This window comes from Sylvia atricapilla, chromosome 21 (assembly GCF_009819655.1).
Source record: "Sylvia atricapilla isolate bSylAtr1 chromosome 21, bSylAtr1.pri, whole genome shotgun sequence".
NCBI classification, from domain to species: domain Eukaryota; kingdom Metazoa; phylum Chordata; class Aves; order Passeriformes; family Sylviidae; genus Sylvia; species Sylvia atricapilla.
This window is the reverse complement of record NC_089160.1, coordinates 2,596,965-2,739,570: the sequence shown is the minus strand read 5'-3', so window position 1 is coordinate 2,739,570 and position 142,606 is coordinate 2,596,965. Positions and strand designations below refer to the sequence as shown.

The 142,606-nt window shown below is 44.9% G+C and overlaps 4 protein-coding genes across 4 annotated transcripts; 3 read left to right on the top strand and 1 right to left on the bottom strand.

Moving 5' to 3' along the window:
• Positions 1-13,097: 13,097 nt before the first annotated feature.
• Positions 13,098-13,450, top strand: SERTM2 (serine rich and transmembrane domain containing 2). Its single transcript, XM_066333760.1, has one exon. It carries the CDS (start codon positions 13,175-13,177, stop codon positions 13,448-13,450), a length of 276 nt encoding a protein of 91 aa, XP_066189857.1. The 5' UTR covers positions 13,098-13,174.
• Positions 13,451-30,593: 17,143 nt separating this feature from the next.
• On the top strand, positions 30,594-33,034 carry LOC136370495 (UDP-N-acetylglucosamine transferase subunit ALG13-like). The gene is made up of 4 exons (XM_066333935.1): positions 30,594-30,771; positions 31,147-31,312; positions 31,500-31,638; positions 32,889-33,034. The coding sequence occupies exons 1-4, from the start codon at positions 30,691-30,693 to the stop codon at positions 32,998-33,000; spliced, it is 498 nt and encodes a 165-aa protein (XP_066190032.1). The 5' UTR covers positions 30,594-30,690; the 3' UTR covers positions 33,001-33,034.
• Positions 33,035-34,707: 1,673 nt separating this feature from the next.
• LOC136370496 (UDP-N-acetylglucosamine transferase subunit ALG13-like) lies at positions 34,708-55,921 on the top strand. The gene is made up of 22 exons (XM_066333936.1): positions 34,708-34,875; positions 35,217-35,300; positions 36,029-36,079; positions 36,771-36,817; positions 37,687-37,759; positions 39,063-39,144; positions 39,491-39,671; positions 40,382-40,457; positions 41,184-41,292; positions 42,485-42,549; positions 43,422-43,522; positions 44,114-44,241; positions 44,932-45,166; positions 45,614-45,776; positions 47,715-47,847; positions 48,102-48,137; positions 48,272-48,327; positions 49,366-49,537; positions 50,754-50,876; positions 53,927-53,967; positions 54,849-55,032; positions 55,146-55,921. Exons 1-22 carry the CDS (start codon positions 34,735-34,737, stop codon positions 55,409-55,411), a joined length of 2,547 nt encoding a protein of 848 aa, XP_066190033.1. The 5' UTR covers positions 34,708-34,734; the 3' UTR covers positions 55,412-55,921.
• Positions 55,922-67,181: 11,260 nt separating this feature from the next.
• TRPC5 (transient receptor potential cation channel subfamily C member 5) lies at positions 67,182-136,869 on the bottom strand. Its single transcript, XM_066333934.1, has 10 exons — positions 136,492-136,869; positions 117,357-117,878; positions 102,371-102,707; positions 98,922-99,061; positions 94,167-94,489; positions 89,352-89,547; positions 71,440-71,646; positions 70,503-70,544; positions 68,755-68,844; positions 67,182-68,077 (listed from the first exon to the last, which is right to left on the bottom strand). The coding sequence occupies exons 1-10, from the start codon at positions 136,867-136,869 to the stop codon at positions 67,343-67,345; spliced, it is 2,970 nt and encodes a 989-aa protein (XP_066190031.1). The 3' UTR covers positions 67,182-67,342.
• Between the last annotated feature and the right edge of the window lie 5,737 nt (positions 136,870-142,606).

Here is a 142,606-nt window from a genome sequence, read left to right as displayed (position 1 = left end):
ACCAGGATGTTTAAATGCTCATTAATCTGGGTACATGGAACTTGTGACAGTTTTGGTTTCTTTTTCTCTGCCAAGGTTGGGATTGATACACAGGAGTCACCTTTCAAGTTCAGACTTGGATATTTATTATTTCTTATCTATTTACAGACTCATGAGCTGTGAGCTCTAACTGGCAAGTCAGAGAAATGAGGTGAAATGGAGAATTTCTCTGTCTCTACCAGGTCTTTTCAGGGACAATCCATCCAATTATGAAATGCCACCTAAATTATTTTTATTTTAAACCCAATAACTGACTACTTGAAGTCTGCAATGCAGATTCCATCAACCAACTAGAGAAAATCAAAGAAGAAGAAGGAAGAAGAAGGTGAAGAAGAGGGACTTAGACAACACCACAAATCCCCATATTGCTTCACACACATTACTATGTACTAAAACCTTAAAACCTTAATTTCTAGAATTCTAACAAGAACTGCTGTTCAAACACCAACAGGGACAAAAGCCCATCTTCAGCAACAGCCTGGCACCTACAGCCTGTCCCTTTGCAGTGTCCTGCAGCAAGGGACAGCTCAGCTGGCCACCACTGCCCACAGGGAGGACCTGCAGCCCCTCTCCCCTGCAGAGCATCCCCTGAGTGCAGCACAGATGTGGCAGAATGGTCAGAGTTTGCAGCTGATGCCCAGGCACTGCACAAATTGTGGGGTTGGAGAAGCTGGGACTTGCTGCAAAGTCACTCTGGAGCATGGATAAAAAGTGCCAAATTCCTGCTTCCAGGGAGAACTCAGCCAGGCTGTGCCCAGCAAGGCAGAGGGAAAGGACCAAGTGGCCATGCAGAACCACGTGGTGAATCTTTCTGGGCAGAGATCTTTGCCCAAATGGAAAACAGAGCTTCATCTAGGAGAAGCGAGGCAATAAAGCAATGTTTGTGGTCAATAGGCTAAAAATAAAAAGAGAGATCAGCCTTCTGTTCAAAAGGAAGGGTTGCTCAATAAGCTTTTTGTCCAGTGTTTTCACAGAACAATTTCTTCACAGACAACTTGGTCACAGAAGGGAAATGTATTTTGTGGCACATGGGCTGGAAGGAGGACCAAAACTGGCTATTAATAACCAGGCATATCAGTTAAGCAGAATCACACAGGGATGTTTATTCTTTTCTTCACCAAATAATGAACAATAATTAAGTGGAACTGGCCAGTGAGATTGTTCTGCTCCTGACCCAGAGGCTGGGAAAGAGGCAACTTGTGACTGCTCTTAGGCAAATGGAAACATCCCCTGGCTTTAGTATCAATGTATAGGAATGTATAAATGTATAAATGTATAAATGTATAAATGTATAAATGTATAAATGTATAGGAACTGCTGCCACAGCTCAGACTGAGGGCTGTCTGGGCTGACTCCCTGTCTCCACTCTGGCCTGAAAGCAGCACCAGTTAAAAATTGTTGTATAAAGATGCCCCAGGTGAAACAAAATGGGAACTCAGACGGGGTGCAGTTGTTACTCACATCTTCATCCTGCCTGCTCTCCTCTTCAGCACTCCCCAAGCCCCAACTGGGCTCCCCACAAACCACAAAGGATTTCAGGATTGGTTTCAGCGACTGAACTCTCTGCCCATTCCCTCAGTGCAGTGGAGAGAAGTGGGATAACATTGCACAGGGCACCGCCTGGGCTCTGAGGGGGGAAATGGCAGAAGTTGAGGTACAAATGCTCTGGGGTGGGAGGAGAGCAGGGTTTAGAGAACCATGGCAAGAGAGGGATCCCTGCTGCTGAGAAGGGATTACAGAGAAACACCTGAATCACTTTGCATCACTTGTAAGGTTATTTTTTTTAAGCTTGAACTATGATAACTCTCGGTACAACTGGCAGCAGCTCAGGATTCCTGTGCTGTGCTCTCCTGTACAGAAGAGATGCATCCAAACAGAGGATTTCCTCAAAACTGCAGTCAAATGGGGGGCAGAACAGAGATGGCAGCGTTTGAATCTATCACTGTTTTTCCACTTTTCTGCTATGAAGATTTCAGCCATGTTTCCTCCAGACAGGTTTAGAAAGAGTTCAACCAGTCCTGCTGGAAATGCTGATATCTGAAATGTTAAAGTGTGTGGGTGGGCAGAGCTCTCTCAGCTGCATATTCTGTAAATGAGAACCGAGAAAAGAGATTTTCTTCCCTAAGACTGGAATTAAAACAAAGCAAGGAAACAAAAAATCGGTGTAATGGGGTCATCACAAAATCATTTTCCTTTCAGTATAAACCCTCATGATTATTATTTAATGATGGTGATAGAAGAACTGGTCCCCCCTCCATATAGGCAGAAGCCCATCTGTTAACTGTGAATCATGCAAATAACGTGGCATCAGAGGCTTCAGGGAAGGGTTTCACTGTTTGCAGCTCACACTCCCCATGCTCTACCCACCCTGCACTCAGCCCCATGGCCTGGCTGGGAGGATTTGGTCACCATCCAGGAATCATCATCTGTTCATATGTTAAAGATTTGCCCCACGGGTCCCTTGGCAGGGGTGAGTTGGTCAGTGTGTGAGTGCAGGGCTCAGATGGAAATGCCATCCTGCTTACCAGGGAGTTTAGGGATGGATCTGCTCAGGAGTCACTGAGCAGGGCTGTGCTCACAGGAGCTGCCTGGAAAGCTCAGGTGCTGCCTTTGCTTTGACACGTGTGACCTTACCTGAGAGCTCCCCGACATCACCTGTGCTGTGAGGAGCACCTTGCAGGGGATCAAAGGCAGGCATTAACCCCACGGGCTGTTCCTGCAGCAGCCCACAGGAGCCCAAGGGCTCTTTGCACACAGCTCTGGGTGGGCAGTGAGGGGACAACAGGGTCACAAGAGTGACCAGGGACCAAGAACACTGAGGGAAATTCTGTCCACATCCACAGGCAGGAGGGAAGTGAGCTGGGAATACAAAATACCTTTCCAGGCTCCATCCAGCCTGCCCAGAGGGAAGCAGGCAGCACAAAACATGCAGATTTCACACCTTGACACACCTCAGGTGTTGGGTTGAGGCTGAGGCCCGTGCCAAGTGTCCCCTGGGGCAGCAGCCCTGCCATGTGTCGTGGTTTCACATTCGCCAAATTTTGTTTATCAGCTGGGAGATAGGACTTTGGGAGAAAAAAAAAGCAAAACAGGCACAACTTGAAAGTAACAACAGATAGATTTTATTAATATACACTAAAGAAAAAAACCTTCCTCCCCCCCAAACTGTTCACTTTCCTACTCACCACAGAGAGAAAACTATGATTTTCAGTCAGTCTCCACCATTTAAACACGATCCTACATCACCTTGGGAGAGGAGCCTCTCTGGGGTTATGGAGAACACGCCACAAGGAAAAGGATTGGTGAAACCACCACATAAATGGTGCATTGGCCAGGAAACCAAATTGAAAGCACAACACCATCCAAGATGGGAAGGAGAAAATCCCATCAATTCCATGAGTGACCCAATAAACTCTTCCCTCGTGGGTTATTTGTCCATCATGCAGAGACACTGATGGTTCTGGCTTCTTTTCTTCTGTGCCAAGGTCGGGATAGAGACATGGGAAACAAAGGATCAAGTTTGGACTTGGACTGTTTATTATCTCTTCTCTTTTTACAGGATTCATGAGGTAAAATGGAGAGCTTCTCTACCTCTACCAGATCTTCTCAAAGACAACCTGTCCAGTTATGAAATGCCACCTAAATTATTTTTATTTTAAACCCAATAACTAATTTCTTGAAGTTTGCAATGCAAACTCCATTAACCAATTCCAGAAAACCACCCAAACCCATGAAGAAGAAGGAAGGAGAAGGTCAAGAAGAAGGACTTAGACAACACCCAAAATCCTCCATCTTGGCTCACACATACTAAAATCTGAAATCTAAATTTCTAGCATTTCAACAGGACACAAACGACCCCATCTCATCTCCTGGAGACCAGACTACTTTCCTGTGGCCAGGAGCTGTTCATCCTGCATTGAATCATGATTTTAAAGAGTTAAGATTTTAGGCAAGGGTTAGGAAATCATGATCCAAAGCCCTGGTGAGGCCTGGGACAGGTTGGGCTGGGAGGGAGAAAAGCAAGAGCCCGTTTTCAGTGACTGAAGCACAGTGGCTCACTGTCATCTCTCAGGTTGTATCTTAGCAACTGGCCAGCCAAAACCAAAGCATCAGCACACCTCAAAGCTTCTCCAGACCTGCACCGGGTCTGGACTCCCCTAAAAATAGGCACTGCTGCAAAAACTATCCTACTTCAGGAGAAATAATAATATTCTGGACTACTGGTGAACACAAGATCTGCTTAAAGTTCAATCCCTGCCTCATTTTTCAATAATTTTTTTGCCAAGGTTCACGTGATCCATGTGGGAGCTTGATGGAGGGTGGCTGACATGAACTTGTGGTTTGGGTCCTGGTGGGATCTGCTTCCCAAATCCCCCCTGCTCCAAAGGATGTTCACAGGAGCCTGCCCAGTGCCAGCTGGCCCTACCTGAGCCAACCCTCACTGATGGGTCCCCAGCACTGCCTGTCCCCTCTGCAAGGGGTGATAATGCCATTTTGGGGGAAATTAAATGCTTTCTCCACAAGCTCACTCATAGAAATGAATCTCAGGGCTGTTCCAGACAGAATTCTGTGCAGAACAATGTAGCTCTTCACTGACAAATGCAAATCAAATTAGAAATGCTCCTAAAAATTAGCAGCAACATCAGACGACACTGAATTTCTTCAGTCATCTGTGGGAGACTGAGTTTCCATAAATAAACTGAAGCATTGCCACGATGAAGATCCAAACAAAGCCAAATTGTCAAAACAGCCCCGGAGCTTTTCAAAGCCACAAAACTCTTTCAGTCCAAACTCAGGAGCATTTTCAGCCCCCGTGCTGGACAAAAGGAGATTTTGTGGGGCTGCCCAGAGGGAAAGGCTCTGGGTGCTGCTGCAGCAGGGGACACATGACCACTGCATTTGCACAGCACTTTGTGGGCAGAGGGACCAATAATTTTCCCTTTTCCATGAAAAAGAAACGAGACAGAGAGAAGTCAGTGCATTTGGTTGGGACCTAAGCAAGAAACAAGCCTGAGGAAACTGTCTTTGCTTTCAAGGTTGCCACCCCTTGGACTGTGGTGTTCCTCTCTCAAAGCAGCTGGAGCCATTTCACACGGACCTGAATATTTATCATATTTTCAATTCCATCCATTAGAGACCCCTGATCCAAAATCTACCAAAACACGTCGTTTTATGTGTCCTGCAAGCCTGTTTGTGGTACAGATCAAAACACACTGGAACAAAAACATATTTACAACAGATCCCAGCCTGCCAAGACAAACAGCTACCCCTTGTTTCAGCATCTCTCCATTCACTGCAGCTGCACTGCAAGGGATTTTTAAAGACCCAAAATACGTCTTTGCTGTGTTTATAGGACTCATGAGCTAGGATAACACAAGAATCCCTACAGGAGCACAGATTATAGTCACTAACAATCATTCAGAGATCTTGTTTGCTTCTGAAATTCTAATTTCACCCTAAGACTGGTGGGGATCATGATGAGAAAGATGTGTAAAGTGACTTGATTAAAAGCTTGAACCACGGGCCAAATAGTGCAAAGGAAAGAGTCCAACAAGCTCCCCGGGGTTTTTTGCCCCAAAATTCCCAAAGGCTGTTGAAAAATATACTTTCACTGAGTATCTCCAAGGGAATTTGTACACCTTCATTTGATGTAACACAAAGTCGTCACTGATTGTCCCAAAAATTTACATATATTTGACAATTCGGGAATTCAGCAATCATTCAGTCAAGTATTCATCAGCCTCAGCTGGGACAAATTGTGGCAGCATTTAAAATTCATCTGTCATTATTACACCCTGCCACAAAGCAAACAAGAAATCCAAGTGCACCCACCCAGCAAGCAGCAGCTTGGTCCTACAAAAGGGAGAGATAATTTACTGCAAAACCAACAAAGGGGAATAAAAAGCTGAGCGGAGAAGCTGGATGGCATGGACAGGGAGAGAGCCTTTCATTTCAGCACTGCTCATTAGCATTGTATGGCAGGCAAGGATGCAAGGTTTCAACGTATCTGCCTCTTCTGGGTCTCATAAATTCAACCAGCAACATAATTCCTGCTAAAACAGAGCTCTCACTTGTTTCTGCTCAAATATAAGGATGTGTACCGAGGGTCTGGAGGTGCTGTCAGGTGGTTTGGTGGTGAAGCAGCAATTGTAGCAATTCCAGGGGAAAAATTCATAGTTTTTCTTCTGCTTTATCACTGTGCTTTCATTCCAATGTGCCTGGCAGGGAATGGTGGCATAGACCGCAATGCTGGGGACAGAACTTGGTATTGCAACAAAAGAAATATGAAATAAAATCAGCAGCCAAAGCCACCTTTCATGCCTTGGTTTTAGGGAGTGCTGCACAGAAGCATGGAGGAATTGGGGTTCCTTTTAAGGAACTGTGTTTTCTTTATCTAAAGAGTGCTGCATTGCAATAATACACCGTGTGTGTGAACCCCAGAGACTGAAGAGCCTTTAGAGATGGATTTATAATGCAGCTCTGCATCCCAGGAGGATGAAAGAGCTGTGCAGCTCTGGCTTTCATTACCCTTTGGCCCCTCTGCTCAGGCTGTGGCCATGGGGAACCAGAGAGGGAAAGCTATTCTAGGAGACACTTTGGAGATTAAATGTCTCTATTTTGTCACGCAGAAAGCTGCAGAGAGAAGGAATTAACTCGTCTTTCCCAAACCCCCTGTGTGAGACCCACTTTTCAGAGGGGAAGCTGGTTTCCAGGCCATGGAAGAACAGTGTGGGCAGTTGCAGAAGCCCAGAGGTCAGTGTGGGGCTGTGGGTCAGGCTCACCCCATGGAGGGCTCCAGCCCTTGCTGGGGCACAGGGACAGGGGCAGAGGAAATCCAGCTGTGCACACAGCTGCACAAGCTCAGTGCTCAGAGCTGCAAACTGCAGCTGCTCCATCTCCTGTGCTGGTGACACCTTGGGGACATCAGTCACAGAACATCCCCACTCTGCCAGCCTGGGAGGGTGCAGAAATGCGGGTTAAAAGGTGTGGCAATCAGAGGCACCCCGTGGTTTGGGTTCTCACCCAACCCTGCCTCCTTCTGCCTCATTTCTGTGGCATCTTGTCTGTAAATTTGTGCTTCACACGTTGGCGAATTGGCAAAAAATCCTTTTTGCCCACGGCACTGCAGAGTCGGGGCTGTGCTTATTCTTGCAGTTGCAAACTACTCAGAGGAGGCAGGACCTGCAAACTGAACACAGCCCTTCCCAAACCACCAAAGAGAGGGACAGGGACAAAAATGCACCAGGAGCTCCACTGCCAGAGAGCAAGGCTTGGGTCATAGGAGTTTGGAGGCTGAAAATTTTAGTTTTTCTGTGTTAAAGGGTACAAGCACGTACTGTATTTGACTTGAGGCCTTGGAATAGGCTTCTGAGATTCAGTGATGACACTGGGGTTGTAAGGGTGTAGTTTGAATGGAGTTGTGTGATCTTACAGGGTAAAAACCTCAGATTTAAGATTTTAGTATATAGTAGTGTAGGTAGAGCAAGATGGAAGATTTTGAGCATTGTCCAAGTTCTTCTTCTTTATTTTCTTCTTCCTTCTTCTTCACTTTCTTCTTCTTCTTCACGGTTTTGGGTGGGTTTTTTTTTTTTAATTAGGTGAAAGGGTCTGCATTGAGGACCTTAAGTAATCAATTATTGAGTTAAAAGTATTAATAATATAGGTGTCACCTCGGTTTTGGGTAATCATTGCTTAAAAAACCTTGGAAAGAGTTAGAGGCACCACCATTTCCTACTTTTTTAGCTAGAATTTACAATTCTTGAGACTGTACTTTAGATAAGAGTCAATAGTCTGAGTCCAGCCACGAAAATGGCTTTTTGTGCATTAATCCTGGCTCTGAAGAAGAAGCAATGGGAATCCTCACACTTGGGGTCTATCCTGAGGGTCTCAGCTGAATGGTGACACTTGTCCGTGCTCCAGACAGGATCCCAGCTGGGAGCCCACACCAGGTAACCCTCTCCATGAGGCACAAAACAAAAAAATAAAAAAACCCTAAAAAACAAAAAAAAAAAAACCACAAAAAACCCCCACCACACACACACACACACACACACAAAAAAAAAAGAGCTATTAAAAAATTTTAAAAAAAACCAAAAAAACTCCCAAACCAAACAAACAAACAAAAAAAAACCCCATCAAAAAAAAAAAATCAAAAAAACCCCCAAAACAAAACACAAAAAACCCTAAAAAAACCCCCAAAACCAAAAAAACCTCCAAAAACAAACAAAAAAAGTTAAAAATTAAAAAATAATAAATAAAAGATCCCCTAACCAAACCAAAAAAAAAAAAAAAAAACCCCAAGGAAAAACATCAAAAAAACCCAACCACCAAACCTTTGCACCCCCTGGAAAACACGCTGCCCCCAGCGCGGCTCTCCTCCTCCGCCCGCAGCGCAGCCTCCAAAGCTGCGCCAGCACCAAAGAGTTAAAGCGAGCCTCGCACAAACTTCGCCGAGAGCGGAGCCGGGCTGAGCCGAGCCGAGCCGAGCCGAGCTGACCTCCCTCAGAACCTTCCCTTCCCCTCTCCGTGCCTGGCGCTGCGGCTGCCCGGGGCAGGAGGGACACAGGGACACTCTGCCCGCTCCATCGGAGCTCAGCAGCGCAGCCGGGACAGCTCCTGACCGCTGTCCCCAGGGCTGCTGCTGCGGGGACAGCCACAGCCAGCCCTGCCACGGGACCGGGGACAGCCACAGCCAGCCCTGCCACGGGAGCGGTGACAGCCACAGCCAGCCCTGCCACCGGGACCGGGGACAGTCACAGCCAGCCCTGCCACGGGACCGGGGACAGCCACAGCCAGCCCTGCCACGGGACCGGGGACAGCCACAGCCAGCCCTGCCACCGGGACCGGGGACAGCCACAGCCAGCCCTGCCACCGGGACCGGGGACAGCCACAGCCAGCCCTGCCACGGGACCAGTGACAGCCACAGCCAGCCCTGCCATCGGTGCGGTGACAGCCACAGCCAGCCCTGCCACGGCTCCGGGGACAGCCACAGCCAGCCCTGCCATCGGTGCGGTGACAGCCACAGCCAGCCCTGCCACGGCTCTGGGGACAGCCACAGCCAGCCCTGCCACGGGACCGGGGACAGCCACAGCCAGCCCTGCCACGGGACCAGCAGCAGAGGAGAAGAAGTGTCCTCGGCTGAAGGGACACTGTGGTGACTCCGGCGACACGACAGCAGACCCTTCCCGCACACATCCCGGAGCGGCTGAAACCAGCGGGATCCGGGAGTGCGCTGCCTCCTCCCGGCGCTGCTGCCGCCGGCTCTCAGAGGTAACTGGGCTTTATTTGATTTTATTCTCTCCCTGTGCGCTCTCACACACGGTCAGCAGGAGAACAAACCCCCTCTCTGCCACCATCTCTTCTGTCCCTCAGACCCTCCCTGGCTCGGAGGGAGAAAACGCAAGCCACAGGTGAGTTTGTTCTTTTTTGACCTTTTCTTTGCGTGTTTTCTCAGCGCTGATGATATTTTTCTGTAAGGGTGACCTAGACAGAACACACCTGGCGCTGTGTGTTCAGCCCCAAACCCTCCTGCGCTTGAAGAAGATTCACAGGTATTTTTGTCCCACTCACCTGTTTGTAAGAGCCAGAGCACAGGAGAGGCAAAGGGGAGCTCAGGAAAGTTCCCTGCGCTTTCAGAGCTGCTGTGCTGGCAAGTGTCACACTGAACACGGGAGTAGAAGGAAGCAGGTGGGCAAGACAAAAAAAAAAAAAAAAAAACCACATTTACTGCAGCTGCAGGATCAATTTGTACTGTCTGTGTGCAGTGTCTGCGGGAAAATCTTCCTTTCTGCTCCCCAAATGTGCGGAGTAGAGCAGTGCAGGCTGCAGAAATGCTCCCCAGAACTGAAGCTCACCCTGGTACCTGCAGTGGGAGGCTGGTAATGTCAGTGCCCATGAAGTTTTGGCTGATGAATTTCCTCAGCGACATATTCTGGGGAAAAAAAAAAAAAAAAAAAGGAAAAAAAAAAAAAAAAAAAAAACCTTCTCCTGTTGTGTGTGAAGGCTTCTATTTTCGTTACAGATTTTTATTAAATGAAATGTGTTGGGTTTGGGGGTTTTTTTTAATCCCTGATTAAAAAAAGCCACAAATTGATCAAAAAAAAAAAAAAATCTGCTTGGAATCAATCTGCTCCCACTAAGCTCCAGTGATCACTCAGAACTGGAGCATTGTTCAGCCAGAGAATGACTAAATCTTGGAAACTGAGACCACAGGCAATGTTCCTGTGTCCATGAACTTGAGGGTTCCTCATGGTAACCAGTAAGGTTCTGCCTCCTCCAATCCGAGTCATACAACTAGAGTCTGACCTGCTTTACTCACAGAATTATTGTGTACCACTTATTCTCACATCATGCAGTTATTCTCACATCTCTAGTCATTCAGCTTCTATTCCTTAAAGGGGAGAGCACAAAATCTAAATCCAAAGAGATGTGCTCAATGGGATAACTGGTAGGTTGAAATGCAAAAATCTTGGAGGTTGCCTGGAGCTATTGAATTATTTCTGGCTCATTTCTGGAGAAGATGTAGTTAATGGTGCAGCTTTCAACAGTCTGAAGAGTTGATTGCTCCTGACAAATCTATAGTTGAGTCTAAAAACAACCCCAAACAGTGCCAGCTCCCCATTGCTAATACTTCTTACTATTAATCTGCTCCTTTTATCAATAAACATCCAGCCGAGCTTTACTAATTCAAATCTTGGTTTGTAGTTAATTATTGCATTTCAGATTAATGTCCTCAGCATTCTGCAGTCTAATTTTATGAAGGATATACAGCCATTAGGCGCTCTGCTCGTTAAGGAGAGAAACCAGCTCTGGCTTTTTCTCTCAGTAACAGAGCAGATGGGATGGGCAAAGACATTGCTCTGTGCTTTAACTCACACAAGTGTCAGATTCCAGACTGGTTGCACTTCATTATCAGCAGAGAAATCACATTGTAAGAACAGAATTTAATACAGTTACCTTCACACCCTCTATTTTCCCACCTGCTGTGTAACATGAGAATATTCTTCACGGGGGAAGAATTTCCATTTATAGATTCCAAGTGTGAAAATCACAGTTATTGCCCTGTAATTGAGAGCAGAAGAGCCTGGCTGCCCTGCCCACACCTCTGCATCAGCACCAAGCTCTCTGCCAGAATAACTGGCTCCAGAGGGGTTGGGTCAGCCCCTGGAAAATGCTGAGCTTGCCCATAGCCTCCTACACACAGCACAGCTCAGAGCCCTCTGCCCACACAGGGACTGCACAAGTCAAACCCCCAGGTCATTTTTTTTTTTTTTAAATCAGCAATTTGGGCCAGTTTATTACTGAGCAGGACCTGCTCCAGTATTCCCTAAACTGGATAGCTGTTATCTCAAATGCTTTAGTACTGGAGAAGGAGCTGAGAGGCAAAGTGTATCCAAGCCCTTATGTCCCTACTCCAAAAATTCAGCAAATCAGATGTTTCTTCATCACACTTTGGCCCCAAAACTGGTCCTTCTTGTTTGTAGTGAAAGTCTGAGTCCCCTGAAGGTCAAAATGTTTTGCAGCAATATTTCATTTAGGTGAAATGTCACTTGTCAGAGCTTTCATCATATTGACCTAAAGTTTCATTTATTCTGGTTATCATAGTCTGTTGCCATATTAATATTATTCTATTTGCATCTCTTGTATGTTTATAAGCAGTGGACATTATAAATGATTGCATCAGTTCATTCAGTGCTTTCATTCTTGTTTCAGCTGAGACCAAATTTCTGGTCTTCTCAGAGCAGGACATGATGCAGTGATTTACAGTGAAATTTCAGCATTTTTATTTTCTGTTTCCAGCTGGAAGAACTGAAACTGCTCAAACGTTAAGATACCCCAAATTTCTAGTAAGTTCTGCTGCCAGGAGGTGAGGGAAGTGTCACATCCTGCAGCAGAGTTGCTCCAGGGGGACAAGTGGGGCTCTGGACAGCCGCCAGGTGCATCCAGCCTCAGAAAAAGAGGGTGTTGATACACAGTAAATGAGACACATGGTGAAAAACTCTGATTGGATTTATATCTCCCCTTCCTCTCTGACATCTGATCCCACAGCCTGTGGGGCCTTCTTGTACCTTTAAGTAACCTGCTACCAGAGAGGACATTACCAATTAGATTTGCACAGTGTTTTCAGTGCTTCTCCTCATCTCAAAGTGTCTCACAGGAGCATGACATGAGTTTTCTTATCTATTTGCTCTATAGATACCAGTCTAGGTTATTCTGGTACCTGGTGTCATTTCTCTGTCTCTCACTTTTTTCCCTTTAGAAAACAAACTTTTTGACCGTTCCTAAGGAGAAACTCAGAACTCCATACTCCTTAAGCCCTGAATTAGGAGAGAAGAGATCCTGAGACGTTTTTTGGCAAAGCAGAAAACCACCTTCCCCAGCTCACCCAAGGATAAACCACCTGCTGTGGGAGAGAGGAGCTGGCAGCAAGCTGATTGCTGTGTCTGTCTGGAAAAAACAACACTTGCAAAGACCAAAGCTGTGCAAACCTTTGTGCCTCAGCTTGAGAGAAGGACCAAAGCTTTTCACCATCCAAACGAGGTGACCTACCAAAAGGAGGCCCGGAGTATTTTTAGGACGGAATAAAAGCCAGAAGGAAGTGTAAAGCACAAGTGTGATGCTCGTTGTCATTATGACAGCAATGTGCAAAATGGTTTGCAAAGGCCTGTCCCTCGCAGTTTGCTCAACTGTGTGAGCAGCAGCCTTGACACCCAGAGGATGGAGCATCTCCTGCTGAAGCCATCTGTGCTGAGTTTCCTCCCCTGACCTGTCACTGGTAGGGACACAAAAGGACGAAGCAGGCAGCAGGAAAGCTCTCTACTTTTATTTTTCTGACTCCATTTATACACACTTGGACAGGCAGGCCAAAGATTGGCTACACAGGCAGCCACCTCTTCGACCTCGTTGGTGAACATCACCATCAATCACCTTTCTCCTCACAGAGGAGAGGTCTGTAACCAAAGTGGATCAATTCTAAAAACACACACCGTTTTCTTGAAGCTGCGTGAGAACAAAATGCAAAAGAGTGAAAAGCAGAAAAACCCAGGGCCACACTGACCTCCTTTGTGACTCTGCTGAGGGCAGACAGGAGATCTGAAGGCAAACCTGGAAAATGGACCAAAGCTGACAGAGAGCAATGACTGAGATTTATTTCAAGTTCCGCGGAAACCTGACTGGCCGTGTCCACCTCCCGACCCTGGCCACTGAAGTAGACACAGCAGGAGACAAATATTCCGGCCTCTACGTGTACGTGGGACTGTTCCTAACCCTGCTGGCTCTCCTCCTGATCCTGCTTTTCTCCATGCTGCTGCGCCTGAAGCACGTCGTGTCCCCGCTCACGTCCCCAGAGAGCACGGAGAACGTGCAGCAGTTCACAGACGTGGAAATGCACAGCAGGATCCCCACCACTTAGGGAGCTCACAGCCAAGAGAAGGCTCAGTGCTTGGGAAAGGTGTTTTGTTCGTGGTGGGAAGAAGCTCTGGCTGCCTCTTGAGCCCCACAACTCAAGCAGTGTCTGGTGAGTGTCCCAGGCTGTTGGCACCACGGGCAGCAGCCTCCATAAAATCCACATTACAGAAACCTGCTGCTGTCAGGAAAGGCTCACACCCCTCTAAAAGCCTTGCAGAAAATGGGAAACACCACCTTAATGACAGCCAAAAACCCAGAGGAACACAGCAGAATGTGTCCTGGAGCCTGTGTTTGCTGACCTCTCCCTCTGAACCAACAAAGTTTAAGTGGTGTAAGTGGGAAGAGCCCACGGGGCACGCACAGAAATCGTCACAGAATTGAAAATTCTCAGGCATTTCTCCCATTCAAGAAGGAAAATATTGAATTGTTCTCTTTTGTCACTTGAATGGCAGTTAAACAAAGGAGTTTCACAAATATAGAAATGTTTCATCACCTGCTGGAACTACGTCTTGCTGACATTAAAACCCATTTAGTGAATAGTTGAACGCCAGATATCAAAAAGAGACAGAACTTTAAAGAGGAAAGAGAATAAAGCCAACATTTAAACAAGGTCGAAAATAAAAAGAAGCAGCAGCAGCAGGAAATGAGACAAAAAAATCTTTAAAAGACACTCTACCTCTTCCTTTCTCCTCCTTTACACTAACTGAGCTGAATACAAACATTTTTATACCTTTTGGGCTCTTCAGTATCACTCAGTAATTAAAAAGCAGTGTAATTTTTGGCAGCCCAGTTGACACTGCTCTCCTAACAGACTCAAGTTCACAATAACATGTTCTCTCATTTTGGGTTTTCTTCCTCAAAAGACAGATGAGTTCTTCCACAGTTTTTTTTTGTTGTTGTTGTTTTTTTGTTTTTTTGGTTTTTTGGTTTTTTGGGTTTTTTTTTTGTTTTCCTCCAAAGAAAGCTGAGGAAATGCCCAGGCCTGGCACTGCAATAAGGAATAGTGGGAACAGCTTTGGAGACAGACTAATAGGAAACATGCAGATGGAAAATAAACTCACTGAGTTTATCCAATGATTGGATTCAAATATCCTGATGGGATGCCACGGGGGAAAGAAATGTTTATTTGAATTTGTGGGACAACAATGTGACCCAGTCCTGTGAGTGACGTACAGAGGTAGGCTTTGCTTCTGTGGATGGAAAAGATGGAACCAAATATGGCAAATCACTCCTGGGAGAGCCACTGCTTCTCACAGAAAAACCTTCAGTGAATTGTTTCAGCCACATCTCTAAAGGGCAGGTATTTTACACAGCTTTTCCACTTTATTACAGTCTAGTTCAGCAATAAAACCCCCTGGATGTTTTCCACATGTACATACGCTCTTTATTTGCCAATTCTCCTCTCTCCAAGGGCTTGGAAAGTGTAAAGTCCTCACACAAACCCAGTGCAAAACTAGGAAAGACTGTCACATGGACCTGTGGTAGTAGCACGAAATTTTTCTTCAAATGCTCTCTGTACAACAGGGTTTTTGCTTTCCTTTAAAAGTCTGGGTGATCTGTTTGGACTGGGAATATCTGGGCTTTTACAGATGGTTGGCAGGAGGGCAGCAGAATGACAAGTAACATCCCACTGGATACACTGGATCCATGGGCAGGACTAGTGCTGCTCCTCACTGATGTATTGAGTGCAAAACCATTTAAACATTGCTTCTTTATACCGAACAATTCCTTTTTACTTCCTTAACCCCGATGTCTGTGAATCATAAAATCCCACAATGGTTTGGGTTTAAAAGGACCTTTAAAATCATCTCATTCCACCCCCTGCCATGGGCAGGGACACCTTCCACTGTCCCAGGTTGCTCCAAGCCCTGTCCAGCCTGGCTTGGGACACTGACCCAGCAGAGTGATTGTGTGAGGGAATACAGCAAAATCCTCCCTCTCAGCAGTGTCTCTCCATGCCATGCTTGGCTGTGTTTCCTCAGAAAACAGGCAGGCTGCAGGTTATCCTCGATGGGGACAGCCCCAGCAGGATGGTGCCTTCACACCACGTCTGAGGATCGGCTCCTCCACTCTCAGTACTGCACAAGAGCCAAAATTCTGTGTGATGATCAGGATATTAATCCAGCCAAGACAGATGGCTACTGAGCTAGTCAACGACATTTAAAATTGACAAAAATCTCTGCTGCTCAGATTGGTTTGGTAGGTGGCATTCATTGAGCCATCATGAGGCAGCCCAGCCCAGGCTCAATATCTGACTTACTCTGGAAAACTTCTCCATTCAAAAGCTACAACTTAGCTAGACCAGAAATGTTCTAACACACTAAATCAGCAAGTAAACCATGTTAGCTTCCCAGCACAACTCTCTGCAGAAAAGCCTCGTATCCAAGAGTCTGCAGGACAGACTCAGCTTTTGTTGTCAGACTTTTATTGACATAAAATATCAGACCTACTAATGGAAAATGACAGTATCAAATTCTGAGTGCTCTGATCTCAGCCAAAACTGCCCCTGAGGTACGTGTCAGGACTGAGCTTCTTTCCATCACACTGAGGAATGTTAATTCAGAAGAGTCTCACAACACTTTAAAACGTATTCAGTAACTATCCTTTAAATAAATGAGTAATCTCTTTATACATCAGATGGTATCTTTGGGCAGACTGGGTATTTTTATACAGTACTCTTATGGAATGCAGCCCTATCTTCTCACACAAAAATGACAAGTTTTCCTTTCTAAAGCTTCATTTCACATAAAATCTCTGTCCCACTTGACACATTTACAGCTCCAGTGGCACTCAGGGTGCCTCATTTGTCTGTACAATGCCAGTATATTTTAAAACCTTTCCCATTGGGAAATAGAAGAATGCCCTTCCCCTCTTTTTGTTATCATTTGCAGTGTCCCAGACCTGAGGGATGGGAAAAGAGACTGTTGGGATGTGTTTGCTGAGGGGCCTCTAATGGAGTTTGGCATTCTTTGGCTTGAAGAAGCAGTTATTGGAACTTTTGCACAGTTTAGCTGCATCTCGGAGCGCTGCAGGTCCCACAGCCATACCCCTCCCCTCCTGCAGGCTGTTCCCTTCCCACTTGTCCATCTGCTGTAGAAAATGGGGGTTTTTACCAAAATAAAGAGGCAAACTGCTAGCAATGGTGACTCACTGACTGCTCTGTACGTTCCCACCCGTGGATCTGAGCTCACAAAAAGGCTCAGGTGATGCCACTGCTCCAAAGCACAGGGAGTGTCTGGGCTAGAAAAGCCTCTGGTGGTCTGTGTGAGTGTCACTTGGACCAGCACGGTTTGCCCCCATCCTTACTGCCATCAGACTCTGGAAACAAATGGAGTGTTGGGTGAATTCCTCACCTCCTCCATGCCCTGCCTGCCGGGGAAGGGAAGGCAGCCACTTGTTGTTCTGCAGGAGCAGAAAATGCCTGAGCATCACCGCCCCTGCTGGGTGAGGCTGTGAGCTCAGAGCGAGCCTCCTCTAGCCAAAAAAACACCAAGGCTCCCAAATCTCCCGGGATTCTTAGTCTGGGAGCTGGCAGGGGTATGGTATGACTCCCCAAACCATACAGGATTAATCTCACCCACATGATTCCCATCCACCAGCATGGATTTTCTATATTAACACACCCTTAAGCATCGAGCGGAAAGGGTTGATATGTAGAGTATGTTCCTTCTCTATGTCAGAATAAAGATAAATATTTTCCTATCTTCTCAGGGCTGCAGAGAAAAACTTCATTTTGCAAACAACATAACCCAGCAGAGGATCAACCTTGATCCTTGATCCTTCCCAAAGGATCTTTTTCGACTTTACTTGAAAAAGAAATAAAAAATGTATTGGAAAGCAAAAAATCGTGTGAAGTCACCCATCCATTGAACTGACATTAATGAAAACTTAGATAAGTGGCTTGTCCTCACTAAGAGTTTATAAATCCTTACATATCCTTACCCTGCAGTCAGTGAAGAGGTGACTGCTCATGAGGGAAGTGCAGACAGACAGCTCCAGCTTTGGAGCAGCTGGAGAGCAGGAAACGTGCACACAACTCCTGCTTTGCCACGGGTTAGGCAGCAAGTGAGATGAAATCATGGAATGTTGTACTTTTTTTCAAAGAAGACACAGCTTTGTGTTGTGTCTAAGACTCAGCTTAATTCTGGTATGGGAAGAAAATTTGTTCACAGTTTATTCATGTGCCCTGTGAAAAACGGGCAGCTGCACAATGGCATTCATGACTAAAAATTCAGATGCAGATATATCTGGAAAGGGGAAATCCCAAGCAGTGTTTTGTTGGTACATGAGCTGTGTTGACATTTTGGTAGAAAAATAAAGCTAGAGATGCTGAAGTCTGCTCAATCTTTGCAGTGAGCTCAAAAAAACCTACACAGAATGTTAAGGGAAAAGGATAAATACTTGTGGATTGGGGAAGGTATTTTCAGTTACGGTTCCTGACACAGATTTCACATTTGTTCACAAAAAGGAACTGCATGTTATGCATTCCATCTGCCAAAAACCTTATCCCACAAAGCCCTCTCAGATCTTCACCTTCCTCAGACTTTTCCAGAAGGTTGTGAAATTCCAGCAAGAGTAAGAGCAGTCTTCAATTCCTGGTGTTCATTCTGTGAGCACAGGTATTATAAAAAACAGCCTAAAAATCCCACTATGATAATTTGGTTTCTTGTACACGTGCTCTCCAGAATGTGATGTATGAACATTTCCTCCTCAGGCCTTTCATTATCCAGAATAGTTAAAGTATCATCTCAGATGACTGATGTTAAGAGTGAAAAAATAAACTGGAGTTGGATTTTGATGGATTGGATTTTTCAAAGGTACTTAGAATTTCTTCAGGCACAAGAATTTGTCCAGCTGTAGTCGAAGCTAAGCTGTGAAAGCAGATCTGGCTGCAAGAGGGAAAGGTCTGTGCATTTCATACGTAATTAATAAATAACCCACTCCTTCTACTCCCACCTGCATTTCATGGCTATGTAAACTTGTCAAACAAATGATGAATAATTCAAAAGACCTTCTCCTCCCTCCCTTCTCCTCCAGATTTATTAACCCATTTTCAAAGTATAATTTGATCAAGCTAATAGCCACAGACTTCCTAAGCTGACTCTCTGCATTAATTCTCTCTGCATGGCCATAGTCCTACTCTCACTGTAGCATTTAATAAAAATCAATTACAAGGCAACAAAAGGCACCTGAAAGCCAAATGAGAGCTCAGCAACATTCTTTGATGCTTGAAATCTGTTCTTCTCTGCAAACAAGAAATTTGTCTTATTTAAGCTGGGCTGTTGTCCTGAAGCCAGTTCCTCTTCAAGTCCTCCAACACTGACACCACAATCGCTACTGGATGAAGTTTATTTATGTAGTTTTATGGAGAAAGAGAAAAAAAAAGAAAAACAAACCAAAAACACATCCCTACCAACAATGCTGAAGGATCAAGTAGGGCCTGTCTGGGATATTTCTGTGTGCCCCACGTGTGTGAGCAAACCACGGGCAGAGAAGCTCTTCCTGACAGTGCAGGGGAGATTTGGAAGCAAACTGGCCTGAGCTACCCTTTGAGCTGTGTGGGCAAGCAGATGCTGCACTGGGAAACTCTCTACAGGACCACACAGAGCCATGAGCTGGATTTGAGTGTGCCACAGGCTTTGGCATCCTCCAGCTTCCCATTCTTCTTCCCATATCAGAATTCTGCCTGTGGCCCAGAACTCACAGCTGGGTGTCTCCAGTTTACTCCTTATGCCTTAGCAATCCTAATTCAATCTAATTCATGCTCACTGCAGTTAACATCCGGCACTTTTTGTAATGTTATTCCATAATCTTTAGGTGACAAAGACCTGTCCAAGTCGCTGTGGTGTGACCAGCACATAATGCCCCAGGAAGCTCAGATCTGGGTGAGGTTGCTGCAGTAGACTCAGTGGCAAATCTTACAGCTTGTCACTGCAGAATCAAACTGACGTGGGTTTGCTGTTGTTCACAAATTTTTCATGCTTTCACACCTTGGGAAAGCTCCAAGCAGCCCTTTCAGCACTGGCTCTGTCAGGATGGGGACACCACACCAGTTTGCACTTCATGTTGGCACCTAGAGGGGAAGAAATGTGATGACTTCTTGTTGTTTGTGTCCAACAAAGCAGAGGAAAGCGGGAAGCACCCCGCATTCACCTGCTTTGGGCTAATGCTGTGCTGAATTTCCAAGCTGTTTATTATTTCAGAGCATGACCAACATTGAAGGGATGGGTAACAGATAACCACAGCACAGCAGTATTCTCCACATGCACTTCTGCAAGCTTCTCAGGAAGAAAGAAACCCCTGGGATCAGAGTGCTGAGGCTGCTTTTCCTTTGTTTGACTTTTGCTGGTAAGTATCCATCAATTTACTATAGATACATCATTGTTCTGCTGACCTGCTTCCCTCCACTCACACTGCTCAGAGTGAATAATATGAGCTCTATGAGATAGGAATAATAATTTGCTGCAAAGCAATTTGGAAAATAAATGCTGACAGACTGAGTGTATTCTTAGCCTAGGTGAGACTTTGTCCTATTTCTACTTTTTCAATGAATTTCTACTTTTTCAATGAATTTTGCTTGCTTAAAAATCTTAAATGTCCCCAAAAGGAAACTCTTTGGGTGGAAATTCAGTGCCTTCGAGGCCCATGCTGGAGAACAGCAATTACAAAGAGATTAGGAAAAGTGTATCACACTTTGAGGTAGTGAGATGTGTTGAAGGCCTTTCTCTAGGAAGCTGCTTTCCATATCTGTGAGCAAGTCACAGTTCAGACACAAAGCTTGTAGACAACACCTTTCTATTTGTGTCACTTCTGCCACTTAAAAGGTCAGATAAGTCTTTCCATCTTATGAATACTGATTAGTTCAACATCATTGCCTTTTTTTTTTTTTTTTTTTTTTTTTTTTTTTTTTATCCTCCTGAGGAAACTTGAGAACACAAGAATCATTCACACCTCAAGAGCAAGGGACAGAGCAAGATACTTTCCATGAAAACTTTAGGTCAGAGTGACCAGTTTTTGCAGGCACACAAGTACCCATGGCACAGAGAATATTAATCCATATCAGAGGTGTGCAGAGAAGATCTGTTCTGTAAGGAAGATCTGTTGTGGATGGATGTGTGACTGCAGCTTTCTCCTACTGTTTTACTCATGATCCAGCTGAATCCAGACACAACAGCCACAGTAACAAATCACAGCCAAGTGCCAGTGATGTTCACAGAAAGTAAAAATGCACGTTAGGACGCATCAGACAAAAAGACCAGTCATTTCTCACGTTAGAGCAATGTGACCTCCCTCCCAGCAGGCAGCAGAGGCTGAGAAACCAGAAACAGCCAAACCAGATGCAGGAGTCCAAGCTGCACTGCCAGCCTAGAACTTGGGAATGCAGACAGACCATGAGTCTGCTTTTCCTAGGCATGAACTGCTTTGAAAATCTTCTTGGCCAAGCAGCTCCTTCCACTGAGGTGAGATACAGCAAACCCAGCTTGGTTTCAGTTCACCTCTGTGCACATTCCATGGGCTGCTCCTTCCATTTACCTTGGCACATCACTGTGGCAACCACTCACAGAAGAACACAGGAATCTGATAGCAAGGAATGGTCTAGATAAAATCTTTGAATGTAATTTAAAGGTAAAATAAGGAGAAAAGAACCAGCTCTCCCTGGACTGCTACTACATGGTTTGAGTTTAGTGTTCTTGAAGAAAGAAGATACAAGAGTTGCAAGGTTTTGTCTAACAGAGATTTTGTCTTTCTGGGTGTATAAATTCTCTCAATGGTTTCCCTGAAGCAAAGACAAACATGACAAAAAGGAAGCTGTGAGAGCTGTTGTCACTACCTCACGTGATTAGATCCAGCCATACCAGGTTTTCATTTCCCAAGGTATCATCTTTCAGCAGTAATCATAATTTGGTTTGGGTTTTTTTAGCAGACCAGTCTGTAAATAAATGCAGTCTTGCTCTGGGGAAGGCTGTTTATTCTTTCTTGTAAGTGATTCTGAAAGATCTTTCATTCAGTGCTATGAAGTATGAACATATATTGCTTTCTATTGAAGGAAAATAAGAGTTTGGATTCAATTTCACCAGCCAGCTGGGGAAGGCAATTTCAATATTAAACATTGCCTCTATATTTAATACTGCTGGTTTTAAACTCGTAAGAGAACACTAGGCAAAAATAAAATATGTGTATGTGGAGTTTTCATCCCTGAGTAACCAGAGCCTAATCTTTGTCATTTTTATTCTCCATTGTGCCAATGAAGCCTTGCAGCTCTTCTCTCTGCTGGCTTTTTTATCACTCAGCAGTCTTTTGAACAACCCTCAGCAGAGCTTTGCAGCTTAGTGAACCATCTTAGATCTGTAAAAATGCAATCAAATCAATGCTGGAACTTGGGCTGCAAGTGAGGAAACCAAGAGTTTTTTCCCTTCTTGACCACAGGCAAACCATTCTGGGATGTAATACGCCTGGTGACAGAACTACTGGTCTCATTGAATCAAAATTTCTTAGTGGTGTAGAACATATTTTTAGCCATTTTCTTCCCAAGATTCTCTAATCCAACAATATTCCTTGATTGTCAATAAATCCATCAGCAATCAATTGACAGTAGTGTTTTGTAGATCAGTCATTTTATTTAGTACAAGCCTAGATAAAGGATGAGAGGAGTTTATACAAATTACACATCCCTTCTTTGTCTCCCAGGATAGTCCTTCATGTTTTTCTGAGGTCTTTTGTTTTGTTTCTTTTTTTTTTTTTTCCCTGTGGCTGGCACAGGCTCTTTATCTATTGCAAAATTCATTGTAATTGGAGTTAAGATTTTTAGCATTTCTAGAGGGAATTAGTTCTTTACAGAAGAAGGGCTTCTCCATTGTGGGATTCAATCCATAATTAGACAAAATGATGGGCTAAATCCCAGTGGAAAAACTGCACTGTAATTGGTGTTCATTTTTGTTACACAAACCCGTGGAGATCATTGCAGCCAAGTCTGAAGCCCAGAGTTCAACTTAAAACTGATGGATCATTATTATCTAGAACCCACAAACATCTTCAAGACTTTTTATCTGAGTCTGATGTGAACCTTCTTCCTCTGAGCAAAATAAAACTGAAGATCAGTTTAAGGCAGGGTTTGCCTCATGTTTGTTCAGGCACCCTTGAAGTCAGAACAGAAACACCAGGCATGGCACAAATGATATTTGTATGTCAAAGGCACACAGAAGAATTCCTTCCAGCCTGCACAGCACCTGGGACAAGAAAAGAGCTGATGGCAACCACAGAACAAAGGCTGCAACCCACAAGAACAGATCTTACTGAGTGCAAACAAGATGTGGCCGGATTTAGTGGAAGACAAACAAAAATATTTAAATGTGTTTATTGCATCTAACAAACCCTTAATGAGCATGGTAGTTATTAAGAATTAACCAAATATTTGTAATTAGTTTTTAGGTGAAAAATACCAGTCTCGCAATTTTTTTTTTTTGCTATTACCTCGCTGATTTCAGCAAACACAGGATGTTCACAATTAAGCCAAGTCACATCAACCCCAAATGTATTTTTACAGAGAAACAAACCAGTGCTCTGTGTACACACAACTCCTCCAGCTAATTAGCACCTTGGGGTAGGTTGTTCACACACAGAAAACAGTAAGGGACCACTATATCCCAGCAGTACCTTGTGTGAAACCAATCTCAGAATCAATGATTTTACCTGAATCCTCACCAAGTCACTGCCTCACAAAATAAAAAATAAAATTGCAGGTTCAAACCAAAGGGAATTCTTTACCCTGAGATGACAGAAATCTAAGGCCCTGGAGGGACATGGGACACTCCTTCAGAAGACATTTCCTTTTGATCTTAGGCATGAATCATTTCTTTAGTATCAAGCTCATTACCTTTGGAAAAAATAATTTATTTTACTAGCTATGCCAGAAGTGTTGACACATAAGTGCGGGGGCTGCCAGGCAATTCCATCCCTTTGATAAGGGACAGAAAAGGAACAGCATTTGCTTCCTGGCAAAGGCAGTGGGTCAAGCTCAGCACTGTCTGACAGCAACCTGCAAGGTCCTCAGTGCAATTCCTGATGGCCAGCTGCCCATTCCCACACTGAAACCTCAGAGCCACTACCAAAAGGATTAAACATGGACCATGCTGCACAGTGTGAAGAAGTTTTCAGCTTTACCAGTTCCACTTTCCAAGGAAGGCACATAAAGCTGACCTGTCTGTACATCTGCCATGCTTCACCCCACTTTTGGACAGATTTAAGGTGTCAATCCCCCTTCAGCCATCAGCCCAATCTGTGATACGCTTACAAATCAAAAAAGCAAAACCAAGGCCCTTCATTTGGACGGATTTAACCATGAATCACCATTTTAAGATGGCACAGTGACAAAAACAGTGTTTTGTAACAGGAAACGTTGGTACACAAAGCCTCCTTCAATGAACACAAACATTCAGCAGCTGAACTGCTCTTGGTTTCAGCAGGGAAAGGGAAAGGGAAAGGGAAAGGGAAAGGGAAAGGGAAAGGGAAAGGGAAAGGGAAAGGGAAAGGGAAAGGGAAAGGGAAAGGGAAAGGGAAAGGGAAAGGGAAAGGGAAAGGGAAAGGGAGGATCACTGTGGATGGAAGTACAGTTTGGCCATGCATAAGAGTGCTAAAGGGAGCAGCAGACAGGAGTAATCTGAGTTCAGAAGCTTTCTCTAGAGGCAAGATAATGAAATATTGTCTTGTTTTGACACTAGTGCATGCAGTAATAATGGCTCTCCCAAATGCAACGCTGAGCTCTGATTTAGATCTAAGCCAGTTCAATCATACCTGGGATCAATCTGGTCCAATATTTCCCAGCGAGTTGTAGAATGATGATTTATTTTAAACAGCTTAATGTTATCCTGGAATTATGACACAAGAAATCCTGAGAGAAGATTCACCAGTAAATGTTGATACCTAAATAAGAAGATTTATTTGTAAAGTACACATGCACACACACTCAAAACAGCTTTCCAGGTGTAAATATGATTTTAGATCTCTCTTACATGTCTCTCTGCATATATCCTTATCCTTAGAACATTAAAAAATAAAAGTCACAAATTTTCATCTTTGTGAAATTCACTGCATAGCATTAACCTCCTGGTTTGCCTCCATATAAAACATTTCTAGCGTTTCTGGTCATAAAAAGACAGCCATGCACAGGAAATGCATGCAAAGATGTTTCTGGTATTGATTCTTCTCGGTATACAATGTATATCATGCACACACAAAAAAAAAAAACAAACCAACACTGGTGGCCCAGAGCTGTTAGAGAAAACCCAAACTGAGCTCAGTGGTTTTGCTGAGTATCTTGTGGCTGCTGTGATCCCTAATGGAAACTAGACTGCTTGTAAATAATAAGCTATCATCTTGTTAGCACAAACAAACAGCCGAGAGAAATGAATCATGACTGTCACTGCTTTTAGCACCCCTCCTGCTGTGGCAAAGCAGCAGGGGATGATGCAGAGGGCACAGTTCCCCTGGACGAGGCTGGCTGCAAACAGGCAGGTTCAGCCCATGGAACAACACTGGATTTTCAGACCTGGAGCGGATCTGTGCTGGCTGTGGCTGTTGATCGGCTGGGAAGTGACCTTCCAACGCTTTCACTGTTCCTCTTTGGTTCTGAGAGGCAGCTTGGCAATTAAAGACAGGCATTGCAAATGGGAAGACGCGAATGCTGTGCAGAAAAGATGGAGCAAAACGGAGCCTGCAGGCCGGGTGCTCTCACTGCAGCCAAGGCAGCCCTCTCCTGGTATAAACACCACTGCTCACGTCTCCCAAAACCCCTTCCTTTTCTGGCAGAATTAGAGCAGCTTTTCTTTAATTGCAGGCCATATTCAGCAAGTCTACATATTTCCAAAATCCATTTACTTGGTCAGTGGACTGGCTTAGGTGTTCCTGAATACCTCTGGAGAACAATTCAAACTGTCTACATGAACCACTGCTGTCCTGAGCCAGCTTCTTGGAGAGCAGCAGGCAAATGGACAGAAGTGAAATTTAGTCTGAGTTCACACTGGGTTCACCTCCTTACCTATTTTTATGCTGCCTGACAAACAGAGATATTTGTATGTACTTGCATAATTGAGACAGTCTGGGGAAAGGAATTCGGCTCACTTGGAGTTCCTTCCTAAAGATCTAAAACTGTTGGTTTACTTGAGCATAATATTCTAATTTCCTTCAAAAATGCACATCAAAAAGAATAATTGAAACATGAATTCCATCTCAGTGCTCGTAAAAATGCATGCAAGGCACCTCCAGATTTGATTATATTTGCACCAGCACAAGCTGCCCCCAGAGAACAAAGCTCAATTGATTTCAGGGAGTCTGATTTGCCTGGATGAAAATGAATTTTTAATAGATTTGGTTGTCAGAGGGATTATGCAGGAACACGAGGCGGCGGGGTGCTCACACAGTGGACTGCTGTGGAGGTGTTTGCTGCTGGCCAGCAGGCAGGAATGGTGGGGAGCGTTTTCCACACACAGCAAGGAGCTGTCACCAGTCCAGGAGACATCACAGCACTGAGTCCTCCTCACATCAGACCTCAGACTCTCTCCTACTCCTGCACACTGTCTGTTTGCCACCTCTCTTCAAATTATTTCCTTTAATCTCCCAATATAACCCAAACACTACTGAAAATCGCCAGCTTCGAGAAATTTTATTTGATATGAAGTCCATTTTCTGGTCTTTAAGGCAAGCATTTCATTTATGACAGAAAACCAGCAGAGGCCTTGAGCATCAGTAGGGATCCAGCTCCAGGGCTGGTACAAATCAGCGGATTTGTGCTGTACCCCAATAGAGATGTGCCCTCCTGTTTCAGGTGAGAGCAAAGGCCAGCAGCACTTTATTCCATTAGGGAGTAAACACAGCTTCCTGAAGCTCAGGTGCCACTGAAACATTACATTGTTTAAATACAAAGCAAAGCAGGAGTAACAAACAGATACATAGTTATAGATCTCTAACAATACAGTTTGTGCCTTCAGGACCTTAAGGGTCACTGGGTGGTTTTCTGTCTCCTCTTCAGAAACATGAGGCCTTAAAAACTATGATTCCATAATTCCCGAAGCAGGGGCTTCGAGGCACACCCTCAAATGCGGCAAAATTGAGAAAAATCCATGAGAGTTGTCAGATGGTGGCCACTCATTCTGGCTCAGCCACAGCCTCCTCTCCACTCCACATGTGAGATATTTACCCAGAAGAGTTCCTCCATGTGCTTCGATGTCTGTCTTCTGCCACAGGAGGAGGTGATCCAACATCTCCCTGTTTCCAGTCAGTCTGAGCCTTTGGGTCCATCCAGCTGCTAAATAACAAGCCCAAAAAGACACAATTCAAAGGATGTAGAAATGTGATGAAATATTTCAAATTGACATTTGCCCAACAAATGCTATTCCATTATTTTTCTGTGCCAAGCATCTCTGAATCACAGCAATGTGGAGGAATTTACCCCCAAAAGATCCTCCATCTGATTTTCAAAGCTCCCTACAGTAAAAAAAAAAAAATCAACCCTCATAGGTACAGCACTACATCTCAATGAGGGAGGAAAAGGAAGCAAACATTTTTCAGTTCAAATTTATATAAAGCAAATCAGAAAGAAAAGTAGGACTATCTTTACTCATCTTTCACATTTAAAAACATATAAAAAGTACTGGAATATAACATAAATTTAGTGTAGAGAAGTCTAATTGCTCTCCTGTGCCTCATGTCATGTGCTGCAGCATTATATCACAAGCCATATGGAGAATCAATCTGTGCACAAAATACAAAGAAAGGAAAGTCAATAACTAGCCACTGGCTAGTAACTAGTCAGTAACAGTCACTGGCTTTTTTTCCTTCAAAGAAAATCAAAGTTTGTAGACTCATACAGGTTTCCTGCCTTCCTGTTGGGGTATATTTTTTAATGATTCATTATTTGATATATTGTGGCCCATGCATTTCAGGGGTCATCAGTGTTTTATCTCCACAGTTATGGGTCAGCCTTTAGACCTCAAGAGCAAACTAAAGGCAGGATGTAGTTTTCAGGAACAAAGATGTAAGCTGACTAGTTTATTTTTATGCACTTTCTTACCCCTGAATAATATAATTATAGAGCTTTCTGGGCAAATTGTGGCAAGCTGAACTGAATACAAAGTGACTGTGCTCAAAACTGAGCTATCCAGAAACATTTCAAATACCAGCTAAGGAGAAGAGGGGAGGGATATTTCACTCCTCTCTCAACAAAAACCAGCTTGCACTCATGACATCTTCACTTCCTAGCCCAGATGTTGTCACAGGAAGAAAATATCAGAATATAAACTATGCCCTACAAAGCACAGATGGGAGCAAGTTCTCACAAGAGAGCTTATTCCATTTCAGCCCTTTCCTGTCCACTGCCTGGGGTCCAGGACCACTTCATGTCAGATTGAGCCCCTGTTTCTGGACTGTCCCTGATAATGTCACACATATACAGGTTGGAGAGGGACAACTGGCACTGCAAAGAGACACTGGCCAGCCCAAGCAGGGCTAGGTTCACAAAAGGTTTGCCCCAAAAGCTACGGGCACTCAGCTGCCCGAGCCACAAGGCTCAGAGAATGTGCCTGCAGTTTATGACAATGAAGGGGTGAACAGAAGTGCAATCCTCCAATGTTTAATCCTCTGCCACCTCCCTTGTGCTGGTAGTGCTGCTTGTGCAGCTCAGTGAGCTGATCTAACTGCAAACAAGTCACTGCTGGGTCAGTTCTGAGAACAGGATCACCGTGTGGTTTATCTCTAGGAACACAGGGCACAGGCAGCTATGAAACAAGGCACAGCATCAAGCCTGGATTACACAGCCTCCACCTGCCCTAAAACTGCATAGATCAGCTCCAAGTAGCTCATTTTGAGAGTGATCTGTACTTCTCACAGATCACAGCATAAGCACTCATGGGCAAAATTCTACTTATGCCCTACACAACTTCTAATTAAAACAGCAGGTACAAATTAGCATGGAATTGAGTCCCTTAATGAATGATTTTCCCTTTTCTCTTCTGTTTAAAATCCCCCTAACAAGGCTGATTCAATGTGCAAGTGCAATGTACCCTCCAGTGAAAACTCCAACAAATTTAAGTCACTGCAATTTTACATGTGAATATTTATTCTTCTAGCCCCCTATACAGCACGAAGCTGGAAGTGCAAGCTGCAGAAGACACTGACTTTCAGTGACACATGAAAAAAAAAACCAACCAAAACCCCGAACATATAATTATCCTGTCCTTTACCAGGTGCTGAACCTCATCTCCAACACCTGAAAAATTTAGCATTTTCCTTTCATCTCAAATCTATCTTCTTGTCCAGCAGCTGTCAGGGCCCTGACTGCATTAATAGGTCCTAATTACCCAAACCAGTCTCCGCTGGAGCTTCCACTCACACTCTTGGACAGGGACTTCATTTAACTTTGGGGTTTAAACAGAATCCCAGAATGGTTTGGGTTGGCAGGGACCCTAAAGTTCATCTGGTTTTAACTCTCTGCCGTGGGCAGGGACACCTTCCACTATCCCAGATTACTCCAAGCCCCATCCAACCTGGCCTTGGACACTTCCAGGGATCCGGGGGCAGCCACAGCTTCTCTGGGCACCTGTGCCAGGGCCTCCCCACCCTCATAAGAAACAATTCCTTCTCAATATCCAGTTTAAATCTGCCCTTTTTCAGTTTAAAGCCATCCCCCTTTGTCCTGTCACTCCAGCACCTTGTCCAAAGCCCCTCTCTAGTTCTCTTGGAGCCCCTTTAAGCGCTGGAAGGGAGTCTAAGGTTTCCCTGGAGCCATCTCCAGGTGAACACCCTGAGCCTGTCTTCCCAGGAGAGGTGTTCCAGCCCCTGATCCTCTTTGTGGCCCTCCTCTGGACCTACCTAACCATGTCCTTCTCCTGCTGGGATGACAGAGGTGACCTGCGGGTGTCTTTGCTGCTAATTCCACTCCTGAACTGTTGTTTGGGTTTCCTGGGCTGACATTGTGTCAATGTCCTTGCTGGTCACTGTCACTGGCAGAAGATGCCCTGATGGTGAGATCTTTACCTGGCTCATGTTGGGGGCACCCTCAGCTCCCACATTCCTTTTCCTGGGAGAAAACAGCAAGAGCTGGATGAGGCTGGCCAGAGCCACTAAGTCCCTGTGCATTCAGGACACCAATATTGTTTTGTCCTACTGCATTTTTCCCCCCCAGACAGTGTCTGCTGTCAGCACTACTTGCTTTAATCAAAAAATTAAAATACATTTCAGCTCATTATGCTAAATGAAAACAACAGGGGGCTAATGAGCATTGTGAACAAGGCATTAACATGGCAATCAGACATATCCTCAAGACATCTGCATCTTTCTTCGAACACTCTGTATACACAACTGTGTATACAGTTGTGACCTCATCTGTTGAATTTAATTCAGGGAATAAATAGATTTAGATGTCTAACTTTGGTTTATCTTTGTAGTATTGTGCGTTGTGTTATGTTTACTATTAAGAAACAAAACTGCCAGCTCGGTTTGTGCAACTGTTCAGATCATTCTTACTCTTGAGTGAACAATACTGTGTTAACACATTTAATATTCATCATTTTGGCGTGGCAGTTAAAGTGTTACTCCCCAGTAAGTGCAGTGGGAAGCTTGTGCCGATGTCAGTCTGTGAAGGGAAGGCGGCTGTGGCCCTGCCCTGGCAATGACAATTCTGAACACACTCACACAGTCTGTCCGCGGCTTACGTGGGTCCCCAACGCTGAAACAACACGCGGAGGCCAAAACTCTCCGAATCCCTTTACCAAATTTATTTCTTTTTTCACCTCTCCTCCTTGAAAGTCTAAAAAGAGTCTTGGCTACCCGCCTCTAAACGCTGCCGGACAGCGGGATGGCGAGAGAGGTCAGCATCCCTGCTGGTGCGGCACCGTGAGGGAAAACCACGGCGCCCGCCCCGCCTGGGCGGAGACGGCGGGACAAAACGGGATGGGAACAACGGGGAAAGAAACGATCGTAGGGCACAGGGAGGGACACGGAGCGACACAAGGAGAGACAGGGAGGGACAGGGAGGAATAGGGAGGGAATAGGGAGGGAATAGGGAGGGAATAGGGAGGGAATAGGGAGGGAATAGGGAGGGAATAGGGAGGGACAGGGAGGGCCGGGCCCGTGAGGGAAGAGGGCGTTCCCGTCCCTCCCCTCAGCCCGGCCGCCATTTCGGGAGCGCTGGGCGGGCAGGCGGCGCCCTCTGGCGGCCCCGCGGCCGGGCTGTCCCGGCCCATCCCGGCGGCCATGAAATCCGTGTTCGTCACCGTGGGCACCACCAGCTTCGACGAGCTGATCGCCACCGCCCTCTCCCCGCCCGCGCTGCAGGTCAGCCGCCCGGGACACCGGCTCCGGGCCCGCCCGGGGCTGGCGCCTGCGCGCCGCCGGCTGCCCCGCCCTGGCTGCCGCCGAGGGGCCCGAGCGGTGCCGGGGAGAAGCGCCGGGTGTTGGTGGAGGAAAGGGCGGCCCGGTCCGTGGTGTGGGGTGGCGGTACCCGGGCTGGTGTAGGCGGGAGCTGGGCCAGGCGCCGCGGTGTTCGGGCTGGGCACACCCCTCATACAGCCTCTCTTATCCGCGCCTCATCCCCTTCATTCCATCCCCGTCATCATCCCTCTCTTCATTCCCCCCACCCGGCATCTCCCCATCTTCCCCACGCGCGTTTTCTCCCTGTTATCCTCCACTGATCCCTGCCGTGCCCCGCAGGCGCTGCACAGCCGCGGCTACCAGAAGCTGGTGCTGCAGGTGGGCCGGGGCTCGCTGCCCCAGGAGCAGCCCGGCAGCAGCTCGGCCGTGGAGGTGGAAGTGTTCCGCTTCAAGGAGTCGCTGGCTGAGGAGCTGCAGAGCGCAGAGCTGGTCATCAGCCACGCAGGTACGGCCCCGGCTGCTCCCCGGGGCTGCGGGAGCTCCGTGGGATGAAGTTTATCCGGCTCAGGGCTGGGCTGGGCGTGCTGAGGTCCGCAGCTAGAGTTGGGTTGTTCAAGAGGCTCTCGTGTTTCAGCAGCAAGTAGGGGGCGATAGTTCATCTCTCAGCATGTTTTTTTCTGTTTCTCTTCTAGGTGCTGGTAGCTGCCTGGAGACTCTAGAGAAAGGAAAGCCACTAATAGTAGTGATAAACGACAAGCTGATGGACAATCATCAGCTGGAGCTGGCCAAACAGCTCCACAGAGATGGCTGTGTCCTCTACTGTAACTGCAGGTATGGAGCTGCTGTGGCTGGACAAGAGTATTCCATGTGACAGCAGAACTGACACTGTAACAACAAAATGTACATCCTTCTCTGTAATCTCCATCTGGATATTAGATTTTCCAGAGTGAATAGACTAACACTAGGTAGCAATTTATCACACTTACCAAGCCTTTTGACCGTGGCCTCTTCTAAGTTTTTTGGTTGTTTTTTTTTTTTTTTCATTTGGGGGTACATGTATTTAGATTAAAAGAAGAAAAACACTTGGATTCAGGGGAGTTCATAAATCAGATATTATCTGGTTAGTAACTTTAAGTACCCCTGTCTTTCAAGTACTTATTCAGGCTGCCTTTTTAACCAAACTTTACTGAATCCACCATACCTTCTGACAGGGAATTTCACAGATTTACTGCCTGTCACTTCAGGAGTGAAACAAACTAAACACACACAAAAAAGTCCCACCCCACAAACAAACAACACATGAAAAAATCCCACCATCACCAAAACCCATAGCTCCTTTTGTTTTAGAGTTCATCTTGACTCCTGTTGGGTTTATTTCTTCTGGTTTTGACTGTGTCCTACTGTTTTCTCTTGTGATTGACTCCACGCTAAAAATAACAGGTGACTTTTAAACTGAAGGCAGAGGAAATGTAACTCCCATCACTTAGTCTGCATTCTGTTCCTTTGCCCTGTAAGCAGAATTTCATATGTTTCAGAAGAGCTTTCTGAACAGATCAGGCCTGGCATTCATTTATATTGAGCAAGTTTCTTAAACTCATTATCTTGGTGCTTCTGTCAGCTTTGGAATTTTTATTTCTTTGTGTTGGGCAATGCCAAGCATTTGAGCCTTTCTTGCAGCCTGATAATAGCAAGTAACAGATTGATGTAGCTGTTCTTTCTGGCTCTGTGATCAGGGGAGGACTCTGCCATGTGCTCAAATAGGATAGATTTCCTCCTGTGGTGTATGGAGAACAGCCTCAGATCTTGTTCAGTCTCCCAGCATTGCAGCCACAGAAGATTAAAAAGTTTTAAAGTTGAGTTTATCTCTGGAAGCTGATGGAATAGCAATAGCAATGCTGCCTATGAGCCAGTGCTGGCTGGGGCCTGCTGCTCTGTGCATTCTTTTCCTTTCCATACATATCCTTATTTAATATTGCCATGCTAAAGAATTATGGATGGATGAACAGAAAGAAATTTGTATTAAAAAAAAAATCCTATGGGATGGATCTTCTTTAATTTTTGCTATTGTTCTGTTTTCACAGCACTCTTGTGGAGACGCTGCAGTCGATGAACTTGTCAGCTTTGAAACCTTTCCCTCCCGGACAGCCAGAGAAGTTTGCTTCGTTCTTGGATAAAGTTTTTGGGTTACAATAAACAAAACAGAGAAATAAAAAAAGTTGGAATAAAATGTCTCATCTCCTAGACATAAGATCTGCCAGCTGGGCCAAACACTCAAAGAAACTATTATTTAATATTAACTGATATTAAATGGCTTCCAATTTAGTGCCAGACTCATTCAGCTTTATGCTTAAAAGAGTACAATGCCGATAAGGAGGGAGTGTGAACTGTCTAGTTGCATGGACAAACACGTTTATATCACAAAAGCTGCGCTGGGATGGTAATTGCAGTGATGAGGACAAGCTAACTATTTTAGCTTGGCATAGGCATAGTGGTCTCTTGACCATTTTTGCCAAGTACAGGTGGAAATAAATTGTCTTTGTTCCTGTGATGATCTGCAAATGCCTACAGCTCTTTTTTCATGTTTGAAAAGACTGCTTAAAAGTGAGGGAATTAAGGCTCAAAAGGAACAAAGGCATGGTTCACAAGGTGCAAACCTGCGGCCAAAGTGCTCCCCTGGGTTTGGGTGATTTACCCACAAAGTAAAACACAGGACAGGAATGGGCTTGGCAATACAATTGCTCCTTTTTCATGGTGTTATCCCATCAATAACCCATCCCTTTGGATTTCTGCACGCCCTTTTTGATTATACCTAAAGAAGGAATTCTCCCCTGTGAGGGCAGTGAGGGCCTGGAGCAGCAGTGGCTGCCCCTGGAAGTGTCCCAAGGCCAGGTTGGATGGGATTTGGAGCAATCTGGGATAGTGGAAGGTGTCCCTGCCCATGATAGAGAGCTAAAACCGGATGAACTTTAGGGTCCCTGCAAACCCAAGCCGTTCTGGGATTCTTTGATGCTGATTGGAATTTCCCATTTAAAGTATGGAAATTGAAAATTACGTTGATGTTACATCGATTTTTTTTTTCAAGTATTTTGAAAACCAAAGGGAGGGGTTAAACTTTAAAATGTTCACGAATGTTCTTGGCCTTCTAAAGCTCTAGTCCTTTAGAAGTGCATAATTGGCGCTAATTGCCCTTCCTGCAATGACATTATTCGTTGGGAGGCGAGGAGGGGGTCCTTTTGTTGTTTAAAACAAGGAAATTAAACTCCTGATTTGGCCCAGCTGAGGTCAAGTCCATTTCTTAGGAGGAAATTAAATTGAATTGAGCCATTCCAATCCAGCACAAAGGCTCCAGGTGGAATGAATCAGGCCACACAGCTGTGCAAGGGTCACGTTTGCCAATACCCCAAAAATTTACCCCAAATACTCGATTAGGCGCAACCAAGACTTTTCACTCCCTTAACCACTGCTATGAAGTTATTTCAAACCCACTGCTAGCAACTCGCCTCCCGCCCGGAAGCCCCGAGTGGAAAAATTTTGAACAAATCATTTTGAATAAATCATTTCGAATAAATCGTTTCGAACGCACTGATGTTCCCGCTGCCTTTCGGCAGCCGAGAGGCGAAGGAGCGATCTCGGCCAAGGCGGCTGCGGGAGGAGCCGCTTCTCACAGCTCGGGATGCGCGCCCACAGCGGCAGGCACGCACCTTCAAAACCGGCGTGAAACAGGCCGAACCGTCCCCGCGGGGCTGCCGGGAGCCCGGGGCCAGGCCGAGGCGGCGGCCCGGCGCTGAGGGCCGCGGGCAGGGCCGGGCGGGCCCGCAGCTGGCCGCGCTCCGCCCTCAGCAGCCCCTCAAGAGCCGCGGCCTCGCGCCCGCCGCCCCGCGCCTCGCCCGCGTCTCCGCGCCCGCCTCAGGCGCCCCGGCCGGGAAGATGCACAAAGGCTCCAAGAAATACTTCGGGCAGAAGTCTTTCAGCGAGGTGGCCATGGATGAATACCTGGGCAGCCTGGGGTTGTACCGTAAGATGACGGCTAAGGATGCTTCGTGTCTTTTCCGAGCCGTCTCGGAGCAGGTGAGCGGGCGGCCGGGGCTGGGGGCGGCCGGGGCGCCTGAGGCCCGGAGCGGGCTGGGGGTGTCCCCGGAGAGCTCCGGGAGAGCAGACCGGGTGCCCAGAGCGAGGTGCCGCCACCGAGGATGGGTTGGGGATGGTTTGGGGATGGTTTGGAGATGGGTTTGGGGATGGCTGCGATCGGCTCCGGCCGCCTGGGCTCCCCTCAGCCTCAGGTGTCCCCGGCTGTGCCCCGCTGCCTCCTGTAGGGGTGGCCTTAGCCTGGACAAATTAATGCCTAACGCCAGGCAACTCTTGAATTAAACTCTTGATTGTCTCCTCTTTTCTTGACCTTTTTGTTCCAGCTCTTTTCATCTCAGATTCATCACGCAGAAGTTAGGAAAGCTTGCGTCTCCTTTATGAGGCAGCACCAGTCTAGGTTTGAATCCGTAAGTATTGTGTGTTCTGTGTGTTAGCTGGGACGGGGTGACGGTGGTTTAGCACTAAACATTGCGAAAATGATGCTTTGCCACGCTTGAAAGACGGGAAAAATGACAAGGTGACTGCTTCCTTACCTTGAGTTGCAGTTGCCCAAGTTTTATCTTAACTTCGGTTCTGAAGTTCCTGAAAACAAGCGAGCTGCTCAAACTTACACGGCGAGTAGGGTGAGTTATTTGTGTAGCGTATTCTCTGTGGAGCAGCCATTGCAGAACTTAGGTGGGAAATGTGTAGGATTTTGGAGCAAGAAACGACTTTTGAAAGATGGGGGGAAATTCTGGAGTAATGACATCAAGTTATGAGGGTTTTGGATGGTTTTGGTCTGTGGCAATTTGTGTGAAGTGCAGGTGTGTGTGCAGTGTGGGTTTGTAGGGTATTGATGTGGTTTTTGGAGGTTGTGGTTTGGAATTGTTTGTTTGTTTGTTTTCCCTGTAATCATATTTAAGTACTTCATCTAATCTAGGAGGGGCTTGAGTATTACTTGGAATCATGTCCTTAATTTTTTGTTTTAGGATCTTTTGGAGTTCTCATGTTTGTACCCCAAATCATTCCTATGTTCTTTGTGCCTTGCCTCCTCCAAATTAACAGCTAGTAGCTGTTAAGTGGTGTTTAGGTTTACTTTTAACTTTGCTTTCTAACTGCCTAAGTTTTTATATTTGTTTTCTTGTTTTGTTAAAAGTATGTTGAAGGCTCATTTGAGAAATACCTAGAACGACTAGGAGATCCCAAGGTAAGCCTGATCTAAGACTTATTGAGAGATTTAAATGTAAAGAGATTAGAACAGGGAAGTGTTTAAGTAATTACTTAAAATGTGATTATTTGAGTTTAAAGATAGACCCTTTGGGAATCAATAGCATAAATAATACTGAGGGATTTTACTGAATAAACTGTACATGTATAAACATTAACAGTTTTAGTGGAGAATTTGCATGGGTGCAGAGGAGCAATCTCTGCAGGCTGGACAGTAAAAGATCGTTCATAACTGTAGTTTTTCTCTAAGAAGAGAAAAGCAAAATACGTGGAGTGTACCTTAAATGAAATGTCTGTCAGGTTTTACAATCCCCTGCTTCTTCCTTTACTGTTCAAACTTCTGTTTCTTTAGTCTTTAACCAGTAACCTTGGTGAATGCTAAAGTTTCTGATACAAATATGGGTTTAAAGAACATTTATGTAAAACGATGTGTTGGAGCAGCTCTAGCAGCAAATCAATTTTACTGATTTTGACAATTGTGTAGCAGACTCCTTTTACCTCACTCTCTCCCAAATCCTTCTGTCTCAGCTTTCAGTGCATTATTGCTTTAACAAACTGTTCAGTTTGAATAGGTATTCTAATAGTGGAGAATTTTAATACTACAGAAATGTAGAATATAGTTGTTGATGTTTAGATGCCTCTATCTCATATAATCTCATATTCTTGCACAGGAAAGTGCTGGCCAGCTGGAAATAAGTGCTTTATCCGTGATGTACAAGTAAGTACCTCTTTCTTAAGGTTTACTTTGTTTTGCACTTGGTGTGGGGGTTCTGGCCCCAGAACTTTCTTAGTGTTTGCCATTGAGAGATGAGTGTGTGAAATATGATTAGAAATGCTTCCCTAAAAAAACTTACTTAACTGGCATGTAAATGGTGCCATCACAGCCCCTGTTCTAGGGGGCAGGGTCAGTTTCCTGAGATGCTTGTTGTCTTTTTGCTGATATTAAACTTGGCTGTCAAATGTTTGCCTCTAGTGGCTGAAGACTGGAAAATGGGGAGCACCAAAGAGCTGTGTGCAGTGGAAACACTGTGTGATAGTTACAAGCATGACTAAAACTCCTCGTGTAGGTGTTCTTGAAAGCTCCAGAAGTGAGCAGTATCTGCCCTACCTGGTGTGTATGCACTGTTTTTTATTTCAGAAGTAACACAGAACTATCTGCCATCTGTGAAAAGCAGTCTGGCTCTCTAGTGGTAGAAAATAGAAGCCTCCTTTTGCAGTCTCATTTTGTCCCAGTACTAAAGGAACAACTGAAGTTTGGCAAGAATTACTGAGGTTCTACTCCTTTCACAGGGTGCCTAAATCACTTAGACTGGATTGTCTCAGTGTCTGAGCAGCTTTCTGTAAGCATAAGTATTTGACTTAATCTGTGTGTAAATATCATGGTCTTTCACAGAGAATTTTTATTATCCCCTCAAGATGGGTTTGCTCACCTGGCTGTGGCTTTCTGGTAGCATTCATTTATCAGGAAAAGTGCTTTGCTTGATTTTTCTGCCAACCAGCAGCTCCAAACTGCTCCCTGGAAGCTTCATAACACGGTTCTACTGAAGGTGTGCTCTTGCAAGTGTTGTTTTCCCTCTGCTTACCCAGGCGGGATTTCATTGTGTACCGGTACCCCGGGAAGCCACCCACACATGCTACAGACAATGGCTTTGAGGACAAGGTCAGTAGAAGTGAGGGCAGTTTCCTTCTGTTCCCCTGCCTAGTCTGTTTTCTTACTTTCCCTGAAGCTGGATGAGTTGTGCAATTTTTTTTCCCTGAAAAGGGGAAGTTAATGGGAAGGGATGACTGTAACTGATTGATTTTTGTGATCTACAAACTGATCCCAGTTCAGAATGGGAGCTACTGTATCAGCTTATCTACATCAGCACTACTGCTGGGGGCAAAAGGTAGGAGCCTAAAGGACAAATACTTTGTATTACCTTGCATCTGACCCCTCTGGTGCTTTCTGGAGCTGTGTAGATGTGGGGGCACAGTTGTGTGGCTACTTCAGGTGTGATGCCAGTGAAGCTGCTGCAGCGTGGCTTTCAGTGGCTTTTACACATTTGCCAAGGTGGCCAGTCTGCTCTGAACCTGTGCTGCTGCAGCTGTCACTGATCTGTTGATGAGCACTGCTGTCTTCATTTATGTGTACTTCTTCCTTCATCTACACAGTTTCCTGTGTAGCTTAATTTAATTCCAAGACCAGCTGAGTTTAAATCAAACAGCATGATCCAAATGCGTGTTTGTCCTCCAAGGCTTTCCCAGCAGAGCTCTCATTAAGTGTTGGCAGCTGTCTGTCATTACACTGTGAGTTTGGGCAGCAGCTCCTTCTGGTGTTGCTCCTCCTCACCACAAGAGGAGAGCTTGTCTTGGCAGAATCCAGAGAGCACACAGAATTAAGAGTCCTGGCATCTGGGAGCTGCTTTTCTGGGAAGCATCCTTGCTGGCAGTGTGCTGACAGCTGCCTCAGGGCTTCTGCCCGTTGCAGTTGGCCGTGGTTGTGTGCCAAGAAGTTTGCTAGGACATGTTTACATGGTGTGTCAATGCATGTGTTGCAGAAAGCATCTTTTCTTCTTAAAAAGCAAGGTTTTAAGGGCTGGAGAGGTAAATGCTCTTCTGGCCTTTCAGGTAGAGAAGGATAAAGTGTGCCTTTGATGCTTGGGATAGTGTGTCTCAGGGTGCTACATTCAATGGGTTGTGCTTATTTTACCTCCTGAACAAATGCTGGTCTTGGAAACAAACTCCTATTTCATGTTCAATACAGCAGGATGTAGAGATGGTTTTTTTCTTTGTATGATACAAAGTTATTTAGAGATTTTACCTAGATTTCAGTTTTGAACTGATGCTACAACTTTTTTATGTTTATATTGAGAATATTTACTGTTTTCTTGATGAGTTGATGTCAACTGTAGAATGAAAGTATATCTGAATTTGGGATTATGTCATTCCAGCCTTAAAACTTTCTTTCTATTTTATTTTCCCAGATTTTACTGTGTTGTTCTGGTAACGGCCATTATGACTCTGTGTATACAAAACAATTTCAGGAGAATGCTGCCATTTGCCAGGGTAAACTTGAAATATTTTTTCTATGGAAGAGAATTGTGTGTTTTCATATGTTTAGAGGCAGGGTTTGTTTCAGTTTTCAGGAGTGGGGAGAAGAGAGGTGGAAGCTCATTTATGGTTAATTTTTATGCATAGACTTACTTTTTTTACCTTTTAAGTGGGTGTTGGACCAAATGACTTCCAGAAGTCCCTTATTCCCAACTGAGTTAGTTTATGACCCTGTCCTTAACCTCATTTGATGTCACTACTGCCTTGTAACAGTAGATCACATCTGAGGATCTGCCTGCCTTGAAAACTGCAGGAGTTCTTATGGATCTCACATTATCGAGCTTTGTGTTGGTTTGTTCAGCTGTATTATATGAGATCCTCTACAAAGATGTGTTTGGCATGGATGAGGAAGAATTAAGGTCTGCAGTTGAGGTGTTTCGAAGTAGATCCAAGAAGAACAGAAACAGTGGTCCTGTAGGAAGTGAGGATGCAAACTTTGATGGTCTCCATGAAAAAGAGCCCAGAAATCCATCAGAAAAGAGGTAGTATGCTGGGAACGGGATCTGGTAAGAGGGAAGCAAAAAACCCTGAACTTAAAAACCTTGCAGAGGACAACTTTTCCAAGTTTCTATGAATTTTTATGGACTATTAACTCTTTCTTTTCCTATGTTATGACACAAACACAAAGCCCAAGTATGTTGTGGAAGAGAGTGTGCTTTCCTTGGAGCTGGGAAGTGCCATTTAATTAAAGATCTTCTGCTGCAGCCTGTGTTATAGTTGTGTTACTCTGTAAAATGACAGCTTATTTGTAAGTAAAATTGCTCCTTATTCATTAGAGCTTTATTTTTTTTTTTTTTAATGAGAGGCCTATTAGTTTTCTGAGCCTCCAAAGGTCTGAAAGTCTTGAGAGCTGCTTCTGAATGCTTGAAGGCATCATTGGTTTGATGGTACCTGGCACAGAGTGTCTTGTGCTTGACAGTGCAAGAATTCAATCAGTGGGGTCACCTTCATCCTTTCCTAATTCAAGCAGTAGCCCTCACTAGAGGTGAGTTTTGGAACAAACAATGGCTAAATTCTTAAAGCTTGGAAAAGGCTTGTCCTGTACTGCATTTCACCTTGCTGGTGTTCAAGGCAAAACGTGCCACTTGATGGCACCATGGTGCTTTTTCAGGGTGTGTGAACAGTTGGTGATATTAATCCTGGCTAGAAATCGTGTGTTGTAGCTTTTGTAGTCTTATTTTCAATTTTTTAGACTGGGCGATTGGGAAGGCAGCGACCCTGACAATCCACAGGAAACCAAGTTCAAACAAGGCATTGAAGAGCAAAAGGTTTGGTAGTTTTGGGGGAAAATACTTACGGTTTTCTTTTGAGGTGGTTTTTTTTTTTTTTTTCTGTTGTATGATGTTACCCTTCTAAGGGCTAAATCCTCTTTACCACTTTCTAAAAATGTATTTTTGGCAAGTGGGTGGCTTATTTCTTCCATCTCCTTGTCTTTTGGTTTTGCCCTTGAGTCTCTCTTAAATTGGAAATGTTTTTTTCCTTTCTGAAATTTACGAGTTCTTCTCTAGCTGATTTTTATTTCCCCCAAAAGATGGAGCTTAGCAGATGTTTCCTGATTTGCTGTTTGTGTTTCCCAGAATGTGGTTTAAATTAGTTCACTTTTGCCTTGACCATAGTATAAATTGCTTATGAATACTTTTAGAACTTCTACAGAAGTAGAATTTTCAGATACAATAACTGAAGTTGTCACCAACTTCTGAAGCTGTGGCTTCATTGCTCTGGTTGGCTTCCTTTGATTCTTTCTGAGCACAGAACATGCCAGGTGTTACTCCTGAGCCTCTTCTGTTCTCCAGAGTCAGTTTGCTCAGCACCTGATTGCCTGGATCTGTTTTCATACCCTTGAGTTTTAGTTTTTAGAGAAATACAGTGGAAGTGAAAATTTTGGAAAATAGCATCTGTACTTTTTTAAATGGTGCACAGATGCTGGCAGGATAGAGACTCTGCTGAACACATGAAATGCACTTGTTAATGCTCCATTCCAATTCTGTTTTTAGCCTCCAGAAAATCCTCCAAAGATGCCTGTTCCTTATAAAGTGCTAAAAGCACTGGACTCCACCATCTATCGAAATGTGGAGTTTGATGTTTGGCTGGACAGCAGAAAAGGTATCTTTGGAAAGGGGAAAGTCAAAAAGCTCTTCTTGTAGTAGGGTTAGCATTAAATTTATGAATCTGAGTCCCCTGTTTCTTCAAATGTGAAGGACACAGGTGAAGCCAGCAGGTAGCTGTAGGTAGGACATGTTCTTGGTTTCCTGTCTGGCATTCAAAGTACAAAATGCCCAGCTTCTGAGACTGTATAATGGTACAAGGTTGCTGAAGATCTGATCTCTGCTACTTAGGGACTACACACAGGAAATAGGAGGATTCAAAGCAGAGCACAAAACTCTCTTGCCATTCTGTTGTATTGGAAAGCATTCAAATGTGAGGTTTTTGTTACAGCATGTGTGCAAAGACTTCTTTTTAGAGCACGATTTTGGCCCCAGAATCGTATAATAATGAAGATCTCAAATTTAGCATTGAGATCTGTCAGATGAGTTTTTCTCCTGCCTCCCAGCCCTCCTGGGCTTGAACATTCTGCAGAAATTTCATGGTTCTCATGGCTTGGGAAAGGTTGGCTGCTTTTTGACACTCACTGTGGCTGATCTGTAAAGCAAGAAGTTACCAAGAAAGATAAGTTTTTAAGTGATACTTGATGTCTGACCCAAAGTGCTTTGCATGCTGAAGAACTCCAGCATTTCACCACAGCGTAATCAGTAATGAGGATCATTAAAATTCTTGGAACTGAGTGCAGTAACCAATTATCTGTGTCGAATACTGACGTGCAGAGAAGCCAGGCAAGGAACAGAGGTAAAAAAAGCTGAAATCTTAACAGCAAGGAGACTTTAGGCAATGTTAGCTTTTTCCTGATGACATTTCATGTTTGCCAAGTACCACCGGGACTCTGGCAAGATAAGAGATGTCCAACATTCTTAATTCCAGGATTTGTATTAAATGCAGGATTAGCTCTGTGCCACCACAGAAGAAGCTGCAGTGTTGTAGTAGTGCTGCTTGCTGCATTATCTGGCTGTTCCTGGTCTCATGTGACTTAGCCTGGTTATGGTCTATTGTAAGAACATCTAAAGTTACTCCACTGTTACTGTAGGGAATGTTCTGGTGTGCACAGGAAGTATTTAACTCACTTGGCCTGTGAATTGTAGTTGAATGCTGTCATGAAGTACTTGTAGGATGTGTGAAGAAAGAACAGTAGCTTAAAGGCTTTTTTTACCCCCCTTTTATTTATTTATTCATTTATTTTTAGAGCTTCAAAAAACTGACTACATGGTGTTTGCTGGGAGACAGTACTATTTAGGAGACAAGTGTCAGGTTAGTACTCAAAGGAGACCCAGTTATGATAAACTGTTAAAGCTACTTTAAATGGACTGTGATAAACCTTGAAATCATTTGATTTCATAGATTTTTTTCTAATGCTTTTCTCATTATCTTCCCTGTAGATGATCTTTTAAATGTAATTTCTTTCTAAAATCTACCTTTAAACTTGGTAGTGTGATAGAAAAGCAGTTTGGAGATTCAATGTAAACCAGTCATCCACATTCTCTGAGCGTAGAAGTTCCAGGCAGAGCGCAAAATGCACAGGGGGTGCTTTTGATGTAGTTGTCTCTAGATTTTTCACTTGGCTTAAGCAACAGGTCTGAGTAATCTTATCTTTCTCACCAACAAAATAGCTAAATATTTTTATAAAATAAAAAGGGAAGAGCTGAAAAGGGAGGAGTAGAATGATCTGGACAGGAGATGCTGAAAGGAAGGTCAATTTTCTGTGTATTCTGATGTCATATGTAGTGACATTTTTTTATCCCTTTTTAAGGAAGTGCTAATGATTCACAGTGACTTGTTTCTCACTGAGCAGAGTTTTCCTTTTCCTACTTTATCTTCTGTTCTCCTCAAGTTCTTAAGCAGCAGTCTTCCTTGGTACTTATCTGCTGGGCACAGGGGATAAAAATAAATTAGAGAGCAGGTATCTTGCCTCTCAGTTGCTCACAAGACTGATTTTATTTCTTTTTATCCTCTCTGAAGTTAGTACAGTGCTCTTTATTTTGGTTGCAGTTTTGAAGAAGTACTTGAGACTCCTGGGCCAGCTCAGTAACATGGGACTGGATAGGAGCAGCCTTTGCTATTAATGGTTTGTGGACAATATTCTGATTTGGGTTTTTTTAGAGCTTCCCTTCTTCTCTCACCAGGTGTGTCTGGAACCAGGAGAGAAATACTACAATGCTCATATCCAGGAAGTTGGACAGGATAGCAACACACTGACTGTATTTGTGGAGGAGCTGGCAGAAAAGTAAGCAGCCTGGTGATGACTTCAAGTTTAAATTCTTTGTGGTTGAGAGGTTTGGTTTTCCTCTTGCATTTCTAATGACCCAAATGATTATTGTAATGCTTTTTGTGAAATTTTCCTTCACTGGAATTTACAAGTGATCTTTGCAGTTTGGGCTTAATTCACAGAGAGCAAATTGCCCTCTGCTGCTGGGTTTCTCTGGAGTTTTTATGTTGTACCCAAGCAACGAAATAATTGGCACTTCTGGTGAATGTAATCACTTTCCCCCTTGCTGTTTGATCACTCACCCTCCTCCAAAGCTGGGATTGACAACATTCTGCAAAAATTCTGTGTTGTCCCTTGCTTTTAGGGGTACCTCTGGAGGCACACAAATGCAGGGCAGGGGAAAGAGACTTCACCTAGGAAGTAAATAGCATTTAAACTAAAGCCTAGCTTGGCTTTCTAATTAAACAAGTAGCAGTGATATATGCTTGGTGCCAGAGAAAACAGATTATTTATTTTCACAAACTATTTTCCTCTTGGTGTTGCTTCAGCCTATGTTGTTGTGCAGAATGTATTCCTAGGGCGCTGCTGACGTGGGTGTCCTTCCTGCAGGCACACAGTTCCTTTGGCAAACTTAAAGCCAGTGACACAAGTGGCTCCTGTCCTTGCTTGGAACATGGCTCCCAACAGAAGAGGAGGAGCTTATCAGAAAGTAACAGGTGGACACTTCTCAGGAATAGGTTGGTACAAGGCTTCCAGAAGCTTTCCTTCCCTTAGGAAGTAGGGGAGGAGCTTGTGACAGTTGTAACTGTAGCAGTCTTTGGATACTGGAAGGGGCTTAATTTACTCTGTGATATAAAATTTGGCTTCTGTGGGCGTTTGATGGAAAGTTCTTTCAGTCAGTGATGAATTTGCCTTTGCAGAAGAGCAAATCCATTGATATACAAAGCAAATTGGGTGTTGGTCAAAATTGCCCAGAACAAATTTGCCACTTGAAAACACATCTAAAAGACATGTCAGTGAACTAGAGAGCTTGTCTGATCTGGCATTAGCAGTGATGCACACGGGGACCAGGGCTTCCCCAGCCACGTAAATATGGGTTCCATTTCATTTGGAGGAGGAGTTGTGAGGTTTTTTTACTTCCATAAGTAAATGCAGCCTGCATAGAGAGATTTTAACACTGAATGCTGGTTGGATCAGCTGAAGCTGAGAAGGTGCACTCATGTCACATCATGTATCCTTATCATGTAGAATTCCTTCTTGGTCCTTTTAAAGAAGGGTCTGCGGTTTCCATATTTACAATGCAAAATTGGAGTAGGCCACTGGCTTTCTTTTCTGTGGCTTCAAATATTAATTCTTCTCTTTTATCATCTGAGACCATAACTGAGGTTTAAGGCATAAATCTTCTCTGTCCTCAATGGAAGCAGCAGAAATGGACATAAAAACACGGAAGAGGATGCTGAAGAAAGTCCGTGGGAAGGAAGTGTTCATGGCTGTGGCTTACAGCAGGGGACAGCCAGTGCTGCCACCCCGGCTGCAGCACGGGGCTCCCTCAGGGCGCTTCCCTCCCGTCCACTGCTCCCAGGGAGGGGCAGCCATGGCCCCCTACAAACCCTATCACCAGCAGAATCCTCCCAGGCACCACCGTGAGCCCGGCTTGCCCAGGTAGGAAGCTTTGAAAACCTGAGCAGGCCACTCTGCTTTCTGTTCACTCTCCCTGCAGACTGGGTAGGAGAGGGTTTGTGCTGTGAGGCACTTCTGGTAGTTGCACCTTTTCCGCTTTAAACTCGAGGGGTCTGCCTGATTTATAGATAGACATAACATACTTGGCCCTCAAATAGCATTCTACCCCAGCCCAGGGAAGAGAGGCTGTCAGAGCTATGACAACTTCTCCTGCAGGTGAGTGACAACAAACCTCTTCCACTAAAATCTAAAAATTGCTCTACCAGGCACTGGGGAGGCTGGCGGGGCACGAATTGCCTGTTTGCTGCAGAGTGTGAAAGAGCATGTTTCTCGTGGCTCTGCAGAGAGAACTGAGCTAAAATGGAGCAGGCAAACAGAGGTGAAAGTGCAGGTGGTGGTGACTCCTCACCCTCTCTCTTGTTCCCCGAGCTCGTTCGGCCGCCGCCCGCTGCCCTGTGTGAGCAAGGAGTACAGCTTTGTGCCAGGGGCTGCAGAGGAGCCCCAGGGGCCAGAGGAAACTGTCATCTTCTGTGAAATCAAAGGAGATGATGACACTGCTTTTCCTACCCTGCCTGTGAGTTATGAACAAAGGGTAAGCTGAAGCTCCTCAAAGAGAGAGGAGGAGGGGGAGACTAAATGCGAAGTGATTCTTTACCTAAATATACAGCAGCTTTTTGTTTGTGTTCTTGGAGTAAGGGTTAGCAGTGAGTGCGACAATGGAAGACTGAAATTAGTCTAGTTCCTGTAAAACCTGCTTGAAATCTCAGTTTTTCTAGACATTCCCCTTCTGTGTATCCTTTGTAGCACTACTTGTTTGTTTTTAAGCTTATTTTCATAAACATAATCGTGTTTCTCCTTTCTATTGCAGTTTGAAAACAAAATCTTTTCCTCCTGTGCATGTCTGTCTAGCTCTGAATGTTGTGGGAGAAAGCTTTTCACTTGTTTGCCACACTATAATTTATTGTTTGGGTAGCAAGATTCAGAAACTGGATAGTGATAGCCTGGATTTTTTTTTCCTATGAATTTGTAGTTGTGATGTTTTGGATTAACATACTGTTCTGACACAGTTTCTTCTGCTACAGAAACAGGAAAGAACTACAAACCTAGACTTTTCTTAAAGCAGTCTCTTGTTGAATTGTAGATAAAGTGGTAGTGTATTCCTGGAGTTTAAAATATTTTTGTTTTTCTTTGTTTGTAGTCTAAACCTAGTCCAAAGCTGCATGTGCTAAAAAACCCTCCCTATTTATACATAGGTATCTGAATAGGAAAACAGACTAAAAAATGCAACCAAAACCAACCTGGTATGTTTGAAGTTTTTGCTGTGTTGAAGCAGTGAGCTTAGATTTAGAACTTAAAACTAGGCTTAGACTTGTATTTAAATGAGGGAGAGAGAATATGCTTAGGGCTGTTTCAGCACCAGTCATTTTTCTTTCCTCTGAAGTACTAGATCTGTAATCTTTGCTCTGATTTTTCCTCCAAGAGTGCCAAGGAATAAGGACACATTATCCTGCAATTTCTTTTTCCAACATGAAATCAATACAGCTCAGTGGTTTTTTTCTCCCCCTTTGCTAGACTTGCCTGCAGCTGCTAATGAATAGGTTTTCATGTTCGTTCAGTGACTTTATTGTCAATGCCAAAGCTTTTTCTCTCTCTTCCTTGTCTTGTTCAGTAAAGGAATGTGACATTTCCTGGGGAAAGATGCATCTCACAGAGGACTCTGCCATGCTGCTAGAGGCCTGGTGGGAGAATCTTCTGCCTTACCACCTCTGCTTCAACCTTGGAAATCTTTCAAGCCTCTCTGAGCACTTTATCCATCTCCTAGTCACCAGTGTCTTCTGAGGAGAGTTTTGAGTGTCACCTTAGCCATCACAAAAGACTGAATCAACTTCTACTCCAGCATCTCAGTCCTATATTCCTCCTTCAGAGAACTGATCTTTTAAAATGGGGTGCAGCTAAAGACTGATTTCAGTGCAGCAACAAAGGGCATGTAAAACATTGAAGGGGGTGCTGTGGGCAGCCTTGGGCCATGCTTCTCTCTGAAGTAGTCAGGGTTGCATGTGTGGGTCAGCCTAGTGCAGACACTGCTGTCTATGCCAGCAGCCACCTTTTGGTCCCACCAGTTGTGACTAAAGATGATCTTTCTCCTTGATGATCAGTGTTTGGATGAACTGATCTGCTGCTGCTGCTGTGGGGGGAATGCTCTGGAATGAGGAGTGCACTAATACATGTTGTGGGTAGCAGCCTTGTCTGGGATCTGCTCCCTCCTTTGCAGCTTTGTTAGAGCTTAGGATAAAGCTGGATGAGTTCTGGGAGGGAGCAGCTTGGCTGCATGGCATAGGACAGTGGTAAAGCTGCTAAATTGCCTTAATTATGCAAGGCAGAACAGAAGGAATGGACACACAGATGATGCTTCTAGTAAGCTTTGGTTGCAACAAGCTGGGTCTGCCTGCCTGTTTCTGTGTATCCATCTATAGAGCATGGAAAGGTTCTGAATTCTTTCTAAATGTGTGCTTCTGACTTTGCTTTTCAGAGCCACAGTAGCCCTGCTCCCATTGTCCATGGTCCAGGGGCATTTTGGGTAGCAAGGAGAAGTCCAAACTCTGTTCCATCTAACAAGCAGACCCTGAGTGCCTTAGAGGAGGAGGAAGAAGCAAGTGAAAGTGGTGAGTTCTAGAAGGATTGATAAGAAAAAAAAAAAAAAAAAAAGAGATTGTCAATGTGCTTTTCATTGTCAAAAGTAAGTTCCTTACATCTCCTAAAGGAGACAAAGTGAAATGATCCTGGAAGCAGGTTATTAATGGATGCACTGACATGTAATTGCAGTAACTCCAGGTTTTGGTTTTTTTTTTTTTTTTTTTTCTCCCCTCTCATTTTTTTCCCCTCTAAATCAAAACTTCTTGTTCTCTCTTCCTTGTAGGGAAATTTCGTGAGGAATATATTTATGCAGCTCCAGGTGAGTAAAAGTTTAGGCTTTGCTGATAAAATATTTGGTGAATGTAATACACTCAAATTATGGCTTTTTTATTAGTTTGTGAAGGATTAGATTTCATGCAGCTCTTTTCAATTAATTTTGCCTATTTCCTCCAGATCCCAGCTGTGAAAATACAGCAGTGTTTACTTCAGCAGAACCTACAGCAAACTTGGTAAGTTTTATTCACAGACTTCAGATTTGAGATCTTTGAGGTGTGTGGCATTCAGGAAAACCATCCTTGGATTGCATAGTAGGCCAGAGACTTCATAAAATAAATGAAATCAGCATTTCTTTATATATTCACCATCCTTTTCCTCCCTGAATGGTGAGTTTTTTATCTGAGTCTATAAGCACAGTCTGAATTGCACTGGATACATGGATTTCCACCTTTCCCTCTGCAAAGAGAGAGTGTGTATTTGAGTGCTATTTACTTCTCTTTCTCTGCTCCAGACAGCACTTGCTTTTACCAGGCCACCCTTCAGGTTATATTCCAGTTAATCTTAGTCCTCTTCTGTGGGACTGGAGAGATATCATCTGTGGTACAGCTTACCTTGGAAATTTTAATTTAAATTTTTTTTTATTTGAAATTAAATCTTTAGTCACCTGCTGCTCCACGGTGAATGTGACAGCAGTCCTGAGCATGTCAGAATAAAACTGTGTTTAGTTGAGCTACAAAAAACACTCTGGGTGTATAGTCTGTAAATTTAAAAATAAAAAAGGTCTGTTATCTTTGTGCCTTGTGGCTCCTTTGCCACTGAAATGAACCATGCTTTGCTTTGGAATCCCTTCAGGAGGAAGGGGCAGTCTCGGTGTCACCTCAAGATGAAGTGGCTTCCTACAGCTATCCCCAGAAGGTAGTGTCTGGTACTCTGAGCTGTATCTCCCACTTCACTGTGGTGGCCCTGCAGAGAGGTAACCACTCTGCTTGGACTGTGGCACTTTGTGGGGACCCCTCACAGCCTCTGGCAGCAGAGAATGCAATTCCCTGCAAATACAGGCAAAACAGACAATGCCTTGCAGGTGTCTGCAACTCTAAACTGGTATTTTTGAGCCAATTTTTAAGGAGTTTGGATAGTTAGTGCCTTTATAGCTAGGATTTACAAGATGGATTTGTGTGAAGTGAGAATTTGTGAAGTACGTGGTATTTACATAGTCTTTGTCAAAGCCAGTTGCAGAGGCAGACTGTCGAATGCTCTTGACTCTTTTCCAGGTGTTGGTGAACTCTGCAACAGTTTCCACCTCCACAGATGTTTATTCTGCTCCAGCTACAGGTCTCTCTTCAAATTCTGCTGCCTCCACTCCAGCCAGTGTCATAACAGCAGCTCCCCCACAAACAGCTGTTCAGCCTGTCATAGTATCTCCCTATTCTGTGGGGAGGCCAGGTAGAGTGTACAGACTGCAGCTGTGGACTTGGATTTCCAAGTTTTCAGTTACGTTTTCCCCTCCCTTCCTCCCCCATCCAAAACAAGTGTTAAAAGGCCTAAGGGGAAAAAAAAAAAAAGTGTCACTTGCTTTGGTTTAAAATTATGTAGTTGTAACTTGGCTGCTGACTTCTCATTTTGAAAGGGCTGTTGCCCCTGAATTTTTATGGGAATTGGAGGTCTCTGCTTTGTGTTGCACCCTTGCCACCTTTAACCGGTAATGCCAAATATTTGTTAGAAAATTCTTTTCAGAAGGCAGAGTTCAGTGCAGCTCCCTTCAGCTCCCCTTTACTACAGCTAATTTTCCTCTTGAGTTGAGGTAGCAAGCCTCTAGAACACTATCACTTCCAGGAGAGTCACTGGCTGGGGTGTTTTGGGGTCCAGTTCATTTTTGTGACCCTTAGTTTCCTCTGTGCAAGGAGATCAGGTTTGTGGGTAGTCACAGAGTGCATCCTCCACGTTAGGTGCTGTACCTGCTTTGCTCTTGGAAAATGGCAGTTATGTAAAAATTCTGTTTTCCTTCTTGCAAAGAGCACTTCTCCTGTCTTCTGTAATTTTCATTTAGCATCTAAAAAATCTCCACCTTCCATTCTTCTCAGTTCTGTCTCACTTTTCTTGTCTCTCTTTTTTTTTTCCTACTCTGCATGAGAGTTTAGTCAGCATGGTTCTCAAAGCTGTCTGCTCACTGGTGCCAACCTGCTGCTGTGGTAGAGGTGTGGGCCACCTAAATGGATATTTAACACTTGTCTGTCCAGAAGATTTTTGTCCTCATGTGTCTCAAACCTTCCCTTGTTTTTGTTTTACTGTCACACTTTTGAGGACTTGGAATGATTAGTCTGCTCTCTGTTATTTTTACATAACTATCTGTCCTAGAAGTCTGGCCTGCCTTCTAATATGAAGAAATTATTGAAAAAGACTTTTTTCCTTAAATTAGAATATACAGCTTGCAGGTAGAAGTGCAGTTAAGGCTTGAGAGATTGAACCTTCCCATCTAGTTTTAAAACTACTTCTGGATGCCTTTCAAAGTGATTGGTGAACAGAATTTTGCTAGAGCCTGTATTTAGGGGCACTGAGGTGTCAAAGTACATACTGAATTGTGTAACTTAACACCTCGCTCATTTGACATACCACGGCAAAGTTGACTTTTTGGGTGACATTTGTTTCCTTCCAATTGTAGCGGTTTCTTCGGTGCCATTCCCAATTTATTCAGCTCCTCTTCCCCCAGTGAGTGAGGTGGGAGAAGCCAGTGCTGTTCTTCCAGCTTACTCTTGTGATCCCAGTGGCAGTGATCTGCCTCGAGGTAATGATGCTGTTTTGTATTTTTACTCCTGCACACTTCTGACTTGTGTTCTCCTTGGAAGCTGAAGAGAACACCAAGTGAGAACATATAGTGAGAAGAAGTGGTTCTATGCAACTTGCAGGGAGTGAGAAATAATATTACAGATACTTATGCTAAAGTGTTTTCATTCCCAGTTTTGAACAGAAACTTTGTATCTGACTCAAATATATAATTACTGCAGCACTAGACAGCACCTTAAATAAAGCTCAGGGAGAGTGTGCTTGGCCTGTATCATACTTGTTTGTGTCAGAATAATCACTTTTCTGATAACTGATTAAAATAAGAATTGTGTATTTATAAGCTGTGCTGTTGCACAGTTCAGTGAGATATTTTGGTTGTTTTCCCTTATGGCTGCAAGCTGTAATCCCATGGCATTACAAACCAGGGCTGAAGTGTGGGGACAGTTGTTCCTTGGCTTTGTCACACACACTGCCATCAGCTGGACAGTGTGTAAGGTCCATGTCAGCTGTTCAGCAGTGAGAGTGCAGGGACCAAGCCTGCTGCTTTCACAGGGCTGCCCCCTGCTCTGCAGTTCCTCTGCTCTCTCACTGTGCCCTCAAATCCAAGGTTTGTCATCTTGGCTGTTCTGTTTCCCCTTCCCTGCTGTGGTACCATCACTGATCCCGTGCCCACATCAGAGTTCTGCTTTCCAGCTTTAGCTGAATGCCCTTAACTGAGGCTTTCCCCACTTGGGAGAATGGGGTGTTAAGTGTGCTGACAAGAATCTGGAGTGGATGTGGATTAATAACCTCTCCAGACTCTGCCTGGAGCTCTTCAGCTGAGCCAGTCCACATCATATGGGCCCTGTGATCCTTGGCACTGACTGTAGTAATTTTAAAGATTATTAGTTAATAGTGCTGCATGTAGCATTTATGTTACACTGCTGGAGTATAATCTGGATGGCCGTGAAGTTGAGAAACTCAGCAGGTTTGGAGTAGAGCAGTGAAGTATGTGGGTGTGCTTGATCTGGAGATGTGTGTGCTTTGCTGAAGACACCAGGCTGATGTAGATGGGGAGCAGGACTTGTCAATAGACTGAAGTCCTGGGAGGAAATCCTGCTGTGGGCTCTAGCCTTACTTACACCTGCATTTATTCCACTTTTCATAGTATCTTGTGTCTTGCTTTAACGACATTTAGGACTTGTCGAGTGTGTTTAATTAACACAGTGACCTCAGGTGTCCTGCCCTTGCCTGGTGCCCTGTATTTGAAGGAGCTGTTGAGAAAAGCCTGCTTGAAATGACTGTGTTCCAGAAACACTGTGTTCAGTACTGGCCAGAGCTTCCCATCAGCACAGTAAAAACTGTCAGGAGATGAGATTTTTATCAGGCATCAATGTGGCCTTTATGTTTTCACGTCAAGAAGGGCAACTTTTTTTTGGCTTAGCTGTTGCTTCATAAGGTTGTCACGTTCTACTGAAGAGGAACTTGATTTCCAGACATCTAAAAGAGGAATATAAACAAAAACTGCTCTCCTACTGTACTGACTTCTGTTCCATCACTCCACAGATGTCAGTATTTCCAGTGTCAGTTTGTCACTTCAGTCTCCCAGCAATTCCTTTGTACTGTTGTTGCTGCTATGGAAGCAGCTGTTTCATTCAGCTCTTATGCTTGCTTTGCATAGATTTGCATAAACAATTGAAGAACAAAATTGGGTTTTTAACAAAATTCAGTAATTTTTCCAGATGTAATTTCAGCTATATACTGAAAAGTTTGGATTTTTGTAAGTTTTTGGAGTATTTTTACTCTTTTACTGACTGTGGTCAGTGTTAGAGCCAGACCACCAACACTTCCAGGACTAAGGATCTGTGTGCATTTCCTGAAACAGCTGCATGGATTGTTGCCCTGATAGATGGGGTTGAACAGTAAAAGAATTGAGAATTGGCAGCAGCTACAAAGGAACAAATCCTTGTGCATTTTAAAATTGTGGTTTGCTTTGCTGATGCTTTTGCCTTCCTGCAGCAAACAGCAACACAAAATGCCACAGAGAGAGCAGGGCTGGGGAAATGTGGGAGATGGGACAGAGGAGCCAAGGCCTGCTCTGGGGCAGGGTGGGTATTTGTGTGCATGGAATGTAGTCACTCTGCAGGTGTTGCTGAGTTTAATCCCTCTCTGCCTCCTTCTGAGTCGTCTCCCTGCTGTCCCTTGGCTTTAGTACAGCTGGGAGCTCAAAGTCTGTGCTGTGGAATAGGTCACTTACTCTTCTTGAGCCTTCAAAGCAAATCTCTATTGGAATCTAAGAAATCAATTTTTTCTCATGCACAGTTTCAGAACTCTGTCATGGGATTAAACACGTATCCTCTTCATTTTTTTTTTTTTTTAAATGTCCTTTCAGTGGGTCAGCTTTAAAGGTTTAAAGCTGCTTCACAGTTTTTGGACAGTTGGAAATGTGTTTCCAAGTTCAAAAGCCTGTTGCTTTTGGAGAGAGGTTTCAAAGTCCCTTCACACACCTGGGACTGTTTCTCAGCATATCATTTGCTTGGCTGGGGACAAATGATTCAGTACAGGGAAGACAGAAGTAAAAGACTCTGCAAGAAAGCAGGGAACTCTCTACCCTTGTGAGGAAGGAATATATTCCTTATTCCTGCTTCCACTGAGCTTCATGTACAGCTGGGGACCCCAAAATTTGGTGAGAAGGTCTTAGGATTGCTCTGTGGTAAATCCTAGTTGCTTAGACTATGGAGACTTGGAAAAAACTTATTTATCACTTGAGTCATCAAGATGAATAAACCAAAATTATAGCTAAAGTAGTTATTGAATTAAATAATTAATTGGTCAGATAAATGCTCTGCCATTGCACAAACATCTAACTGGATTTGATTTAAAAGATGAATATAGTTGTTAAACTAGTTTTAAGATATATTTTTACCCTTGAAACTTTAAAGAAAAGGTAGTGCAGAAATACTGTTATTCATTAAGTAAGAATAACTTCAAATAAAATGTTTTTAATGTAAGTTGCTTTTGGTTCCTGGTTTATATTCCTCTGCTCTTTAATGTCCTATCCTTTAATTTCAGATACAAAGGTCTTGCGGTATTATTTTAATATGGGATTGCAAGTAAGTGCTTTTAAAATGAGTATAGTAAATAGCCTGCAAAACCTGCTGGGTTTCCTGACAAATGTACTGATGTCTTCAAAACTTTCAAATGTCCTAAATGTGCATTCTGTGCACTGGGTGGTTAGTATGGATGGACTTTCCTGGTGGAGACTGCTCAGGAAGGAAAGTTCTACCTCAAAATATGAAGTTTTAATTGTTAATTAATTGTTCTACTGCGGGTTGTGGTTTTTTGGTTTTACTTCTGGTTTTTTTTGCTGGTTTGGGGTTTTGGGTTTTTGGTTTTTTTTGTATTTTGGTGCTGGATAAATATTCTTTCTGTGAAGAGAGGGGTAGAACCTGAACCAATCTTGAGAGAATTTGTGCACTTAAATTTGTGCACCTTAAGCAGCCAGGAAACAAACATCAAAGACCATAGAGATGTGTGGATAGAGTCTCTTAGGACTTGTTCAGTTGAGCTCAGACTGGTTAACACCATTTCTGTGCTCTGGAAATTTGCTCTGCTGAAGCATTCTCTGTGGCAATAGTCAAGTGCAGTGTCAGTGCTGCTGCTCAGGGAAGTAAAAACAGCAACACGAGCTCCTTCAGCTGAAGAAATGGGAAAAATCTCTGAATATGACAAAGTTAATAAGTGGGAATCTTCTTCCTCTGTAAAGGTTTTTGACACAACAGCAGTGTGGCTCTTGCTGCAGGTATTGCAGGATATTTCCTGGTAGGCTGTGTTGGTTTGATGGGGTTTTTTGTTTGTTTATATGTCTTAGAGGACTAGGGAGAAAAAAACTTCCCTTTTTCCTACCTTTAGATCTGAAAAGTAGCAGTGGTTTGGAGGAGGGCTGGAGAGTGTGTGGCTGTATGCATAACCATATTTTCCCTTTTCCTGCAAGTACTGCCAGCAGAGCTGCTGGCCCTCCATGATGTACATGCAGCCAGTGCTGCCTCCATCTCCAGTGGAAGTTTACCCAGCCTATGCTGAACCAGCTCCTGTCCTGGATCAGGGAGTGCCTCAGCTCTTCCCTGATGCTGGGCAGGCTGAAGTCCACCAGGTTCCCTTGGAGGCATCAGGAAATGGTTTGTATTTGAGTAATGCTGTGTTCATGCTCGTGAAAGCCTGTGTAAAAAGGCCATCAATGTGGCTGGAGTGTGTGAATGTGCTTTTTGTTCTGTTTTTGTTTTTTTTTAAGGTAACTTCCAAAACACAGAGCCTCCAGCCCTGTCCTATGGGCCAGTGTACTACCCAGTGGTGTCAGACCCCTTCAGCCAGCAGCCCCTGCTTGGCTTTGACTCCGTGGTTCCTGCCTACCGCTACATTGGCACCTGGCATCCAGTAAATCCTCCCCACGGCAATTCCCCGCCTGTGGCCAAGGCTGGGAGCTCAGCAGCACCACCCCAGGTCGGCTACATGGCCTCCCCCAACCCTGCACCTCCTGATGCACCTCAGGGAATGTAAATCTGGGAGCTGCAGGCTCCTCTTTGGCTTCTGTTTGCCAGCTCTTGTTAATACTGTTTTGTAAATGTTACCCTCACTCAGGGAGTTCAGTCAGTTGGTCAAACTGTTGAAATTTCGTTTTTCTCTTTAGGTTTATGCTACTAATAGATGACAAGGTGTTGCTTTAGTTGGTTAGGAAAGCACAAGAGAAACGTACTGTGATGCAGAGAACAGCTTGGATGGGAGTAGAGAAGTATGTGAAAAAACATGCTGTGACTAAAGGCATGTTGTGTATGTCTGAGGGCTTGCACTGAAGCACCTGGTTCTTGCTGCAGCACTGAATCAGGCTGCCATCACAACTCAAACACCGGGCACAGGGTTGTTAGAGGGGGATAATAATGTTTCAAATAAGTTGACTTTCTCAGATTTTGCAAAACGAAGCTGCTTTGTCTCTAGTGGTCACATTTGTCATAGCTGTATTTCTTCTGTCTGACTTCATAGGGCATAGATTTCCTGGAAAGCGTAAGAATATTATTTTGATCTGTTGTATATTTGTAAGATTTGTTTTGTGAAAGCTGTTGCACATTTGGTGGTGGCCGTGGTGGTTAATTTGCACAAAATAAAAGCATTAAACATATGAAAATGAGTGGTTTATTACTGGCAGGTAATGTTCCTGACAATTAGCTATCCCACAACCTGGACTGAAAAAATGCACTCATGTGGGACAAGGCTGTTCCAGCCTTCTGTGAGAAACCAGCAAAAGCTTTTAGCATGGAAATGGAAGTAGAATAATTCCTGGTAATTGCACCTTTTCACCCCTAAACTTAGGCACAACATGCTTGCCCTTCAAGTGGCATTCTACACAAAATTTAGATCAGCTCTATTGGCCCATTCTTCTGTTTGGAGATTTTTTTAAGTAACTTTTCCTTTGTGTATAGCTAGGTGGTGGTGAAAAGGGGATTAAGTGCAGAACTGGGAGGGAAAGAAATTGTATTTCCTTTGGTATCCCTTTTAAGTAACCCTGGAAGCAAAACCATAGTAGGAAAAAGTGACTTGTGATGTTTTTGTCTTAAAATTCATGCAGCAGGGTTTGTGTCGATAATGTAACCCTGTAGGGGGAGGGCTGCAAGCTCAGCATTTAGTTTCCCTACTGCAATTTCTAATTGCTGTACATATAATTTGGTAATTTAATAATGGCTTCTCAAGATGGAGCCGCCAGGTAGGAAGATTAGAATGACCCCTGAATAGCTAATTTGATTTTGAGCTGCTGTGTGCTGTTTTTAAAACAAAACATTTACACAAAATTGTTTATGAAATAATGGGTGGCCTTTGTGTTTCTGCCTCTGGAGGAGCACTTGACTTGCACAGGCATTTTTTTGGAGAAAATACCATGAGGGTTTTTATTTTCTCTGAAATAACATTCACTAGCCTAACCTCTAAAAGGAACTGGTAAAGCCTGTGGTTTATTTTAAGGAAAAAATAAAAATGAAAAAGTAGAGTCTCTGTGCTGGAGTCATGGGTGTGTTTCCACCTGTCTCAGGTGCCATCTCTCACATCCCAGGCAGTTTCTGTCAAACAACGAAGGGAATGGAATATTTTCCCTTTTCAGGCTTTAGTTCTGAATTCTGCCTCCTTTCTTCCTCTGTCACTGAGACAACCTTGCTTTTCTCTACACACGTGGTTATCACAGCACAGTGTTGGTGTTTCGTATTCTGATATTAGTCTGTCCCCTGGAAGTCATTTCTTTCTTTTTTTAATTGGGAAAGCTGATAGTTCTGGTAGAGAGGGGTTTTTTTGTTTTTTGTTTTGCTTACCCATCTAGGACCTGGCTTCTTCACCATCAGCCATGGCTATTTCAGCCTCACTGGCCATTTTGATACACATGAAAATTACTTTAATTGACATAATAACATGTCATATGTGGCCAGTTAACTTGTTTATGGATTTGATACACAGAGGTACCTCTGTAACTCCTTTTATGTATTTTTCCCAGGGTTTTTAAGCCTCAAAATCAGCTTTTTGAACTAGCAAGTAGGAGCTGTGGGGTAGCAGTGTGTCCTGCAGCTGATGAATGCTCTCTGTGGATAGGAAATGCCACCTCTTTATTAACAGCAATAGAGCTCAGAATGGTACAGAACTTTCAGTGATTGCTGGAGTCTTTTATTTCAATTGTGTTTCCCAGAGTTGTGTTGCAGCACAACAGCTCTGCAGCACTTTACTGAAACAGCTGCCAAAAAAGCCACAGCTCTGCCTAAACTGAGCTGACCTGCTCTGTGCTTCAGCCCTTTCCTCAGCTGGAGTGTGCCAGTCTGGTTGGAGCATCCCTCTGCTAACAATAATCCTGGCTTTGTGGCTAATCAACCTTTTCCAGGGGCTGTAGGAGAATTCACATCAAAATTACACCGAGTTCTGGGGCTTGGTTTGAGGGGTTTATGCATATTCCAAGTTCTGGGCTTGGGGTGTCTCCTTTATTTTATTTCTTTTTGGTGAGGAAGCCAGTGTCAGCCTGGTGCTTTTCCAGCCATATGTTTCAGTGTGATTATTTTAGCTTGATTATTGCTGTTACAGTTTGGTACCAGCCCAGTGTTCTGGGTTTTTCATGCCCAGCAAAATTGCTGTAAATGGGGATATTGGGATATAGTTTGAAGCCATAATCATATTTTATGTTTAGTTAGAAGAATGGAAAAATCCATGAGTATTGATTTCTATTTGGAATTTTTTTTTTCCTGCGGATTGAGGTTTTTAAATGTTTTGTTCTTTATTGGACTTCTTGAATCATGTTGCCTAATAGTAAATTTTTAAAGCCAGGGATTGCTCCTGGAACAGGGGGGGTTTTGTTTATTTTTTTGTGGATGTCTTTTCAGCCGTGAAAAGGGAGAAGAGTTCAGCCAAGTTCTCACTAGTCACGCTTGCCACCTCCTTTCCTTCACTGGGTTTTTACAGATGAAAGGCAGAGGCTCAAAATAAATTTCCACCTGACGGCTTTGTGAACTGGCAGCAGCATGGAGTGCTCTCCCTCCATGTGAGCCCCAGAGCCAAGCCTCTCCTTACTGACAGAGGATGTGCCTCAGGCTGCACACCAGGGAGAATCTCTTCATGGAAAAGGATGTTCACCATTGCAATGGTTACCTGGATGTGGTACTCAGTGCTCTGGGCTGGGTGACAAGGTGGGGATCACTCTCTGAGGTCTTTCCCATCCTGAACAGTTCTGGGATTCTTCTGAACCTGCAGGATGGACAGAGCAGTGACCAGCCCTGGGATTTGTGCTCTGGGCTGTGCCTTCTCATGTGATGAAATATTTCAGAGTGCTGCAAGCCCTGCTGCCACAGCAGGAGCAGGCTCAGCCTGGGTCAGCAAAGCAGCACATATATAAAAAATATACACATGTAAATACATATACATGTATTTATATGTGTATATTATTTATATATATGTATATGCACATGTGTATATATGTTATTTTTATGTGTTTGTATGTATATGTTATTTATATATGCTTTATATATTATTTATATTATTTAGGTATAGATATCATTTATAGATATATAATACATATATCATTTATATATATAACATATATACATGTCATTTATATATATTTAATGTATTTATGTTGTAATTATAAATAAACTGTAGAGAAAGACCATGCTGGTTCTGCCTGCCAGCACCATTGGCCCGCTGGGCTGTCTCCTGCTAATGCTCCTCTGCTGTTTTCCCCCTGGTCACATAACCAAACCAATTCCTACAGAAAATTTGTTTCTCTAGCTCCATTGGCTTTTTTTTTTTCATTATTATTTCACTCTTAGGTTGCATTTCTCTCAGCAGTGCAGCTGGGATAGCATTTTCTTTTATAAAACTGTGCACCATCAAAGGCTCCACTGTATATGGAAGATACTCACCATATAAATCCAGACCCAGAATTCCAAGTAACTGCTTTTTTTCATAAGGGATAAAGATAAAACCGTTGAACCAGGACTTTATAGCTTTGAAATAAGATCAGAAATTAAATTTTGCAGGGCAGGCCTGTATCTAGAAGCTCCTAGCCATTGCTGCTTACCAATAAGCATCTCTTTTGGAAAGTGCCTTAAATTTGAACTTTTAGTTTTCTGATGTGAGTAGCAATGTGCAACATCCAACTGCAAAAACTCTTGGTCTATTAAAAAAAAAAAAAAAAAGTGTAGCCTTTTGTTTTTATGTAAATATTTAAATTTCTGCAACTCTGGCTCCCTGTGGTCCTGGATTTTGTACAGCTTTTGCCATGGTCAGTGTTAATTTGTTTGTCCCTGTTGCCTCTCTTTGTGCAGGAATCTTCTGCATTCCAAGGAAAGGGATATTGCCCTGGTTTAACTTGTGGAAACTCTTGTTTTACTGGAAGCTTGACCAAAAGTCTCTGGTCAGAGGTGGAAACCTTTTGAAATGTATCTCCAGGACTTTAATGAGATTTGCCTGAGGACAGCTTTCCATAAGTGAATTATGTTAATATAGTTATAAGTTGTTGCTTAATGACTCCCTTACACTATTAGCTATATTGCTAACTGTGTGGCCAATGCAGTTGTGCTGGTCTGAGGATATCTTTGGGGAGCAAATTAAAATGAAATTACACTTACTTAAGACTTTTCTGTGCAGGAGTAATTGCATTCATGTGGTGAATTTTATTTACCAACACTTCTCGTGGGTTGCTATTTTCTGCTGTAGCCAAGATATAAAGAATATTTTAGGGTTGTTTGGGATTTTTTTTTTTTCCCTGCCAGATGTTGTTCAGCTCTTGCTCAAATTTGGGTGACCAACTTCACTGGAGGTAAGCAGGACTGTGGGATGACTTTTTTTATTCAAATACCAGTAAAGTCTCCATAGAATCAGAGCCATTAAATGCTCCTCTGACCACTGACAGCCCTTGAGAATCTGTGCTGAAGTTGTTTTTTTAAGAACTCTAAACTGTCAGTTCTGTTGCTGTTCATAAATGTTTATTATCAATAGGCAGCTGGAAATCTTACATCTGAAAAGGTAGAAACACCTTGAATTTTTTTTTTTTCAATAGGCTTACATTTTTGGGAAAAAAATTAAATGCTTTTTATTTTTTTTTTCAGTTTACAGTTAAGCTAAAAATACACATAAAATAAATAATTTTATTTGTTATGTACATTGTTTCATTTTGTACAGGTTATACGAGGGTCTGACATGGAGTCTGCACTACGGACGGAAGAGATGCAAGTAGAAAAGTACATAAAACTAAGCATCTGTTTTTGCTTTTTGCTCTTGCCCTTTTCTCCCCCTTTTCTCCAGGGGTGGCTATTACCACTCAGCTGGCAGATTCTGAGGTCCCCGTTCTGTCTTTGCATACACAAAATTCTGACAACATCTAAAAGCTCTTCTTGCCTGGAAAAGGCCCTTGAGTTTCTTGAGCAAAATTAAAATGAAGAAGAAGGGAGTGAGAGGGTGGAAAAAAGCCTCACCTTTTTTATTCCACGAAATCAAATGGCATTTTAAAATAGGGTCTGGTGTGAAGGCTGTTTCTGGGGTTGTTTTTTTTAATAATGAAGATTTGATTTGACAATAAAACTCGATTGCTAAAAAAAACCTGTTTTCAGAGTCAGCCCAGGTCTCCAGGGCTCCCATATAGAAAATAGAATTCTTAAGCATCTGCTACTGTCTTTTGCTTCTCAAAATCCTTAGCCCTGTAGCCCCCAGACCTGCCTTATAAACACCTTCAGTAGTTTTTAAATAACTGTACAATAGCCAGAAAAAAAAAATAGCTAAAGCCCCAAAAGTGCCCCCTGGCTGAAAAACAACTATTTATAGTCAAAAGGCCTCTCGCTCTGTTGGCTCAAGGTATCACAGTGTTCTGTCAGCTCCTGCCCTGGGCACAGCATCTGTGCTGCTGATGAGGTGGGAACGCTTTTAATGGGAGGGGAAAAGAAATAAAATCCCCCCGAAATGAACCACGCTGAGCGGGGATGGGGACAGGCTGCCCTGGTGTCCCTGCTGGGTGGGAATTGATGGAGAAGGCTCTGTCAGATGGTTGGATGGATCTCCAGAGGTCCCTTCCAACCCAAACCAGGGTTCTGTATGGAAGGAATCTAGATCTAAAACTAGATCTAGCACTAGATCTAAAATTCAGGGTGGTTTGAGCTCTATTGCTGTTCTGGTTGAGGGTTTCCTTTTGCTTTGCACACCTTAAAAAAAATACAACACAAAACCAGAGCAGGTCAAAGTGTTTCCCTGAAGCACAAAATACTATCAAAGGTTTGAAAGATAAGGATCAAACATTTTTCCTTTCTAAGTGTACTTCTTTAGATGAAACATGTTTTCTTTTTAGAACAATGGTTTTTGGTCATGAATTGCCTCCAGTGCAGTTGTTGGTCTGGGTGGAGGCAGCTACACGAACAGTACAGAAATTACTCCTTTCTAAAGAGGGCCTGAAATGGGGAAAGAAGTGTGAAAATTACATTTAATCAAATTATAAATGTTCAGGAAATATGCTGATGTGGCTAGCCCAGAGTATTCTCTATCTCCTCAAAAAAAAAAATCGAGTAAGGGAGTGACTTTATAGCTGTTTCATTCACTGAAAACTGCAGATTCTATTGGGGGAACAGTTTATTTTAGATGCTTCTCCAGAGAGTGAATTTATTATCCACCCACAGTCTTGCTGATTCCCATTAATTTTTCGTTAATTAGAGAGCCTGATGCCTCCAGCACACCTGGGAAGGTGTGACCAGCCCTGGCCCCTCCCTCAGCTGGGGCTGGAAGTTCCTCTGGGGAGGAAGAGGGTCCTGCAGTTCACCCATCCCAAAAAACACCTCTGGGAGTTATCAATTAAAAAACCCATTAACTCGAGGCAGCCCTGGTGGTTGGGATGTTTTGGATGATTTTTTGGCCATTCTCTGTGTGGAATTGCAGCAGAGGTGAGAGGGAGCTCCACAAAAGCCTCTGAGGCTGCACGGAGCTCTGTGTGTGTGGAACAGGACTGGACACTGCAGGAGGAGCTACCTGCTTAAAGGAGAGCTCAGCCACTTCAACCTCCTCCTGGTTCACTGAAATAGGATTTTTTGGGGGTTTTGGTCCTTTGGAAAGGAAAGTAGCAACACCAAAGGGAAGGGAATCGGGACAAACACGTAATGCTGTGAGAGCAGTGAGTGCTTGGTGGTTTCCAGCTGCTAGAAAACCCAGAGGTGATTCAGATCCTTGCTGACAGTGTTGTTAACTGTCCAGATCTCCCTGTCAGTGACATCCAGGTCCCCAGTGCAGGGACCTGCCCGTGCTCCTGGCCCTGGCAGGGAGCTCAGAGTGTTCAGAGTGCTCTTACCCTGCCGGTCCCTCAAACCAGAGACCTTTACCCAGAGCAAACACTAGATAATATTGTACAGAGAAATGTGGGGGAGCAATCCCCTCCCAGGGATGCAGGGGACAGTCCCCAGCTGTCCAGGCTCCTCCTGTGACACCCAGGTGAGCTGTCCCTGCCAGCGATGGGGTGAAAGGTGATTATAACAGAGGTGATGATGTGAAACTTTCCTATAGCCCTACCCCGCTGTGCTGAGCTGCCTGTGGAACCCTCCCTGCCCCCCATGCTTAAAATCCTCCTGTACCGACCAAATTTAACCTCTTTAAAAGGGAAGGGTTTATATTCATACATTAAAATATTTATTTAAATATTCTTAATATTTACAGTGGCTGTTTCTACTAAAAAATCATGGTACATGGGCTATCGGGGAAGGGATGGAACACAAACACAGGCAGGTGACATTTGGAGTGAGGCATAAATCACAAAAAAACAAAGGTGTCAGAATTTAGGCTTCCAGGGTAAGCTGCTCCTGCTCTAAGTCCCCTAAATTCCCTTCATGGGGAAACCATGCGAGTTTCCTACATGGAAAATTATCATAACAGACATACAGTTAAATCCTAACCTGAATTAGTTGTAAGAAAAATAAAAGTACATACCTACTGCTACCAATATTACCTACTGGACTGTATATAGCGCCTTTAAATTGGAAAGTGCTTATCAATAATGAACTAACCCCCCCTGCGAGGTAGGTAAGTATTATTATCCCTATTTTACAGATGGGGAAACTGAGGCATTCGAGAGGCTGAGTGACTTGCCCAAGGTCACGGGGGAGGCAGAGGAGAGCAGGGCTGGAGCTGACCAATTTTAACCTCTTTCTGGCTCTGCCCCTGCCCACGCTTCCTCTGAGGGGACACAGGTACAAACAGGGGGATATTTACATATTCACCAGCGAGTGACCCACGTACAAATGCGGTTACCCGAATGACCTGCGCAGATGATTCAGGTGTTCTTCTTGTTTCTGAAGCAATTTAGGTAATCTCTGACCTGAGTACAAACACCTCCCAGCTCTGTTGAATTCTTAACCCTGGGTGTTACTTGTTAAAACTTTTGAATTGGTGATGATGCCCCCATCCCTGGAAGGGTCCAAGGACAGGCCGTGCCCTGGAGGAAGGTGCCCATGCCAGGGGGGTTGGAAAAAGAACTTTAATGTCCTTTCCAGCCCAAACCATTCCATAATCCCGTGACCAGCTGCAGGTGTGCTGCTTAAAACACCAGGTGACAATGACACTGGGATGGGAGGTGAGGAAAGAAATGCAACTTCAAGAGCAAGAAACCCAAGAAAGGGCAAATGGTTGAGATCTCTGTTATTCCTAACTCCAAACTCCTTGCATACATGTGAGGATCCTTTTTGAAGCCCACAGGATAAAGACCAGGTGAGCCAAGGAAAAGTTCAACTCCTCACAGGAGAAACTCAAGTATTCCATCAGCTCCTACCCTGGCCCTTGCAGAGACAGCAAAAGGGGCATTCACTGATTTCTCTGAAGGAAAGATGAACTTTCACTAAAACACATTTTCTTTTTTGAGCGATTGAAAGCAGAAAAATACTGGTGAAGTCCCAAATACTGTACTGCAAATGAATTAAGCAAAACCTGGGTTGGGTTTTTCTTTTTTTTTAAATCAAATATATTTTTCAGAAGCTACTTCAGTTTCTCTCCCCTGAAGCTCCTGTTTTAGAATAATAATAATTCACCAGCTGCTCCAAAGTCTATTGCTGTCAACAGGGATGCATAGATGCAATCAAAGAGAATTTTGCCTTTTGGGGGGACCAATTTGGGTTTTGCAAACTCCTGGACACGTGTGTTAATCAGAGCCAAATCAAATATTTGTGTTGAATTCCAAAGTCAGCTCAGACTCTCTGGTAGCTGGGAGCAAGGAAGGATCTCAGTCATGAAGCAAAGCCCAGGGGAGCCCCAGCCAAGGAGCCACATGCAGCATCTCCCCCTTCAGCACAGCCCTGGGGGTCTGCAGATCTGTCACCCACTGCCATGGGGCAGCTCCCAGCCTGCCCTTTTGGGGCACAGCAGGGGAAGGTGACTCACACAGTCTGCAGGGAGGGGATCTTTGCCTTTTTGGGGGGCAGCACTGCAGAGTTAATCCCGTTTCTTTGTGCTGTTGGTACCTGGGAACGCATCCTGGTGACACCACGTGAGCGGCTGCGTGCTCCTGCTCACTGAACACTTCAAAGCCTTTCCCTGGCTTATCAATCCTGGATATCAACCCCGTTTCTGGCCCAATTTCAAGCCCAGTTGATGTGATCTGCATAGCTGTGCTTGAATTGTTTGCATTCTTCCCCCTTCCCAGGGAAATGCCATGAAGATTCTCTGGCCCCATGTCAAGCAGAGCTCACAGAGTGCAGTGTGGGTCATCAAAGGATTTCAATTCACCCCCCTGGCAGCAGCTCCTGCTAAAGTTTATCCTTGCAGAAATGTGCTCAGGTTTGGTTCCTTGACCTGTGGGGTTTCTGTTGTGAGCACTGCCCTGGTGGGCTCTGGCTGGGGCTCTCCCCTGTCCATGGATTTGCTCCTCCAGCCTCGTGGGTTTCCCCATGGAATGCTCAGCAAGCTGCTCCCCACCCTCGGGTTTTGCAAATCTCCTCGTGTACCACCAATGTCAGTTTGCTCAGCCTTGCATGAGGGAAGAGGAAATGCAGTTTTCAAAGACAACTCTAACCCTGCAATTAGCGTGAAAGCCTGAAATCTGTTGATACAAAAATGCCTTTCACTCGGCCTTAACTAACACATCCAGAGGCTTAAATATTTGGGGTTTTACACTGCCTGCTGGTAACAAGGCTGCTGTCATTACAAGCAAGGAATACAGAAATGGTTCTGAGTGTCTGCTCCTTGCTGCTGATTTATCTCAGCACCAGGGCTGCCCTGAACACTTCCATGAGGTCAGGCTGTTGGCACCTCAGCTCTGCCCCAGCAGCACTCACATTTCCCTCTGTGCTCCATTTTCTGGCTGAAGCTGCACAAGTGCCCAGAGGAAAAACCTTCCCAAGGGGAGTTTTCCCTCACTAGGAGAGGTTTAAAAACTCGGGCAGAGCATCCAGCTGTAGGTGTTCCAGCATCCCTCTGCCCCTCCGTGCTGCCAGCAGAGCTGCTCCTGCCCCTCGCTGGTGGAATCTGCCCTGCTCCAGTGGCAGGAGTGGATTTTTCCAGCATTTTGTTTCTCCAGAGGCAATTCCCAGTTCCCAGGTGAGGGATTGCTGGCAGCCACCCTGGGGCAATGCTGGAGCTCACACAGCCTCTCCTGGGAGCAGAGCCCTGCTGGAGAGCAGGGATGGAGGCATTCCCCAGGAGCAAGAACAGCTCTGAGGTGGTGCTGAGTGCCAGTCATCTGTGTCTCTTAGCAACACTGCAGAAGGAAGTTCAAGTATCCCATTGTTAAAAAAAATTAAAATAAAATCCTTGTTAAGAATCCAACCGTCCCACCCTTGATGGGGTTGTGGTTTTTTTGCCCCCTGATGCTCCTTGGGACAACAGCAGTGACAGTGCTGAGCCCTGTCCAGACACTCCCACAGCTGGGGAAACAAAAGAAAACAAAAAGAAAATAATAAAAGAAAATAAAAGAAAATAAAATATACCATCTCATGCCACACTCCTTTTTGCTGCACCTCACAGAAGGACCTGCAGAGCTGTTCCAAGCTGGTGCTGCTTTTCAGCCCTGCAGCTCAGGGAAGATGCTCTCCCTCAGGAGATGGATTTCCCCTGAAGCCTGACACCCATCACAGAGACAGCAAAAAGTGAATGCAGCGCTGGAAGTAGAATTAGGAATTGCAAAATAAGGGCAAGGCTCAGAGCTGGGTTTTGGTTCAGCCTGTTAAAACTCACTCTGAGGTTTGTATTTCAAGCAGCCAGGGTTGTTTTGGGTTTTCTTTTCATCTACACAGGATTGGAGGCAAGGCCAGGTGCTGGCTCCCACTGTCAGCCTAATTGGCAGGTCTTTCTGCTCCCCAAAAGGGAAATTAGGTAAAGAAACAAATATGTTAGCAACAAAAACATGTTCCAGGTAGATGATCAAAGGGGTCTCATGTTCAGTAATAATTTACAATATTAATATAGTGGCCTGAAAAAACAAGCACAACCAAAAGAATCAGAAGTCATATTGCTTAAAGAAAACCAAAAAAAGCCCCAATTATAAATCAAAACCCTTTTAAAAAATATTTTCAGTGTGATTCTCAGCCTCCTGCTCAACAGCTGTCTGTGTTGATGAGGAAAACTGGGCAGGGTGCAGAGCCAGTGGTGTGGGACAGCAGCACTGACCCCAGCTGGGGTGGGATGATGATGGGAGCACTGGAGAAATCCTTTCCTCAGCCACCTGCATGTCTGAAGTCTGCGGGGTTTGGAGACCAAGACTGCATCCAAAGGGATTCCTGTGGTTTATGGCGACCTCAGAAATGGTGAAACCATTAGTTTAGCATTAGTGACTGTAAAAAAACGTAAATTCAAAAAGGTGCAGATGGCTTTAAAATAGGCTATAACTTAAGTAAGTTTACACTTTTTTTTTTTTTTTCCACCTGTGGACAGAAAGGAAACAGTGATGCTGAACCAGATGAGAGCAAACAATTACCAACGCTTGGCTGAGTTTCCCAGTGAGAGTTAAGAGAGCTTTGCTCAGAGCCGAGTGGTAACATGATCCTCCTGCCCGTCTTTCCACTGGTTTATAAACAAGTCACAGGCCTCTCCCCAGGAATCAAACACATCCTCTGACGAGTCTATAAGTTTGGAGTTAGAGGAACAAATACTGGAAGCACAGTGAAGGGAGCTGGTACAGACCACAGGGCACTCCTTGCTCTGTCCTGTAAGTCTCGTGTTCCCACTGTAGGCCACCTCATTGAGGTTAATTTCACTTTTGGAACAATTCTCTTCCCTCTCTCTGTCCATGGGAGAATATTTAATGTCTTTCCACATGTAGTGTGGCTGGATGATCCCGTCTGAGATGGTGTACATGGGCTCTGAGCTGGGCTCGGGGACGTGCCCGTTCATCTTGGAGAAGAGCAGGCCCAGCCTCTTGAAGGATTCCTTCTTGGAGCTGGAGAGTCTCTGGACTCTGTTCCCATTCCTGACGAAGGAGCGTTTGCTGATCCCGTTGCTTTTTGGCTTCTCTTCCACCATGTTGATCCCAGACATGGTTTTAATCAGGGCAGACACGTTGAAGTCCTTTTTTTTGTTGGCTACATTGAAGGACACGCTCTTGGCTCTGGGTTTTTCCCCAGCACCGTCCTCATTTGTTTCATCCTTTTGGGACACCTCTGTGCTGCTGGTGGAGTAACTCCTCCTCTGAGGCTTCCTGTTGCCTAAGAGGTCGAGAACTTCATAGCGGAAACTGGAGATGTCTTGTTTTAATTCCTGGGGCGAGAGGAGACAGGAGTTACTCCCTTATCTGACATGAAGGAATGGTCAGGGAGAGCTGTTCAGCTGTGCCAGTGGCTGATACCAAATCACACAAGGAGATCACATCCGTGCCCAGTGCCACACCAAAATGATTTGCTGCTAGTGCTGAGAACAGGGGACCTTACAAGGCTTTTGTCCCTAAAGGCTGGGGGCTGGCCCTGTTGATCAACCCCCTCTGCCCACCCCCTGCACACCCCAAAAAGTCAGATTGAAGAGTTACAGAAGAGGGAAAACTGCTGAAATATGGCAGGAATCCTGTCTAGCTGATAGACTCTAGATTTGTTGGTGAGTCTTCTTAATATCCATCAACCCCAACCCATTCTTTGACTCTGTCTGCATTAGGATTGGGAATGTGATGTTGACTCAAATCACATATTTCATCCCTACTCTTTTCCAATGCTTTTGTCTGCAGAGCACATTGTATATTAAAATATGGGAGGTGGTCATATAGGAAGACACTCAATAATAACTCACTCTGCCCATAAAACCCCACAGGCCCATCAGAAATATCCCCTGCTCCAGCCACTATCCTATTTCCACACATCACAAATCACCTTAACAAGTTAGTGCAAACTCTACAAGTGGCTGCTTGAATTAACAAAACAAATTATTACCGAGGAATAATAAATTACCTTGAAGTTTTCTTCAGTTAAACCTTCGTTGGTTTTGGAAGTTCTTATCATCGCAGCGACGTATCTTTTCACAAGATTTCTTATCACTTCCTGGAAAGGGAAACAATCCAAGTGATTCAATTGCCTGCTCAGCCCAAACTCTGCTCTTGCTGCATTTCCCTGAGCTCCTGCCAACAGCAGCTGTCCTGACTCTGCTGGTAAAAACCACTCACCACTAGAAACAAAAAGCTTCCTTTTAAGCAGAGCAAACCTTCCAAAGCTCCCATCTTATGGATGCTCAGTCTTTAAAGGCAAAGCAATTGTTTTCTACTGGGGTTTGTGGATGTACAAGCCATGGAGGAAAATAATTCTTGGAGTGCTCTCTCCATGTGCTCCTTAATCTCAGCTGCTGAAAGGTTTTACAATTATCAATCTCATGTGTGCACACTGCGTGTCCTGATTTGTTAAATTTGGCATTTGAAGGTGGTTTATCAAGTATTTGAAGCCAATGAGGGCTGTGTTAGCAACAAATAATGTGAAGAACAGCCAGGACTTCGTGGGTCAATGGACATTCTTCCTCAAACCACATCTGCAGCTGCCTGGGTGTTCCCTAAGGGCAGAAACTCCTTGAGGGTGGCTGCACCATCCATGGGCAGCACTGGAAGGGCCAAATCACACTCTCAGTGACTTCTCCAGGGTCTCTCACTCCTCTGTGTCACCTGTCTGCTACACTCTGTGGTTTTGGCTGGTAGAGCTCCATTTTGCTCTGCTCGTGTCCCTCCCTGATGGCTTCACAGGAGCAAACTGGTGCTTTGAGCTTGGCACATTTATCTGTGCCAGCCAAAACACTGTCAGGCTGTTTGTGCCTGTTGTATGCAGGGAAGAGACTGCTCCAAACCTGCCCTGCACCTCCTCCCCTCCATAAGCAAGCCAGAGCAACCCCAAGCTGAGGATGGTGTCTGCACCGAGGCTTTGCTGGGAGGTTTTTAAGAGATCCCAGTGTCGTAGCCGTGAGCTGTGCTGGGGAGTCAGAAAGCACCATATGTCAGCTGTCAAAGGTGACTAATTATGCTAACCACCAACTTCTGATAAAAGTGCTCTTCAGAAAGCAGGGGATGTCTTAAGGAAGACAGATTACTAATGGCTTTTGGCAGTGGAGCCTAACGCACCACCTAACATTCTGGAGAGTATTTTTTTCCTTCCAGCACACTGGCATAATACATCCCACTGCATTCAAGGGCTGAAGCTGGTGTTTTTAACGAAGTTTCATCCTTTTGTAGGTTGAGTTTAATGAATACTTGATGACAGGCAGGCTGAGAATAAACAAGCCAGCAAGATTCAACAAAGGAATCATTCCTCCTTCCTGAGCTGTCCCAAACAAAAGGATATCCCAACCACAGGCTGAGTTAGGGGTGCTTTACAAAGAAGAGCAAGAGAGGAACAATCCAGGAGTGTAAAAATGCTGCAGAAATAGCTTTAATCAGGATGTCCTCACAGCCTGATGGCAATGGGAATGTGACCTTGACTTCAGCAGCCACACTGATACCTGCAAGTTTTCCACTATTCCAGAGGGGCTGAAAGGCAAGGATGGATTTACTGAACCATCCACCTCCAATGAGGAAATGCTTTAATCCATGATAAGCAAAATCCTCTTAGGGGACCTACACTTACCAAAATATATTCTGGAAGCAAGGAAGAATTGACATATTGGAAAATGAGGAGGAGAAAGAAACAGCAAGTAAAAAAACTTTATGCACCCAAGGATTTACCTGGTAATGTTGATTCTGAATCAGGTTGTCAGCGTGTCGTTCCTGGAAAGAGAAAGGCACAGGGGTGTCACCTGTCTGGTCCCCTCTTTAGAGCTCCTGATGGCTCTGAGCAAGTGTCTTGGGTTGAAATGTGTAACCGAAGTGTGTGTTCTCTTTGCCATCTGTTGAAACTGGTTGGGGAGGGTTTTTTCCTTTATCTCTGGTATAACCCATCCCTCATCACTCCAGGCTGGAGGGGGTGGGGGTGGGTGTCTTCTGTTAATGGGCAGCTGTTAAATCCAGCTGTGTTCTTTATCCCTGCCAGGCCCCACCCTCCCCCAGGGGTATCTGCTGTCCATGGGCCAGCCAGGCTCACTGCAGGGCTCACACAATCCCATCATCCCACTGGGAGAGGCTCCACCCAGGGGAGGAGCCCAGCATTCCCCCCTGGATCGCCCCTGGGGTTCAGAACCCAGCACAGCCTGTGTGCACTGGATTCCCAGAGGAGAGCAGCCCCAGCTCAGCACCACTGGAGCTTCTCCAGGATCATCTCTACTCCAACAGAATCACATCTACCACTCCAGGAGGATTTATTTGAACCACTCCCAACACCCTGACCAACAGGGTGTCACCTTTTAATCTGACTCTGTCAGTATTTCCAGGAATTTTTGTTTGTCTGATTGGGTTTTTTGTACTACTACATTTATATTTTTAATATTCCTAGTAAAGAACTGTTATTCCTATTCCCACATCTTTACCTGAAAATCCCTAATTGCAAAATTATAATAATTTGGGGGGAGTGGGGTTACATTCTCTAGCTCCCGCTTTCCCAGGCAGATACTTGTCTTTCCAAACCAAGACAGCAATTTGTGATCCAGCATCCCTCTGCTGATCCCTCCCAACCCTGAATATCCCCAACACCCTCCAGAAACAAAGCAGGAGCCCGTGAGCTCCTTACCGTGAACGTCTTGAGGTTTTCGTGCCTCTTCTGTTCATTGTCAGAGTCGTCCCCTGGGCACAGCTGGTTGTGGATCCACTTGCAGAGGTACCAGACCGACTTGGGGCTGGGGACAATGTTAAAAGGAGGTGGCAGAGTGGCGCCTTCGTCGAAGTAACTCATCCAGAGCTTGGTCCGCGCAAACTTCCACTCGATATCCGCGTGGTCCTGTGGGGAGGGCAGACACTGTCAGCGGCTGTTCCTGGAGCCAGGCTGGGCAGGGGAGGTGGGAGCAGCCAGGGATTTCTCCAGCTGCAGGCAGAGCACTGCCACCCCTTACATCGCCCTCGCTGGGGGTGGGCGTAAAGCAAAAATTGGTGTGAAATGCAGCTGGAGTGAAAAAAATGCCAACCACTGAGATATGAGAGGAGAGGGATACCCAGCCAGGAGAATTCCATGTGCTGGAGGCCAGCTTTGTCCTGAAGAGGTTGTGCTTATTAGTTCACCAATGCAAGGAGCAAGAAAACACATTTCTTATTTTGCTTTTTGCCAGCACTTTTATTATCACACACCACTGTTCCTCACGTCTAAATCCAATGAATTCTCATATTATTCCCTGGGAAAAAAGGTCTTCCACGGTGGTTTTTGATTCATTTTTTACAGCCTCCATTAATTCTGCTCTTATAAGGAAATGACACATTTTATGTGTGCCGTATTTTACATCTTGCCTCTGCATTATCTTTACAGAAGCCAGGAGACATTTTGCTCTTAGGTTGGTGGTTTTTTTTTTTTTTGCATTTCTATTATCACCTTGATGGCTTGCTGTGCCCTAGTGGTTTTTTTCATCCCAACAAAGTAGAGGTGGGAAGTCAACACCATCATTTTACAGCTGCACAGACAGACACAGGGTCCATACAGTCCCCAGGGAAGGAATGCTGAGTTATGGAGGAGACTGACCTTACAGACTTCAGAAGAGCTGGGTTTGGGGAGCACTCCCTGCAATTCAGTCAATTTTTAATGATGACGGAGCCAACCCAGTAACACAGAGCATATTCCCTCCAACATCAGGGCAGAGGCAGCTCCCTGCAGCCAGAGATGCTGCAGAGACCCAAAACAGATCTCGTGCTGCTTTGTGCTAGTTTCAAAGTTGAACAAATGCCACTGCTTTGTACGTTCTGCAGAAATTCTGACATCAGGCAGAAGAGAGGGGGAAATAATTTGTGCAGAACGCAGCTTGCAGCAGCACACTGAGCTGGAACAGAGCATTTGTGTGGTCACCACCGCAGAGGACAACGCCAAGCCGATGGTTGTGACATTTCAGCCTTTGTGTGAACAGTGCCCGACATGAGATTAAACCAAAGCCACGATGAATCGGGCTGAGGAACAGCACAAGGTGGGAGAAAAGGACGACGTGGGACTTTAATTTCCCAAGGAGATTTCAGTGAGGCTGGAACAAGCAGTTTATTGAGCGAGGAGTGCTGGGCTGCAGCTCTCGCAGGCAGGCACTGAAGTGTAGGACAGGGAGTTTAATAAAATATGCCTGAACATCAATGCCCCAAAAAATTACTACACTGGCTCTCTGGCCATGCTCCAGCGCCCTGACACGGGTAAAATATGCTCACATTTTGACAGTGAGGTGCAGCTGAACTCCATTTTGGTAATGTATTCAAATTATGTGCAGCTCTGGATTTAGAACGACTGTCTCAGTGGCCTGGGAGCACATCAATCTCTGCAGATGGCCTGAAGCAGCTCAGAACATCCTTGTCCCCTGCCAGTTTACCACTGGGGCTCTTTGCAAGCCTTAGGGAGACTCAGAGGTGCAGCCTGTCGTGCCCCTTTTTCCTCAGACACCATCAGACCCCATAAACAGGCAAACTGCAGCACTGCTGTGTTAGTATCGCGAGCTGATGCTGCTGGAAATGAAGTCCTGGGTAGTAAAAAAAAGCAGTTTGGAGCAGGAGGAATAAGTGCCACCATAAAAAAAAAAAAAAAAAAAAAAAAAAAGCCAATCTCCTGCTCATTTTTAGTTCATTTGTCTCTACCTTCCACCCCACAGGACAACTCCACTTACAGGCAGAGCTGCCTCAGCCCTTGCCAGAAGCTGGCTGCTCCCTGCCCACACCTGAAGGCTCCATCATGCCCATCTCCACCTGAGCCTTCCCAGGGCAGCTGGAGCTGAAACAAGAGGAAGGATGGGCACTGCAGGCCAGGTGAGCCCAGAGGGACCAGGGAGGGGGGAGAGCAAATCCCTCCCCAGAGAAGGGCCCCGAGCTGCACTTTGTGTGCTTCACTTGGATATAGAATCATTTATCATGGAAAAGCCCTCTGAGGTCATCAACTCCAACCATTCCCCAACCTACCACTAACCCTGTCCCCAAGTGCCACATCCAGACACCTCTTAAATCCCTCCAGGGATGGGGATCACACCACTGCCCTGGGCAGCTGTGCCAGGGTTTGACAATTCTTTAGGAAAAGCAATTTTTCCTGATCTCCAAGCTCAACCTCCCCGGGTCACTGCCAGGAAAATCCCAGTGGCAGCTGCATGGTGCTGGTTTGAGCAGCTACAGTGTTTTATGGGCAGAGCTGCATGAGCCCAGGGTTGGATTACACAGCCCTGCTGGGGTTGAGCAGGAGCTACAACCACCTTGCCTGGGGCAGCTGGGGAGCTCCGGGCAAGGCAGTGACTGAAGGAGAGTGCAAAGACTTATTTTGGATAGAGACCTAGCTTTGATGTTCTTTGTCAGCACAGGAGTAGGTGTGAACGTGCCACCTTCCAACCCGGCACATTCTGTGATGTTCTGTGAGAAATCCACAAATGCCCTCAAGGAAAAGTCCACCCAAGTGGCAGTGTGCGATCAGGAGTGACTCGGCTGCAGTTTCCTTCAGCACATGAGCAAAGGGCACGTCCTGGGCCTGGGCTGCTGCAGTTTGGTGCAGTTTGGCAGTGGGTGTTGGATGCTGTTTGAAGAGGAAGGTAAAGCAAATCTCTACCTCGGGCATTGCAATTTTGTTTCTTGGGAAAAGAAAGAAAGAAAAGGCTTTGAAAGCTTTTCTGCACAAAGTGGGGTTTCTTTTGTTGGTTGTTTTGGTTGGAGTTTGGGGGTTTTTTGGGGGGGGGAGTGTTTTTTTTGGGGGGGTTGTTTTTGTTTGTTTGGGGGGGTTTTGTTTTTACTTTTTGTACTTTCATTTTAGGATAGCTGGATGGGATAGCTCATCCCTGGAAGGATGCCAGGCCAGGCTGGGCAGGGCTTGGAGCAGGCTGGTCTCAGGGAAAGTGTCCCTGCCCATGGCAGAGGGTTGGAAAAGGTGATCTCAGCCCACACCATTCTGGATTCTGTGACTGCATGGGCTTTCCTAGGAGCTGAGTGGTGTGAGGCTTAGCAAGACTTTTCCCTTAGGAAGGTTTGAGGCTGCTCTGAACAAATCCCTGTTGGTCTGAGGGTGTCTGTGGTGAGGCTGGGGGATATTGCCTTCACCCCACCTGTATTTCTTCTTGTGCTCTCCCAGTCAACAAGTGCACTATAACCTCTCTTAAAAGACAGACCAGACCCTCTGTACAAAGCTCAAAGTGTTTTTTTTTTTCCTTCTCTGTTCTGCTGCTGCAAATTCCCCAGGGTTTACAAACTCAGCCTGTCTCAATTATTCACCTTGACGTTCTGCGAACCTGAGCAAATCAGATGAGAGCTCCTGGCAGCAGTTTTGTGTTGGAAATATATAGCAAAGAGACACTTCAGTTTTACTGACAACGTCTTTGTGTGCCAGGAAAACCACCATTTTCTTGGTTAGAGCTCTCCTTAGTGCTGTAAGCAATAAAATCCCCACACAAAGCTACAGCTCCCCAAACTCTCCTCCCTGTGCTGAGTACCAAAAAAAAAATCACTTCAGCATCTGTTCTGTACCCAGTTCCAACCTGGAGCACCTGGGACTTAGAGCCAGGACATCAGTCCTTGCACTGGCTGGGAATGTGGCCCCACCAGGTTTGGGATGTTCTCCTCCCCCTGGGCAGGAGACACATTTTTGGGAGCTGCCCGAGTGTGAGCAGTGAGTACAGCATCCTCCCAGCCCTGTGCTGTCTCATGCAGTGTTCTTAGATGACAACTCTTTGGTAACATTTATAATAAGCTGGAACTCCACATTCACTAGCTTTGCCAGCCTGACCTTGCTGCTTTAGGAATTTTAATGGAAGTTGAGATTTCACTGTCCTCTCTTTGAGAGCTTCTGTCTCTCTCGCCCTTGTTCTTGTCACCATTTTTCTTTCAAGCGCTGTTCAGCGTTTCAGCTATCAAACACTCTACACTTAAAGAGGGCCGAGCCCTCAAGCTCAAAGAACACATGAACTCAAAGAAACCAGCACTCGGCTTTGCTGTGAGAGAGAAAAAAAAAACAACCTGTCTCACTTCCTATCACAATGTGAATGTGTCATCCCGGCCACATAATCCTCTTGCAAATCTTTGCCATTTGAAGTGAGAATTAATCTCCCACAAAGATTTCCCTGTGGGATGGCTGAAGCCATTTCACTGTAGCAGTTGCAAATATTTCCTAATTCAGTCGAAGTGATGTATCCACAGATGTGCCAGATTTTAAATGATTACCTGCTACACTAATTATCCAGGATAATTCAGACATTAATCTCTGTCCTTATCTCTGTGTAGAAAATGTGTTGTTTACAGTTTGTGAGATGTTTTCTATAAAGATTTCCATCACCTTCCCCTTGTTGGGCCGTACAGGTTGGATCACACTTTGCCAAAGGACAGCAGTGAGTCCTGAGGCAGCGGGGGAAGATGCTGTCAGCTTTCTGCAGGAGCTGGATGCCACTGCCACAGCCTCCAGGTTCCTGAACCTCTCCATGACTTCAGCATCCCAGCTCCCTCGAGGCTGGCAAGGAGGGAATCACTGCGGATTTCTCTTAGCACACAGGAGCTGAATCCCTTGGAGAGCCCAAATCAAGGCACAGGAATCTCATCTCCTGGCTCTAAACAACCCTGGGACAGCCCCGGGTTTTGGCTGGCTCAGGGCTGAGGTGGATTCTGGCCACGATGTGGGGTTTGCAGGTGGCCCTGCACTGGGCTGTGGCACTCTGAGGTTTGCTCTGGAACCGTGGTTCAAATACTCAGCTCCCAGGGGCAGGGTGAGATATTAGAAAAAGTCCTTTATTGTGAGGATGGGCAGACCCTGGCACAGGTGCCCAGAGAAGCTGTGGCTGCCCCTGGATCCCTGGCAGTGCCCAAGGCCAGGCTGGACAGGGCTTGGAGCAGCCTGGCACAGTGGGAGGTGTCTCTGTCCATAGCAGGCGTGGAATAAGATGTTTAAAGCCCCTTCCAACCCAAACCATTCTGCGAGTCTATAAAACCTAACGCAGAGGTGATGGCAATGCTCAGCAGCCAGGCATGCTGAGATCCTCAAACTTTTCCACTCTCAGAAACAATCCCAGGATCATCAGTGGCCCCAGCTCCTCTGTGCCACTCAGAGGTGTCTCCTGCCCCTTCCTCTGGCCATTTCCAGGGATGCAAACCCACTTGGAAGGAAGAAGGCATAAAGCTCTCCAGCCTGGCTGTGGCCAGCAGGCGAAGGGCTGCGTGTGCCCTTCTGGTGTTGAATTCCACAGCAGACAGGGAGCTGAGCTGGAGCTGGGGCTGCTGCTGTCAGATGCAGATAGAGATGGCTCTGACAATGCCCCGGGGACCCGGCTGCCTGTGTCTGAGCGCCTCTGAAGGAGCGATGAGAAGCTTTCTAGTCGTGCCAGCAATGCTGGCAGGAGCTGCAGTGATTTCTGCAGCAGGAGCAGCTCCCGGCTCCTGTCCCAGCCCCACAGGACAGGGATGTGCCCAAGCTGCGATCCCTCTAGGAAGGAAGGAGATGAACATTTACCTTGCAGGCAGAGAGTAAAAGGGAGGCTGCTTTGCCTGCGAGCCACGGGAACTTCAAAGGTGCCTTTTTTTGCTGAGTAATTAGCGCTGCTGCAAAGCGTAGGAGAAGTCATTAGACTCTATTTAATGTATTTCTCTCTCCACGTGCCTCTTTATTGCAGGAAACAGCACAGAGAATATATCAGGGCTGGCTTTCAAGCAGGCTAGCACAGGAAAGATGTCCTTGTGTGTCCTGAACAGAAAGCACTGCAGAAAAAGGGTCAAGAGAAACTTAAATCTTTACAGAACTCTACACAGGCAACTCTCGCGCTGTTTGAAAGCTGGTAATTTTGTAATATGTGTCAGGCAAATTGGAAATAACATCAGCAGGGCTCGGGGGTTTGGTGACAAGCTCAGAGAAGAGAGCAGAAAAAAAAAAAAATCCAAGCAGGCTATTTGACGTAAATGGTGCTTAACATTTTTCAAAGAGAAAGATGTCATAGAAAGAAAAAGTCTCTGAGAAAATCAGGAAGCTACAAAGGCAATTAATGCATAGGTAATTCAGCTGCAGCTGGTAACAAATGACTTTGCTTTCAAAGCTGGGGATGACATACTGAAAGGTAAGAACTTAATAGGATCAATCTCAAAAATAATGCAAGAAAAAATTACTAAAGGAGGACAATCCAGCATTAGGAAAAGCAATTAGAACAGTTAGGGGATGAGACAGCCAGAGAAGAGATGAAAGCACAGAGAGCACAAGGCAAAGTCCTGGGCAGCAGCAGCAGCTGCAGTGGCTCTGAGGAGGAGCTGTGGCAGTGCCCTGGGCACAGGAAAAGAAGGGAAAACACACCTGGAGCAGCCCCTGCAGCAGCAGCCAGGGCAGGTGGATGCAAAGGGAGAGCAGCTCCAACAGGGACACAGAGATTCTGGCTGCAGCACAGAAAAGGAGCAGAGGCAGGTTCTGAGGAAACACTCATAAATAAATGCTAGCACTGGGAAACGAGGAAAGTGAATTCTTGGAGCAGGATGCAGGTAACCGACTTCAGGCAAGAGTTCTCCTTGTCTGGCCAAAGGCAGCAAGGCTCTCAGGTGAGGAAAGCAAAGAGAGCACGAGGGAGACAAAACCTCAGAAGTTTTATTTGGCAGATAAGCCAACATTAGGACTGTGAGCCTTAAACCCTGAAAGCTGGGGCAGGGTCCCACATGGCAGAGCCCGTGAAAGAGCAAAAATTTCCTTAATTTTGCAGTGTCCAAGGCCCCCCACTGGGGAATGGGCAGTGCAATGTCAACAAGACACAGCACAGGAGCTGCCTTTTGTTAGAAGCTGGATAAAGGACTCCATCTTTGGAGCACAGCCAAAGAGGCTCAGGAATTATGGAGATGGAAAAGAAAACCACAAGTGGCTTCTGAACAGGCCAGGTGGGGCAGAGAGCAGGGACCTTCCCTCCTGGGTGACAGCAGACCTGTCACAGGAGCTGTGGCACTGACCATCCCTGCCCAGAGCCCTGGCTGCTTCTCCCAGCCCCGGGGAATCAGTGTGTTTGTACTTGGAAAACGCCTGCTTTAGCATCTCTGCTATTTATAACTGCCATGTGCAGAAGATATTCATAATTAAAATCTGTATTATGGCTCGCAATGCGCTCCATTCCACGATGTATTTAGGTTATATGTACATTTATAGATGTACATCAAATACTTTTCATCTCCCACCAGCATCTTGGATGGAAACAAGGAGAAGCTAATGAGAAGGCCAGGGAATATTATATTGGAGAAAACACAGAGAACTGGGGATTGCGCTGGGTTTAGTGCAGTTAAATTATGGGAGCTGACACCTTTTTGTTCCTGCAGTCATATTCCAGTGAAGTTCAGTTTTTATTTTAATAGTCAAATAAATCGGAGCAGTGGGAAGGTCGTGCAGAGGAACAGCTCTCTAAAAGCCTCAGCAGGAAGAAACTACGAGGAAGATATCACCGAGGCTTTGTTCTTCCTGCCATCCATTCTCTGCTCCATCAGTGCCTGATAAGAGCCTCTTTTCATGCTGAAGGTCACAGAGATAAGGGGCATCTGTGCTGATAATGTTAACTACCTCCAGCCAGGTCAAAATCAAGTAACTCACACAAGTCCTGGAGAGCTGAGCAGGGCTAACCCAAAGTGCTTCAGTGCTGATGACTCTGTTAGTACTGAGGCAAAAAATAAATAAACTTAGCCTCATTTCTACTCGCCCTATTTCCAGAATATTGTCTTTGATTTTTTTTTATTATTTTTTGATCTTCAAAACCAACCCAAAGCCATTCTAAGAGTCCGTGAGGTTGTCATTGCTAAAGGGATCATACCTGCATTAATTACACTTGGAGATGCTGCTGGGCTCAAGGAAATACCTGTTCCTCTCTGAGTAGCCATTCCTCAGGAACCAAACTGAGCTCTCCCTTCTGGCTTTGGGGTGCTCAGTCTGTCAGTCCAGGCCACCTACTGCTGGTGGGTGGGAACCTTGGATTCTCTGCTGGACACAGCCAGGAGGATTCTCTGGCACAAACTCGCCCCGGGAGGAAGGAGCACTGCAGAATTCACCACTTCCATGCGCAGAGCACTCGGTTTGACCTTGCTCTCCCCAGCTGAGCTGCTGCAGGTGGATTCCAAAGGGGAAGGACAAACCGTGACACCACCACGTGTGCCTGGAGCCATGGGGAGAGCCCAAAATCCAGGCTGTGAGTCACAGTGTCCTGCTGAGGACTGGAGCAGAACACTGTGAAACTGGGCTGGAACAGCCTTGGGGGTTTGCAGGAGGTGCCAGGCTTCACCTCCCCAAATCTCCTCAGCATTCCCTTATCTCCCCAGAACCAAAGGCAGCTGGGAGCGAGTTCCTCCTGCTCCTCAGCACTCTGTGCATGTATTCAGGCACCAAATGCTTCAGTGTTTGGCTCTTTTATGAGTGGCCATAAACTGCCTTTGCTCAGCAGAGGAGTGCAGCTGGATTAGGTGTTTTACAGAGCCTGTAAAGGTCACAGCACCAGAGGGAGCAGCAGGTGCCCAACACCTCTGCACAGCCACTTAAATGCAGCGCCTGAGCTTAGCTGCCAAAAACTGAGTAATTGCTCAAAAATTGAAAAAATCCTATGTCCTGACCATTTAAATACATCCTTGAGCCGAAGGGAAGGGACAGATTATGAATGTATGAAATTGCTCGAGTCTGCAAGTGAACCTTGAGCTGTGCAGATAGCTCTGGCTCAGGAGAGAAGGCTCTGTTTTCTCCTACCAAAAGGCAGAGGTTGTAGCTGAGTGGCTACAGGGAACAGGACCAGCAAACAGAAACAAAGAGCTAAAGCATCCAGGTTATTAATCATATCCCCATTTAATTAGGAGTGGGAGTGTGTATCCTCTTGCACCTATATGATCAGCATCAGCTTATTTGCAAGATTGCAGCGTGTTGCAGAAGGAAATCTGTGAAGCACTGGCAGCTAAAAAGGCATATTTCAGAGAATTTTTAGTAATATAGCTGTTTCCATTGTTCAGTACCAGGGGAAAGCTCTTCCCAGATAAATCCCTTTTAGTATTTCACTGCTTTTTCCTCAATAATATTCTTCTTTTATCTTTCATTTCTCCTCTGTTCTCCTGCCTTTCTAACACGAGTCCCCTCGATGCAGAAGCACAAGATAATGCTAATTGAGCTTGTCAGGCCTAAATAAAAGATGGGATAATGCAGGGGGCTGCAACCTATGTGGTTCCATCTGGATCCTTCAACTTCTATCATGTAGCAAGAGCAAACCTTGCTGTGCTGCTCGCACGTAATGGGCAGAGAGTTATTGACCTGTCAGGCAGGGCACTGGGGTGTTAACTACACCAAAAAAACCCCAGAACCCAGCCCTGAAAATTCCAGAAATAAATGCCAGCAAACTCCCTGGAATATCTTAAATCAGCCAGGGCTCATCTGCAGACTGCTGAAGTGAATTGTTACTTAAGTGTGACGTTTCTGCCCCGAACAAACCCCAAAATGGTTTGGCCATGGTGGTTCCCAGGGACATATAAACGCCTGTGATTTCAAAGATTAAAAGAAATCAAAAGAGATTTTAAAGATGAAAGAAAAGCTGAACCTCCTGATCCTGCTGTCAGCACCCACAGGAGTGGCAGGATTGGATGCGAGGATGGAGAATGAGCTTTGTCTGCCCCGAGAACAGAAGATGCAGCATGTGAGGCTGGAGCACATCGAGTGCCTCTATTTAGAGGCTGTGCAAACACCAGATGAATATTAACAACCAGATTCGAGTCCAAGGGTTACATGTAATTAGGCCAAAGCCAGCAAAAAGACAAACAGTTCTACACCTTCAATTGAATCCTTTAGCTTGCTGACAAAAAGCAATTAAGCTGCCTGCCAGTCTGGAGTGAGGCTGCAGGGCTGATTTCACACCCCGGCCTCTCTGGCTGTGTGGGAGCATCCCAACACACCACTGCTGCAACTTGTTTCCCTTCACTTTGCAATAAAAACCTGCTGGGAGAACCCTCCACATCCAGTCACAGGGTCCAAAGTGGGCACTGAGCCTTGGGAATGAACCCCACTGCGCCAGAGGTGCTGCAGCTCCTCAGGAGGGAACAGGGAGTGGGGGTCCGGCATTTCTCCACAGGGATTGGGGGAATGGAGCAGAAATCATGGAATGGTTTGGTTTGGGAGGGACCTCAAAGGTCATTCCACTCCAACCCCCTGCCATGAGCAGGGACACCTTTCTGTTCAAACCTGGAATCTTAGATTTTAGGGCTTTAGGCTATAGTAATGTATGTAGGGTGAGATGGAGGATTATGGGCATTGTCTAAGTCCTTCTTCTTCACTCTCTTCTTCAGGGTTTCAGGTGTTTTTTTCTGATTGGGTGAAAAGGTCCACAGTGCAGGCCCTGGGTGGTCAATTATTGGGTTAAAAGTAACAATAATATAAGTGACATCTCGTTATTAGACAGTTTATGCTCAAATAACCTTGGAAAGAGTTTGAGACCCCTCCATTTTCTACCTTGCTAGTTAGAGCTCACAACTTGTGAGACAGTAACACAGATAAGAACTGTTTATTAATTCTTTAATTAATATAAATTATTAATTAATATAATTAATTGAGTCCAAACACAAGACTACGACTCCCATGCTTTAATCCCAGCTCTAACATAAAGAAAAGAAGATAAAAACATCCCACCTTCCACTCTCCCAGGCTGCTCCAAGCACTGTCCAACCTGGTTTTGAACATTTCCAGGGATCCAGGAGCAGTCACAGCTTCTCTGGGCACCAGTGCCAGGGTCTGCCCATCCTCACAGGGAAGGATTTCTTCCTTATGTCCCACCTAAACCCACCCTCCTTTAGCTCAAGGCCATTCCCCTTGTCCTGTCTCCCTGTCCAAGTCTCACTGAAGGCACTGAGTGCAGGAGAATTTCCCATTTCAATTAATTACTGCTGATGCCACGGCTGAGTTTTAGGATTCTCAGTAATTGAGATCTGGGTAATTACATCTGTGGTACAGAATAAAGAGAAGGTGTGAGAGTGTCTCACCTGCACCTCAAACACAGCTTCTGCATGTGGGCAGTTGTTGAAACCCTGGAAACTCAGACAACCCCCAAAATCCTCCATCTTGCCCTATATATATTACTATATAATAAAATCACAGATGCTAAGTTTCTTCTTCTTCACCTTCTCCTTGATTTCAGGTGTTTTTTCCTAATTGGGTGAAAAAGGTGCATTATGGGCCTTGGGTGGTCAATTATTGGGTTAAAAGTATAAATAATAAAAGTGTCACCTCGTTGTTGGGTAATTAGGATTTAAATAACCCAGCAAAGAGTTAGAGGCATCCATTTTACCCTCATTTTGCACCTTGTGAACTAGAGGTACTGCAGATCTCATGGCTTGTGAGACTGTGCTACAGGTAAGAATTAATAAATATCCAAGTCCAGACTTGAAAACTGTGACTCCTGTGTATTAATCTCGGCAATAACAGGAAAAAAAGATAAGAAATCAACAGGCAGTGACCAGCAGATGTGTGTGTTGGTCAGCAGGAGGCTCTGAGGGCCACAAAACTGAGGGACAAAGGGGTATTTCACTCAGCTGGCAAACCAAGGAAGCTCATCCTCTTTCCAGAACCTCCTGGTTTCGCTGCACCATAAAAAAAAAAAAAAAAAAAAAAAAAAAAAAAGCTTCCAGAAATATTAATCCCAGGTTGTATTGGCAGCACAACAAGAGCATAATTTCATTTCCTGCTCTATGACAGAGCTGAAAACCACCGAGAGCCTAATGTCTAAGAAATTCAAATTAATGGCACTGAAATGGGCCTGGTGAAACGAACATTTCCTGATGCTTTTTTACAGGAGCTTAGTTCTGAGTCCAGATTTAGGAGCTGGCCTCACCTCTAGAGGGGAAAAACAGCCACCACCCCAAAAATCTGCCACATGCAGGAACTGGGCAGCTGTTGTATTTCCAACTAGGTTTATTGAGTCATAAAATTCCTCCTTAGCAAAACCTCCAGGGAATAACTGTGCAGGTCGTGAGAGCAGAGGAACATTTTCTGACAGTCCTAAGGGTCACAAATCACAGTGGGGGAAAGAGAATTTCTGCTGGTGTTGGGAATTAAAGTGGCTAGCAATTACTGCCACGGTGCTGGGGGAGTTCAGCTGGTGCAGAGGAGTGGAGGAATCCGTGTGCTTTGCAGATTAAAAAAAGTTTAAAAAGTGTCACCTGGGGGAAATCCAAAGTTATCTTGGAAACAATGTGATAGGGAGCTGCAAAATCTTTATGTTTCTCTCTGCCTTAATTTTGAAGCTCTCTAGTCTGAAAACATTGAGAAATTTCCATGTCTAATATCCCTATTCTTATAGTCAAAGATTTGTTTCTTTTTTAGCTGCATATGCCATTACTGTTTAGTGCACAGCTTTTGTTTTGCTACGCAGAATATTTCTTTTCTTCATTCTCGTCCTTAACTACTTGTGTTAATCTTGTGAAATAATTGTTAAACTTGTGAAATAATTCAATTTCATCATCTAAAACTGCACCCCGAGTTCGGTGCCCAACGCCCTGATTCCTCCAGCCCAAACAACTAAGCTCCAATTTAGACATACATTACTCTCAGGGACACACTTAAAACTGGGTTTTTAAAAATTTTTTTTTATTTTAAAGACTGCAGTCTTTTGCTGGAAGAGCTGCCTGAGATGAGCTAGCTTGAAATAACAGACAACCCAACCAACAGGAGGATACAAAATACAATATACAGGACAATTTTGTAACTTTATACTCCCTGCTGGAGCGCAGTCATTATCCCAACATCGCACACTCGAGGCTGCAACACCTCCACTCATGGGAATCAGAGGGAATTTTTCTCAGGCTCACTTTGGTTTTAGTAATCCCTGAGGTACTGAGCATCTTTGTATTTTTATCCTAGAACATCTGAAAGCTGTGAGGGCTCACATCTCTCTTTCACGTGCTGCTGTGCACCATTTGTCACCCTCACCCAGCTGCAGCTCTGACCCCCAGCTCACAGCCCCTGGTTCTCTCCTGCACAGCCCTTGGGTGCTGTTCTTCCACTGATATTGCTCCTGCTGCTGCAGAGTCACAACTGTTGGGGCTCTTCCAGTCACTAATTCCTGCCTGACTCCCCAGAATATCATGCGTGTGGCCACAAGGAGCATGTGAAAAAATGAGGTTTATTTCTTGGTCAAATTTAATGAGTTTAATAAAAGATCATAGGAGACAGAAACAAAGGGTTAAAACCAGCTGGGTGCTTGGCATTTGGGCAAGAGACACCACCCTTATCTTTGGAGATATCCCTGAAATACTTTTTCTATTACATTGGCTTGTTGCGTATTCATAGATCTTTATGCATATTCATCTTTTTCTATGAACTAGTTTAGACATTTTAGGAACTATTTTGTATGGCCTTTCCTTGGGTCTGCTTTTTTAGAGCATGACTGTTTCTTGGTTGTGGTTTTGGTTTGTTTTCTTTATCATTTCTAGTTTGGGCCTTGGTCTATACTTTCTTTAGATGGCAGATGCTGATAGTTGGCATATCAATAGCAGGGTCCTCATTATATTTTTACTGGATGTTATCCCAATTAAATTCCCAGTTCACTCATAACTCTATCAGATACCACTACTACCATGTCTGAGCTTTTGTTAATAGCAGAAATAAAAGCAAAGTTATTTTAACATTATGCATATAGTATTTATCTCAATATTTGTGAAAAGCCAACGATATAATGTGTATTTATACCAATCAGGCTTTCAGAAAACCCACGTTAATTCCCTGCCCGAGGGCAGCCCCTGGGCAGAATGCTCCTGGACCCTCAGGAACACCAACTATCCCACTTATTCTGAAAAAATTGCCACCTGGCAGGAGGATTGTGTGACTTCAGGTGCAGCCGAGTGGCTCTGATGAGAAACAGCCCATCACATAAAGTGTCCTCACCACCCACTCCGTTACTTTCTGCCACTAACAAATGATGGAGCCACCTGGCTACTCTCACATCATTCCCTTGTCCTTCCCCTGGTGATTGTGACAAATTCCTCTTCCCATCCTCCAGCAGTGGTGTTTCTGTCTCGTCTGGGAAAGTGTTGAGGTGAGGGAGCTGGCAGTGCATAACCCATATATATATATATATATACAAAATATCCCGTTGCATCCTGTGCTGCTTGTATAAAACATTCCCATCTTCCCATATTGAAACAGCACAAAATGCATGGAAATTCAGGGGATTGCATTTGGATCTCGTTTGCTTTCTTGGTGAAAGATGGTGTCTGCCATAACCAAACTACGGTTTGGCAAAAGAGAAAAATGGGCTGTCTGAAAATAATCGATATTGAAACCGCTCCAGGGTGCTCCTGGAAGTATGTATTTATTGAAGTCTGAAATAGCTGAGGAAAAAACCAACAGCATTATGGCAGGAAAGTTCTTCCTTCTCTGAGTCCAGAACCTCTTGAAGCAGAGGTTTTATTCTTTGTTTGCCTTGTTCTTCCTTCCACAGACACTGGTGCTTTCATGGGGTGTGCCTGCAGTGTTTAATTAAGCACGAAACCCTAATCCCCAGACTGGGGACACACAACCAAGGGACAAGGAAGAGCAGCTCAGATTCTCCTCTTTCAAACCTTGTTAGAACTCTGGAGGCTGAAAATTTCTGGCTTTCTGTGCTAAAAGACTCTGACCCTCAAGCAAACACTGCATTTGACCTGAGGCCGTGGAACAGGCTTCCAAAATTGAGTGATAGCACTGGGATTGTGGAGTTTGGATAGTATTGTGTGATCTCACAGGGTGAAAAATTTGGATGGTAATGTATAGGGGTAAGATGAAGGACTTTGGACATTGTCTAAGTCCTTCTTCTTCATGAGTTTGGGTAGTTTTCTGTAACTGGGTGAAAAAGGTCTGCATTTCAGGCCTTGGGTGGTCATTATGGGGTCAGAAATATAAATGAGGTGTCACCTCATTATTGCACAATTAGCACTTAAATAACCTTGGTAAGAGCTAGAGACATCTCCATTTTACCTTCATTTTCTAACTTGCTAGTTAGAGCTCACTGCTCGTGAGTCTCTAATACAGATAAGAAATAATAAACACCCGAACATGAAACTGTGATTTCCGTGTATTAATCTCGATCCTGGCACAAAAAAGAAGCCCAAACCCGTCACAAAACCTCACAGCAGAAACTCACGTCTGAGCACAGGAGCAAAGCTGACCTGAAGAATAGCTGCTACAAAAATGCATGAAATGTATTTTTCCCTGCAAGAGAGGAGGGGAGAGGAGCCTGTTTGCATTGCAGCAGCGCCTGGGGCTCATTAACACACGGGATTAATGAAGATGCCCTCAGCACTGCGCTGCAGGGGAGTCAGCAGGCAGGGATGAGCTCTCATCTCATCCCCACGTCTGTTTTCTTGCTCTGCAGTGGTGCTGAGGGTTTCCAGCCTATCCACGGGAGGAGAAGACCTCCACCCCAAGGACTCCTCTCCCCTCCTTCCCCTCTGGAATTCTGTCATTCCTTGTGCATCCAAGGTACCACAAACAGCAGGAGGAGGAGCTGCCCACTGTAGCACCCAGCCTGCTGTGATTGCGGGGAGGTTCATCAGCTCAACCTTTATTAACGACTCGTTTTCTTCGGCGGAGAGATAAATTGATGTTTGCCCTTAGGAGGCACAGGAAGGGAATTTGTCCCTGAGAAGAAAACGTGCAGAAACACAGCTTCCAAAGCCGAGCTGCACATGCAGTGCATGGATGGAGAGATTGGAAGTGACTGTCTCATGCTTTCCCAGGAAATGTCACTGCTTCTCTCTGTCAACTGCAGCGAGCCAGTTTAAGTGACAGCCACGTCTCCTGTAGCATTTCCAGTGTCATTTTCCCGAGCAGGGGCTCTTGCTGCTCCCTGAACTCTGTGCTTCCCCTCGGTTATCTGGAGAGCTCAGCTCTCTACCCCTGGGCTTGCTGATGGGGCCAGTCCCTGCTCCCACTGCTCCAGACACAAAACGAGTAACACAACAGCCCTCTCTGGAGCCTTCCCTTCACTTAATGGTTATGATGGGTCCCTCTCATTCGTGTGGGATTGTGTGTAATGTGTCACTGCATCACTGGAATTATTCAAGGCAGAGAATGATGAGTGGTTTGTGGCCCAGTGAACAGCAAATTTCGCTGTTCTTATGCCAGTCTTAGGCTTGGGCTTTGTCTTAGTGACAAGCCTATTCCATGACATTAGATGAAAGGGAATCGGAGAAAGTGGCCAAGGAGAGAACCTTTGTTTTCTGTCCCTCTTTCCAGCCTCCCTGGAATGTGAGGAGTAGCAGTGAACAAAGAGAAAGCACTTGAAGCATTGAAACAGACTGATAAAGCAGCGATGCCTTTGTGATAAACTGCTTTTCTGCCCAGCTGGAAGGTCAGTGGGCCAGGTTTTCTCATACTTTTTACCATGATAAAGATCTGATGTCCAAAAGAATCAGCAATTTGAGGGGCCTGTGCTCAGTTTGACTGAGGGAATTTAGGAACCACTTGAATCAGCAGATAATCAACAAGAGTCGTGGAACCTGTTTAAGAAAACAACTCAATACTTCCCTCTGTGCTTTAGCCAGGAAAGGAGCTCACTACACATTTCCCCGGAGACTTGTCCAGGAATTTGGAAATGGAAGGGGCAGGAGAACTGCTGCTTGGCTCCGGTTTTGCTCTGGTTCATCTTCTAGAATAAACCAAGATCACCCAAAGCAGAGGAGGAAACCTCTACCCTGTCTCGAGTGAGCAGCCAAGGACACAAACAACTCCCCTCACTCCTGATTTGTCCCCAGATGATGCAGTTCATCACCTCCCTGTCCCCAAACCTGTCATGTTAGTGCTCAGAACTGGAGAGCAAGTGCCCACTGGTTTAGCTCAAGTGCTGTGCACACAAGATTTCGCTTCCTTCCATACTGCTCCTGGCCTTAAGAGCCTTAAAATGCAGAGCCACGCTGCTTTAGCTTTCAGTCTGTTGACAAATTTAATCGTCGAGGCACAGATTGGCTTTTGGGTACACAGAATGAGATTACAGTGGAGAAACCAGTTTTGAACGTTCAGATGAAAGTTCAGTTTGATAAAGGCTCTACAGCCCCAAGCTGTCTCAGCTCAGATCCATCCTGCCCTGGGATTACTCAGGAATCTCAGATTATGGTTTTACAGCCAGGAGACTCTGGTATTACAGATGGACATGATCTAATTTCAAGTGGGAAGACTGTGGAAAATGAAATTGCATTGACTGGGCTCCTGACAACGCACAGTTTCACACAAGAAAACAGAAATAGGATAAAAAAATATATACCCCAACACCCACCCCCCCAAGCTAAAACCAAACAGCAGGAAGCAGTGGGAAGCTTTCCCTTTATACACCCGAGGTGGTCAGCAAGGTTACTCCACAGGAGGAGACAGGGGCAGATCACAGCCCATGAGCCTTTTCCAGCTAAGCAGCACCACAAACAGAGCAAAACCCTCCTCTGCAGGCATGATTCAGGCTGGTGAGCAGAAATCCCAGCGACCTGCTGGCAGAAACTGGGGGCAGCAGCCTGCAGCAGCCCAGAAGGGACCCACTTGCTGCAAGTCAGAAATAAGAGCACAAAGAGAAGGAGGTAACTCACAGCAATGAGCTGGTAGGAGTTGTTCATCATGGCTATGAGCATGTTCAGCAGCACAACCAGGGAGATGACGTTGTAGGTCCCAAACATCGTGGCCCCAACAAATTCTGTGAACTCGTGCCTGGCTTTCACGTTGGTGACGTAGAGGTTCAGCAGCCCAAACACAGACCAGAAGAGTGACTGGAGGGTCTCGAAAAGTCTGCAAAGAAAAGGCAGATTTTTAGCTGGCTACCTGATGCTGGGAGGGTGGAAAATGATCTACAGAGATATTGGGAGACATCACAGAGCAGCCACTCAGCACAGCCATTTATCCCTTCCTGGGGACACCCTGTGCTCAGCCACAGCGACCAATCCATGTGAGAGTTGTCCCATCAACAGCATTTTCTGCCTGTCCAAGAGCCCAGTCCACATCCCTGTGAGATGCAGTGAGCACATCTGCCCTGAGGAGCCCAAGGCTCCCTTTCTCACTCTGCACCCGTGCAAAGAACAGCCACAATATATTCTATTTAATTAAAATTGCCATGCCGCGATACTGCTGCTATCTATAAACTCTCCTGTTTAATCAGTGCCTGCATCATTAATGTGTCTGCAGGATAAATGCTCAGGGAGCCCATCCCCAAGTGCAGCGTGACTGCAGCAGTTGAACAGTGCACAACAAGGCAGCACGAGGTGGGAGATGGCAGAAATCAGCCACTTTCACCTTTTGCTCTAATACAGGCTGAGAGCTTGCAAATGCTATAGCTGCTGTGATGCTCTTTGGAATACACATCCCTAAAATGCTGCTGTGTTTGCAGTGCACCTGCCCAAATCTGCTTTGTTGCAATGCACCTGCCCAAAACTCTGCTGTGTTTGCAGAGCACCTGCCCAAAAAAATGCTGCTGTGTTTGCAATTCACCTGCCCAAAATGCTGCTGTGTTTGCAGTGCATCTGCCCAAAACTCTGCTGTGTTTGCAATGCACCTGCCCAAAATCCTGCTGTGTTGGCAGTGCACCTGCCCAAAATGCTGTTTTGTTTGCAGAGCACCTGCCCAGAAATGCTGTTTTGTTTGCAGTGCACCTGCCCAAAAGGCTGGTGGCCCTGAGTGGTTGGTGCAGCAGCTCCCACCCACCACGGGCAGAGTCCCTGGCAGAACCCTGCAACCACTGCTCAGTAATGACTCAGATGGAAGAGAGTCATCACATTAATTCAGCTCAGGAGTTTCTCTTCTTTTGGAGGCTTCCTTCCACAGATGAACTGGACCTGACCCCAGTGAGCTGATGAGATCATGCCAGGTCTCTCTGTGCTCCAGCCACAGACAAGTGACCTTTCGCAGTCTCGTCAGCTGCGTAATCAGCAATCTAAATAATTGCTCTATTTGGGCATCTTTGTTTTGGCTTTCCAAAATACAGCATTTATATCATCCAAAAATGACATTTATACGCCTGTTTAGGAGTTTCCAGTTTGGCCTGAGGTCAGCAGATGTTTTCAAATGCGACCACTAGACAAGTCAATATGAATAATTCAGATGCTTTACTTGACATACCAGGAATCTGTTCTCCCATCCTCTCCAGGCATTTGTTCACATGTATCCCCTCATATGCCTTATATGAGGATTTAGTTTATACTCTGTGGATGTATCTTTTGTTTTTCACTGGCCAAAACCATAAAGATGTTTTAAAGCAAGAAATCTTTCTCCCAAAGCTCAGGCTGTTTGTTAGGTTTATTAAAGGACCGAGCTAGTAAAATAGGGATTAACCAAAGAATGCCAAGCATTTCTTTACTAGAAGTGGTGGAGTGCTAGCTAGCTTTTAAAATATTTATAATATTTTTACTATTAACAGTAGAAATACTGCTTGGGCTGTAGGCACAAGAGAGACAGAGGTTCTCCTCATTAAACTGAAATCAGTTCTAGAAGTGATCAGTGCCTTGTTCTGGATGCACAGTGTTACCCAGGAGTGTAATTTGGGCTCAGACTAAGGCAAATATTCAAGTGTGGGCATGGAGTGTCCTTGACCCTGACACCTGCAGCTCTGAGTGAGGCTCAGCTGCTGTGTCCTCAGTGTTTAATGACAGGACAGCCCCACAGCCTCTTCTCACAGTCCATGGCTCAGGGAGCCTCACAGCACTCGGGAGAAGCAGTTGTAAAGAAATGGAATTTTAGAGATTGTGTAATCGAGACACTCTGATGTCCTGCTGCGTGTAATTTGTGTCCTAACCAAAGAGAAGAATTCTCAAAGCTCCAGCACTCTCCATGGCAGCTGAGAGAGAGCAAGTGCCCCTCTGCTGCAGGACCCAGGGGGAATGGCAGTGTGACCCTCCAGAGGGAAAGACACAGCAGGCAGGGAGCTGTGACTTCCTCCACCCCTTCCTCCTCTTCCTCACTCTCATCTCTCCTTTTCAGTCGCCAGCCTCACAGCTATAAACATATTTTCCAATCATCTGCCTAAGCAGCAGGCACTCTGCTTTCTGAGGGATGGCAAGGCCAAAGCAGAAAGCCTTAAATTATTCATGACTTCCCCTCGTTGCTGTCACAAAGGAATATTACTTTTCCATGATCTGTGTGTGCGACGCAGAAAATTTCCTCACCGAGGAAATGTTAAAGCCACTGCTTGAGAGTGATGGGAAATAAAGGGCCAGTAAATAAGTGTCACACTTGACACGAGCTGCACACACACCAGGGGTGTCCTCTTTGCTCCCCTTGCAGAATCAGAGCTCATTGTGTGAGCTGGTGGCAATCCAAGCGCACTGATTCAAAGCTTTTCAGATTTATTCCTTCATGAGGAACGAACCACGAGCAGAGTCAGGGTACCCAGCTCTGGCTGGACCGGCTCCAGCCTCGTTTGCTTCCCCCACCTCAATCCAATATTTGGATCTGACACTGCCCCATGCTGTTCATCTGCTCCCCAGCCAAATGTCAGCTTGTGCTGGGGGTGTTAATAACGACCATTTAAACTTTCAAGGACGCATTAAATAAATTTCTTAAGCGAGCCTCAAACAAAAAGTACCTGCAGAGTGTTCTGTCCCCTGCCAGGAGACCTCACTCCTAATGGATCCCCTCCCACTGTGATTTTGTTTTACACAAACCTCTGCCACAAAGGCTGAGCCCCCTCAATTTCCTTTCTGTGCCACATTTCCTTGGCAGGGGGCTTAAATAAATGTTGGGATGGCAGAAATTGTGGTTTGTATTTAAGCTGATCTACACACTTTCTGCTAAGTGCTTCTTGTATAATTTTTAGCTCCCAAGACATGACATCTTCTTACAGACTTCGGGGTGGTTGATTTGTTGCTTTGGGGTTTTTTTTCCCTGCTGGCCCAACGCTCTTTTTCTTCAGTCAAATCCTGCTGTTGCTGTCTCACTTGACACAATGAAATCTGTAAAAAAACCACTTTGCAGTGGTGGCAGACCCAGAACTAGAATGCAGAACACATCTGTTCACCACAGCTCAAGAGAAAGGCAGGATTTTGTACTAGATTTTGTGGGTTTGACCCTTCCTGAGGTGGAATTTACCCCTTAACACACACCTTCCCAAACCTTCCCCCTCTGGCTGCTGCATCAATATGGACACAGACCAAGGAATTGTATTTGTCATTCAATTCCTTTGCTAGGGCAGCACGACACATTTCTGGGGCATGTGAGGCAGCTGAAACAGAAAAAAAAGTCTGAAATCTTTAATTCTGTTTCTCATTAGCACAGCACAGGTCCATTCACTTCCCCCAGATAGAGATGGGTCTCATGAGAAAATTAATCAAGGCTGTGGTGTTCCTGCTCTGCAGTGGGAAATGACACACGTCTGGTCTGCCAGCTCATGCTGCTCTTGGAGGATGGGCTCCATCCCATCAAAATTCCATATTTCTTTTAGGAGAGAGCCCACAGGATAATGCTGGAACCTTTCCTCTCCCAACCAAGTCATGTGGCCTCAGCCATCATCTGTTTTTGATAACGGTGCAAAAACGTCTCAAATCCTTTTTTAACCCCGAGCCTTCAGCTGACAGAGGGTGGAGAATCATTGGGCATCACGACAAGTTTTATTTAATTTAGCATAAAGTGCTGGACAACAGTTTTGTTTTGCTTGTTTGCAGGGCGTGGGCCTTTTTCTAGACCGTGCTTTATTTATTTCTCCTGCCATTGTGAGTTAAGTACTGTGCAAGCAGCAAGAACAATCGGGTGGGGGCTGATTATTATAATTATTTCTACTATTAGTAATTGAAACAAATACATCAGCAAGACAATTCATGTCATTTTTCAGCATGTGCTCTCTCTTTCAGCTCTGCCAGCTGTCCTCACAGCAATTTCCATGCCAGCCTCTCAGTAAAGTACCAGCAAAAAAAAAAAAAAAAAGGTTCTGCTGGGATTTTAGTCTGCAAGGAAATCAGAGAAGCCTGCAACGTGATGTATCCATAAAAACGGTCTAGGTGAGATTGTTGTCTCTGCTGTGTCACATTATTTATTAAAGCCTGTTTTAAATAGGGAAAAACAGGTCTTCATTTTATTCAGGTTCCCCTCCTTCCTTCAGTAATTAGGCAAAGCAATTACTGTGGCAAAAGGACACTTCCTTTCTCAAGTATGTTGTAATTGTGCATAGACATAGTAAGATTTAAGCTGCAGGATCATGTGGGGAAACTCCTTGGTCCAGAACTAAAAGGTGTCCCACTGCCAGAGCCGAGTAAGGGTGAGTGTGACAGCAGAGCTCAGCAGAATTCCTGCCCCACTCAACTCCTGCACAGCCAACCACCTCACCTTTGGTGTCTGCAAAGGAATCAATAAAGGCTCTGTCAGTGCAGGGACGGGCAAAGGCAGGGCACAGGGGCAGCAGCACAAAGGACAGGAGCGTGTCTTACGTGGAGAAGGCATTGTTCTGTTTCTCACATCGGATCCCCTTGCAGTTGTTGGGCTCCTCCGAGGCACTGGTCTCGTAATAAAAATAAAGCTGGTTCAGTCCATTGGCAAAAGCCAGAAGCACCAGGCAGTAGATAAAAAGGAATTTGAGGATGTCTAGCAGCATGCGTCCCAGAGAGATCTGCAGGGGCCCCAGGTGTGAGTTGGCTGTAAACAGGGAGATGAGACGCAGGGAGCTCAGGATGTTGGATATTGCAAAGAGGGCTTCTGCGATGAGGGTCGGGTGCCACATCTCCCACTCCTCCCGGGGCCGGGAGCCGTTGTACTGCAGGGGACAGAGAACAAGGGGTTAAAAGTGACTCCTCTGAGATCACTCCCTCCCATTCATTCTGGCCCTTCACAGGGAAATCTTAACCAGGTGCTGTGGCACTAAAAGTGTGATGGATCTTTCTTCCCTTTTTTCCTTGCTAAGGTCGGGATTAATACACGGGAAACTCAGGTTTTAAATTCAGACTTGGATGTTGATCGTCTCTTTTCTATTTACAGACTCATGAGCTGTGAGCTCTAACTGGCGAGTCAAAGAAACGAGGTAAAATGGAGAATTTCTCTGTCTCTACCAGGTGTTTTCAAGGACAATCCATCCAATTATGAAATGCCACCTAAATTATTTGTATTTTAAACCCAATAACTGACTACTTGAAGTCTGCAATGCAGATTCCATCAACCAGTTCCAGAAAACCACCCAAACCCATGAAGAAGAAGGAAGAAGAAGGTGAAGAAGCACTCAGACAGTGCCCAAAGCCCTCCATATGGCTTCACAGATATACCACTATATATTAAAACCCCAAATTCCAAGTTTCCAGGATTCCAGCAAAAAAGGACTTTTAACCCCTTTTAACCTTCTCAGCTGCTGTCAGACTCACACTCAGGATTCAGGACTGAAGCTGACTTGATTAGGGCAGAGATGAAGGTCTAATGATGCTTTTTTATGAATTCTGCCTACTACATTATGACCCCCTCTGATGGTGAGAGATGTGGGACCAGGTTTTCTTTAGAGGCTTTGGGGATGTTAGCTGTTCTTGGCCTAAACTGAAAAATTAGGATTTTTTTTTTAAATTTGAGTTCACAGTCTGTGGGTTCCTTGGTCCATGGGTTCATACACAACCTCCTTCTCTTTCAACATCTAAAGGAGTTCAGATTTTAGCAGCTTCCCAATATGAATTTACAATTACTTTTGTTCTTTTTTTCCTCCTAAATACGACTGCACATTAAAAACCCTGCACATTCCAGAGACAAGGGGAGGGAGGGAGAAGGAAGGCAAGAAGAAAAGCAGTGAACTATTGGATGCTTTCCTTCTCATGTAATTTAAAAAAAAAAAAAAAAAAAAAAAAAAAAAAGAAGTTCCAGCAGCCCAGAACCAAAAGGCTTTCTCCGTATTAATTTTCCTATTAGTTAATTTGTCATGGCAATTTTAGGAGAGTTGCTAAAGCAGAGAGGTCTTAATTACAGCTGAAACACTGGGTACAGTTGAGTGCATCAATTACAACATTAACTGGGTTTGTAATGTAACTGTAAAAGCAGAAGCATTTGCTGAGCAAAGTGCAGCCAGACGGGAGCAGGTAACACAAAAAGAGCTGGTTCTGTAAAATGGAACTGCTCTGGGTCTGTAAAATGTGACTGCTCTGGTTCTGTAAAATATAATTGCTCTGGTTCTGTAAAATATAATTTCTCTAGTTCTGTAAAATGTGACTGCTCTGGTTCTGTAAAATATAATTGCTCTGGTTCTGTAAAATGTGACTGCTCTGGCTTAAAGACAGTGGCACAGAGAATGGAGTCAAAGACATTTAACATCAAGGAGTAATTGTCCTTTTAACATTTGTCTCCGCTCATTTAGCACGTGTAAAAAAGGCAAATCTGCACTCAGAATAACACAGCTAACGCCATAACCAACGTGTTTAGGGCTCCTAAAATAATTCTGGTACCTTTGAGAAGGAAACGGTACCAGCATCACACTGACAGACGAGATTGCAGAGATTTCCTGTTTGAACCTGAAGGTCCAAGACACAAGCTCCCAATTTTTTTTCAAGGGCTCAGCAAAAAGCAGGTTGATATTTCAAACCATGCCTCTGTTTGAAGGAGATGAGACACGATACAAAGGCATTTCAGCCTGACCTCGGATTGCTTCTGACATTTCCAAACTGTTCTTTATTACATGAGCATCGTGGCCTGAGCCTGTTAACTTGATTTGAAGATGGGCCTTAAAATGCCTACAAACAGGCAGAGAGGTCAACTTTTTGTGGATGTCCACAAAAATGGATGTCCACCTCTTTTTAAAGCAACATTTAAGTCATTAAGGTCATATTTTAGTCCTCTACGAAGTGATGGTATCTCCTTCTTTGGCAAATAGAATCTTCAGAGCAGCCTGGCATCACAGGTGAGAGAGAAAGAGCAGATTTCAGAGTTATTTCAGGGTTAGCTAATGAAGCTGGGTATCTGGGAAGGCTGCAGTGGTTTGGTGTCTATTCAAAAGATGAAACACAGCAGAGATGTACACAGAATAATACAAATAAATTACACCATGCTGTCACATCTACCCTTCCTCATTACATGATAATTCAATGCAGCAAATGAAAACTGATTAAGAAAGTATTTCTACCCTATAATTAGCCTGAAGATTCCATTGGTATCAGACAGTATTAGAGCCAGGTCTTGGAAACAGTCAAATCAGGAGGGAAAAAAAAAAAGTCTTCACATAAAAACAAGGATGGAAAACATTTAGTGTCAGTATGCAGTTTATTTTTTCTGCTATTTGGCAGAAAGTTAAACGTCCATGTAATCCTTTGAAGTTCTAAGAAGTGTTAAAATATGGTATATTGGCACATATCCCAACCTCTTCCAGCTGAGGGCTGTTCTATAAATAACAAATCATGTCGCAAAATGTTTTTTGAAGCCATTATCAAGGTTATAAACCTTCACATTTCGGAGCACACTGACTGACACAGGGCAGGGGGAAGAACTTCTGTGACCATGTGTTCCAGAACTGCTCCCACAGAAAGTTTTCTGCCCCTCTCAGAAGTGGCTCTCATCAGGAGCTGACCTGAGACTGGCCACGTTTAATCCAAGAGAGGTTTGATCTGGGCTCAAACAGATCCGTTCCTGCAAACCCTCCTTTGTGTGCTGGCCCAGGGGGTTTGGTGGTTAACCTGAGTGTTTCTGTGCCTCCTACAGGGAGCACAAACACAGATCCACCTCCTTTGTACCTGTGCTTTGGCTGCGAGTTTCACTCCTGGTGTGTGATGGATGCACAGCTCCTCCAGCAATTTGTGTGTGAGAAAGAACCAGGTTGTTAACATTTTAAGATTTGTCCGTGTATTTTACCACTTCCAGCTTTTTTTTTTTTTTTTTTTTTCGGTTTTTTGGGGTGGGGTTTTTTTTTTGTGTATTGCTTGTGGTTTAAAGACCAACCTTTCAAGTCTGTAATTTCCTCCGTGGTTCTGAACGTTGGGAGAATAAAAGACATAATCTGTTCCTGCTTTGATGCTGTTACAGAGCTGCCTCTTCAGGGAGCAGCAACCAGCTTAAAAGCTTTTCCCTTTGAAAAATCTGACTCAACCACGACTGCAGCCTTGAGGATTGAACAAAGGCCCCATAGCAGGGCTGTTTGCATTTTGGAGTCAATGGGCTGGGTGAAATTCTCTCCACTTTCCCCCTCTGCCTGCTGGGCAGGACTAAACAAGGTTATTCTGGGGAAATGCTTGTCCTGGTTGTTGGGAGCTGGGCTGCCACAAGCAGAGAGACCTTGGGGACAACAAGGAGTGGCCAAGGAGCAGATCCCAGTCTCCTGATGGATTTACACCTGAGTAATTCCACTGACTGCAGTGGAGCTGCTGCTGATTCATAGCAAGGGAAGAAGTAGGCCAAGCACGAAGCTCCAGCTGAAGCCAAAGAGAGCTGTTGCATAAGGAATTTTACAAGATGCCTTTTGTGCCTTGTCTTTGAAAAAAAAAAAAAAAAGGGAGACAGAAGGAAAAGTGCTCCAGGCCATCCCCTGGCTTCAAACCCCGTGCATATGCTAATTTGGAGCATCAGAAGTTTATAAATGTGGAAGGTGCTTTTGAGGATGAGCTCTGATGTGTGATCTCACCACAAATGGGACATGACAGGGAAGAACCTGCAGGGTGTTCCAGCTGGCTCCTTTGTCACTTCCCTGCCCACAGGTTACATATTGAAGGGGAAGCTGACCCCTTTATATCAGATTATCAGATAGAAGCCTCCTAATAACAGTCTTTGCTCTTCTCAGTAGACCTGTCACAAACTTCTGGCTGCTGATCTCCAGATCTGTAGGAGTACAAATTATAAAGCTTGGCTCTAGAAGGTTTTCAGATAACCCTATTCTTGTTTTCCCTTTACCATTTTACTTAAAAACCACGTTTTCACCCTGCACTGTTGAAGGAGGTCCAGTGCCAGCACAGAAAACAAAGTGCTTTGGCAACTGAGTAGCTACAAAAGACACAGGAGGTGGAGAAATTTCTCCCCAGTGCCCAAACAATCTATTTAAGTTTTAATCAAAGAGTCGGAATGAGCAGGATGTTCGTTCTCCATATAAAATAATAAGTTTTCCAGGTGAATTTTCCAAATTGGACTGCTCGAAAAGCTGCTCTTTTCTTTGCTCTGTGATTTTGATTTGAACGGTTTGTACCCTGTGTACTACAGCTCTCACCAGCACATCACAAATTCCCTGCCCCAAGTTACTGTACCTTGACATAGGCAACAATTTTAAGGGAGATAGTTGCAAGATAGAGGGAGTTCATTGCAAAATCCATCAGATTCCACCAGTCATGTACGTACTCATTGAATCCACCATCCCACATTTCCTTGATTTCTCCCCAGATGAAACCTGTAGGAAAAAATAAAAAAGAAAAAAAAAAAAAAAAAAGGGAGTTCACTGCCATGACAAGGCATTTTTTGCCATTAAAGCTCTGTGTATATATTTACCATGTAACACCAGACGATTTGAGATTAACAGGCTGGAAAAAATGCCTCATCCCTCCTGCCTTCTATGAAGTGCTGCTGATTATGAGACATTTTACAAGTCTCTGGGGAATGCAGTCTGGAGAGAGCTGAAAAAGACCCTGGTTTCCTACCCAGGGCTCCAGATATGCCCATGAGGAGACTGCCTGAAACACACTGGTTATTTATAACCAGCACGAGTGGATTGGCTCCGCTGAAATTTGTCCTACGTGAATAAACTCTTCAAGCAGCTGTATTTGGTATAGTTCCTAACAGATTGTCTGCTCTCACAGACACTGTGAGCAATTCATCGCCCTGTTGGACAGCTCTGATTCTCCCTGACTTTTCTCTAGCGACACCAGAAACTCCTGCATGCCCTCCCTGACCTGGAAATATCACACCAAAGGAGGAAGAAGCGGATCCATTCTCTGCTCAGCCACTTGTATTTATGCATCTTGCTGGACAAAAAGCCCACAGGGATTATTTGTGAGGAAAGGTAAGGCTCAGCATGAGGCAGGGCACTGCAGCCTGGCAGTGACTCACCTCATGGCAGAGATGGCTGTGGGGTTTGTTCCCAAGGATACGGCCAGAGCCCATCATGTCAACCCAGAAATGCCTCCTGGTGATCATTTCTGGCCCTTGCTAATGCTCACTGTACCTCCCTGCAGCTGGAAGGGTGAAGGGCAGCTTCTGAAACTCATCACCACGCTGCTAAACCCACCCGACACAGTTCTGATTGTAACTTCTATGTCCTTTCCTGTAGAACTGTTTAAGTATCTTTGAAAGCCTAAATCCCGTTAAAAAGCAAATGGCAGCTCCTTCATGCCCTGAAAACGTCTTTAGAGCCCCAGGTATTTTGAATCACCCACTTGACATCATCCTTGAATGAAAACCAGGAAAGTGTGAAGAGGAAACAGAACAAAGTACCCCTCCAGGGGCATCACCATTATAACCCCCCAAACTGCTGGCCCTGCCTAACCACAGGATATTGCAGTGGTCACTGATGTGCCGCTTGCAACTCCACTTTAAGGACCAGGACGTTCAATCTGAAGAGGAGGCAAAGTTGCAATGAAGTGCTGCATGCCCTCAGGTATCAATCTGAGCTGCTCAGCTGGCAGCCTGCAGGTCAGTGGCCACACAAACAGAATGTCAGGGCCAGCCAGGTCACCTTATTACAGCTGCCTCCACGTCTTTGCATGCACACAAAGCCATAAAATAAAATAAATCAATGGAGAGGAGCCTGTTGAAGAACTCATACACTGTATTTATAGTGAGTTATCGTGGCTGGTTACTATAGCTACAGCAATGCTGTGTGTGCCTGTTCTCTCTCCTTTTATAGGGGAAAATATTTCGTAAGTAATAACCTTTAATCTGGTGAAACTGTTCTAATTTCTTCATTTGATAAACAGTCATACAATATCTCTATTTATCCGAAACAAAGGAACTCAAGAACAGACAGCTGTAAGAGGTGCTTTGGAAAGGTTTATTTTAAAATGGATTATCTTTCTTTCATCTGCAAATCAATTTTACTGAAATGCCTACCATTTCCCTCAATTTTAACCATGAATTTAAAGATAAAGGGAAGATATCACCTAAGCTCAGAAAAGACCTTTAACCTCCTGGGTTTACCCTGAAGCTTCTACCAACACCTGCATTTCAGTGCATAAATCAGATAATGAGGCTGGTGATGGAGCTGTGCATAGGGCACAGTGCCCTGGGTCACCATCCAAAATGATTTGTGAACATGTTTGCAGCTCTTGCTCTCCTTCCTGGTTTTCCATCAGCAGTATTAGGTCTGGCACAGGAACAGCTGGGTTTGTTCAGCACAGAGCCAGCCTGACCCAGAGCCACCACAGACACGAGGAGCAGTGTCCTGGTGTCACCAGGAGAGGGGAGCCGGCAGGTGTGGGAGAGCAGGAGAGCCAGAAAGGTGTGGGAAGCACTGCCCATGTGCTGGGTGACATTCCCACCTCCCAGGAGTGCCACACACTGGCGGCACAGCAAGGGAACACATGAGCTGAACCAGAGGAGGAATCAGGATCCTGATGGAGCTCACAGGTCTCCTGCTGTGCTGGAGCTCAGTTTGGAAGGGTAAATAGTCCTGTCTAATCACAAATACATCCATCTGGCTGCTCTGTCCTTCTCCCAGCTCACCCCATCTCGCTGCCTCAGCTGCACGTCCTGCCCTCAGCACACACACACCTCCTCCTCTCCCCAGCTCGGGCTGCCCAAGGCAGGCTGGAATGAGCCTCACACTTAACTTCCAGACAGTCCACACCTCTCCTTCCCCTGCTGATATCAGAGCCCTCGATGTGGTCAGTGATTCTCAGCAGAGATTGAGGCTCATCTCCCTCCCCTGCACTCCTGTCGCTCACCCAGGAGCCAGGCTGGTCCCTGCACTGCCTCCAGGAGCAGGTCAGGGAGCAGGGAGGGCAGAGCCAGGCTCTGGGCACTGTCTGTCCCTGTGCCAGCCACAGGACAGAGCCAGCAGCAGCAGTGACACCGTGCGTGACCCAGGAGCTCAATCCCAACCTGCTCCTCCCAGGCAGCCCAGGGGGAGCAGGGAGCAGCCACGGCTGTCTGGGGTCAGGTCTGATGGCACATCAGATGGCACACACCAGCAGGGCAGCCCTGGGCCAGCAGGAGCTGCTGTTCCAGAGGGAGCCCAGCTGTTCTCTGCAGTTTCTGGAGCTGGCTGCCAGATCTCTTCACAGGCTGGGCTCGGGGATGGGTCCCCACACAGATGCTTTGGGTGAGAGTCAGGTCCTGTAGCTCAGCATTCCTGGGGGTGGGATTGGTGGGATTGGTGGGATTGGTGGGATTTACCCAGAACCCAGGGCAGGACTGGGGTGTGGGATTTACCTAGAACCCAGGGCAGGATTGAGTTTTGTATTTACCTAGAACCCAGGGCAGGATTGGGGTGTGGGATTTACCTAGAACCCAGAGCAGGATTGGGTTTGGGATTTGCCTAGAACCCAGGGCAGGATTGAGTTTTGTATTTACCTAGAACCCAGGGCAGGATTGGGGTGTAAGATTTATCTAGAACCCAGAGCAGGATTTGGTTTGGGATTTGCCTAGAACCCAGGGCAGGATTGGGATTTACCTAGAACCCAGAGCAGGATTGGGTTTGGGATTTGCCTAGAACCCAGGGCAGGATTGGGGTGAACCCAGGGCAGGACTGGGGTGTGGGATTTACCTAGAACCCAGGGCAGGATCATCCACTCCACGATGGTGGGAGGTGGCCCCTGCATGTGGAGGTCGGTCCTGACAATGTGCTGCGACGCCAGCAGGAGCATGAACAGGAAGGTCAGGTACGAGCCAGTGTGGCAGATAAACTTGATAAATGGCTTTTTAATGAACAGTCCCAGCCTGCTCTTGGGTGCAATCAGGTAGGCCACGGATAGCACGGGGAAGAGCATTCCAATGGTGACACAGGTCAGGAGTTTCACTGCCCAGTGTTTCCGCCGCCAGCCCGGAAAGCCGTCGTACCACAGCGTCGCCAGCAGCTGCTGGCAGTTTGGCTGAGCCACAAACTGGGGAGGGAAAAAAAGAGAAAGAAAGGTTATTGCTGACTGGTACTCCACTGTTGGAACTCTGGAAACTTGGATTTGGGGGTTTGAGTGTGTAGGAGAATGTGTGAAGCAAGATGGAGGATTTTGGACGTTGTCTAAGTCCTTCTTCTTCCTTCTTCTTCATGGGTTTGGGTGGTTTTCTGTAACTGGGTGGAAAATGTCCACCTCCATGACCTTGGGTGGTCATTATTGGGTCAGAAATATAAATAGTATAGGTGTCATCTCGTTATTGGGTAATTAGCACTTAAATAACCTTGGGAAGAGTTAGAGGTAAGCCATTTTACCTCTTTTCTCTAACTTGTTAGTTAGAGCTCACAGCTTGTGAGTCTGTAAATAAATAAGAATTAATAAACCTCTAAGTCTGAACATGAACTTCGACTCCTGTGTATTAATCCCCATCCTGGCAGGGAGAAAGAAGCCAGAACTGTCACACTCCTCGTGCACTTCCCCTCATTTATGTGTTAGAGCCCACACTGACCCTCAGATTATGTTTGGGGCTGGAAAAGGATATTTTGGATATAAAGGGAAAAAAGGAAGGAAGTTTCACTCTTTCTATGTAGGATTTAGGATTCCTTCTCATGGAAGAATTTTTTTTTTCTGCTTGCAGCATCCTTATGTGGATCAGCCACTCACCACACACTCAGCCTCGTGCAAAAGCAGCACCACGAGAATTACTACAAGCTGTTCCTCTCCCCATGTGTTGGAGCACGTTCCCCTTCACAATGTTTCAGGTTTCGACCGCCTCGAACAACTCACTGTCAGCATCTTCAAAAAAAAGTGACTAAAGGATGAGGCAGGAGGGAAAAGGTGCAAAGCCCTGAGAGTGTGTGTGAGAGGGAGAACGTCTCACAGAGTGTGTGGGGTGCTGTAATCTGTGTGTGTGTGGGCTGGGCTGCAGGAGACAGCAGCCAGCAGCGTCAGGTGTGGCCAGGTGACATCTGGTGGGAAGCAGGACAGCACATCTGGAGCCCTGCCTCGTTGCAAAGGGTGGTGATGCACCCCACAGCCCCAGCAGGTTGTTTCCAAATAGGGAAAGAGTTTCGGTTTACCTTTAGACATTTTAGGAAGTTTAACTAGAAATTTCTGTGGTTTTCTCTCAGTAATTGTCTCGGGGGCAGCACAAGAGCGTGGATTGGGCTCTGAGAGTGTAACTCAAAGCCTCTTGGGGATCTCATTGGCAGCAAACCAAACTGTCCCTCCTAAAACATTCAGTATTTAGGAAGAAGCACAAAGGCACTAAGGGGCTTTTCGGAGTGTTTCTAGCAGAGTGTCAGAGGTTTTCTCGGCCACCTATGCACGGCTTTGCTTTTGTTTTCTGTAACACTTGTTATTTTGTTATTTTTGTTTATTAAACCTTTTGCTTTACAAAACACCTCTGAAGGGCAGTCTCACTAATTAACTTTAGCCCCTTCTCTGCAAAGGCTGGGCCCTGCAAAGACTGGTACATCAGCACGTGGTTTACAAAACTCCGACCACGTGTTTACCTGTATCAGAGAAGCAGCTGTAAAACCCAAGGGATTGAGCAGAGACCAAAAGGAATCTTTGATCACTGGCAGAAGCAGCAGCATTTGACGGTTCATTTTAACTCTGTAAAAAGTAGCATGGTGATGGTGATTTAGGGCATCTCACCCAGGCCACACTTCAGGTGCTCAGGGTGCAACTCCTTCAGGCTGCTCTTGTACCAAACAGCCTTTTGGGATTTCAAATCAAGCCATATTATTATAGCCAAGCCAAGATCTTCCTGCTCAGTGCCAGAAGACTTCATGTTCCTGGTTATACCTGGACAAGCCCCGTGGTTTTCCAGAAAAGACTTTCCAGAAAACTAACCTGAGATGTCTGCAAGACCAAGATAACTCTGTTCTTCTTCAAAAATCTTTAGCCCACATCTACATCTTTTAAATATTCGTTCACCACAGAAGCTGTCCCATGTTGGGAGGACTCCTAAGCACAGCTCTCAGAGTGCTCTAAACAAGCAGAGCACTGTCATTGCCATGTTCAAAAATGACTAAACCAAGGTCAAACAAAAGGAAAAATTAGTTGCTCGTTCTGATGAAGTCATTCACTTCTGTAAGTATTTTTAGATTTGGGTGATATATTTTATATGTCTTTAACAGGCCGTTTATATCAGAATCAGACCATTTTTGGACTGGGTAGTTCAAATATACAGAATGACCCAAACTAGCAGTGAAAACAAACTCTCCAAGGGAACTATCTGGCATTTATGAAGCTGGATTTTGATGTGTTAGTACAACAATAAGCTTCTGATGACTTCTGCATTGGCATCTAACTGATGATACTGTGCTCAAGGGCTTAGGAAAATAATATCAGAAGAATGTGTGATTTGGAATCTACCAGCACATGCGGGTAGCTGGAAATGGGCTCATGGGGTGATGGTGTCCAGAGAAAGCCAAGGTGAGAAAATATTATTGTAAAATTCCATATTTGGGGACAAGGATCATAAAATCACAGAATCCCAGAATGGTTTGGGTTGAAGGGACCTTAAAGCTCATTTATTTCAACCCCCTGCCATGGGCAGGGAAAACTTCCACTGTCCCAGGCTGCTCCAAGCCCTGTCCAGCCTGGCCTTGGACACTTCCAGGGATCCAGGGACACCCACAGCTCCTCTGGGCAGGCAAGAGAAACAATTCTACAGAAACTGGAAAACCACCAAGCATCGACTGGTGTTTGGCTGTGCTTTAACTCTGATTTCAGAAGGGTCAGCGCTTTGTGTTTCAAACCTGGAAGAAACAGAAGGTTACTCTGCTCTGTTTTCTCAAGATCCCCATCAGGAGCTGTGACTGGATGTGTTCTGCAGTGACTCACAGGGCAAGAGACGCTGCTGCTTCTCTGAGATGAGGCACAATTTCTTTTTTTTTTAAGATTTTTTTTTTTTTTTTTTTTTTTTAGGTAGAAAATGTTATAAACACATTTTCTCTTTATCACATATGATAGAAAGCTCTGAGGGGAGAATAAAACTGTTTTTCCCTTGAGTCAAAGTCAAAGTCATTTGAGAAATCAAATGACTATATGTTCTTCTGGTTGCTGTGCAACTTGCAAGCATCTTAAAAGTGCCTCTTCTCTGCCTAATAGCTCATTTCTAAAATCTGCTTTCTCAGTTGTATCTGATGTTAGTTCTTCAAATGGAGACAAATTCACACATCATGAAAGAGCAGCTTTAAAGAGCAGATTGGCAAAAAGGAATGGAAATGGAAAAAGCCATTAAATTTTCCAATCAAGCTGGTCCCAACCTCAATGAAAATTGCCCAAGGGAAATTTAAGCACACCACACAAAGAGACTCCCTAATGTCATAAACCACCAACTGCTGTGTTTATTAAAGGCAAGGCCAAGCACTTACCAAAGTAGACTTTTACTAACTTGTATTAGTCCCCTTATTAATCACAGATTTAAAATCAGTAAGCACTGATGCTTTTATCTCCAAAAGTGCAGTTGGCTAAAGACCAAAATTTCCAGTGTGCAGAAACACTGGAATTCTGAATTATAATGAAGAAACAAACCAAGCCACTGGTATCCTGCCTAATGAATTTATTGTTTTTTGGTGAGTTTGCTTCTAGGCGCTGTTAACTAAATTAAACCCCCAAATTCATTGACCAGACTAAACCACTGAATGCTCAACTTATTCAAGATTGTCTAGGAGTCATAGAGTTAAATTCATGCACACAAAATACAAAAATATATTCTTTTAGGTGTGAAGCACCCTGAAACTCTGATAATATTGTGGAACTTTTGTTATCCTCCACAATTTCAAATACCTCCATAAAGTTAAAGAAATTTCTGCTTTGCAAACAGCAGAGCAGAGAACTGGAAAAGCAGCTTGACATCTTCAACACTACTTATAGCAAGGCTTTTCCTGAGTGAAAGTTAATTTTCCACGTAAGTAACCTCAACTGTGCTTTTCCCCATTTTTGCAAAGCCTTTCATGTGCCACAGACTGAAATAGTTCCTGTGTATATCACAGCCTTTTATCATTGCACATGAATGTACCGTGTGTGACAGGATTTGGCATCAGTTAAAGTCTCTGCACAACGAAAAGCAAGAGAAAAAAACCTGCATTTTGTCCCAGTTTTGTGGATGGTCCAGAGTCAGAGTCAGATGCACTGCACCAGAAGCTCTGCTGAGAGAACACACGACTCTCAAACACTGTTTCTCCATCACTTGACAGGAATTTTTTATCCAAGGGCTGCTGCATTACAGGAGCCTCCAATCTCTACCACAAACAGCAGCACAAGACATCACCCCACAGACAGGAGGGAGAATGTTCTGACAGCTGCATTAGCGAAAAGAAATGTCACCAAGAGGTGGCATTTATGCTCAGCTCAGTCAATGTAGGAACCAAACATCTGATGCTGTGCAGGGTTTGGTTGGAGCAGAGTTAATTTTCCTCACAGCAGCTGGGTTTTGGCTCTGTGCAGGAAACAGGGATGATAACACAGGGATGTTGGATTCTCACTGAGCAGGGATTACACACAGCCAGGGCCTTTCCTGCTCCTCAAGGCACGAGGATTTGGGGGGACACAGCCAGGACACTGACCCCAGCTGACCACAGGGACATCCCAGAGCACACAGCATCACCCTCAGCACACAAAGCTGGGGGAGAAGGAGGAAGGGGGCACATTCTGAGTTTGCCTTCCCAAGTCACTGTGACACCTGATGGAGCCCTGGGGGTGGCTGGGCTCCTGCCTGCCCATGGGGAAGCAGTGAATGAATTCCTTGTTTTGCTTGGCTTGCACACAGGGCTTTGCTGCACCTGCTCAGACTGTCTTTATCTCAGCCCACGGGTTTTCTCACTCTTCCCTGAGAGTTCTCTCCCTCATCCCACCAGCAGGAGTGGGCGAGTGGCTCCTGGGGCTGAGCTGCTGCCTGGGGTTAAATCACCACAGAAATACTGAAGCCTGTGGTGGTACAAAACATCGTCCAGGGTGGTCCCCACCTGCAGATGCATTTCTGGAGGAGCTAATCCCAAAAACAATTTCCTTGTCCATCACCTGTCCCTAGCTGAAGATACAGTTCACAGGGAGATAAGATGCAACTCCAGAGTCCCTCTTTGTGAGCACAACCCCCCTGTGATACCTGTGAGCAAGGTGCTCAGTCTCCTGGCTTTCGAAAACAGGGATAAATATCTTTGCCTTTCCAAGAAATGAGATCAGCAGCTCCAGTCATAGCTGGGAAGCACTCTAGAGATTACTGCAGTACTAAGTCTTTTATGTTCTCTTTTTCTCCTCTCAGCCTTGCCAGGGTCTTTGTGTAACATTTGGCTTGCAGGTGGATTGTGCTATTAGAGAATTTCATTTTCCATGTTCATCATGCTCATTGCCACCTAATCCAATACTAAGGGGGATATTTTTAAGGGGGGAAAAAAGCAGCTGCTGGATGGAGTGCCTTTTCCTTAATAACCAATCTTGACTGATATTTTTAAGTCACCTAAATTCCACTTCTCGGGAATTAAATGCTTTCTGCATGCTGTCAAACACAGAAATGATGTTCCACCTCCCCTCATCTATGGGGAAATCCCTGATCTCTGGCAGTCATAAGTAACTTAGGATCAGACACAGATGGGGTGAGATGTGAATGCCTCAGGGAGCAACTGAAATAGCTCCCTGATAGACATCACAGGGGCTGAGCACAGCCTCCCTCTGCCTTTATTCTGATTATCCTGACTGCTGCCAGCAGCCTCTGGTTTGGAGCTTGCTGGAGTTCCTGTCTGTTCTCTTGCTCTGGATGGTGAGGACGAATGTTCTTCATAGATAATAACACTAATTTGGGACTGCAGAGCTCTGTCTTAATAAACAGGACTCAGTTCTTCTATCAGTCAGCTCCTGCAGCTCCCAGGGAGGTCACCACTGAGAGCCAAACACTGCATGGAGCCATGAAATTACCTTTGGTTCCCTCCTTTCCACAGGTCAGACCTCACCAGCATCACTGTAGCCCAGAGCATCTCAAACCTGCCAGGCCACAGGATAAATACTGTGTGGTGCTGCCCTCCACAATTAAAGCTGATTAGGCTTTGGAAAGGCACATTTCCTCAGGAACAGAGCTGGATTTTGCAGCCCGTGTGCTGTGTCTGATGCAGCAGCGAATTAGAGAGGTCTGTGAAGAATGCAGATTTCCTGAGAATGCCTGGCTCCTGTGAGAAGGAGAAATGCCACTGCCTTCTCCGCTCAAGCAGCACCACACACTTCCAGGGCCACATCAACCCTTCTGCCTTCATTTTCACCAAGCACAAGATCCTCTGGGGAAGAATGGAAATGTGATGGTTGCATCAGGCTGGTTGCTCTTAAGGGAAATTCCAGTGGGCAATAGTCAAAGAGCCTCATTTCTAAATTAGCCCAAGACAGGAGAGAGAAACTCTGTGTGGCCTAATTTGATGCCTGCAGCAGAGAAGCCAGTGAGCCCTGTGAGACCACATGCTCTAGAGAAGAAATGCCAGCCTCCTCAAGTCTGTAGTGTTGCAAACAGTGAGATGAATAAGAAAACCCTTTTTTTTTTGTAGCGCATTCCTTTTTAAAGTTCAACCTTGTTAATGACTGCAAAGTTATTTACATTCTGCAGCCGAAGTGTGAGCTGCAGAGGGTAAACACCTAATGGCTGTTCATCCTGTTAATTAAGTACTTTCTGCAAGAGAGGGAAAGAAAAAAAAAAAAGGAGAAATGAGACAAAGTAGTTGGAGGGGAGGGCTGTGTAACATGATGGAAAGGGACTACACGACTCAACATTCCTCATCAGACACTTCCAAGGCATCACAGGGTTTTTTTGCAGGGTGAATATCCTATCAAAACCACAGCTGTGAGTAGCAGCAGTGATGAAAATCCAAGTGGCAGCATTCCTGCCATGAAGGAGATCGCGCTGAGCTGGACCAGCCCTTGGAGGAAACCAGGTGCTACCCAAACTGCTCAAACCCTCAGCTGGTGAATAAAACAAACTCCAGATCCTCCACAGATGAACATATGGCCTCAAATTAGACAGGAATTTAGTTTAATCTGTTCTTAAAATATTTTAAATTATGATGACACATGAATCTCAACTAAAGGTCTCCTATCCATAATTGATCTCTCTGGTGGTAGCAGACATGAACTCAGCTTAAGTGGTGGCAATTGGAAATTCAGCAGTGAGGTGAATGCTGACAAAAGGAAAGAGGGAATAACCTCTAAAATCCTGCCACTGTTCCATCAAAATTCATGGGTTTAACACCTTGAAGTTGGATTGGCTTAAATATTTAAATTTAAAGGTCCCACATGTCCTAGGACAAAGACAGATGCTTCCAATCCTGGATACCTACCCATGGAAGAAGCAATTATAAAGTCTTTAAGCTTGAAATTAAATCCACCTCTACCCAGGAGTGCTTAAATGTGTGTTTAGCTGTAGGTTTGTATTTATGGGCTGTGTCAGCAGGATTTAGGTGCATTAAATTCTGCTCTGAATCAAGGCAACATGCAGAGCCCCAGCAGAACAGCTTCCAGACCCTTGAGCAAGAGCCCAACAGAACCACAACTTCACAGCATTTATTCAAGCAGACTGGAGTTGATAAAGAAATTCCTGAGGGATGTATCCCAGGATACAGTTCTCTCACAAAGATGCAGGAGGTCTGGGCTGGGTTTCCAAAGGCAGAGTGCTGGATTTGAACACACCCCACAGGGAGTTCATTCCCAACACACGCCTGGGTCCCAAGAGCTGATCAGGGGATATGGGACACAGAAGCACTGGAAAAAAACACTAAAAACTGTTTAGAGACAAATCTATCAGCATTTCCTGAGTGCTCTTTCAGGCAGCACTTCAGGAGTTACAGATTTTGGAAAGTGAATACTGGGAGCTCTCAGGGGCTTCAGGAGAAGTGGGGAAGGTATTGACTTTTAAGTAAAAGGCTGGGCTCATTCCCTCTAGTGAATTACTAACATTTACATTAAATAAGTGATAAGTAAAGCAAACATGAACATTTTAAAAGCCATTCACAAGTATTTTTTTAAATACATACCTACTTTACCCGGTTGGTGTTAATAAAAAGTCCCAAAAATAGTTTTCCTTTGCTTCCTTTCTGACCTCAGACACATTTACTCCGAAACTGTGTAATTTTGGATTCCTTTTCCTTTCCGCCTTACCTTCTCCTGAATGAGTAAATTTACTCCAATATCCACAAAAGAGCAGACTAGCACACTGCAAACACTTCTCACCTCCCTGGGAACCTCCAAAGGCTGCTCCTGCTCCTGGGTTGTATCACCCTGGCAGAACATAAGCTTTGCTGAGGGAGGTTTCCTCAGCCAGCTGGGGTTTGGAGAAAATAAGAACAAAACCTGCAGTCACAGCTTTTAAATGTCTGTCTGCACAGGAGCTCAGTTTGAGGGGTGTCATGACAAACCCATCTATTCATCTCACTTCTCCTGGAGCCACCTGTGAGGTGGTGATGGACCTGATTTGCACGTGAGGTGAGAGGAGTGTGCAGACTCAGTTCTTTTATTGAATGGAGGTTCATTAACTCGCTTCTCTAAACCACAGGAGTGAAGTTGAAATTCCCAGAAATCAGGGAAATAACAATGATCACTTCTATATCCAATGAGAGAATCCATGCCCACAGTTTTTTCCCCAGAGTTTATTACTTCAGAGTGTCATTCCAAGTATGAAATAAGATGATTTACTCTCCTCCACTGACATAAAGCTGACTCTAAGTACACTTCAGCCCTTCAGATGTGGGAACAGTGAACACTTGGCTGTTACAACACACGAGGCATCGCTTCTCCTCTCCAGTTCCTGCTGTCTATAGAATGCCCATCAATCATGTCCTGTACTTTGGCTTTGGCTTCCCAAGCCTCTTCTCTGGCTGGCAAGAAGACTGATGGGAAACACGAAGTTAAGGGAACTGTCAAACTCACTAAATCTCTCTTGAACGCCGTTAAAACAGCAGCAACCTCCTCAGCTTTCAACCTATTTCCTGTCTTTGTCCAGGAGATCATTAAGTAAGAGGCACAAGACACCAAAAATGACTTAAAGAATGATCCTGGCATTTTCTGCCCGCTGCACATCACCGTAACGCAATCCAAGTCCTTGTCCTTGACCTACATACCAGTCTTAGGGTGCTTTTTCAAATTGGTGCATGACAAGATTAGTCAGAGATGATTTCTGCTGTCAACAGACAGCGTTGTGCAGCTCTGTTCCGTGACAGCTGCAATATGTGGCTAACCTTCATCAAGCGAGAACATTTCGGCGTTACGTGAACGATGTACCAAATAATGCTCTTCCCTCCAATAAACATTCCAGTCCACTTTGTCAAAGCAGTCAACCAGCAGATCCCTCTGGATATTATTTCTTCTTCCAAGTTCAGAGAGGAGTTAAGATTTTAAGCGCCACTTTTCCTGAGTTTTTGGTAACGTGACGATGCAGCTGCACAGGTTAAATTTCTGTGACAGTTTCCCAGACTGAACAAAGAGATCTGGCAACTGCACAAGTCTGTAGAGGAGGGGCTCTGAGTCATGCACCACCAGTGATCAGCAGGGATGGCTCTTTCCAGGGTGCAAATATGGACAAATCTCCCCACCAAACTCTGCCTCTGAGGCTGCTGATAACAGCTCAGTTAGAGCCACAGAAGATTTTCTAAGGTGGTCAAGTGCTGCTGGGGTGGAAAACAGCTTCATCTAGCACAGGCTTCACACAGCAGATAGGAACACTGCTGCAGACAATGAACAAATGAGAGGATGGCTGTTGGAAAGGCGAAGGTCACATTTGGACACTCAGGGCTTTTGAAATCCCTAAATTTAAGTTCAGGTGTGTGGCAGAAACCTGAATGCCATCCTCACCACGCCATCCTCACCACGGAACACACTGAGAAATGTGGGTGTCCCAGATCACCAGAAACCAAGAAAAGCTTCCACGAGGAGCAGCTCTGCTTCCCTCACCTAGTCCTAATAAAGACCTTTTCACGACCTGATTTCCTTCTAAAAATTGGAAGTAAAAGCCTCTTTATTACTCTTCTGCGCTGTGCAGGCTCAAGCAAGGCTTTTCATTGTGCCTTTAAAGAGCACAATACAAATATTCAGCCCCTGTATCGTTATTCCTCCAGGCAGTATGGCAAGAAAACAGACAAACCCACAGGAGAATAACTGAGCTTTGCCTGCGAGCAAAGAAAGATCTGTGGCCATCCATCAAGACACCTGAATGGCTTTCAAAAGGGGTAAACAAGGAGCTTTGATTTTCACAGACCTCGCACTTCATTCCTCATGCATCTCTGATATTTTTATAAGCTCTTTTTATACCCGAAGTGAAGTGCCCTCAGAAATTTCCCAGGTTTATGTGTGCTCCCTGGAGAGGGGTGCTGTGCTTCTGACTGCAGCCACACAGCTGACAAGAGTCAAGACACAGAGGAAAAATATGCGGCATGGCAGGAATGATTATTCATTCACTTCAGAGCTGCATCTCAGGAGGTGCTTGTCTATGTAAATGTCCTGGGAAAAATGAAAAAAAAATAAAAAATAAATAAAAAAAGGACTGAAGCTGTTGAAGCTTCATCCTGAAGGGGAAAAAAAAAAAAAAACCAGCAAAGAACACTTGTTTTTAAATTAGAAAAGCAAGCATTTCTACTTCTGTCTTTTCCTGCCATTTGATTAGAGCACGGTGAGGAAGAGATATGGAGGTGAAGGGTTTCTGAGAAGGAATTTCTCTGTGCACTCCTTTGATCTAATTTTGTGGAAGTGCTAAGCAATGGAGTCATAGATAAAATAATGGGGTTTTTTTCTGAGTGCCTTGCACTGTGCAGACTTCTTACAGACACATAAACTCAACCTGCCCAGCTATTTGCTAGCACCAGAAAAATGCATTAAAACCCCCACTACTGTGATGTTTCACTTCATTTTAGAGATGTGAACGACCTGTGATGGAGAGCAGGAAAGCAGGAATAAGCTGAATTTGTATTGCTGTTCTTGTGGCTCAGCAGAATGTTAAATATGAGCAGGAATCTGCCCTTTTAGACCTGACTCACTGCTGCACTATGGTTGTTTTACATTATTGGCAAAGTAAAAAAAAAAACAAAACTTAAAGGATATCAAAATTCTCTTTGCATGCTGCCTCTGCTCTGATTCCCTAACCCAGCCACACACCCTGGAAACACAACTGTGCTTTACCAGACTGGCAGCACCCTAAGAGGTGACTTTTCCCCATCTTTTCTTAGAAATGCAAACAAATTAACAAATGCAGAGCTAATTTAGTGCCAGGAGAGCACAGTGAAGAGTGATCCTCAACAGATGAGCCGTGCCTTTTCCTATTAGGCCCTCAGTACTCTTTCTCCTTCCAAAATTAGTCGTGAATAAAAGAACTAGGAAAGTAATGATATGAAGAGAAATGCTGCACATTACAAAACGTTTATGAAAAGGCTGCTGGTCTCTTAGACCTTAATTACTGTGATTCTTGGAAAATAATTTCTTCAACAGTGGACTGAGAGAACTGATGTGTCTGAACTCATTGTGTTCCACGGTGTTGTCCTCATTTTTTCCTCAGATTTTCTGACTGCCATGCAAACAGATATCACAACTGTTAAGTCCTTCCCATCTCCTAGAGAAATATCACAGTGAGTTGAAACTGGGGACACAACCACTCTACACTTCACATGAGAAGGGAGAAGGTGCTTGAGAATATTGCACAGCATGTTTTTACCATTTACTGCAATAAAATATACTACAAAGCTACCTTAGGGCACATTTTAATCTTTCTTGTGTAATTGATTTTTTTTTTCCCCTGTTCTGTGTAAACAGTAATTTACCTTCTAGGATTTACGAGCTTATTAAAAACAAACAGGAAAAGCAACAAATTTATTCTCCATTGTTCTGGCCCATCTCCAAAGAAGAATAGTCTTCTTCCTCATGAGCAACGTGTTTCTCAGTTTATAAAATATTTAGCACGTGTCATGTTTGGGAGTAATTAAAACTTGTACCTCCCAAGGGGTTTTTCTGGGAAAACAAACAAAAAAACAAAACCAAAAAACCAAAACGAACAAACAAACCAACACCCACCATAATAAGAAAATTGTTTTAGCTTTTGTAAAGACAAACTTCACAATCTCTTCACCCATCTCTCCTTAACAGCTCCTCTGAAAAGAATCTTGAAGTTGACCTTACCTGCCTGAAATGGAATCATTTCATATTTTGGGGAGAAATGTTCAGGTTTATTTCACTCCAAAAGAAAAAAAAGCTGCAGGAAATTTGTCTGAAATCAATATGAAGTGACCCATTCTTTGTGCTGAATATAAAGATTTAATAACTGCAGTAACAATTGACGCCCCAGAAAATAACCAAAGTCCACCCTGGATTCTTCTCTTAGGCTCCCAGAGATTGGACTTTTATCTTTGTCAATGTTAAGGTGTAAAATCTTCTCCATCCAATCCAATCTAATCCCATTTAATGTTAAGACGTAAAAAGCTTCAGCAGAACAAGATGATCTACTTTTCAAAGTCTGCTGGTTTTTTTTTTCTCTGCAGAACTGTCTTTCATGAAAAACCAAACTCACTCCTATCTTCCTTCCTGTCCCCACAAAAATCCTCTCAGTCTGATACTCATCAGTCAGGATTAAAAAAAAAAACATTTCTCAGCGTCTCCCTGGCAAACGTTCCTTCCCATTTTTTTTAAATTTTTTTTTTCAGAAGCTGGCAAGGATGTTTGTATCTTGCTTGATGTTTTGTGTCGTGCTAATTGCCGTGATAAGATGGGCCTAATTATTCTGATAAGAAAACCCCAGCCACCCTGCAGGATGCTTCAGGGTTTTTGTGAATAAACCAGGTGGGATGACAGGGTTCAGTAGCTGCTTTCCCAACCTCATTCATTCTGCCCCTGCCCACCAGTATTCCACCTGAAAACAGCACTGACTTTGGCTGGCAACAACACAGAGCATATTTGCTATCATTTTTAGGCTGGAACTGTCATGAATATGTCACAAAACATGGAATTTGTCCATATGCTTGGAATTCAGTCAACTACGCCTAAGAAAGAAAAAAAAAAAAAAAAAAAGGAGATAAAAACTGTTAAGAAAGCAGGCAACGATTAAAAAAAATTAAAATAAAAAAGCTTCAGGGCTGTTGAGCAGCACGTTTCAAACACAGTGAGCTGCTTCAGACTTGCAGTTTTGAGTGTGAACATAAGAGAAGAGAAGGCACAAATTGACACCTGGATGTCACCAGTGACACAGGGGGACCAGCAGTGACCAGCAGCTCCTGCCTGCAGAGTCTGGGCCTGTGGAACAAACAGAAGGAGAATCTCTGCTCCTTCTTAGATTCAATGAACATTGACCTGATTACCTGGCTTGCCCTTCTCCAGAGCAGCTCCTCACTGCTTGTCCCTGTCCCTAAAGCACTTGTGGTGTTCCCCTGCCCTGTCACAGAGCACAAAACACAACCTGACACGACAGCAGTGAGCTGACACTCCCCTGCAGCAGCTCAGGAAGAGCAGGAGGCTGCCAGCTGCTGGATCCCTGCAAGTTTGAGGCTTTGGCATGGAGGGGCTGGCACTTGGAGGGCACAATGGGATGAAAGGAAACCTCAGGTGACACCCTTCAAGGAGGGGAAATGGGTCACACCATGCTGGGTCAGTGCTGGGTGTGGGGGTGACAGTGAAAGGAGGAATGTGACAGGACCTTCTGCCACCCAGGTGGCCCTCCAGACACAGAAGAATGTAATGCACATTGAAATTCAGTTCCTCAACCAAGCAACTAAATTCCTCCTTCAGATAACCCGGAACATCACTGGCCAACAGCAATATATCATCTTCTAAATTCTGCCTGGATTTGGAAAGAGAGAGGAAACCCAGAGCCAACTAATGAAACTGTTGTCAGCATTCTCCTGGGGTTCATGGCCTTTATTGAATCAACCTATAAATCTGTGGATTTGCAGGGCTTCTGAAAGGCTCTGTGCCCTTTAGCTGAAGTATGGCTTCCCTTTCTGCAGCTACGGGCAGGAGTTTGAATTTCTGGGAATTGCTTCACAGTTCCTAAAACAGAGATGGGTCAAGGACCCAGGATCAAGAGGTGTCACAGGTGTGAAGAAATATTTTCACCACATGAGTGTTTTCAGGAAACTGCTAGCAACTTGGAGACCTGGGACTCTGGGAGTGCTCTCAGCCTCTCCTGCTCTCCTTAGCTGCTGCCACATTTCAAGTTGGTGCTGACTGGGTGCTTGGAAATGCTTGGTGGTGCAGGGAGTGAACCCTGTGCTGTTAAATAACTGTGTGTTATATTTCCTGCACTCCATGAGGGAGCCAGTCTTCTTCAGGAGCCAGGAAATCTCTTCTAGCTTTGGGTTCCTGTACGAAAGCAGGCACTGGGAAAAGCTTTCCGGCCTGGAAATGTCTGAAGGCTGTTCTTTGCAGGGTTACAGTGAGATGGGATTCAAGTAGCTTTGGGACAGAATTATTTGGGTTGTAGAAGGCACAGTCCACTGCAGCAAGTCCCAGCCCTGTTGCCCTCAAGTGAATCAGATTCACGCTGTCACCAAGGTGCCCCCTGGTTTGGGACTAACCCATGTGCACATCAAAAAACCCCACCCGAGAGCCAGCACTGAACAAACCCACTCAAACAACCCGAAAAATTAATAATTTTACCCAATACCTTCACATTCAGGTGACTCTTACCTCTTTCTGGTGATACTTTATTGCTACCTTTAGCTTTGCCAAGTCGTGACACTTTTGGGGGTCCAGCTCCTCGCTTTGATCATCCCTGTGATTGAGGATGATCTCCAGCTCCCGGGAACTCCGCGCTTGATCCAGAAGGTCCTTAGCAAAACGCTTGCACTGCTGTGAGAGCTCCTCATATTCAGCCTTGAACTCGTTCTCCACCTTGCTCAGCTCCTTCAGCTCCCAGCCCAGGCGGAAGGCGGTCAGGATGGGATCCTCGCTCGATAAGGCAATCAAGGAAGGGCTGGCTAAGGCTTTGTAGATGTTCAGCCTCGACCTGGAATGCCTCAGGCTGTCCACCTCGGAGCTGGAGACGCACTCCACGCAGTTGCACCTGATCTGGTGTGGGCGTGGGATGGTGACCCTCCTCTGCACCAGCAGTTTGATGATCTCGTAGTTGTTGGTGTGAGCCGCCAGCATGATGGGGGTGATGTCCGGGGTGAACTCCGAGAACTGGGTGTCCATCATCAGCGTGGGCACCTGCACCGAGGGACAGACCACAGGGGCAGAAAGTCACACCTCACGTGGAGCAGCACCACTCAGAAGTCCCTCTGTGGTGACTGACAGTGGTCAGAACGTGGATTCTCAGGCTCCAGGCAGTGCCTTGAAGCCTGTGGGAAAGCCAAGGACAGAACTCTCCCAGTCTGGCCTGGGAAATCATAAGGAAGAACCCAAAACAACCTTGTAGATCTCCTCCTATCACCTGGTGTTTTTCCAGCTTGTTTTCTGCTAGAGATATTTACAAAAGGTGGTGCCCTAAAGGACCAATCCTATTCACTGTACTGAAACACTGTATAAAAAACCCCACCTTTGTCGAAACTTTGCTCTAAGCCCTCAGAAGAAATCAGAGTTCTAGGTGTCCTTATATGAGCCCTCCTGAATAATAACAATAGTCCCTCCTTCATAATTTGGAGTGATGTCACAACCAAACAGGGGTTTTGTGACACCCTCTGTGATTTAAATGCTGGTGTAGGCAGGCTGATCCACACACTGCTGTTCTGGCAAAACCATTTTCCCCCAAATCCTGTAAATCTGCCTCCTGAACACTCCTTCCCACTCTGGTGTAAAAGCCAGTCCCTTCCCCATCCAAATGCTTTTATGTGGATCTGGTCTGAAATGGGTATTGGCTCATACACCAAATGGAAAAAAAAAATAGGAGGGGGGAAAAAAGGAAGAAAAAAGGCCCATAAAAAGAAAGAAAAGTCTAGAAAAGAGTGAACACTGAATAGACATTATTTTCACTATAAACACATTATTTGCAAATATTTCCAAAAATATAAGCACATTATTTGCACATTATTTGCAAATATTTCCAAAAATATAAACACATTATTCGCACATTATTTGCAAACATTATTTGCAAATATACACATTATTTGTAAATAAACACATTAAAATTTATTTGGAAGTGTTATTTGCAAATAAACACATTATTTGCACTGTGTATCTGCATCAGCAGGCCAAGACAAATGCCACACACAAATCCTGCACACACCAAACCCTGGCCTGCAGTTGGGCAAAACCCTTCTTCACTTTTGCCCACAGTTTTTTATTTGAAAATATTTTTCAGTGTAAGGATACATTACACAACTGCCCTCAGAATAGACTAGTGGGGTTTATCTTTAAAAAAACAGATTTGAAAAAAAATTAAATGTAAAATTAATGAGCCATAGCCCACTACAAATAAACCACTCCAGGGTGTGCATTATCCAGCTACTGCTGCACTTCTCAAAAGATGAGCTTAATGCACACCCTGTTGTGTGTTATTACTATACGCAGAGTGCAGAATTAGATGGGAACACTGTTACATCACAAGCAGCCAGTGTGTTTCCATTCCCTTTGCTGTGTGTTAATCACTACTCAGACACTCTGTTCTGCCCTGGCACATCCTGCTGCTCCAGGGGCCACGGCTGGGTTGGGGCAACACTGGGTCTGCTTCCCTTGGTGTTGGGGAAGATGAATCAGGGAAACCTTATCAATAGGATTGCTTAGCAAAAGATTCTGAAAATATGAAACCTATAATTGAAATAGAAATGAAAGATACTTTGAGTTGTAGGATACTGAGTCTTAGTTACTCTAGAACCTGAAAACAATGGTCTGGCTGAAGGAGAATCCCTTTGGATTGAACAATCCCTTTCTGCTGGCTGAGGGATCCAAAGGTCAATGTAACAAAACAGAAGTTTAAAGAGTAGTTTTTAGAGTTTAAAATATAACACAGTATGGTGATACAGTAGTTCTTACAGGCTGTATGGATATTCTGTAGGATTTTGTGTCTTGTGTTGGTTGGTCACTGTAAATTAGAATATTCATCACAAAAGGAGATGTAATGGATTGTAACAAGGACCTCGCTCTCTCACCTTCCTCTTCCCCCTGCTCTCGCTCTCTCCTGCTCTCTCCCCTGCCCTTTGCTCTCTCTCTCCCTTCTCTCTCAGCTCTCCCCCTGCTGTTCTCTCTCCCTCTCTCTTTGGGGCTCCCCTCCAGCCCAGGCTGGGGGCTGAAGGCAGGACCCTTTTACCCGTGACCCTGCAATAAACCCACGTGTTCTAGAATATCCAGGCTGGCAGAATTCCTTGTCCCAGCCGTCCGCGGATTTGCCTACACTTTGGCAGGAATAAAATACCTTATTAATCTGCATTATTTTCATCTTTGGTATTTATCAAAGATGTACGGGAGAGATTGCTGCCAGAGTCCTAATGACAGGAAACTTTCCTCAGTCGAAATCTGTGGCAGTTCTGGCTTTTTTTTTTCCTTTTTCGTTTTTTTTTTTTTTTTTTTTTTTTTTTTTTTTTTTTTTTCCCTTGCCAAGGTCAGGATGAATGATACATGGGAAACACAGATTTTGAATTTGGACTTGGATGTTCATTGTTTCTTATCTATTTACACACTCACAAGCTGTGAGCTGTAATTAGCAAGTCAGAGAAATGAAGTAAAATTACTTACCTCTAACTCTTTCCAGGGTTATTTAAGCAATAGTTACCCAATAATGAAGTGACCCCTCTATTATTTATATTTCTGACCCAATAATGACCACACAAGGCACACACAGCGCAGACCTTTTCCACCCAATCACAGAAAACCACCCAAACCCACGAAGAAGAAGGTGAAGAAGAAGGACCTACACAACACCTTAAATCCTCACGTATTATTATACACTAAACCCCCAAAATCTAAGTTTCCAGCATTCCAAAATAAATCCAAATGCAAAGCAGTGCTGGAGGAGCACGAGGTAAGAAATCCCTGTGCAGGATACACCTGAGGTTTGTGATGAGACCTCCAGCCTCACTTTCCTTTAGTGTAGAGCACTAAAGAGCCAAAGCTGATCAATAAACCCTTACACACAGGAGCTGTTCATGCCAGACAACACCCTCCCAAAGGTGCTCACCACACCGAGGTGCAGGGCCAGCAGGGCTCACTGGGTGACTTCAGGCATTCTGGAGAACAAACTGGAGGAGTTCAAATCCCCTGGAGGAGTTAAATCCCTGGCAAAGCTGCAGGCACGAAGGTGTGGAGAGGCTTTGCTAAGCACAGCTGGTCCCCACAGAGGCGGGAGGGACAGAAAACAGTCCTGAGGATTTGCTGTGGGTCACGGAGGGCTTGGTGTCTCTTAGTCAGGTTGGAGAAATGTATTTGAAGCTATCCAGGAACAAGTGGCTGAAAGCAGCTCTCTGTGTAAGGTCTTGCACTCTCTTCCTTTCCCTTTGCTTAGCTTGTTTAGGTAGTTTGTTAAATGTCAAGAGAAAGGTGTGGGCTTTTTTCTCTTTCTTAGAAGCTTTTTTTTTTTTAATATAAGACCTGATGCTTGAATATAGCTGCATTTATCTTTCTTCCTGCCCTTTTTCAATCAGTGACTGGCTGCTGTATTCAGAGCCTGTGCCTCAAAGGGAGAACACTTTTCCTCCTCTATCACTTCTATTACTGTCAAGTTTAATCTTGTTTTTCTACGTGGAAGTTATTGTACCCAGGGCTGCAAAAAGGATTTCCAGCTTTACACAGATGAGGAATTCATGTTGCTGGAATATGAAATGGGCGCTCGAGGAGAAGGTAGTGATGTTACAGGTGGGGATAGTGATAATCCTGTCTGCTCCAGAGGCTTTCTGAATCTGGATCTGGGGCACTCAAAATGGCTTTCCCAAGGTTTGGGATGCAATGAAGTGATCTCTCATCCCTTCCTCTGGCTCCTACCAGAAGCCAAACCAGAGCAGTGCTCATGAGGGCTCCAGCAGGGGTAGGGAAGGTGTTTTCCTGGGCAGCTCACAGCACTTTTAATTAAGGGATAAAGAGGGTGGTGCAGGGAGACACAGAGGAGCAGATGAGTGACAGGAGCTGGAGTTACTTCTGAGCAGCAAAGCAGCACAACACAGAGCAGGGACACTGTGACCAAGGGCTGCTGTGGCCTCTTCTCTGTGTCTCCCTGACCCAAAGGACATGAACTGACCCAAAACTGCCTGACCTGTGATAAATAATTTTTGCTGTCTTCTCACGCAGCATTTTTTGATAACCTGCATCCTAAACTGTCTGTGCTCTCTCCCTGGAGGGACAGCAGAGATTACAGCAGCACTCATGTTCCTCCTGTGATGCTCTGCCCCATGGAGTTCGTGTTCAGAACATGTTTAGATCAGCCTCTCCTGTGTCTTGGATTAACTTGCAGCGATGGAAGCAGAAGAGCAATAATTTATTCCACCCCAAGGGCTCTGCTAAGCTCTTCCAAGGTTACTTTCATGAAGTGACCTGAAAAACAATATTCTTTTCCATTAACCCCATCGCCTGACACCAGCTGAGGCCTTCAGAACCTTACTGCCCCTACCTGCACAGGGGCAAACACCTTGTCTGCATTTCATCTTGGCCCTTTTCAGCGGAGCAATTAATGCTGCCATCAACAGCAAGTGACTGAAAGCTCGTTATCATCTGCCTAGATTTAATCCTCATAAGGTGGCCTGCTTCCCCCTGCACCACTGCTGCTCTGAAAGATGCTGCAGCGAGTGAAAAATCCCCTTTATTTGAAAAGGAGGGTGAAGAAACAAGCTTAATTCATTAAAGGAGAAGGATTAGCTCACATAAAAGCGCTGTTCAGTACAGCTAAGCTCTCCTCTGAATGGAAAAATAAGTTTTCCAGCAGAATAGTGCACTGCTGGAAAGGAGCTCTACATAGAAAGAGAGCAGGAGTCTCTGCTGTTAGTCATGAGTACAGTGCAAGAGGAATTAAACTACAGAAGGGAAAAAAAAAAGAAAAGAAAAAAGCTGACACTGAAGATCTAGTGGCCTCGTTGTAGATCTTTTAGGAGTTTTACTTTGAATTTAATCCAGTTTGGGGTCTGTCCCTGGAGCAGCTCCTCCGGTTTAGTGCTGTGGTAAAGCAGCTCAAGTGCTCAGCAATGAGAGCCATGCTGCAATAAATGGGAAAACTGAGGAGAGTCAGCTCAAGAACAGTCTTCTCCACCAAACTAACATACGAGTGGAAATTTTGCCTTTTATGGATAATAATATTTTGTCTGTAAATAACTCAGAGTGCTTTTACCTGTAACATTTGGAATTGTCCCGTTCTCAAGCCATCTGCATTTCACAAACTATCATCTCCCACTGAGCAGTGCAATAAATTGTAAGTGTAACCATGATAAACTGTAAATACCTTATTAATCTGCATTATTTTCAGCTTGTGTAACTTTTTGACTCAGCTGTGTGTTATGGAAGATTTTCTGATTGCCAACACAAACTCGTGCAAGCCTCACTGGAAAGGTACAAATATAATACAGCTTTTCTGTAAGCTCCCTTGTGTGGGACCCTGGGAAAATGGGAGAGGCTGTGATGCCTGAAGTTTGAGTTTTATATTTTCAGGTTCTGTGGTGCCCAGGGCTCAGCTCTGAGCTCACAGTCAGTGTCACTCAGCTCTGCACACAGCAGGGACACAAAACAAATCCTTGTCCTGCTGCACACCAAGGACAACTTTCAGCCCCAAAGCACAACCAAGGGTGGGCTGGAGGAGGGACAAGGATGGGACCTCACAGCCTGGAGCTGGAATTGGACAATTAAACCCCAATGTGCACATGGACCAAAACTTATAAAAATATAAGATCTTGTGACCGACCAGCCATTTTGTGACCATTCTTATCCCACCTTGGGTGCAGCCCTGGCCAGGCTCTGTCCTGCCCAAGGTGTACCCTAAAGGCCTTTCAATAAATATCTCCTTTATTCTCTGGCTCTGCCCAGTCTCTGTTCCAGGTCAGCCTTCCCAAGGCATCAGCTGTATCAATCTCAGCATTTATTTTAGGTGCTGCAGTGGTTGGGCTTCACTAACTCAGCATTTTAACCAGAGATGCCTCAAGAGATGTCTGGTACCAGAGTGATGCCAGTATTTCTATTAACAGGGAGTTTGTGGGGTTTTCTCTCAAGAGCAACTCTTTGACCGAAATGATGTGATTTGGTTAATGAAGTATAATGAACAACACAAACTGCTGTCTAAAAAAGTAATTAAGGGCTTTTGTATTGGTTATCCAGGATCTTTGTAACTTTGGCAAAAGGCACACGTTGTTGCACTTAGGGGCAAATTCTGCTGTTATTAAAATTCCACTGATTCCACTGGAGCTGTCCCAGAACATCCAGCTGAAGAAAAAGGCTCTTTCTGGTCCAAAATCTCCTCAGTGACTTAAAATTTGCCTGTAAAGCCAAATAAAATCTCTGCTCCTCAGACTGATACTGCAGAACAGTGAGAATTAGTTACCTTTTAGTGCCTTTTAGCAAGCCAAATGCTGATACAAGGTTACCAGATGGTGCACATTAGCACTAAAATAGGTATCTTGGAATAAAATAAAACATGCTACAGGACCATAGAACTGCTAATAATTGTTAATTAATGTAATGCACTGCTACTGAAAGGATGTGAAAAAGCAGATCTGTGCTATCTGTATAACCAAATATCCTTCTCCACAACCAGCAAAAGAAAGTAAAATATGGATAGACCTGCTCTAGATTCTTCCAGCTTTAATTTGGCTTCTTCCCCATGTGTTTAAAAATGGAGGCAGGCCCAAGGGATTAGTTCTCAGAGCTGAGCTGAAACCTAGTGCACTTGACAGTGGCAGAAGTGCATCAGAGCTTGTGTTCAGCCATGTGTTTAGGAGATGCAGCACAGCCAGGAAGATTGTCAAAAGATGTCCCCATTTGTGGCTGATGCTACATAATAACTTCTGCTGCGGATTTTTAAAAAGGAAAAAAAAAAAAAAAAAAAAAAAAAAAAAAAAAAAAAAAAAAAAAAAAAAGGAGGGACTCAGAGAGGAGCCTTTGGGAGGAAAGGATTTTGCAAATATGCATTTTAATGGCCTGTGCTAAGTTCCTGCAGTCAGAGCTCTCTGTCTGTGTGTCTCTGTCTCCTGAGCCCTCTTCTTTCCTGCACGGGGAGGAGATGAGCTGAGGCACTTGATGATGAAATGGAGAAAGTGCAGTCACTGTGGCTGATCCTGCGATCACAGAGGGACACTGCCAGCGTCACCTCGTGTTTGGAGCTCCTGCACTGAGCTGGAGTGCAGCCTGAGCTCAGTGTGCCCTGAAATCCTATGCCTTGATGCACTTCAGAGCCCCTGAATGCAGCAGGGAGCTGGGCTGGTGGGTGCTACCCCTGTCCAGAGTGGTGCTGTGCCACTGGAGCTGCAGCTGATGGCCTGGGAAGGCTGAGCTGGAATAGAGACTGGACAGAGCTGGAGGATAAAGGAGATATTTATTGAAAGGCCTCCAGGGTACACCTTGGGCAGGACAGAGCCTGGCCAGGGCTGCACCCAAGGTGGACTCAAAATGGTCACAAAATGGACAGTCATGACATCTCACACTTTTGATAAGTTTTGGTCCATTTGCACATTTTGGGGTTTAATTGTCCCATTCCAGCTCCAGGCTGTGAGGTCCCATGCTTCTTGTTCCTCCCTCCAGCCCACCCTTGGTTGTGCTTTGGGGCTGAAAGTTGTCCTTGGTGTGCAGCAGGACAAGGATTTGTTTTGTGTCCCTGCTGTGTGCAGAGCTGAGTGACACTGACTGTGAGCTCAGAGCTGAGCCCCTGGGCACCACAGAACCTGAAATACAGGAAAGCTCAAACCTAAGGCATCACAGCCTCTCCTGGCTGCAGCTCCTCCTCTGTGTAGGAATGTTTTAGAAGCCTGCTGTAGTCCTAATTTTTCAGGTATTATGTGATTTTCTCTGCAGGGAGCCCTGGCTCCATCACACGCTCACTGAATGGGGACACCTCTACAGGCAGAACAAATGTTGGAGCCCTGGGCACTGAGAATTCCAGGCTTTCTGTTCTAACAAGCACTGACCCCCAAGAAAACACTGCATTTGACCTGAGGCTATAGAACAGGCTTCCAAAGTTGAGTGATAGCACTAAGATTACAAGTGTGCAGTTTGAATAGAAGTGTGTGATATCACAGAGTAGAAAACTTAAAGCTTAAGGCTTTAAAATATATATAAAGTGACATAGAAGATTTAAGGCTTAAGCTAAGTCTTTCTTTTTCACCTTCTCATTCAAAGTTTTAGATAGTCTCTTGTAATTAAGCAGAAAAATCCACACTGCAGACCACAAGTATTTAGTTATTAAGTTAAAAGTAAAAAATAATTTGTGTCCTTTCATAATTAGACAATACGTGCTTAAAAGACCTTAGACAGAAATAGGGACAGAACCATTTTCACTCTGTTAGCTAGAGCTCACAGACACAGCACAGTCACAAACCCAGACAATGATGAAGCTGCTGAAGTGGCCCAAGTGACACGGGGACCTGGCTCACAGCGTGTTGTGGGTCTACCAAAAATACAATCTTACAGATCTTCCCAAAATGCAGAGACTGCCTTGGGGAGCTTTTTACTGAGACTGTGACTCCAACACAGTTGTTAAGTCCAGAATTACTGACATGGGAGTGAGCTGAATTATCTCCTCAAGACTGGATAAGCAGACTAGCTGGCACATTCCTGATACTTGGGGGTTTTTCCCCATTTGAAAACACTAAATGCTGTTTGTTTGGGGGTTTTCACCTTTCTTCATTATCATTTTAACAGTGACTCTGTGACAGGAGCAGCTGTTTTGAGTAAAATTCATTAGGGTTTATTCCTTATTTTTAATGCTGTTTTTAAGCTTTGAGCCCAATTTTATTAAAGAGCTTGCTTAATCCAGTCCTATAAAATTCTTGACCATTCCAGGGATGTTGCTGCATCTGAGATATTTTTTCATTTTATGGCTAAGCTTTCTTCTGGCCCCAAACACAACTGAAACAAAGATAGCCCATGGTTATCTGGAATTTTGCAGGCTCTGTCTTCAAGATAATCTTCATTTTATTATGGTTTCTATTTTTCTAATATTTTTCAGGCTTTATTCTGGGAGCGAGAGCTGTCCAGCTTTTTGATTCATTTTTCTTGGTCTTTGTATTATCTATTCTTAGTGGTAACAAGGACAAGATGTGCTAATATAGGTTAATAATCGTGCTATCTACAGCCTTTTATATCATCTTTGTACATAAACCATCCCTTCTTCCTGTAATTTATCACCTTGTGTGGATGAGAGATGTTTCATTAAGTTTAGGTGAGGTAACAGGGCTTGAAGAGGGAGAGCTTTTTTCCTTGGGTTGTGTTCATATTCAATCATATTCCTTTAGAAAATAAAATAATTAACTCAGATTGGCTCATGAGACAGTGTCAGGGAGAGGAGTGAGTTACTGCACCTGGCGCCAGCCCAGCGCTGCCTGATGGTGCACAAAACACATCCTGATGCTCACAAACCAGCAGCTTCATTATTCACCATCTTTTCTCCTAAGCTGTGCTTTTGGCACTGTTGTTTTACCAACCAAGAAGACGCCGTGGCTTCTGAAAAAAAGGCCCCGGAGTTTGCAACAGCAAAGAAATGACAAAACTAGAGATGCGGCAGGGAGAAAAAATAAAAAATAAATCTGCGTGGTTGTGGTCTTCCTTTATTCCCACTCAGGCAGTGAGTTCCTCTGATATTCCCAGTGCTAGGAAGTTGGAAGTTCTATGTGATGCTGTGCCCCTGATGCTGCAGAGCCTCGTCACCCCCTGCCTGGGGAGTACTTGGAGCACAGCAGCCCTCTCTCACTGCCCTGAATTAAATACCAACAATTCACATGGCCCTGAGCCTCTGGAGCACTTTTCCAGCATCCTCCCAAGGCAATGACAGAGCAAAGACCTTGGATCACAGCGTTCCCTCTTGCTGCAGCAGTTCAGAGACAAGAAATATTGCTCCCAGTCAATGCCTCTTTGCTATTCCACCATCGCTGCCACCAAAGGGCTGCCCCACCAGGCAGTGCTTTGCCATGGGATAGCAAAATACTGCTCACACGGGGATAAACAAGCCATAAATGTGACTTTGCCAACCCAGCACAGCTCTTTTCAACAGCCAGGTAAGGGCTGAGGGACTCCTGCTAAGCTGCCCTGCAGTTCTTCACAGATCTTTATAGATCCCAGAGCTTTGTTTTGGAGGAGCCTGTGATTTGTTACATTCGCTTTTCCCATGAAGAAAAGCTTTCCTTGGAAAAAAAAGAAAAAAAAAGTGTTCTAACTATTGTACCAGGAAGAATCTCCCACAAATCTGTACCAGGGGATCTAAACAGCCATGTCAGACTTCTGGCTTTGGGGTTTCAGAGGCAAACACGTGCTGGGTCATGCCAGGGGATGCTGTAACTGGGACTTAGGAGCAAAGGGAGGTGGGTACAGTAGGCACATCCATAGATGCTGGGTAGATAATAATGTTTTTTTGAAACTAAACTCCTTAATCAACAGATCTACAGAGAGCCCAGAAGTTTACTTGTGTAGCAGCACAAACAGGTTTTTTTTTTTCCCCCTGTAATAGTTCATCAATAGTTGTAATGGTTCCCCCTGAGAACCCATCACATCTGACTGAAAATTCACTGCACACAGTGCCCAGAGCAGGCAAGTGCTAAGAGCACTCCTACAGACCAGTAAAGACAATTCTCTGGGAAGCATCTGGGATAATTCCTGACTTCTCACCTGTCTGTATGTTCAATTACAAGCATGGCATGTCTGTGCTCGCTGTCATGCAGTTCTTGGCTTGACCCCCACCAGCATCCTAGGAAATAATAACAGGTTTTATATTGACCCAGGAGAAGGAAGGAGCCAGTGCCTTATTGCCACTGTCAGGAATCTGGTATCTGTCACTGCCTTAATCTTGATGCTACTTACTGAGTCCAGGAGATGTTTCCCCCCAGTTCTTTTTCACCTAGATTTAAGATTATTTGGGGACTGAGGCAATGGGGAGGGAGGAAAGATTTTCACAGTTAAATGTAATCATTAGCTGAAGTGATCTTTGATTTCTCTGTTGTTTCGTTTAATTAGATGGAATTCATTTTGAAGGCAGCCGCCAGTGTCAAAGGCATGTTAACTATAACTGTGAATTATTACTGCATCAATAAAAATAATGAAAAGCTTGGGTGCTAATGGAGCCATTAGGCTTTGAAGCTGCTTCTCTGTTTTCAGACATGATCCCTCTTCCTTGTTGTGCCTCTCAAATATTTCCACACTGAGAACTCATGGCCGTATTCTTCTCAACTGGTTCTATATTCTTCAGAACCTCCTTTTGCTCAGGAGTATTTCTGACCAGGTTCCGCCTTTCCTTTTCACTTTGGACCCTATTAACATGGAAATGACTGACACCCATCAGCCTGTCCCCCTCGGTGGCGCAGTGCTCCACAGACACAATTCAGAGCTGCCACAGAACTCCTTGATACAGATGACTGCTCCCAAACCTCTCCTCTTTCCAACCACCTGCAGGATCTAGATTTTATACTGTGAGATTTTTGAGAACTGAACTGTTTCTTTTGAACTGTCCCATCAGTGGTAGCACAGGGCTGGCAATGAGCTTGTACCAGCAAGTCTAAAATCAAGGGCTGTCAGTGGTAAGGGCTAAGCTTCACACTGGTTTCTGCACACAGGACAAAAACTCTGTGTGCATGTAGAAATAAGGCTAAATCACATTGTCTCAAGAAAGTTACTGGATTTGGGCAAGAATAAAATGGTTTAATGTAACCTTTATTTTCTGCTTCACAAAACGCTGTCTCTGTGCTGTGAATCTGTGGGATCTGAACAAGATTAAGGTGGATTTTCACTCATCAGCTCACCTGAAAGAGGATTTTTGAGGTCAAATTTTAGGTTCACTAACACTATCCAGCGCAGCAATCTTCTACCAACCTGATGATTAGCAACTAAGACTGAACACTTGCCTTTTATTCTCTGTAGCTCCCTCTTCACAACCACACTCTTCCAGAGGCTGTACTTGTAAACTCCTTTTCGGAATCCATATGGATCCTTTGGACCATCAGAAACCAACCGAATCACAGCACCATGAATCCTAAGATCCCTTTCACTTTTTATGCTCACGAATTAAGGAATTGCATTTGTAGTCCCATCTGTGAGCCAGCTTAATTTGGAACCATCTGCCACGAGAGCAAATTGCTAAAGTTTGCCAGATACCAGAGAGAGAGAGATGCTCGTAGCCTCCTCGTGTAAACAGCTGATGTCAGCTCCGATTGTTGAGAAGAAAACAGCCACCGTGGAGGTGCTCAGAACGTGGAGTAATTCAGATGCCTGATTACAGTCCTGAAAGGAGGGGAGGAAGGCTCAGCAGAGGTGTCTGGTGGTGCTGCAGGAGGGCAGAGGAGCAGGAGGGATGCCAGAGCTGGGACACACCTTCAGGGGGCTGCTGCCACCGCTCCGCACTGCTCGCCCAGGCAGCTCCAAACAAGGAGGCCCTTTTCCTTCCGTCTGGAAAATCTGTGCTCGTTTCAAAACAGGTTTGGGAGTGTGAGAAAATACAGCTATTGCTGGTCAATTGAGGGTGAATCAAATACTGGGGGGGAAATGGGAGTTTTCAGACGTAAGTTTGCTGCTCTTCGCTGGAGAGGGTTAGGTGCAGTCTCCAGCCTGGCTGAAAATATAACCCACTGAACTGATGTTTGTATAGTAAAAAAAAAAAAAAATCCATCTGATAGCACTTTTAGAAAAAAAAAAACAAAAACAAAAAAAAACCCAAAAAACAGCAAAACTCAAAGATCATACAGGTTGAGAAACAGAAGATTTTACAGGGAAGGAGAATTCATTCAACAGGTTTCAAATAGACATTCCCTTGCTCATACAAGGGAGCATGACTACTGTGCAGTAGTCATGAATTATGAGAAGTAGTAGTTATGAATTAAGAAAAAACCCAACAAAGTTCTCTGCTAATTTCAACCCCATAGGACCCCAGCCAGATCTCTGTTTTTGCTGTGTGCCTCCTGCCTTGTTTTGCCATTGCATGCACTGCACCTGTCCCATGCACAGAAAACTTTGCATTTTAACACTTCCACCCCCTAAAGAGAAAAGCCAAAAGTCAATACAGCATCTGCAGGTGCTAAGTTTTGCTACTTCAAACCTATCCCTGCTCTTTCTGATGGTTATTCAGTGGTTTGTTGTCTTGTTTAAATAACATGACAGTCATCACTTAGGATGGATTGCCATGCCAAGTACATCTATATTACTTCTCTGCCACTATGCAACACAACATCAGCCTCTGCACTGCCCAGAAAATCAAACAATAACACAATAATAACAATATCACAGCACCAGATGAGGCTCACTTTTATTTCCTGGAAAATGCATGTTTGCTGACTGCAAACCTCTGCAGGGAAACCCTCCAGGTTCCACGAATATAAGTTTGTTTTGTTGTTCCTCTTAATACTCATGAATAGTTGCTTGATTTCCAAAGGTCTGTCATGAGTCTGGGAAAAAAACAGCTATGCTATGGTTTAAGTGACTGGCTGTGTGACTGGTCAAAGAGAGCTATGGTTTATAATTGTCATTTATAATTGTATAATTCGTAATTGGAATAAATTATGCAACACGTGGTAATTACAAGTGAACCTGTAAAAAACACAAAATTAGAAGGAGCTCTTTGGGAGAGGAGGATGGGTCCTTCAAGCCTGGGCTTTCCTCTCTGCTGGCAGTGAAGCACTCAGAACATCTCCGTGCTCTCCCCATGGTTTCACCATGATGACTTTCTCGCTGACCCCCAAACCTCCCATAGCCAACAGCATCTTCCACAACAGCTGTAAATTGATCATCATTCTCCTGCCTGTGAGTGGTGAATCCAGCAGCAGACTCACAGCTCAGTACCCCAACCCCACAGCTCTGAGCTGTCCGGACTGGGCAGCACGGATTTGAGGAGAAATAAAAGAACTTAAAATAGCCCACAAACCTCCCGTTGAGACAAAGCTAAAAACAAACACATCCACTCGAGCACATCACTGCTGCTCTCCCCAGCAGCCTCTGGAGCGAGGTGGTTCATGCTCTGAAGGCTGCACATGTAAACAGAGCAATTTTCTCCTGTGCCGAGTGTGCGGGTTGTTATAGTTACTGCCTGTGACTTGCCCCTGCCATTGTCACGGCACTCGCAGTAAATGGCGCTTAAACAGCAGTCTAGCAGAGGTTTGCAGAATAATGACTCATAAAAATTTCACTTAATCACAGGATCTGAGCCTCTGCGTTGCCCAACCCCTTCATCCATCCTCCCCGCTGCTCCCCGGCTCTCACATCATCAGTGAGATCCTGAGTCTCTTCCATAAGGAGCACAGCAAAGGCCACTAAATGTATTTGAAACTTCTGCTCCCTGAAAAGGTCATGGTGCAGGTGGAGAGCAGAGCTCTTCCCCTCGGGCAGCTCTCAGAGCCGGGTCTGGAGCTCTCCTCTTGGAGGCTCTTGGCTGATGTGAACCTCCCTCTGCAGGTCCTGTTTGTGAGGAGCCACGGGTTTCTACCTTGTTTGGGGTGTTTCTTTTCCTGACTGTGAAAAACGAGCTTCACTCTCCTGGTAATATTCAAAAATTTAATAAAGGACAATGGGAGACAAGGATAATAAAGCAAATTCAGCCAAGAGCCCACTTGCTGTTTCGGAGACACTCTTTACATACCTTTTCTATTGCATCATCCTATGGCACATTCATAAACAATTATACGTATTTAAACTTTCCCCCAAACTATTTCACATGTTCCAAGAACTGTTCAGCTCCTCCTCGGGTCTGCCTTTTTAGAGCATGTGCATTTCTTGGCCGTGGTTTTAGTCTGTTCTGATTATCACCTCCAGCTTGGGTTTGGGTTCATACTTTCTACAGACAGCAGTTGCTGATATTTGGCATATCAGCAACAGAGGTCTTCATCGTGGATTGTTCATTGGATATGATCCCAATCAAGCAGTTCAATTACCACAAACATAACTATAACGGCTATTTCACTACTCTAAGTTTAGTTAATAGCAGGAATAAAAACTGTATCTTTATAGCAAAGTTGCTTTATGACATCCATTTTAATATCTGCGAAAAGCCAATATTATAATACGTATTTATAACACTAACCAGATCCAGCCACTCCACAAGAGGCTGGGATGAGGCAGCCTGTAAGAATTGCTGTGGGGATTGTGGCACGGTGATAAGGCTGAAGATACACACCCATGAAAATGGATTATGCTGAATGATGCTGCTCAGCTGCTTTTGAGATGCAAAGACAACAATTAACCGAGCTGACGCGAAACGACGCAAATGGGAACAGCTCTTCATGCCCGGCAGCCAGAGAGAGACACCAGGCTTTGGGAGAGAGGCAAACAACAGCCTGCACAGGGGCAGGCAGCAGGAAAATGGAACCAAAGGTTGTCCCAGCGCCCAGGGGCAGGTGAGTGAACATTTGACAGGGAGCAACCAGAGGATGCTGCTCCTGCACCCAGAGTGCAGCAGAGACAGGCAGTCCCTGATGGCAAACAGGCTGCCACACACGAGCCAAGGAGCTGTCCCCACACGGGCCTGTGCAGGCAAACTGAACCTCTGTACATTTAATCAATAGATTATACTGAACCTCAGATATAAGAAGTGTGCTGATACCATCTTACAAACTTCACAGCCAGACAGAAACCTTCCTGTGAGGTGTGATTTTTTTTGTTACTACAGGGTTTTTACGTGTTTTAGAACATCTGAGGAGCTGGTGAGGGCAAAGCTGTGCTGATCTGCTTTATCAGATGCTTTTTGTGAAAGCAATTAGGTGTGGGGCTCCTAAAGGACCTTCTGAGAAAGGGTCCAGCAAGGACAAATAATAAATGTATACTGATACTGCTGTGGAATTAGCATCAGGAGCTTTTGTTCAGAAACCCCTACTGTAACAGCTTTGTGATTCCACAAAATAACCAACTTTGGCCCAGCTTGTCCTGTCACTACACATGAAATAAATGTTCATCACCATCACTGCATGAGCAGTCAGTGGAACAGCTGAAAGGGAAGTCCAGTCCTGCAGCCCTCTAGCAGCAAACGCTTCCTGCAGTCTCCTGAAGAGCCTGAACCCCAGCCAGGGAAGTTAATCCAAGTTTGTTCTTAGAATCTTGCACCAAGCCAGTGCCAGTTTAAAATACACTGATGAAATCTGGTCTTGTAACAAACCTTGTAAATAAAGCTGAAACTGGCACCACATCTCCCCCACACTTGCTCTCCTCCAACTTGTAAACCCTGCAGCAGATCCAGTTCTGGCTACAGAGAGAGAGCTGGCACAGAGAGAACGAAAAATGGAACAGGCCTACTATGAAATGGATCACTGAGCTAGAGACATGGGGCTGAATTTCAGCTGTAATAAATCAGCCTCGTTTCACGGACCTCTGTCTCTGTCCAGTTAAGCCAGCAGGGCTGTGGATTTGAGTGGACACAAGTTTTGGTGTTCAAGGGATGTTAGAGAAATCTACATGAATCCCTTCACTTGCTTTCCGTGACATTTCAGGAGAAACTTGTCATTAGCCTGCTATAATCCTCATGCCACTGAAGAAAACTTTCCTATTCTCCTTTCCCTCCTGCTGAGCTGCAGGATGCTCAAATAGAAGACCAAGGGGAAAATGGCTCATTCTTAATGGATGGTCTACTTACATTTGGCAGACTAAAACTCAGCACTAACATTTCTATTTTTAGGTCAGAGAGAGGAGTTTCATTATCTCTCTAGTTTTTAAACCACACATTAGAATCACACTGCTACAAGAATGTACAGTGCTGCCATTTCTAAATAATAAGCTGAGCACTCTTCAGTTCTGTCAGGGTTGATCCTTATTGTTTGCTTTGGCTACATAAAATTACTATTGAAAAGCTATGTGCTCTGGAGCCTATGCATTGAAAACATTTTCTCCTATGATTGATTGGTATTAATCTTTCACACGCAGAGGGATGTGTTCCCTTCCAAAGGAGGCTTGATAAAGAAGGATTAATCAAGTTTTGGACGTTCCTCTCTAAGCAGTGAATACACAAAAATTATCAGTGGTCAGCAATGCACATAAATTATTCTAGCTGTTGGCAGTAGTGCTTACAAGTGAGAAGAAGAAAACCAGAAAAAAACCCAGTTGGGGTAGTTCAGATGTGGAGTGACAGGATTCAGACTCAGTGATTTTTCCACAAAGATCTTTATGTAACTTAGAGATGGCTTTGCAGCTAAGGATCCTTCCTACAAGTCACTGCTGTAAGTTATGTCCTGCCTCAGCACTGCTGCCCTGGAGCTCTCTGGAGAGGGAGACCAAGATGATCTGTCTGCACTACAGTGAAGGACTGAAACCCAGCAGACTGTTTGCTGGCTTCCAGTTGTAAATAAGCTTGTGTTCTTTCAGGATTTACTTATGGAAAGCAATTCCACTTAATATCAGCACAACGGCGTGGCAATAGTTCATATTTACAGATTGTAATATAATTTCAGAGAGCCACAAATTCCTTTAGAAAGTGCTCGTCTATAAATCAACCTATAAATCAGTGTGTCCACCAAACACCGTGGGGCTGGAAAGAGCACTGAGTGAAAGAGGAAACAACTGAGTGCTAAAGTCAGGCAGAACCTGTTTGCTCAGGCTGGAGAATTAGAGAATTACCATCCAGACAGGGCTGCTGTGGGCATTTAAAGCCATGGACCAACATCTAGCAGTGTAGCTGAGACAGGCACAGCACCCAGAGTGCTTCAATAAAAACTTCAGGGGGTTTCAAGTATCAGCACCATGTTATCTAGAAGCCCTTCATACCTTTTCTGTGTAGCAATCCTCTGGGCAGCGTTCCCCTGACTTTTTCAGCCTTCTGATGTTTATGTTTTTGTACTGGAATTTCTCACGGGCTTTCAGGTAAACAGAGAGTGCTGTTTTGGAAACTGCACACTCCTCTTTGGAGGAGGAACAATGGATGGACACCTAGTTTGACCAGTGGGGTCAGAAAGGTGGCCTCATCCTCCAATCCCTGATCAAACTCCAAAAACTATGTAAGTCACAATCCCAAATAAACTTCCCTTTTTCTGCTCTAACAGCCTGACAGTTTGAGTGTGGTTCTTTTTGTGTCCTTTAGCTACAGGGCAGCTCCCCACAGCTCTGGCTCTTTCTCTCTCCTTCTCTCTTCCTTCTGCAGTTCCAGCTGGCTGTTTCCTGTCCCTAGCACAGCCACATAACCCTGTCTGTCCTTTGTATAGTGTCTTGCCTTATCTGGCCCTCACACAACCAGCCAGCCAACCAATCAGCCAGCCAACCGGCCAACCAACTAACCAACCAGCCAGCCAGCCAAACAACCAACCAGCCAACCAAACAGCCAACCAAACAGCCAGCTAACCAACCAACAAACCAACCAATCAGCCAGCCAACCAACCAGCTAACCAACCAACCAACCAACAACCAACAACCAACCAACCAATCAGCCAATCAACAACCAACCAACCAACCAACCAACCAGCCAACCAACCAACCAGCCAGCTAACCAGCCAGCCAGCCAACCAACCAACCAACCAACCAGCCAGCCAGCCAGCCACCCAACCAAACAGCCAGCCAACCAACCAACCAACCAACCAACCAACCAACAACCAACCAACAACCAACCACCCAACCAGCCTCCTCACACCATGGCCAACTACCTCACTCTTTTATCACACCCAGCAGTGAGGGCAAGGCTGTGCCCGCTCTTTGGTAATTAACAGCTGCAATATATCAGAGGCAGAATTGCCTTTAGCACTATCTCTATCTGTCTTCCCACAACCGAGGACTTTGACTTTCTTAATGCAGGACAACAAATCAAAACTGGGGACAGTCAACCAACCTGTTTTTCCCCGCTGGGCTTCCTGTAGTTGAGCAGCAGCTCCACAGCTCCCACCACCTCCTTCCGTATGGCGTAGAGCAGCGCATCCCCCACATAGACGCTGTGGCTCAGCAGCAGCTCCATGATCTCCAGGTTCTCATTCTCTATGGCTATCAGGAGGGCGCTGCGCCCCAGGGGATCCATGCAGTTGATGTTGATGTTGTAGTAGATCTCTGCCTCCTGCAGGGCGTGTTTCACGCTGGCATAGTCCCCCTTCTCCACGGCGCTGAGGTAGGCTTTCTCTTCCGACGAGAGCTCTGCCTCCGCCCGCACGATCTGCAGTGGGATCCGGTCTCGGTACGGGGAGAAGTTGACCTTTTTGTAGTATAGCTGGGCCATGGCTCATAGTGACCAGGCAACCTGGGAGGGAGGAGAACCACACATCAGTGACATCCCACTGTCATTACGATTCAGGGCGGGTCACGTAACAACACATAGAACTCTGATTTCTTATGGCAAAGACAGATACTTTTATACAGGGTTTTGGTGCAATGAATGGGATTGGTCCTTTAGGGCACCACCTTTTTGGAAACATCTCTACCAGTAAACAAGTTGGAAAAACACCAGGTGTCAGGAGGAGAAGCTCTACAAGGTTGTTTTGGGTTCTTCCTTATGATTTCCCAGGCCAGACTGGGAGAGTTCTGTCCTTGGCTCTCCCACAGGCTTCAAGGCACTGCCTGGAGCCTGAGAATCCACGTTCTGACCACTGTCAGTCACCACACAATCTCACCGAGGACATGTGTGAAAAATACTAAAGGTAAGAAGATTTTCAGAAGCTGTGAAAGCGGGCCTCAGAAACAGAAAGAACAGATAACTTGGAGTTACCTGCAGCTGCCAGGTCTGAAAGCAGAGAAGATGCAATGACACAGCCAGCAAAGACATGAAACAACAGTTTGGGGTTTTAGGTTTGGCCAGGATAGACCTTAAGACTGCAGGAAAATATGCTTAGCAAGACAGTAGAAAGTTTTAAGCTTAACATTGTATATTGTTAATAGAAAGCACACAAGCAAGCATCATTTGAAGCAGGTGTATGTGTGCTTTTAGTGACTGGCTAGAACAATTGTCTGTAAGCTTCAGCAATGTGCTATTGGCTGGAAAACCTTTAAAATGCCCTGTAACAAAGAGATCTTTGGCTACTGCTGGCAGGTGTGAGCTGTTGCCATCTTCCAATTGTCTCCAACCCTGTTATGAGGCTGATGCTGCAATAAAACTCAAGGAACATCTCCCAATGGTTCCATCCCGTTTGAGCAAGATGCCAGCACAGGGACAAACGTCCAAAGGGCCATCACAGGAAAAGCTCCCCATCCCTTTTTAGGATGTATTCTTAACACCTCCTGAGCAGCCCCACCTTGAAGAGCTACCTGAAAGCATAAAGGTGGCACCACCACTCACAATGACAGAAACTCAGCATAATTTTTTATCTTGTTTCAACACTATGCCATTGATGTCTCTTGTCTGGTCAGAAGTGTGATCTTGATGTTTATGGGTGATCTATCACACGCAAATGGTGGATTTCTCACCGTTGCTTTATTTCCCACCCAAAGTTCTTTTTATTTCCTCCTTTTCCACTGCTAAGACACGTCCTCAGCATCTCTGATCTGTCAGTGATGGGAGCTGCTGATTTACACCCTCCTCTTTACAGTAATAGATTCATTTTGAACATTTTTTGCTCCTGCTTCCTTGCTTCCGACTCTTAAAACAGCCTTTTATTTTTCCTTAGTGTTTACTCTTTGACTAGGTCACGGTTTTATTTTTAAAGCCTGCATGTTTTTAAACATTTTTTCTCACCCTCTTCATTTATAAATAGGACCTCAAGACAAGCTGATGTATAAAGCTCCCACCCTTGCTCTCTAAAGGCAGTGATGTTGTTTTTGTGGTCCAGGAAAACAAGAAGTAAATCCTGCCCTGGAACAAGTGCAGCAAACTGAATGAATTGAGGTTCCTTCCCTCACCTCAAAGATGCCAGCAGGTGCCTGGAGTCATGGGAAACATGGGCTGGGAATTCACAGGTAAGGGAAAAAGGAACCGGGCTTGTCTACCTCTCCTTGGCGCTGACAAACGACGCCAGGTCAGCACCAGGGGCCACCAGCTGCTGTAACTAATTGTGTGACTTCTTCCATCCCCTTGCCCAAAGCTCCGCAGCTTCCTGCAGCAAATTAGCAAATTTTTGGTCCATTTTAGTGCCCTATCCTGGGGGAGAAGGAGGTGCTGACAGAAGAAGATGAGGAGGAGGCCGTGGTGGCTGCAGAGCAGCAGGTCCCACCCCAGGCAGCCGCAGAGGCCGGCTGCATTTCTCCTCTCCAGAGTGGGTGGATCTGAGCTCCAGCCCAGCTGACACTGCAGAACAGTGGGAGGCTGTAGCAGACAGCAAAGCTGCATCTGTGAACTTCCTGGGGAGCCAGGGATCTGCAGCAGCAGTTCTGGCACCTTGGGGAATGTGCTCACTCAGGATCCTGCTCTCCTCCACGTGCCAAAGAAGTTTGTGTGTTTGTTACGTGCCCAGGGATGCTGTCACACTGCTCACGTGTGTCTCTCTGCACAGGCAGAACCACAAAACCCAGTGCTTCAACCTCAAAACACAGACAAAGGCACTGGAGGCCAAAGGACCCAAAATCTGAATAGAAACCATAAATATATCGGCTTATTTTCTACAGGGACATTATGCCACTAAAGCTTTTAGAACTAAGAAAGAATTTTAGTGACTCAGAAGCTTCAAGTTTCAATGAACTGCATGTATAACCAACCACTCTGGTTCTCAAAAGCACCAAGGATCACAGGTCATTTTCAAATTCTGGTTTTGAAAATATTTTTCCTCTGGTTTTGAAAACGTTATTCTTCTTATACCCAGCTAATTCCTACTGGAATGCTGACAGGAGACAGAGGGATACAGCACAGGCCTGGTAACAACTAAGGACCAAAGATTTCTTTGGGAAAGTAAGGATAAACCCAAATGGGAAGGGAAATGTCCTTGTGTGACAGTCTGGCTGATGGGAGCAGGGAACACCAATCAGTGGGACTGGTGCCAGAGGACAGTAGTCACCATGTAAAGGTCTCCTGGGGGAATCTGTTGGCTCCAAAAAACATGAGGGATTCTGGCAACAAGTGCAGCTGCTAAAGTGAAATTGGGTATTTTTCACTGCTCTTTAGTTTAATTGGACGTTTTGTCGATGGTGAGTAACATTTGCAATGAGTTATAACAAATGTCACCTTATGAGACATCATGCCAGCATTGGATCCCTTTTTTCCTCTACAGTTTTGTAGAAAGGAAAGAAAGCTTCAAATATCTGAACTCCTCAGTGAGATCTCATCTCTCAGTACAACCCCAGTCCAAAGAAAGCTAATAATGTTAATACCTCAAGCATATAGAAAGCTGCAAGAAAACCAAACAGGAAAGACTCACAGAATTAATGATCTTCCTGGATTCCTCTCATGCCAACACCTGCCTAGCCAGACAAACACATGCTGCTGACTGGGTTTGGAAATAATAGCAGGCAGGATTAAAAGAAAATAATAAAAATGTCTGCCTGGAGTTCATGGAAGGTTTCAGCTGCCCCTCAGCCAGAGATCCAGCACAATTTACAGACAGACCCTCCAAACCTGATGTCTTTGTCAATCCAAATGATCTGACAAAGCATCAGTCAAACCTGGATGGAATGAATGAGCACAAGATCCCTGCTCTGGCTGTCACCTCTCAGCACCACAATTCTCCCAGGAGCAGCATCTCTTGGTGAAGCAGATAATTCTGGTAGGTCCTAAACACTTGTGTTTCCCAGACTGGTCCTGTCTCCTGCTTAACACTTAAAAAATTACAAAAATATTGATGGAATCCAGGTAAGAGAAGGGGAAGGCAATGCACAGGTGCTGCCTAGAGAGAAGCAGCAGTGACATTCCTGAAAGGCAGCAAAAATAGAAACACAGTCACACTAAAATTTTGGAATGGGTGCAGAGAGCCTGAAAACTCATGTTTTCCATATGAATTCTCTTCACAGAGAGGCATTTTCTGCTCCTTGGGTTACTATTTGGGGCAAGGAAAATTCTCCCCAGCCTATGCCTGACTGCAGATGCCTCAGACAATTTCCAGTGACTGGCTAATGCAGTGCTGACACCTGCACCACAAACAGGTGGAGAGAAACAACCACAGCAAGAGAAATAAAACAAACTACTCAAGATACAGGCAGGAGCACTCAGTTTGGACTCTATCCAGCAGAGATGCCTTTCTCCCTGAATTATTATTCCAAACCTCCGAGCCTTTTCAGGCTGACACCACTTCTGTGGTGCCCAGCCCAAGAAATCAGAGTTTTAGCCCCTGGAAATCAGCCATACCTGGCAGGAACAGCTGGCCTGGTTTGGGGAAAAAAAGGCTTCTGGCCTTGTGCCACTAAAAATTCCATAAGCTGTCGCTACAGAAAAGTTTTTAGGGTCTGTTAGGAGTTGAGCCATCCCTGAGCTGCCACTTTACACACACCACACACTCCCACACAGCCCTGTCCCTGGGGAGTCAGGGTGACCTGGGTGAAATGGGATGAGCAGGACTGAAGGGGAGGCAGCCAGAGCCAGTTTGCAGCCATGTATCACCAGGCCCATTACAGAACAGGACCTTCCTGGAGTTTATTTGCTTTGATCATCACCATGAAGCTGATTCAGAGGTGGGAAAGCAGCGTTGCTCCTGGTGGCTGAGCTCCCTCAGGAACGGAGGCAGCAGAGACTCTGGGGGTACAGAATTTAGCTGCCAGCTGAGGAGAGCATCTGACAGCCTGAGGAACTGATCAAACACTCTCTTGGACACAAGACCAGCAGCAGAGTTACCTTTCCTGTTGCTTTTCATCTTCTTTTCTGCCATAGTCGGGATTAAATGCTCGAGATGGTATTTCATGTTCGGACTCAGATGTTTATTAATTCTTATCTCTATCACAGTCTCACAAGGTGAGAGTTCTACAGCACTTCTGGCTAACAAACTAAAAAATGCCCCCCTCCTTCTCTACACTGTCTTTTAAGCACAAACTGGCCAATTATGAAACGACACCTAAATTACTTTTACTTCTAACCCAATAATCAACACCCGGGGCCCACAATTCAGATTTTTCTACCCAATCACAAAACACCACCCAGACCCATGAAGAAGAAGGTGAAAAAGAAGGACTCAGCCTGAGCCCTAAAACCTCCATCTTGCTTTTTATATATATTACTGTATTCTAAATCCTTAAACTCTAAGTTTTCCACCCTGTGACATCACACACTTCTGTTCAAACTCCACACTGAGAAGGGTTTATGTGCTGGAAAAGCCACCTGTATTTTCCAGCTGTATCAGCCCCATCAAAGAACTGATCCTTTGCAGCACATCTTGCTTCACTGCTTCCCTCCATCCCTCTTGCCAAGGCTGTTTCTTCTTTTCAGTGTTTCAGGGAGAGTATTTTCCTCGTTTTGAAATTCTAATCTGGACTCCAGGTCTGGAAATCACGGCCTGTAACTGTGAAAATGGCCTGACTTTCGTGGTGCTCACACACTGCCTGCTCAGTACTATTGATCTTTTTAGGAAAGGTTATAAACCTGAGCTATGAAATAGTCCAGAAGGGCCACTTAGGTAAATAATATTACATGTAGTTAATGGACCAATTGAATTTGTGATTGGATCCTTCTTTTAAGTGCTCTAGATCTTATTTACTAACAATGCCTGGCTGAGCAGAGTATGAGGAAATAAAACCGACTTTGTAACGTTCTGCAATTCCCCTCCTTCTGCAAAGATACCCTCTTGTTCCAGAAAATTGCTTTTTCCACGGAGTTCAGTGGGAGCCAGATTACAACCCTAAGTATCACTGCTTCTCATGGTGCCTCTCACCACCAGAAACAGAATTTTTTCCTGCTGCCTTTAAATGCAAAGAGAGCCATGACTGAATAAATGTACAACCTCCGACGTGTTTTAAAATTATAAAATTGCAGTGACCTTCTGGTTGTGTGGCTGTGTAAATTCCTGTTAGCTAAAGCCCCATGATCTCAGAAAGTTTATATCCAGCTCGTAAGTTCTATAAAATATATCACTGACTGGAGTAAGCACTGTTCAAAACTTGCACAGTACAAC

Bases quoted from the DNA above. Each gene is read 5' to 3' on its own strand.
- SERTM2 (XM_066333760.1), top strand. From the start codon at position 13,175: ATGACTGAGATTTATTTCAAGTTCCGCGGAAACCTGACTGGCCGTGTC.
- LOC136370495 (XM_066333935.1), top strand. From the start codon at position 30,691: ATGAAATCCGTGTTCGTCACCGTGGGCACCACCAGCTTCGACGAGCTG. The intron at 30,772-31,146 runs GTCAGCCGCCCG...CGTGCCCCGCAG, and splicing joins TCTCCCCGCCCGCGCTGCAG to GCGCTGCACAGCCGCGGCTA. The intron at 31,313-31,499 runs GTACGGCCCCGG...TTTCTCTTCTAG, and splicing joins GCTGGTCATCAGCCACGCAG to GTGCTGGTAGCTGCCTGGAG.
- LOC136370496 (XM_066333936.1), top strand. From the start codon at position 34,735: ATGCACAAAGGCTCCAAGAAATACTTCGGGCAGAAGTCTTTCAGCGAG. The intron at 35,301-36,028 runs GTAAGTATTGTG...TTTTGTTAAAAG, and splicing joins ACCAGTCTAGGTTTGAATCC to TATGTTGAAGGCTCATTTGA. The intron at 47,848-48,101 runs GTGAGTTCTAGA...TCTTCCTTGTAG, and splicing joins GGAAGAAGCAAGTGAAAGTG to GGAAATTTCGTGAGGAATAT.
- TRPC5 (XM_066333934.1), bottom strand. From the start codon at position 136,869: ATGGCCCAGCTATACTACAAAAAGGTCAACTTCTCCCCGTACCGAGAC. The intron at 99,062-102,370 runs GTAAATCCCACA...TTTTTCCTACAG, and splicing joins GATCCTGCCCTGGGTTCTAG to GTTTCATCTGGGGAGAAATC. The intron at 94,490-98,921 runs GTACAGTAACTT...TGTCCCCTGCAG, and splicing joins AAATTGTTGCCTATGTCAAG to TACAACGGCTCCCGGCCCCG.